The sequence below is a fragment of the Lathamus discolor genome, chromosome 5 (genome assembly GCF_037157495.1).
Source record: "Lathamus discolor isolate bLatDis1 chromosome 5, bLatDis1.hap1, whole genome shotgun sequence".
Taxonomy (NCBI): domain Eukaryota; kingdom Metazoa; phylum Chordata; class Aves; order Psittaciformes; family Psittacidae; genus Lathamus; species Lathamus discolor.
This window is the reverse complement of record NC_088888.1, coordinates 54,397,709-54,541,887: the sequence shown is the minus strand read 5'-3', so window position 1 is coordinate 54,541,887 and position 144,179 is coordinate 54,397,709. Positions and strand designations below refer to the sequence as shown.

The window sequence follows — 144,179 nt, the reverse complement described above, 5'->3', positions numbered from 1 at the left end:
ACTCAGGTTTCTCTCTATTAACTTCACAGGGTGAAGGGAGTGGAAGTGAGATAAAACAATTAAATGTGAAGCTCATACCAGCCCAACTAATTTGTAATTCTAAATGACATTCTCCTGTGGCCTTTTCAGTCCCTGTTGCAGTGATTTGCCAGCATTTTACAACAACTACAGGTGATGCATGTGATATAGTAATGAACATATTCTATCTAGATTGCTTAAGAAAATTTGGGACAGAGAAAGAAAAAGTTGTAAATAAGAAATTCAAAATCCACAAAGACCCGTATTTGAAACACACCCTCCTGTCAGAAAAGCCTGTGCAAATGGCTGAGTTTAGTCATATCATGCAATGCCTGGTTTCTAGCCAGGCAACACTGCTGAGGTGAGAAAGTTCTAGTTCCCTGTCCTGGCCAGCTCTCCACGTGCATGGATAAACCCATGCTTGAACAGTAACCACAGAAAGGCATCACTTTCTGTTTTCTGTCATCACTGAGACCTCTGTTCAGGTCTGGTCAAGTCATGGGAGACTATGACCATAAGAAAAAGCAAGCACCCGTAAAATCCGGCTAACTTGGTGAACACAACAATACTAAGGCCAGGGAACCCTGGAATAGTGCTTAGAAAATAACTTTGGGACCCCACTGTCATTATTGTTACATAACAAACACGGTGTCAAATCTGATGCCTTTCTCTCTTTAAAGTTTGCAGTTGTATTTTGTCCCGCAACTAAGTTCAGTCTGGGAATGGCTGTAATAATTGTGCCCTTTACAAACTAACTTCGATGGGAGACATCAAAGTGGCTTACACTGCATTAAAGTTTTTAAGTTGCTTATTTGTGTTTCTAGCATTAAAATTATTTCAAACTTGATGTAACAGCTTCATGTAAGTACTAGGAATGACATTCCCACCTGCAAGAGTCGAGCTAAACCAGATGTTTTCAGAGCAGTTTAAACTTGGATATGGAATAGAGGCTACCTATCCAACACTTGTGGTCTCTTCAGCAAAATCTGTCACACTGTAAGGAGAAGCCAAAATCCTTCCTTTCAGTGCTGTTAAGATATCTATGAAATAAAAAGTTCACAAGCTCACTTGCACTTGAGTGAAGCATCAGGCTAATGAGATATGGGCATGGTGGCATGCAGCCTCTTTCCTGTGAGATGAGGCAGCTTAGAGATACCTGGGGGAACTGCAGGAGGTCTCTAAGCCACCCCCAAACCCTGAGGTAACACTGTCTATGTTGCTCCTGACAGAAGCCCATCTAATTTGCACCTACAAATTGCTTCTGGTGAATTGTCCGCACTTTCCCCAGGCAAGATTCTCCAAGGTTTCTCCCACCGGTCCACTGGAAAGCTTTTTTCCTAAAAGCTATGAAATTCATCAAACTATGAGCAATCATCTAAAAATGTAGCTGCTTTGGCTTCAGAAGCCTTTTGGCTACAGTGCTGTCCTGTCTCATCTGGCAGACAAGAAACCAGAGTGACAGATGAGAAATCCAGCTTCCAATGATTAACTGTTTAACCCTATGAACATGGGTTTGACCAGTCAAAACAGACAAAAAGAAAGAAAAACATAATGGTCTGCTTTTTCAGACCCCAGAAATGAAGGTGAGAATACACAGTGGATAAAGAGCAGACATTTAATATTGAACTATTTAATATACGTCCCAGGAAGTGTACAGGGCAGAGTATAACCAACTCCTAAACAGGGTTGGGTCTGAGAAGTCATGGCAACCTTCTTCAGTGACATTTTCTTCTGTACCAAACTGAGTTGTCTGTTACAAAAAAAAATCTGCTATAATCTGATAAAATAATCAGATTATCAGTAATAATCAGTCTGCTAAAAACTAATCAGCGAGGCAGAAACTACTCACATTCTTTGAACACAGGAAGATGAGTCCCCTGAGTATGCTTCTAGTAAGAACTTCAGCCGGCACGTTTCCTTACCCTCCATGAATGAGGATTCACACTGACACCTTTCCAAGGCAGGCAGGTGGGAGGGGATGCAGTGTCTTAACCAAAAGGCCATCTTCTGCTCTATTACACAGCCAACTTGTGATAAGAATGCCTTCATTTATCAAATGTGTTCAGTGACAGCTTTTTCTGAGCAAACTTTGGCTTGTGGTCTGCTCACAAGTTAATGGCATCTCCCATTGTGGGTCTTCACTATTGTGTTCTGCATCCCTTGACTGACCTCTGACATCACTGTGCAATATTAACTTTTGTGTTGAAAACATTCTGATCCTTTTCACTGAAGCTTCGAATACCACAAGGCATTCAACCAGTTTGCTATGGCTTAGTCAGGTTTCATCACACAGCTATGTCACTGTAATTTACACACCAAGAAGCTGAAAAACAGTCCTTTTAGAAAACAACTGGCTGATGTCTGCAAGGTGAAGCAGCCAGCCTGTTTTTGTCACAACATACCACTGCCCAGCACATCCCAGACTCACACTTAATGGATACCAGACTCATCTCGCACCAAAACCCATCAGTGACTTTCTGAAAACCCTTCCTAAACATGTCAGTGGTGAAGTTATTGCTTCATCATCGCCTGAGTGAGTCCAGTGAGCTAGGAGAAGTGTCTCTCTTCAGCCTGGTGGCTTTGAAGGCTGGTCTGTACTAGCTGCCACTTGACAGAGCAATTTTAGAGCTGCCTGTGCCCCCCAGCAGACCCAAGCACTGTCTCCTGCCTCATGGCCAATGTTGCTGTCAAAGCAACATGCTTTGTTACATGCCTGGTAACAAGATGTTTCCTGGCAGAAATCAGGTAAAAAGATTAAACTGAATTCCCAGACGTGGTGCCAGCCCCACCTCTGGCTGGGATTTCTCTGGGAAGCTGGGGCTGCACCCCCTTCAGCCAGTTGCCGGCCAGACACCGGCTCCCATTGCCACTCACTGCGGCCACTTCCTACTGCTCCACAGCAAACCACCAGTGTCTAAATGGCACACTAGGCGCCACATCTGTTAGCGTTTAGCTGGAGTGTTGGCTGTCCTTCCTAATAATTCATCTCGAATTGGCTAAAGCAACAAGCAGGCGTTCATTCTCTCGCTCCTTTTTTTTTTCCCCATTGTGCCATTCAACAGGCTCTAAAGCTGCTAAAGCCACAAAAATGTTAGAGTGATTATTGGCCGATGTCAAACTTATTTTGGAGTGGTTGTCTTATATTGGGTAGATATATTATTTACCTTTCTTATCTAAGCCTAATAGAGTTAAACAAATCAACGCTTCCTGCCAGGAGGCTGCTAAAACGTGATTGAATGAGTGGTGGTGTTAGGAGAGCACATGTACCTGAGCGCTGATGGCTTCTAACAGCTCACCTCCAGTGCCCAGTGTTGTGACATTTTATTTCCAGGTTCACTGTCAGTTTAACACCATCTGATGTAGCAGAATAAAAAAATCAGAAATGCAAACATATTTTAATACACCTTTGTATTTGGTATTAGGTGCTTGCAAATCATGAGTTGCTATAGAATACATAGAGAGGTTAAAAGGAAAAAAGGTTGAAAATGGAAAAAAATACTATTTTTTAACTCTCAGATGTTTTAAAATGAGTTTTTCTGAAAGTCAGCAAAAACTTCAGCCAAGGGCAAGTGCATGATGAATTAACACAAAAGAGGTAACAGTAATAAGCAAAATGGTATCTTTTTTCATACTGTGAAGGCTGCAGATAAGTATGACACAGGCTTTCACAACAGAAGCTTTAAACTTGCTCCAGAAGAGAGTGGGATAGAAAAGGCCAGAGATCCAAACTGTATTGACAGAAGGTTTGTCTTATCTGCTGGGGCACAGCACGCTGTCTCGTACTCCAGCTGATTTAACTCTTACGCTTATCCACAAGGACTGGGATGGCCCCTTGCCTTAAGAGACATGTATTGTCTCCTGCCAAGGACCTTTGGCTTTAGAGAAAAGAATAGGGATTAACCCAAGCAACAGTCAAAACAGGGGCTAAAGTGCAAAGGCATAGCAGCAGCCATTAGAGACCGGCCTCAGCATCCACCGGGTGTCAGTTCTTGCCTGATGCTTTCAACGTCTTGCTGGGGCCGGCTGCCGCCCGCTCACCTGCACCTCGGTGTGCTAACGCCCCGTGTTCACCAGGGAAGTTTGGCAGTGGCTGCAACGAGATCTCCCTCGCCCTCCCACCGAGCGCAGCAGGCGGCTGTGCGGGGGCCGGGGGCCTCCCGAACCGCAGCAGCTGTGGAGCAAGAGCCGTCTCCCGAGCAGGCAGCTTGGCTCACCTTCCCCGGCCAGAAACATCCCTCTCTGTGGTAGGTAGCTGCCTGTCTGCCCAGGACAGGGAACCTCACTCAGAGCCCTCTCTGCCGCCCGGAGCTGGAATGATGAACCAGTATGGGCAGGATGCACACCTTCTCACCCTCCAATGTAAAGAGTGCTCCCCAGACCAGCAAGGGGGGCAGCCATGGCCCATGGGTGCTAGTGTGTGCCCTTGCTGCTGCCCCTCTGCCGCGTTTCTGCTGGTGCATTCCCCAACACCTCTAGAGGTCTCAGTGGTGCCGTGTCAGCAAAAAAGACTTTCCTGGGCTCCCTCTTTGATTAGCAGTGTCCCAGCTTTCCCAAGTCCTAAAGCCATCATAGAGCCATCTCGCAAAGCAGGGTTTGGAGGCGTCCTTGCACCACAGGTACGGTCCATGCATCTCCATAGCAGCCTGCCTTGAGGTGCCCTGGGGTCCACATTGCAGCCCTGCACCAGTAGTAAAAGATGGGATGATGTATATGTCTCTACACCTACATGAAGAGAACTCAGGCTTTTTATGGGTAAAATGCACTTTAGTCATGAAGGTCACTATAATAAGTGCTAACTTAGAAACATCTTAGCCTTGCATGACTATCCCTTTTTTCTTTTGATCAGCGCTGAGCTTAGTGACTTTGGTGATGGTTTTATTTATTACATGATAATCTGGCAGGGAATTGGTAGGCCGCTTGCAAAAATGATTAATCAGAAATACCAATCTTGTTCTGATTTGCAGCATAACAGAAAACAGCAGCTCAGTGCTGTGCTACTCCCCAGTGAGTTACATCAGTATGTGCCAGTGATGGAAAGCATGGCCTGCCTGGAAAGCTACAATTAGGGTTAGTTTCCATGGACATAATCAGTTGAATGTAGAAAGAAAAAAAAAAAGGGGGGGAAAAAAAGAAAAGAAAAGGATCAATATAAAGTAACCATTATAAAATAACTGAGGACTTTATATACCAGAACATGAATGACTCTAAGATATATGTTTCTACTGGCAATTTTTGTACTTTTTTTCCTTCTTTTTTTTTTTATGCTTTGTGAGACTGTCTGCGTTGAAAAGTTCACATTTATACAGGAATAAAAGAAAAATTTGAAGAAGCCTGGAGTTTATAAATAAAAGGCATGATACATTAATAAAAGGCAGTTTCCAGAGTATTTTACTTTGCCATCTTCTACTTTAGATAACTGGGTTTGTACTCAAAGGCAGTACTATCAAATAAATACAGGAATAAACAGTTGAGGAAAGCAGAATATTTGCAAAGATGCAAAAGCTGCTGGCACTATATCAAGAGAGGGAATATTTTGACAACTTTATACATGCCAATAATCACAAGTTGCTTTTTTTAACATTCAGACTAATAAAGTTGCTTTATGCTGACTTTTACCCACTAGAGCAAAATGAAATTAAATTTCATCATAACAGAGGTTTTGATTCCTAATTTTATACACCCCCAAATTTGAAAACTTTGCCAGACTTCTGTCACTGATTCTTGACGTATCAGGATTTTTCCCTCCTAGGTTGTATGTCCAGGCTTGAGAAGTGCTGAGCCCCCTCGTGCAGACCTTAAATACCACCACTCTTCTACAAGCAGTAATGTGGAAACTGATGTTTAAACATGGCAAGAGATATTTTAATTGCCAGTGTCAGGGGTATTTGCAGTCACACACTGCACTAGTGGTGCAGTGTTTCTTAGCCTTCTGTTCTTCACTACAATTGCCAGTGTTAGGGGTATTTGGAGTCACATACTGCACTAGTGGTGCAGGTTTCTTAGCCTTCTGTTCTTCACTACCCATAATCGCAAAAGTAAAGCAAGAGTGTGTCTCAGTAACTTCTTTCCTTTGCTAATTCTGTGTAGGTTTTGCCTGTGAGGGAGCTGTGTTGCTTGTGATATTTTTCTTTTCAAACCCTGAACTCCTCTGGGATACTTCTTGCTCTTTGTATTAGAGTTAGACTGGCATGTGTCTCCAGTTAGGCAGCTGTAGGTATCTAACCCCTTATAACAAGAACATCTTAAGTGTAATAGTGCCTGGGAAGGAAACATGAAATATAAAAACACCTTTAATGATTTAACTTTACCCTGTGTAATACTATATTACTCTGTGTTACAGTACAGCAGTACAGAGCCGTGTTTTTACAGGTTGTTATTTTGTCCCCTGGCTCTCTTTATTCAGGCAGCTTTTACCATGTATGAAGAGACAAACTTAGCAAATAGTGTATACCTAACAAAAAACAGAAAAACCCAACAGTTATGTATTGGATAGCACACACAGTAGGTAGCTAGGATGTAAGTAGCTAAACATTAGCATGAGGTACTAGGCTAAGAGCTAGCATGCTCACCACCCCCAGTAAAACACCCAGGAGGACATTGCTGGCCAAGTAGGCATCTGACAGGTGGAAAACATCAGCCTTTGCTGCTGCTTTGGGGAGCAGGCTCGTCCTTGATGTCACTGATTTGCCAGCCTCTGGCTCATTGTCTTTTCCCTTGAGATTTTATAACTTTTCTTATCAGTGGTTTTCTCCTTGAATCCTTCAGGTGTTACCTCTGCCTCCAATTTTACCTTTTAATTTGGCTGATTCCAGTCTATGCACTTTCTCATAGCTCTGCCTCATAACTTCACAAGTTTTTAAAGTTTGAGCTAAGGGTGCACAGCTGGGCTGTATCAAAACTAAGCCTGGGAATCACAGGCAGCTGAACTCCTAGAAGGAGAATCACAAGGGGAAGCAGGGAGGAAAAGTCCTGTTTTGGTGGGATTGTACCATACAACTTTCCAAGGTTTTGAGGGTAACTGTGATTATAAGCTGAAGATGACAGTGCTTGCTAAGTTTTACCAAGCCAAGTATGTGGGAGATGGGTCTCTGGACTCAAATCAGATAACATTTTCCAGACACCTACAGTCAGTTATTTTTCCTTCTAAAAGCAGAATGAACAGAATTTGCAAAAGATTACTGTGCCCAAACACACAAACCCAGAAATTCAGGAAACACAATGCTACAGAATTTTCAATTGTAATAAATATGCAAGGTCTCTTTTGCTTCAGCTGAAGAAGAAGCTAGAACAGGTCAGTAGTTAGGTAACTCTGCAGGACCTACAGAGCTCCATATTCAGCTCCTGGCTCTTCCAATGACCTTCCTGTGTAATTTAAAGCAAGATGTGTAAGTTGCAAACTTGGAAGCTAAAATGCCTTGAAGATGGGTATGTGATCCCAGTAACACCAGTTTATGCATATAAGATTACAAACTAGTTCATAAAAGGTTGCAAAACTGTGTGGGTGGGTGCATGGGTGGTTGGATGTTAGTGTCCAGAAGTGCTGCTTAAAGTCAAGTCCAGGCCCTGCACTTCTTCAAATCCTTGCTGTCCACAACAGTGCTAGATGTCTCTGTTTTTCAGTGAAAGTGGGTCACCAGTACCAATCTTCCTCTTTAAAAGAAATGGGTGAGGAGACTTCTGCTTATGGTTTTGCTGGTTGGAGTACTCACCATAAGGGTAAAACCTGGCCTCTAGTCTCTCCAGAGCTTTCTGAGCTTGAAACAATGGAGTTTATAACCCATTTTTTAGGCAGTACTGCCCTATTGGCACATCTGAGCCACTGTGATGATTAACAATGTGGGAGTCATGGTCCAGAGAGACCAGTATGGCTGTGTTGCATAGTGGAAAAACCATGCAGCTAGAGGGGTGAACTCAGTCCTGTTCACTGTGGTTTGGTGATGCACTGATGCATTTTTCAGTAGATGATCATTTGGAATAGTCCAGCAAGCAGGGATTGTTATGCAGACTAATGCATAACATGAAACATGAGTGCCACCACTCATGATGGCCATAATTTAAACAAAAAGAATGAGACAACCACTTGTTGCTAAATGAGGTGATTTTGATACCTCGGTTTAAAAAGAAGACTTGGTTTATTAAATTCAGTCCCACATAGGCTCAGGATGAGTGCCTAGCCTGCTGAGTAGGGGAGATGTCAGCATTTCCAAATAAACGGTGTACGCATGTCCCCAGTCATTTAGTGGCTGGTTGTGAATCCCAGCTGAAGCTCTAACTCCCCCATTTGCCATGTGAGGAAGTGTCCAACTCATTTCCAGATACAGCCTAAAACATTTGTTAACTATCAGTTTTTAAGGATGATATCACTTTAGAATTAGCTGTGACTTTATTGTCAGGGCGTACCATCTGACTTGCACTACTTCTCTGCAAATTACAGCAGACTCACAAATGGCATTTAAATGTGTGCATTAGAAAGCTATTTAGGAGCCTAACTCATTAATTTAAATGGGAGCTGTGCTCCTCAGTGGGCATTAGGTGAGTAGCTACTTCAAGGATCTGAATGCAAACAGCAAGTTAGGTTTGGTGATGTCATGCCTAAATTCTCTTGTAGAGCTAGCCTTAAATTTATAAAGAGAGCAAGTGGAAAGAATTTAGGTCAGGTTAGACCAAAGCAATACAATACAGTCTCTGATAACATGTGAAATGATTTCACCTCAGCACTAATATTTTTAATATTAATATGTTAAACATTAATATGTCAGAATTTTGAGAACCTTTTTTTTTATTATTTTCATGAACAACAGAGAAATCTTATTGTAGTCTTACATGCCATAGAAGAGCAATAAAGTATATGCAAAGTATGGGGTTTACTGTACCTGCTTTTCCCAGACTGCATTGAGTTTCTGTTAAGAATAGCCAGATTTAAAATACTGCATTACACTTTATGACTGTAGCTCTACACTTTACGACTGTTACTCTAAATCACATGCAATTAAAGCAACCACAAGTATTAGTCCATTATTAGTACAAATATTTCCTTTAAAGCCAGCCTGGGGGTTTCTGAACAGCCCTGTACTCCATAGATGGGGATGAAGAACAAGCAATTGTCACTGAAGTAGTCTGAAAGGGCATCTTTCTGTCTTTGCCCCCTTCCAAAAAGAAGAAAATACTGGTCTGTTAGAATGTATTTAAATGTTTCCCCCTCTTGTGCATTCTGTATTAATCACAAGAGAGAAGAAACGGAGACAGGCAGATGTTTAAAAAACCCTGTGAAACTCAGTGGAACAAGTGGGATAATTTCCAATTTCTTTACTAGGTGTTAGATCAGGCCCAAAGGAATCACCAACTGAGATCCAGTCCGCCTGCAATGAACTTACACTGAGATTTCAGGCAGTTAGTCAAGCACCACTGCCCGCCCAGTGGAGGGAAAACATCTCCGAGGGTCTCCATGGGAAGACCCTGCCAGCCTACCCTGACACCTAAACCAAGTACCTCATTTTCTCAGCACTCTCCAAGAGCGCTGGGAGTCAAGGAGCTCTGCCAATAAGGGAGGTGATTCTGCCTTTTCCCTTATCGGCAGAGCCAAGCTATTTGTTTCTACAATCCCCTCACTGCACACTGAATTAGATGCCAGAGCAAAGTGAGCTGGCTTCCCCCATGAACAACTTGCAATAAATTGCTCTTACCAGTATTACAGGGGCTCTGTGTCAACACTGTCAGACTGGATGCCCATGCACAGATTGTGCAGCGACCAACACCAAAACCTTGTGGAGTTATAAATGCGAACTTCATGCTACTGTCATACCAGTGCTGGGTCCAAACTAGCATTTAAACCCAAAGGGTAGTCTGGGTTTTCTTACACTATTGCAAATTCTTAGGTTACTGTTACAGACAATGCCTGGCACTTAACAGGAGAACACCTCCAAAGGAGCAGATGAAGTATGTGCTGCAGATAGAATGCTGGCCCTCTCATGAGAAAAATATAGGCTACATCTATACTGGTAAATTAAGTAAGGCCAGTATTCTGGGCACTGTAGTATGATTGTCTGTACTTTTAGAAGTGTTAGACTAGGCTCTGGCCCTGTTTTACTCGGACAGCCTAGAACTCCTGCAGACAATAACTCACACACACTTCAAGAGTTAGCACAAGCTGTCGCAGGGGAAAGGTACTGAGTTCAGAGTTTAAGTCAAATCAGGATTGCACTGTTTTGTTGCTTTTAATAGTAATTAACCACCAATCAGTGAACCACACATTCAGGATCAGTATCAGTAATACTACAGATAAATCACAGTGCTAAACATTTCTATAATTAGGTAATGTTTATTGACACCTGCAAACCTCTCAACACCTTTCCAGGCCTAATGCCAAGAAGCTTTAAACTCAGGTGGAGATGCAAACATGCACATACTCATCCGTGGGGGATCTCCAGGTGCCCACCTACTGATGCTCCACTCTGCCTTCCCACCTGCCTCATGCTGGCTGTTCCACAGGGATCTGTATATGCTTGACCTGCCAGAGGCAGGATGCCACAGGCTGTCTCTGGATGGAGGTGGCACACCAGGTTTTGACTGCTGATGTTTTCATGTCAAGATCTCCACCCCTGTTACAAATTGAGATTCCTTTTTTTCAGGTTGATTCCTTCTTTGTTTCAAAATTCTATTTGTAATTCCTTAGTTACTGTTTACTCCAGTTTATGGTCATCTTCCCCTTTAACATGCTGAATTTTGGGGTTGCTTTCTATATTCGATCCACACATGCTATTTACAGCCACATGCTTATCTTAGCAGGTGGGGTTATGCAAGCTCCTTTCCAAGGGCTGGCTGTGCAAGCACCCCCAGAGTGGACCAAGGATCATTTGAAATGGATAGTTTGGGATGCAGCCATCCTGTTCTGGAGGGCAAGAGAAGTTAATGATGTGGACACAGACTCCCACACGTGGGTTGGGCTCACTGCCAGAGAACTGTCCCAAGCACCTTTAATTTCCCAATACAGACAGAGCCAAAGATGACTCTCATGGGAAATAAGCAAGCAAACTTTGAGCTACATGCGAGATGCAGAGTCAAAGTCTTGATCTGGGAGATAGCTCTCCTCCAAATGCTCAGTGGTTTATAGCTGGGATTTTTGTTTTTTCCAGCATACCAATAAAAAATGGCCATAAATTTCAGGGCTTAATTCTGAGTTTAGATTCTGATTCCTTGCATGCTCAAACGGGGCACAGAGCCAGTGGTTTTGTTCAACACCATCTCTAAAACATTGCATTAGCTTTATGTCATATGAAATAAAAGGTAAGTGTCTTTTGATCTTGGTCTGCAGCCAGGTCATTAGGGGTTCCCTCATCAGCCTATTGGGCCTGCACAAGGTCTGTGGGGCTGATTGCAAGATCTGGTTGCTTGTTCCAACCTAATAAGTTTCTTTCTAAAGCCTTTCTTAGAGTGATAAGGTACAGACATTGAAACTAGGAGGAGCATATTTACTTCCTTTCTTACAGTCACTTCCCTGAAAGAGGACGACTGATCTCAGAGTGGGCAGGGGGGAGCAGGTACTGTCAAATTTCTATAGAAACCCCAGGTTTTTTACTGCCTGTTTGGTTAATATTGAAGACATCACAACACGGATGAAACCAAGTCTGAGATGCTGTTTGTGTCACTGGCCCTGTCCACATCAGCTTTTCTTTTCAGGTACCTCAACAATTTGTATCTTTTATTTACACTTCAGTGTATCGTGTAAATGAAACCTTCTTGGGCTGAGCTCACACAAGGTGGAACCCAGGCTCCTAAGGACTTTATTATAAACTTGGAATAATCCACATTAAAATTAGAAAGCAACACCCAACATAGTACCTTTAGTGTCAAGTTTTGGAATGCAAGGAAAGTTGATAAGCCACACTGAGGGGCAAGAGAAGAAGCAAGACAGGACTATGGGGAGGCAGGGCAGGAGGAAGTTCCCTGGACTAGAGGGAACAGGCCAGGGCAACTGAAGGGTGTAGCTGAGTAGGAGAATGAGTTATGAGCTAAAGACTTCAAATTTTTTCCTTCCCTGAGGCTGAATCAGAGAAACTTGAGGGCCTGGTAGCATATACTTGAAAAGCTGGTATTCTAAGAGCTGAGATTTTGAGCAGCAATCATATTGGTGGCTGCCTGACACCTTTCACAAACAATATCTTTTATGGAAAAAAAAATAAATTAAAAAAATTTAAATCCTACTGTGCGGAGATAAAAGGTCCAATGAGGAGTTAAATGTGGTAGCATCCATTCTCTGTTTGTGTATGCAACTTACCGGTAGTTGCAACATAGCGTTCTCTGGAAAGTAAGAAAAAAAAGAAAAGTCCCTGAAGTATTTTTTTCTCGTAATGTGCAGAGAATGATGTCAGCTTGGCAGAGGAATCTTAAAATAAACAATAACACACGTTTTTACCAAACACAAAGCGTATCACCTGCAAAGGCAATAAAATAGCAGGTGTAGTATAGAATCATAGAATCATAGAATAGTTAGGGTTGGAAAGGACCTTAAGATCATCTAGTTCCAACCCCATTGCCATGAGCAGGGACACCTCACACTAAACCATGCCACCTGAGATTCCAACTTGGCCTTGACTTTCTTCATGAATGAAAAAGCAGGTAGGCAATAGCAAAGCAGACAAATTCTGCTGGACTCTGTGGTGCATTCATTTCAACCACTCTTTGCACTGATCTGCAACCTTGGAGCCAGGCAGACCTTATAAGGGTGTTTCTGTGAGGATGGGAAAGAGAGAACTACAGAGAGAACAGTACAGCTGCTTTCATCTCACTGCCTCAACGCGTTATACTTCCCCCTGCCAGTGATAGAATACACTAGTTTGCACTGAATTTCTACCGACAGCAGTTTTTATTTGTGTGAGGGGAAGGACACAGATGAATTTTTTCAATTCATAGAATTACATCTTTTCAAAGCAATCCAGTTTAGAAAATATTCATGAACCTGAGGCTTTGAAGAAGTCTTTCATTGGTGCCTTGTTCGGAGTAATATTAGCTTCAATTAGATGTTCATGGAAGATAATTTTTTTCCTATAGAGCTTTGAAGGAGAAGATTCGGATCTTAAATACCTGACTTAACTTTAGATATTCATTTAGAAGATGTCTCCATCTGAATTAATTATCTGCATGCCTTCACAGACTGAGGAAGACACAATGAAATCGAAGTAATGAACTCTGTACCTGATAGGGTGTAAGGTCTTACCTGAGGAATATTTCAGAATCTAGTCCTTTTTGTGCATGAACTAGTTTAAGAAAGGACTTCAAATAAATCTGTGTTTCAGATATGTAACCACATATTGAAAATAAACGCTGAAGCCTAAGGCAAACATTCCAACACAGAGACCTATTTATGGTAAATGAATTGCATCCCATAAACACCTGTATTACTCTGCCTAAAAACACTTCTAACAACTTGTTTTACAGTATTTCAGGTACCAGGATGGAAGACATGATTTTCTGCCTGTGCTGTGTTGAATTTCACCTGAAAAATCTATTTTGAATCAGTCACTGGAAAGTCTTGAGTCTTATTTTGCACATCAGAGACAAGTAGATAAATAAACCCTTTTGCCATGAAAGTAGATGTTTTGCTATAGCCCACTTTCCAGAAGATTTGGTTTTAATTCCAGTATAAGGGAAAATATCTTCAGAAACCTCATCATACTCTGGCTGCCTCTTTTGCTTGCTGCTTTTCACAAAGATTGATGCTGTTTAATTATGCTAATATTTTTTTTCTTTATGAATTTCAATAATTTCTTAATCCTTGCTATAAGAATATTTAAGAAGATATTTACTTCTTTAAATTTAAATCATATATGATTTGCATGTCTTAGACCTTCTAAAATGGAGGACTATAAGAATCAGAAGATGCCTTCTACAAATCAAGTTTTTCTTCTTTCTTTGTTTTCTTTTCCTACAGCATTTCTGGATAAGGCTCTGAGACATCTGTCTGAGCTATGGTATGGATTTGAGAAGATGGGTGTCAGGCTGAAGCACTGTCTGAAACTAAGTGCCACAGGACAGACCATATGTAACGCAAGAAAGCACTGCGTCATAGAAAGGGGCTGATTCATTACCCTCCTTTAAGGCAGCTGATCACCAAGCAAGCCATGAATTCCAGACTGTCAACTTCATAACAAAGGAACAGAAGTAAATTGTTAACTCAGAAGAGATCTTGGATGGTTCCAAATTTCAGTGCTGCTTTGGCTGGCCTCGCTTCACTGCCAAATGTTAAATACTCTGAATGCCAGCCATCACCATCAGTAAAAATGTCAGTATGGTTCATTTCTTCTACTGATGCATATTTCCTTAGGATTACAGAGCATCCTTTATGGATCACCGTTTAATCTCAGTGGCTTTCTGCCATGCCATCTGCATTGAAATACTCCTGGATTTCAATGTTTTGTCTCTCTGTGTTTGGACAAATAGTGTTAGTAGAGCTTTGAACAGTGAATGACATGATGGTAAAAAAGAAAATAAAACAATATCCCCAAATGACTTTCAGGACTGGTGAAGAACAAAACTTTTTATCACTTTCATATTTTCTGTCACATCTGCTTCCTGCAGAGAAAAACATCAATGCCAATAACAAGTATGCTAATTACTATTTAGGACATAGCTTCAAGTCTTTAAGTAATGTTGAATAATTCTTTGGTTCAGTCAGGAAATTTGCTAAGACACATTTCTCCAAACTGCTGCCAAAGGCAATGTCTGGTTTTAATACTTAAAAAAATAAACCAGATTTACACTTTCAAGTGACCACATTTTTACAGCTCCTTTTGGGCTCCTATGCAGCATTTGACTTTATCCCACTTCATGCTTTCTCCTTCCAGGCACCAAACTCAACTCATCTGCAGTCCAGTTCAACACTGAAGATCACAGTCCTGGCAGCAAACTGTTTTATGCACTTTGGTTTAATGTAGTAGGAGGCAGGAGCAGAGGTGTAGTGGTGGTGGAGCTATTCGCTTTCAATGGCTCTGAGCAAAATCTGAGAAAAGGGTAATACATGAAAAAAAAAACAACAGAAGATGTTGAGAATTTTCTCTAATATACAGTAGAAAATACAGAGAACTTCATGCTTCCTATTGCAACTACATGTGTGATTAAAATGAGACACCAGACACCATCACTTTGGGACTGAACAGACTCATTTGAGTCTGAAACAAGGGTCAAAGCAGAATGATGACATCTAGTAAAACTACTTTCTTCCTCTACAGCTGCAGTAGTCAGTTAAAATCAATAGATTACACCGATCTCTGTATGTACTTTACTCTTCTTTCAATTTTGATGTCAGTCTTTGGTGCGGTCCTGAGCTGTTCATGTCAGCTATTGATGTCAGAAAAATTGAGATTAATTCCCCTTTATTTTAAAGTTCAGAATGTCAGAAGAAAAGATAGGTTGCATTGAAATACCCCTTTCAAGGAAGTACTGCTCAAGGAAGAACGACGAGTAACATGTTTTCTCAGTAAAGAACTAGGCATATAAAATGTCACAAGCCACTTTTGGTCTCTCTGAACTGTTTTGGTGCTTGCTTTCCCAACAGCTTTTCTGTGTTGCATAGTCATATCTGCAGAAATTTGTGAAACAAAATCAATGTTTAAGGGACATATACATTCAATTTAAAAGCTGAGTCAGGAAATCCCCATTCAGACTGGAATTACAGAAATTTTCCTGAGTGTAACCAGACCTTTCAAGTCTAAACTAGGTACAGGGTGGCTTTGTACAAACAGTTTCTTCAAAATTGTTCTGTTACTCCCACCAAGGACTCTCTGCAAGTGCTAATGGTCAATGTAGGGACATAAGAGCCTAAGAATGGCCCTAGCGAGTCAAGGCCAAACATTCACCAAAACTACCATTTTGTCACGAAGAGTGATGGTAGAACATGATACACCAAGGGTCTAGGAATACTTCTGCAGGGTATTCTCATGGCCTTCAGTAATTTATGGTTTAGGGAGTTCCTGAGCCAAGAAGGGATGGTTTTGCTTTTCATGACACCGAGTCATTGTGGAACTTCTCTTCCATAGCTTTGTTCCTTGCCAGAGCTAAACTGTTACCATCCATAATGTCCTGCAGCAAGGAATGTTTACTTGTGCCTCCTGGGAAGGAGTACCCCTTATTATTTGTTTCACATCTTCTAGTTTGGACCACTGGCACAGAAGTGTCATGAGCAAGAAACATAAAACAACCCAGTGTGATGGCTTAAAATGACATTGGCAGTTGTTGGCCTGTCATAAATTGCTTCTCCCAAGTAGGTGTGAGTTGGTTTCTTTAGGTCATTTGCTGTAGTTGCCTCTGCCTGCACATTCAGTCTCTGGAGACTGTAGCAAGACAGTGGTGTACAGACTGTAAATTTAAATTCCTTCTGTGAACCACAATTATCTTGAGAACAATGTTTTATCATAAGTAGCATTTTATTTCCAAATCTTCAGAGCTTAGGAAATAAAAGTGAATACCACTGTCTTGTTTCTTGTTCCTCAGAGACTTTTTTATGGTCTCATGTGAATCTAGAAGGAAGAAAACTTATTTTAACAGGAGCCTTGGCCACCTCAAATTTGTATGCTGTTCCAATGGACATAATGCATTCAATTTTTACATGTTACCTGATTTGAAAGTCAAATCTCAATGAAATATAATACTGGTGACAAAAAAAAACAAAAAACAAACAAAAAAAACCAAAACAAAAAAACACCAACATAACAAAAAACCTAACGTAACAAACAGCTAGTAAAATGCCAGGGAGCAGAATTCCCTCAAAAACTCAGGTTGACATTCCCACATACTCTGATACTTGTGAAACACAAGAAAAGTATCTATACCTATGGGCTGTCCAAGAAAGTAAAGGCAATTGAAAGAGAAGTAGCTCGAAAGATTATAGGACGTTGCCCAGTGCTGAACACTGAGAGCACTATGTGCAGCTAAGAAAGGACTTGTTTCCTTCAAAGACAAGGCTTATCTGTTGTTGACATCATGACAATATCTTCTGGAATATGGCCTTCAAGTGCCTTCCTATTTTACTGTGGTCTTCTTACAGTTGCCATTTGCCTACTTCTCCATTTTTATTTCGACACTCTGTAGATGTAACTTACTAGTGAAAATTTGGTTTGACCAAATATTTTTAAATAACAAAGTTGCATTACCTGTAAATTTGCCAGGTTGGTCCTATTTTTCCATTGGATTGTGCTTTCTGCTTCTATACGTTATACCATTAGCATATTTCAAGGCAAAACAAAACATAAAATGGAAGGGGGAAAAAACTAAATCTGTCTTAAAAAGATATTTAATACAGAAGGTTTTATTTCACATGAAGAAACACCAGCATACATATGCAAATCTCTCTGCAACCAAGGAGATCTGTATAGATACCTGAAGACAAAAAAGAAGATCCCTTCTATTCATTTGAGGTATTGCCAAGAAGACCTGCATGGCTGAGGGCTGAGATCAACCAGTAAGTTTCCTACTTCTAAAGTGAGAGAACACTGAATTGAGAAAACAGTACTTTCTGAAAGGTTTATTTTAAAAACATTAATTTCTAAATGTACTATTCACCAGATTAATTTTTGAAATGTAATTGTCTGGAGGTATGCAGAGCTTGAGATCCAGGTCAGTTGCCTTACTGTTTGATAAAGGCAATTAGGCTTTCAATCCATTGCAAACTGCATTAATTAGAAATATGCACATACATTATTTAAACAAAATTAAAACAGGCATCATCTTTCCCTGACAGAGCAACAGAGTGCTACTGTAAGTTTTACTACATGGAAAAGATCTCCTTGTCCATTGTCACATAGACTTGATAACAGATTATTATCACCATCATTAGTAGTATTGTTATTGTTGATGTTATTATTATTATTGTTGTTATTATTGCTATCATTACATACTGACTTTGAAGATGTCCTGTTTTCTGCTGGGATAGAGTTAATTTTCTCCCTAGTAGCTGGTACAGTGCTATGTTTTGGATTTAGGATGAGAATAACGTTCATAGCGCACTCATGTTTTAGTTTCTGCTAAGCAGTATTTACTGCTTTCAAAGACTTTTGAGCTTTCACACTGCCCTGACACCAAGGAAGCTTGGGGTGCACAAGGAGCTGGAAGGGGACACTGCCCGGACAGTTGACCCCAACTGACCAAAGTTTCATGTTGAACAATAAAAGTAAGGGAATTGGCCAGGGGTCTGGCTGGGCATTAGTCAGCATGTGGTGAGCAACTGCACTGTGCCTCACTTTGTTCATATATGCTTCTATAATACTGTTATTTTTGCTTCCTTTTCTGTCCTATTAAACTGTTTTTACCTCAATCCATAAGTTTTACCCTTTTTACAGTTCTCTCCCCCATCCCACTGTGAGAGAAATGAGCTAACAGCTGTGTGGTGTTTAGCTGCCTGCCGGGTTAAACCACAACAGAAGATTAAATGACTTGATTGATGTTGTCTGCTGTTCATTAGAGTGTACTTATGTTTTGGTCTTCACCATCTGATAGAAAGAGAACAGATACTTGTATATGTTTCCTTTTGTATGTCATGTAGCCCTGAATACTCCAAGTCCAGCATTTTAGTACCAATTATCTATGAGTTCACTCTTTCGATATATCTGTGAAACCTAGAGACAATTATCTATGGCATTTTCAGATCCTGAGTTTGCATTCTGGAGGAAAGATGAGGTGAGGTCCTGTTCTTGAAGAGTAGGTGATCAGATAACTGTTGGAAAGCAGTCCCAAATTATTATGTCTCTCCCAGAGAACCCTTTTCTTGTCATTCCAGTTCAATTTTTTTAAGTAACTTGTCTTGGGTAACCAAGTGAGTCTTCCTGAAGAGTCACATGCAATTACATGTCATTCTTCTCAATTCTTTGCACTATTTTCTCAGTCATACAGTTGGTACACCCTACTGTTGCCTTCTTGTACCCCATTCAGTATTCATTTGTGCCAATTACCCCTTACTTAGGTCACAAGCAATCAGTGGTCTGGAGGGCTGCAGCACCCATGTGCCAGGTCTAAACCATTTCAGTGTATTCTGGATTTCCCAGGGTTAGACCTGCAGCACTTGAAAAATAACCTTTGACGGTCTTAGCTCTTCCAGCTCAAGAGGTTTAAGTAGCAAGGGCAACCATTGCCTGTGAAGAGGTTCTTGTGCTGGAAGGGTGTTTGGGCTTCCAGATGTTCATTTCACACTGCTGCTGCATGAGGTAGGGGTGATACGAAGAGTGAGACCAGGAAGAAAACGCTCTGCCCTTTGCCGAAAACCAACTCCAGTCCCTGTCCACCCCAATGTGCCAAAGCAAAGACTGCCAGGTGCTCTCACTCCAGTCTCCCCAAAGAGTAGTTCATATAGTATAGCAAAAAGAAATGCAAGCACAGTTTAACACAACATACCACCTCTGCTCAGGAATGGCCCAGGCCTAATCCAGTATGGAAACTGAATTACCTCCCAGCTCTACAGAGGGAAAGCCCTCCCAGCACTGGCAGACCAGGGCAGATAGTCTGGCATGCAGCTGCCCTTTCCTTATCTAGTCCAGATACAGAGGAGGGACCTCAAATTTCACTGCTGCCCTGTCCCAGCCAATACATAACAAAAAGACTTGTTACAATTCCTTGCAGGCAAAATAAAAGTGTTTCAAAAGAGCAGTGGTTCCGAGCTCAACACGCTCATTAGTTAGGCCCTGAGCACTTTGCAGTACCAGGGGAAAAAACAGTCTCTAAGCAACTTGAGGCATGATGAGCTTCCTGGCCAATGGTGCTTGCAGCACTCACAAAGTGGTGACTTTACTAGGGCTTTCCCTCTGTAATTTAAACACATTTTATTTCAAAGATGTGTGAATTTAAATAGAAGCCTAGTTAAAATTAGGAATGCACGCATACTTGTATGCGGATAGTCTAAACTATGTACTTTATACTGGTCGGGGTTTTTCTCACCTCTTTTTCCCCAGTTTTTCCTAATTGGAAATGGACCAAATTGTGCTCACATCTGTATATGGAGATCAAGGCATTTAAGTAAGCTAAAATTCCAAAATGAGATTGACTTTCCCTGTTTAGACTCAAACACAGTTTACAAATCTGGCATGTTGCACATTGTTGTGTCCTAGCCCTGCTTAGCATCAAGCCCAGGGAAAGCCACATTTTCTTTGTCTAGCGTTATTCCTCTCCTTAAAGCTGAGCAGGGCCTGTGAAGCAAGCTCTAAATCTTTGTGGTTTACTTTCCTTTATAAGGTGAAATAACCATGTAATTATATCATAATTACATGGCAGTAAGCAGAAATTAGAGAAAAAAAAAATATTTCTGCAAAACTGGATGCAATTATGCAACTTTACACTGTTGTTCGAATTTGCCAAGATCTTGTGTCAATCTAGGCAATTGCTCCTCCCTGGTAAACATGTAATTTCACTAAACTGAACTCCCATCTTAAAGGACAGACCAATGATGTATTTATGTTGAAATGATACAGTAATAATTACCATATCCAGCAACTGCACGGAAGATACTGTGCAATCAGTTCTGAAGACTTACCAGACATGATGATTTGAAGATTGCTCACATCATACTGCTGTTCTGTAACTTAAACCTAGATTCTCTCAGTTTCTCTCAGCTTCTAACATCTACTGCATGTTTGGAAAGGAGGAAATGGTTCCTTCTATGTAAGAAAATAACCTTGCTTGTTATTCTGAATCAGAAAAAGGCTATATCCTCTAGATGCCATTACAAAATTTCACTGCTTCAACTGTGTTCATTCCAAGACAGTTGAAAGGATGGATTCAATCCAAGATCCCCAATATTCATGTGTCCTCATAAAGATGTGTAAGAAAATATTACTGCACCCAGCATGACAGGGCACAGTAGCTTTCTAAATTTAAGAATTTAGAAAAAGAACTTAGGAATAGAAACTACAAGATGATGACATGATACTGACTTCTTACTTGAGCAGCTTCTCCTCCTTGGTCCTCTAGCTCCTGGACTCTGTTCCCTCATCCCTTCTCACTTCATTTCTACCACAGTCAGTGTGCTATTTCTTACCCCTGTATGTGAAGCCTGGTTTTCTGGCAGGCAGTGGTATGAGTAGTGGTGCCAGAAGGCTGGTCCCACTGGAGCTCCTCTTCACAGATCAGCCTGATGGATACTGCTTTCACTCTGCTAATCTTATGGATATACTTAGATGCCCCCACATGACAAGCTTCTCTTTTCAACAGAAGCGTTTTGGGACCTTCCGAAGTGTTTAGCTTCATCCTGTTGGGCATCCTGCCATGCAGTCAGGAAACACAGCCAGAATGTTTTGCATTTCTTCTATGACTCCTCTTTCTTAATTTGGCATAAAATCCCATTTTGCCTCCTCACTTTTACATAGCCAGCCTGAAATCATGAAGCCTACCTCCGTGGCTTATAAGAAGACAAGGCTTCAGCAGGTATATAACTTCTCAGTTTGGGCACCGTTTCCAGCAAAATGGGCACATTGCTGAGTTCAACCAGAGAGGAAAGACTTCCAACCATTCTCATGTCCTGAGCCATTCTCTGTCTGTGTAGGAAGTGTGTCTAGTCAAAACCTTACCTTCAACTCCATCATACAGGTTTTAAAATCATGTTGTCATTCCCTTTCCTTTTCCTCTGCATTACAAAATTCCTATTGGAAATATTATTACCAGCAGAGGAAACCCTTGCAGAAATCCCTGCATTTACAGGGAAGAACATTTATATAGAAGCTTTACATATTGAACACATAAATGCAAAATTACAGCTTTAGATGACTGTGAATTGTCTTACATAGGGAAGAACAAATCTTGTTCCTCCACAAACTATTACTTGTTCTAGAAGTTGCTGGGAGCATGAAAAGTCTGTGAATTGTAAAGCCGTATCAGGTTATTGCAAGGAAAGAATGAAAGAGAAGACATCCTATAGTAAGAGCACAAAATGCTAAAGTACCAAGGACAGATGTAATCTGGAGAACAGCAGGGAAAGAAGCATCAATTTCAGAGAGAAGAGGAGGGCTTGGAAGGTAAATTTAGATGTGGGAAAGAGGTAAGAGATTGTGGGGAGGAAATTATCAGAAAGATTTAAGGCATGGATTTTCCTGGCACACAAGTTCCCAAATTGCTCAATTTCCTTCTTTTCCTCTGGACCTGCCAAATCCAAAGCAAGACAACCGTAACCTTGTCCTTTCCTGCCATTTTGGCAGCCCTAGCTACAGGCTGTGAACTGAAATCTGGGCTTTTGGTGACCTGGGAGGGAAACTAACCTGAATACCCAAAATGAAATATGGATACAGAGGAAATCTGTTGTGTGACTGATTGGTCATTCTGGATCAGGGTAACAGCACTCTCATGCTCTTCATTGAGGTTCCTGAGTTAATGCTTTCTGCACAGAACTGAAAACCACCAAGTTTTATTCCCAAATGTTGGGTTTTTTTTTATCTGTTTCATGCCATTAATTTTAATTTTATTTCTCCCTATGTGAAACTTCACTTAGATTAATTATATTATATTAATATATTAACTATATTTCACCAGCATCTTTCACATCAACATCACCTGTCAGAAATATTTTTCTTTAACAAAATGAGGGAATTTTTGTAAATAAGTGACCTTACACTAATTTTCTATTCATTTTTCTTTAACACATGACAACATATACTACCCAAAAATTTAAGCCTACATTGTTCGAAGTAGTTACCAAAATAAAGTTTTCAATAAGTAAATGAAAGTTTCTAATGGAGCATTTTAGCAAAAATAAAGAAACCATTTCAACTCTTATAGCAAAGGAACTCTAAAATTTCTAGCACATTTTGAAATGTTTCTTCTGCAAACACTATTAACAAAGGTGCAGAGAGATTATACATCTCTAAACATTTTAAAGGTGAAAAGGAATTTTTAGAAGTTGAAACATAACAGATTCCCATGACTTGTACGATAAATGTATACCTTTGCTTCATGTATAATCATATAAAATAACTTGCTATTGTGTTAATGTCCTGGCATTCCTTTCCTTTAGCAGGACAAATTAGTATGCATTTATTTAACCTGTCATTACATCATACTGTACATCAGTCACTATGCAATTACAAAGGTAATGGTTACCATGTAATACTGACAAAGCCACTGTTTGGCTCTTGTAATTGGTAGTCAGTAAAATGCATTTTCCACATGATGAATGAAGTACCCAGCAAAGCAGTCAATGCTGCATGAGTTTTGCCAGAACAAAATTTAGTTTTAGAGTCCTGTATGAGCTTAAACATACAATAGTGTGTCTGTTTCTTGGGGTTTTTTTCAGTTCTGTTACAAAACTTCACAGAGTGAGTTCAGCAGGGGAGAGCAGTGAAGGGAAAAGGAACATATTTTGGGGTGGGGAGGGGAGGAAAGAAACTCAAAGGATAAAATCTGTCATGCGTAAAGGTCAGTCCAAGATCTATGTCAATCTTAAATCATGTTATTTTAATTTAAATCCTTTCTCTTTCTGCAGCAGGTCTGATAGTGGTAGCAGTTCCTTGACGGAGCCAGAGATGCTAAGACCAAAGTGAGCCATTTAGTAGCTGGAGCTGATGTCACATGCAGTTAGGATACCTACCTGTAGGTATTTTTATTTCTCTCTCAGACAGATGAGGACAGGTTGCCGTTAATAAACAGCTAAACTTGGCTGTCCTTCTCCTATCACCTCTTACAAATTTACTCCTGCAAACAGACAAACCCTCTTGGAATCAGTTCCATCAAGCATTTGTGAGGGCCATATTAATACTTTTTCACACATACAGGTTGTTTCATTGAGGAAATATTGTCATGCTGTAAAATCTATTGAAGAACCAGATGCAGAGAGAGATTTATTCTTTTGTCTTGAATTACACTAACTTAATGAGTAAAAATTATTGATGCTGCACTGATTTCTATGTTTTGAACAGTAATCTGTGACAAATATTAGCAGTATTTAGTAATCTGATTCCTAATATTACATATATGTTGCAAGCCTACATGCCTGGGTAAGTCTGCTTTTTTGATTTTCACATAAAATCCACGGGAGTGAGGCACTTTCTGGAATACCTCTTGCTTTTCTGTCACCCTTTGAGCCCAGGACCCATATCACCTGATGTGCTATTTCCAGAGAAACGCCTGGAGACCTTCTGCGGTGTCTCCTCTCAGCTGCCCAACTGAGCATCTTCACCAAGGATGTTGAAGGCTATAAAATAGGTACACACTGGAAGCATGGAAGCTGGCAAGCTAAAAAGATGGCTTTCTGCTCCTGTGCTGCAGTGCTGCAAAAGGCTTCACACTCACCCCAAAGAGAAAAAAGCTGGGAAATGTATTACAGAGTTGCCTGACAACGTCAGTCACTTCTCGCAGAGACACACCATAAGCCGTGGAGGCTACCTTTCTAATCCTCAGACTTTCTATAGCATAAAACAGATGACGAGTTCTTGTGCTAAAAGGACCAAACAGACAGAGCTCAGCTTTCCCCTTGCAGCAGGTTAAGCCTCCAGTGGCTCTATCAAACTGCAACCTGAGCTCTGTCTTTCAGAGCCCTGGCCACCCATAGCATTAGCCCAATTAGGACAAAAATAAGCAGCTTGGAAAAGAGAAACACCTCTCATATCCCCCCCCTTACAGGGCCTGTGGAAGTTCATTTCTTCCAGACAACTTGTGGGTCCCCCTGGAATCTCAAGAGCCAGTTGAGATTAATATACAATAACCACAAATTTGCTCACAAGGGCCTGAATTCAGTGTGGCTAGGCTTTTAACTGGTGCATTCTTCTTAGGCATATAAACTAGAATTTATATTTGAGCTGAGAGACATTCTGTCATGTATTCCTCACAGAATCTTCTTTTCTGACATTTCCTTGTGTTCCCTACATCAATGTGCAAGTGATTTAATTACTGCATAAAACCCATCAGCACTTCTAGCTTCATTTAGTTGAGTATTGTGTTTGTGACAGACATCAAAGCTCACTGGTGAAAGACAAAAACTGCTTATAGACAATACCTTTTCTCTCTGTTTTTCTGACAATCAATGACTTCGGGAACTGCGGCCATTCGCAGTCACCACCTGCTTTACATCTAAGGCTTAATGTATAGAGTTCTGGATTTCTAGGAAAAAATAAGTCTCAGGGAAATGACTTGTCTATGCAGCCACTATCCATTGCATATTTAGATTTTTAAAATATCTGAAAACAACCATGCTACTAAAAAGTATAAAGAAAGAGCAAAAAAAGATTTTCGAATAAACTGTGTGACAGCATACATTCAATTTCATGGGACATCTTAGAACAAAAGCAGTAAAAACACTGAGAATGTTCTATAGAAAGATGTTGCATTAACAAGGGAATGGCCTGCATATATTATTTTGGCTCTGCTGACTAATTTATCTGACCCTATGAATTCTTTTTATTTGGCCTTTCCTTTCATCTCTCACACTTTGCAGAAAAGCGAAGGATGTGAACAGTTTAGGGAAAAGAGGGAGCTTAGAAGAATAAAACTCAGTGCTTGGATTTTGTCTAGAACTATACCATAAGGATAGGCTTTAGGATTTTTGAATACATATTCAGTATTATGCATTGAGAATCCATAGTTAAATATGCACACTGTTTTCTGTGTCTTTTAACAACATGAAACCTAAACTGTAAGCTATTGGCAGTACCTCTTCTGAGCTATTTGCCTGAATTATTTCTGCAGTAAATCTGTAGAAATGTCCACTTAAACAGTAAGGATCATAAATATCTCATGGAAGCCATAAAATACAACAGAATTTTGGAAGTCATAATTTTAATGGATAAAACTGCTATAAAAGAAGGGCCTCTGGGACTGAGGCTAAAGTAAAATTTATCTAAGCGAGCTGCGATGCTAATCCATCTGCAAGCGATAAATTATCTTAGGTCCCAGGTGTGACATATTATCCGAAGGGTGCTTAGTGATTAAGGACACAGAGGTATAGATGTGGCTGAGGTCCAAGAAAGCCCTAAGCAATTAGTGGTGACTGGAAATTGTCAACAATTGCTCTGCATGTTTGATAGTTTCCTCTGTGCTCAGGGTTACCAAGGCTCATACTCCCAAGTGTCTGTGGTTCATTTCCAAAGTGTGCACAGAGCACAGTGGCAGGGCCACAGTGGCTGGGGACCCATGCAGCCCTAGGTAGGATGCTTAAAGTCTTTTCAACAAGGTACTAACACATGCCTCCTAGGCTCCTGCTGAAGTCAGAGGTTCAGGCCAACAATTAGGAAAAAGAAGAAACTGGGAATGCTTTTATTAATGTACATAAATAGAAAGATTTCTGTTTGGTCAGAAAAAGGAAAAAAAAAAGAAATCTTAAAAAAGTCCTTTCCATTCTAAAGAAAACAAAAGTAATTCTTGGAAATGCTGAATTGCACTGTGGTATCATTATGAACTCCTGCGATCCTGAAAAGTCTGTTGAAGAGGCCAGCACAGTCCCCATAAATTAACAACAATAAAATGTTTAGCCAGCAGGCGCGGGTGTGTTGGACTGGATACCCAAATCAGTCCATAGCTTTATACAAGCCGATTATGTTTCAAACAGTAAAAATGGTGAGCTGTTAATGGCAGCAGGCATGTTTACATAACTTGGTGTCACTGGAGAAATCATAGACAAACTCCTTGGATTCTCCTTTTTGCAGGGAAGACGAACAGGATCCAGATGAACAGCTCCCACAGCAAAACCCTGAGCCCATGCGCTGAAGAAGACACAGTCCTGAAGCAGGCTGCCGCTCTGCCAGACTGCCCTGGTGAAAGCTTCATCTGCCTGATAAACACTCATTTCTGGAAGAGCCCAACTGGGTCATCAGCATTATCAGGGGGCTGCAGTGGGAGAGGGAGAGCAGAGACATTTGGGGTTGCACTTTCCAGCCAAGAGCATCAGGTATGAAGGATGACACGCACTCAGTTTGAAACCCTCCTTGTGCACCAAGTCCAACGTGAGCCCGCTCAGTGACTCAGAGGGCTGGCATGGTGCCTCATGTGAGCAATGCCTCAGTGGCTGTCCCTGTTTTACCCTGGCATTATTGCCTGGTTCTCCCCCTAACCTACAGCACACAGGTATGACGGCTGCAGCACTGCACTTGTGCATTGGCCCACATGGAGCATATTGCAGAGGGGACTGTCTAGAACTGGTCCTCATCACTTGAATTCCCAAATCTCCATCTAACCAGGAACTGTAAGATCTACAATCTCTTTCCAGAATGCGTGAGATGGAAAAGCTTCAAGAGCAGTTCACAGGCAAGACATAACGTATGCTATTGTGAACATAGAAAGAGGCAGCACAGTCACTGTATGACTAGGTTGGGCTAGGTGGAAAGCTGCTGCCCAAACAGAAGTGAGAGTGCCAGTTTCATTCCCCATGACAAGGTATTTTCCACCATTGCTGGAGGACTCAGGATACCCAGCAGGATAACACAGTCACACTGAAAGTCACTTTTGATATTTGGGAGTTCCCTCCAAACTGCCCATGAGCCTGTTGTAGCTCACAGTCTGGCCTCTCCTTCCCTAAATTGCTGTCTTTTCAGACCTTGCCTTACCCATGTGTAGGAGTGCTGACAGCCCAGCCAATGCCTTAACTATCAACAATCTGGCTTCTGTTATCCATCATAGGTTTCTCTAACTTTTCACTTTATCTGAACTAAGTTAGTTCCTGAGATGAACATCATGTTTCATTCCATTTATTTCACTACAGAAACTGGAAGGCTATTTGTAGGCCTGAGTGAATGCATTTTGGGCAAATATAAAATATAAATATAAAATATATCTGCTTTGAAATGCAGCTGTGAACTGAAAGACTTGTTTCAGTGAAAAAGATGAGAGGAAGATGTAAGCATTTCTAAAGTCTAAATGCTTTGTTTCAATGGCCTTAAGACAAAAGAGTTTAATTTTTAATTTCAAAATACCAATTTTATTTTGCTCTTGGGCTACAATTTTAAGTAGAAGAGATAGGAGTTGAACTGCCTGAAAGCAAAGTGTTTTCTCTTTGCTGAGTTATTTAGGGCCTGGTTGGTTTTGGCCGGATCTTATGACTCAAGATCGGGAACTGGCTTTGCCTTCCCCAAATCCTGGCTCTCTCAGCAACCTGCACAGGGACTTCTCCACTTTCCCCTTGCCTGGCTAGGCTGAGAGCTCCCTGGGGACAGGCACTGTTGTCAGACACCTACTCGTGCAGCTCCTGGCATGCTGGGGTTTCTGTTTACATAGGTGCTGCTGCAGTGGGAGCACTTTAATAAATGTCTCCCCTCTCACACAAATGTTATTATAACTGCTGAGCATGGCAGAAAGTCCCACACCTGTCCTCTCCCAGGTCATTGAGAAAGAGAAGGGAACACTAACCAGCTGCAACTGGAAACCGCAAAAGGTTTGATCAGAGTTCGTCTCTGAGGTAGCAATGCCAACTGTGCTATTATAACCAACATTTGAACCTACATTCATAAACAGAGCTGACATTTGCTTCCAGAAGAGGCTGTTGATCTGCCATGCACACATGAACTGTATGGGTGTTTCTTCTGATTCTCACATGCACGTTACAAAAGGCAAGAAGCAAATCCAGACTGATACCACCTCCCTGCTTCTGTCATGTAGATGCAGCAGGTGGCTGGCATTGTTGGGTACGTAATGTTTGTATGTCTTCAGTCCTCCAGAATTAGCCATGAGGCTTCACTAAAAGACTCCCTGAACTGTAATACAAAAATAAAGTGTCAAACATATGCTATACAAAAAAGGAAACAAAAGAAAGGCTGTAGTTATAAATGTAATATGAGTGTACTGAAGTCTGGGCTGCCATGGACATCACTGATGTAGGTTCCAACATGCTTTGAAATAGAAACCATTAGCATCTCATGTATAACAATTCTAAGTATACAGTAATTTACAATCTTAGCCTAGAGTCCATTGCATAAATCATTAATGTATTTTACTACTTCTTGGAGGCAGTGGAAGAAGGAATGGGATGCTCCTGCTCTCTGCCACAATCCCCATCACTACAACGACCCCAGCGAACACCATGTGACAGAAAAGGGCGTAAATGGGGTAGAGGAATGCAGTCCGAACAGCTTTCACTCTTTGGGGTGTTTTATTCTCACAGTCTGTGACCCTTCTCCTCCCAGACCACAAGCACTGCCAATGGGGTTACTAAGCAGGACCCAAGTAGTTGAGGGGGCTTTTTCTCCCAGAGACCTCTGCAACTGCCTTTAGTATTTCAGCAAGCTGGAAAGTATGCTGATGCAGTGCTGTGTTTCAGTGCAGACACAGGAGGTTTGACCACTGCTGTCCCCTCTGCTGGTTTTGACAAAAAAAGAGGAACAGAACAATCTGTCAAGCAGATCCAAAAATGCTCCAGATCTGGTCCAAACCCAGAAGCTCATAATTGAGAGTCAGACTTTAAATCTGATCCAGAGCTGAGGACTGTGAAAAATGGAGTGTGATTGTTAGGAGGAATGTCTGTGCAAACCCTGGTAGGACTCTCCTGAAACTGCAAATCCCCCTCAAATCCCACCTAGACGATAAGGTCTCCAGATCTTGGAACATGTCTTCTATTTGACTGCAAGACCCCAGGCAAACTTATTGAAAAAACATGGAAAAATGTAATCAGCTGTGGGCTCTGACACTTCTACCTATTGAAGCTAGAAACTGGAACTTTGACAAGGAAAGCCAGGATAATGTGTAATATTACATATCCTGCATGCTGAAAAACAATGAAATGAGGAAACTTCAGTGACTAAGCAAGAGACAGCTGTCACAAGAAAGAGGTTCTTCCATGGTTTTCCTGTGCCAGACCTAAGTAACCTTCCTCACAGTGTGACACAACACGATGAGGTACTTCTGAAAAAGCTAAATGACTTTTTACAGTCAGCTTTTTCCAGAAAATTCTCCCATTTACTATTTGTAAGATCCTGAGCCCTCAGTCCACCACTGCAACTCCCTTCCCCATGGCTCAGTATCATACCACCATCAGGCCCTTGTCCACTAAATCTCCTGTGGACACAAGCTTGTGTGCATTCTGAATAGTGCTAGGGTGTTACATTGATGATTTCAAAGAGAAAACACTGTGCAGCTTTAAAATTCAGTGCTGTTTGTTTTGGTATGTGATAGCTAAGGACTGCTTGGTACTAGTCCATTACAACTGACTTTCATTTTGGTTTATGATGGTACAATCTGTTCAGTCATGTAGCCATACAGAGAGGATCAGTATGGCACACAGCGAATTTAACATTCACACAGCGAAGTAGTGGGCCAGACTGCCATATACTGCATTAACTATGCTTGCCTGGCAACTCTGATTGAGGCATAAGTCAAAAAGATACTCTGACTCTTCCCAGATAAATTATTTCTGTTATTGTTTAAGCTGCATGTGCAACCGAGTCTGGAAAAGCAAGAATTTCTGAATTTAAAGACTTAAAGAGAAGATTGCAGGGCAAAAAAAGTAGTGCCATGTGTAATGAAGATAAAGTGCCTCTGCAATAAATATAATGATGTAATAAAGAGCCAGTGTGGTGTGCAAGGAATTTGCTCAAGGTTCCCAAGGTAGGCTTTCATTCATTTTATCTTGAATTCTTGAGTGCTAGCAGTCAGACTTCCAAAAGGATAAAGTATATATGTTACCTCACTTCGTTATTTGTCTTTTCATTATGTTCCAGAGACAATGTGTACAAGTTGGTTAAATGCAAACTCTTCAGTTTAATAATGCAGAAGCCAAGAAGAATTAATGTAAGGGTAATTGCTTATTTATTTGATTTCTGCATAATGTATTCAAATATAACATCTCTGTTTCTTTAAATAAAGTATCAGTGGTTTATGTCACTCTTTACACACTTTTCCACAAACACATTGCCCCATGTCTTTGACACTCTGGTCAGCTAAGACAGATGTAGACCTCACAGATACTTTACCTGCATGACAAATATCGTTATAAACTCAGTGATAATCCTTCTGTTTCTTGTGTATTAAGTCAGCTGCTATGAGTAGAGGACTTGGAGAATAGCCATGCAGCTTTTACAGAAACAAGATTATAACTGAAATGGATGTCATTTTCCCTATTTGTGTAAATTTTAACCACAAGGCAATAATAGGCCCATATTTTTTGGGGGGGTACAATAACCCATGTTTTATGCTGATAGATCACAGAATCATAGAATAGTTTGGGTTGGAAAGAACCTTAAAGCTCATCTAGTTCCAGCCCCCCTGCCATGGGCAGGGACACCTTCCACTAGACCAGGTTGCTCAAAGCCCTGTCCAACCTGGCCTTGAACACTGCCAGGGATGGGGCAGCCACAGCTTCTCTGAGCAACCTGTGCCAGGGCCTCAGCACCCTCATAGTGAAGAATTTCTTCCTTGAATCTAGCCTAAATCTACCTTTTTTTCAGTTCAAAACGACTACCCCTTGTCCTGCTAGAAATTTTGTCATTGCAAAAGTCCCCCTCCAGCTCTCTTATAAAACCCCTTTAAGTACTGGAAGGCTTCTATAATTCCTTCCCAGACCCATATCCTTCAGGACTGTGAACTCCAAGTGCATGATCACTGCAGCCTAGGCTGCCTCCAATCTTGATGCCACTGATGAGCTCACTTGCATTGGTGACCAACTGGTCTGATATCACATCTTCTCTGGTAGGACTGTCTATTACCTGGCTTATAAAATTATCCTTAAATGCATTCCAGTAGTCTCCTGGATTGTATGTAGCTTGCTCTGCTACTTTTGCAGCAGATATTAAGGTGGTTGAAGTCCACCAGCAGGGCGAAAACCTGTGAGCATGATTCTTCCTGCAGCTGGAATAAGAAAGCTTCACCAATAGGTTCCTTTTGATAGGGCAGCCTGTAATGGACACCAACAACAAGGTTCCCCTTGTTGCCTCAGTCTCTGATTCTTACCCTGAAGCTTTCAACCTGCTGGTGGCTATTCTTCACAGACAGCTCTTCAAACTATATTCATTTCTTGATGGAGATGGCAATGCCTTCACACCTCCTTTCTCACCTCTCTCTTCTGAAGTGCCTGTATCCATCAATAGCTGCACTCCAGTCATGGGATTCATAGCACCAAGTTTCACTAATGATAGCTAGGCTGCAGCTTTCTAGCAGCACAGTGGCTTCCTGGTAAAGCCTCAGACTGCAGTAAAGCTCAAATTAATTTAAACCTCCAGGAAATTCAGCTCATTTTTCCTTAAAAGCATTTATAAATATTGCTGTGAGAAGGCAAAAGTAGTCCCAGAATTTTGCTTGAACACAGTCCCATGTGTTGCCACCCCTTCTATTGCCTCTTATGTTGGTCATTCCAGAAGGTAATCAGGTGGTCTATGGGCATCCCACATTTTGTTCTGTGTTTGGCCTACAAACTGGCAGTGTTCTGCTGTACAATCTTGTGGCTTGCTATATACGGATTTGGGCTTGGCTTTTACTCACTGTGGTCTAAAGTCATGTAGGAAGGATTAGAACCAGAGTCTCAAGTAAGAAGATGTTTTAGAGCTCTGTGGAGGTTTTCTCATGGAAGGGGAAAAAAACATCCCACACAATCATCTCTAAAGAAGGGATTACCTGTTTTCTTTTACCACTGAAAGAAACCCAAGTATCTCCAAGATGTTTTTGTGGCTAATGCACAGCTGGTATTGTGAGAAATACTGTAAGCTGTGGCTGAATCCTCTTCTCAATGATGCCCGCGTAAGGCTGAAATGACTACTTTTTGCTGAAGGAGTAATCCTGTTTTACACCATCATAACTGAGGGCAGAATTTACCCCAAAGGTTGAATGCCTTTATCACAATGAAGAGACCAAACATAGTCAACTTAAACTAGCAAATGAGTACTTCTCAGAGATGAACTAATTTATATGAGTCAAAACTGTCCCTCGTATTAGGCCACTGTTCTGAAGTGATTTGGTTGGGTTTATGGTATGGCCCTGCCCTCTTAGAAAGTCTCTGTGTGCTCTGTAGTCTTTCCAAGAGCCCATTTTCTAAGCACCTGCCTCTGAAACTCATTGGCACAGATCTGTGAACCATGGACGTCTGTGCAGTTTTGGAGATGTGTCTCTTTATAGAGTGAGCTCTTGGATGGCTGTGTATCAACAGCTGAAAAAGATATTGCAGTCAATAATATCATGGTTCCTGTCTTCTCCCATCACCAAAAGCTGCTAACAGAAGTTATAACCCAGAGGTTATATCTTCCATAGTGGAAGATAACCTTGATACTAGGAGGTTAGGGGTTGAAGTGGGTGGGTTATAAAACTTTCAAGAGTCCATAAAAATAGCTAAAGTCTTACCTATAATTTATATCTGAAAAATAAAGTATAATAAAGATCACCATTCCTCTGTATTAAGCTTCTGCTCTTCCAGAACTTATCTATCTCTCTCTCTTCAGCTGACAACATATGGAGATTTTAGACAAATTTAATAGTCTTTTTGAGTCCCAGCCTCTTTCCAAAGGTGCACTTTACCCTTGTGTAGATAAGGAGCACAGCACTATACTGCTGTGCAGACATGTTTGCTGTGTAAGCAAAATATGTGCTTGAGACCATGTATGTGTTAAGTTTCATAACAGGACTGGTAAGGTCAGAGACAAAGCTTGCACACCATGCTGTTTGCAAAACATCTCAGGGTGACTAGAAATGTGCTGGAACAACCATATTATACCCTATGGAGCCACAAAGTTTTGCTTGTAGGAAGTTAGTGCTGCTTGGAGCAAGAACTTGCACTAACCATTGCACAGTAAATTACACATTTTTTCCAGTGTCAACCCCAGACTTTCATTTTCTCTTGACACCTCTGATATTTTCACAGGCCATGACCTGTTTATGTATCTCATGTAGAGGACTAGTTTTATTACAGATGCTAAAATGGCATTATACTGGCCAAGATGTTTTGACTCATGCTCTGAAATCAGCCTTTTTAACAGATCACCATACCTTCTTTTTTGTCGGCATGCATGTTGTAGCAGCATAAGTCTGTACATACAAGAGACATTCCTCAGAGAGCGCAGCATGATATACAGTGACCAGCCCAAGGTAGTCCCTGGTGGGTATGGTGGCTGGGCTGAAATCCTACCACTTCATTAGGGCATCCTTTCAAAAACCTTCATGGCCTGACCAAAAGTCTGCTGGGAATCTGTTCAAGGTTTTGCATCAGGACACCCTGGTCTGTGAATTGAATGTACTTAAGTGGATGTGATACTATGGGACCTTTGAGAAAAATCAGAAAGAATCCTTGCATTTGTTAGGCAGCAGGTAGGATCAGCGAACTAACAGAACTGGAGTTATGGCAAAGCATGATTATTTTCACATGCATGTTTTAAGGTAAGAAACTGGCTCTGTGTTTCCATACTATGTACAAAAAAGGAGAATTAATCCAAGCATTTCTAAATCAGAGACACCTGTTTTAAAAATTCCTTATTAGAAAATTGGCAAAATTCTGCCTGTATGGATTTTCACATATAACAAAGTGCAATAAGTTGTCTTTGAAACAGAGGGACAGGTTCCATGAGATTTTTCTGCAGAAATACATGTATATGCTCAGAAATCCATGGAATATATCACTTGGGAGCTCTTGTCTTTTTCTTTTTGTCCTGCTTGGCTTTAGCATGTACTCCCATGCACGCTGAGAGTAACAGTTGCTTTTGCACTGGGTTGCATCAAGAAAATAAAAGATAGTGTTGATGAATTCAGAACAAATTTTGTGCAGAAAATTCCTTTCCTTCACTTTCACAGTGAGGAAATGCTGAATTTTGAGGGTGTTTGGATGGCTTTATCAGATCTGGTGTGAGGGCAGAAGAGAGTTTATATACAGCAACTTAGAGCAGGGAGGGAAAGCAGCACGTGTGCACTGGAGGGACAAGGACAGAGCTACCCAGAAACATCGTAAATTAACATTGTGTGATCACATATGAAAAAAAGGGACCTTGTTAATGAACCAAATTGTTATTGCAATGAATGTTTATTTTTAGAGTTACAGGAGGTATGTTTTAGATGCTATTAGTTGGGAAAAAAAAAGAAAAGGGAAGGAGGATTTCGTTCAATGTCTAACCACATGCTTCTGCCCTGCAATGCAGGGAAACAAGGACAGCATTGGATTTCACAGATAGCACCACAGACAGCTATTAAGGCCTAATCCAGTGTCACATTTCTGCCCAGTGTAGGCTAACTACCAGCCCAATTTGCTGGCTTCTCTCTCCCTGTGTTTCTTCATTGTTTCAAGCCATGTAAAGACTTATCCTAATAATGGGTCAACCCTCAGCCAAATGTGTTCAATTGAAGGCCACCATGGGAGAATGGCAGGATATTGTCTTTCCAACAGCAAGTGAATTTCAGGCAGCTTAAGGCAGTATCCATTTCACTATAATGCTGGTTTATGTTACAGCCCTTTTCAAACTTCTAATTGCCCTGTACTGCTGACATTTATAGACAACCCTGACTTTAAATGAAAACACAACACTGAGGTCAGGAGGAGGTTCTGGGACAGCAGAGATCCCAGGTGAGGCCAAGGGAGGAAATTACTTCAAAACTTCCAAATGCCAAACATGTTGGGGTAGGGGGAGGAGAAGAGAGAGAACACTCAGAGGTGGGGGAGACTCTATTCACAGCCCCAAATGTATGGATCCTTAATAGCCACTCATCCACACATTCAAGGCCTGCAGCACAGCTAGTCCTCTCTCTCCTCAGTTTCTCCCCCAGGTATAAACATTTTAAAATATTTATTCATCTGCATGTGTGCTGTTATTTTAGCCCAGCTCTTCAGCTGTGTTACATTGGTGGAGCTCCAGAGAAGTCAGTCACTTTGTGCTGGCCGGGAACCTAGTCTCACCGGAGTGAAAAGGTGATCTGCCTATTACAAAAGAGAAAACTCACAGATTTTGTCCTCTGTCCAGGCATCCTCCCTGAGGGATGCCTGAGAGGGAAACTGACTTAGCAGTGGCTGATGGTAGGAGATATCATTACACAGGCTGGCCCTTGCTTTCCAACTTGCTGCACAACCTGCTAGCCACAATATGAGGTGACATTTGAGTTAAAGGGCCAAAATGAAGAAACAAGATAAGGCTGTCATCCACACAGGGATCTGTTGCAGTGGTAGACTTTGTCTACTCACTTCTCAATACCCTTGTGGTGTAGATGGCTCCATTATTCCAGGGGGAAAAATAGGATTTTTCAAAGACAAAAGTAAAGAGATGTTACAGTGGTTTTGTGGGATGTTATTTGTTCCCTTGTACCTACAACTGTTCTCACACTTTTTCAGAGGGCTTTTGCTCCCTGGATGTTTGCCACTCTGGGGTCTGAGCTGGGCAGGGCAAGAAGGCAGAAACCGAGGGCTGTACAAAGGAACACACTTTCTTCATTCATCCTGCTCAAAAGATGCCTATACCTTTAAGGCATCATCCAATCCTGTGCAAGAGAAACTTGCATCAGTGAGGAATGAAGGGGAAGAAAAGCTGCAGATCCATAGCCTCAGTACCCAATGAGAAAGGCTGTGGCTACTCACTGGGGCACAGAAGCAGGCCATGATACCAGGAAAGCTAACAGATCTGTGGAGCACATGCAAAGGGAGAAGACATGGCAGCTGAAGGGACCACTTGACTATCTTAACATGCCATCATTTTGTTCCTGATGAAGGATTTCCTACTGCATCAGCAGGGGATGATCCCTTCCTGTTACTGAATGGAGAGAAATTCAAGGGGAATAGCAATAAGGAAAGAACTGCAGTGATGATGACCTTGCCCATGGACTAAGTAATGGTATTCATATAATTTATTCTTCTCTGTCTTCAATTGAACAAACACAGCCAGGCAAGAAATAAGACTGCAATCCACAGTTAGACTGGGAGGAAAGATTATGCCAGCTTGGATGGGGCTTTGAGCAACCTAATCTAGTGGAAAGCATCCCTGCCCATGGCAGGGGCGTCGGAACTAGATAATCTTTAAGGTCTCTTTCAACCCAAACCATTCTATGATTCCATGATTCTTTGAAAAATTCTTATGCTGTTTGATCTGCTGCTTGGTGCTGTGCTTTATTTTTTTCCCTTGTGTTACTATCATCTTTTGAAAGACATGATTATGAACTAAGAGACTGTGATGGAGGATACATCATATTGGACTAGAATCTGGACAATAAACCCAAATTGCTCTTCTAGAACTGGACAAAATTAAGGTAATTGTGCATTGATTATGTGAAAAAGTTGTTAAATGGCAATGCAAACAGATGAATAATGGACAAAACATGGCTTGTGTTTCAAACACATTGTTAAAAATGTGCTTAAAACTTTCAAATACATAATGCTTTTAATCAAAACACAGTCAAGTTTATATAATATTCTATACTTCTGTGATTACAGGTTACTAATGAATACTTACAATGCTTTTATGTAGCAGTATAAAAATCTTCTAAGCATAGTCAGCTCTGTGCTGGTTTTGAAGTCCCGTGTTCTATCCTGCCCATAGATACACTTCTACACCTTTCCTGATGTCTTGCAAATTATGCAACCATGCACCAGCTATTAGTCAGTACCTGCACCATGACAGGTTAGTGTACTTCAGGCCAGTTATTTAGGTTGCTAATGATGATAATGATTCAGGTGCACCTCCAGTGACTTTCAGTGGGAGACAAGTTAGAACACATTTTTGAAAATCCTGTGACAAATGTCTACATGGGTTTGATTCAGTTGCCCACACACAGAGGGCATCTGCCATGCAGGACTGGCAGATATAAACAGGACTTCCAAGAGAATCATACATTTCTGGACCAAAAGCTTGAATATCTTTATGATAAGGGGGGAGGGATACTTTCCTATGTTTAACAGAACTGAGCCCTGGGTGTCTGACAATGCTTATAGGTCTGACTGCTCCTAATTGTAGCAAGTTTAAATTTGAAATTATCAACCCAAAGGCAATTTCTGATAAAGGAATGAGGTTGTCATTGTTCACAAAAAGCTTCACTTACTTTTCTTCCTTGTGGAAAAGAAACATGGGTGTCACATAGCCAGATATTAGAATTTAGAAAATATCTACTCACCTTAGGTAAGAGACATTAAACTGCCACAGTTAAGGAAAGGGCCTGGCAATATTCCTCACCCTGGGATTTTTGCATTTATATAGAATCGTAGAATAGAGTATCACTCAAATGAGATGGGCAATGAGGAAAATCAAATCCCTTTGACTTGGTGTTTGCCTTGCTTTTGAAAATACAGTTGAAGTTTTAAATACCATCTTATTAATACAGTGAAGTCTAAGACCTCCATGAAGTTTAGAACCTTCTAAAGCAAACCTGGACTTACAGTAGCATGTTTGTACCTGGTCTGATCTCCAGGTGTCAGCAAGACATACTGAAGTTCCTCTTTGTAGAGGACAATGAAGTTCCATGGGACTGGTGTTCTACTTCACAAGATGGGATATAGGTGACGTGGAAGAGACTAGTAAGCAGAATGCATAAGACAGTCGTCTTCCTTCACTCCTGCAACTGTTTGTCATGCTTCTGCTCCTCACATTCAGAATTGAAACTTAGAAACCTTGTCTTTCTTTCAGCATCCCACTTCTGTGTCAGGGTTAGTCAAGCAATATTTGTACAGTGTTGAGCTTTCTGTGGCTTTTCTCCTGATACCTTGGAGAGCCAGGGCAACAGCAATCCTGCCCAGCTTCACTATCTGCCTTATCCATCCTTGTCCCACACTGTGCGGGGAAACTCCAGAACTGAAGGGAGGGAAAGGGAGGTCTCCTGCATATGTATTCATGCAATATCACATCTTTGACTTTTTTCCAGAATGGTGACAACCTGAGCCTCAGTATCAGATTCAGTGACTACAAACAAACCCACCTGTTATTTTATTTTTGTGAGAGATATTTCTATTAAAAATTCTCCAATTCAAGTATATTGCAGAGTATAAATTACATTTTCTGTCTCCTCTCTCTCCTCTTAATTTCTGCCAAGTGACAGTACTGTCTCAGGAGTAAAAAAGTTATTCTAATGGGATAGGTCAGTTCCTGCAAGCACTGGTAGGTTTTAGGCTTTTGTTCCTTTCTGATGCTAGGTGTTCATGAAGAAAAGTTCTCTTCAAAACAATGCTTAACATAAAGACACTTATGAATGGGAAACCTATTTCTAATATAACTCTTTGTTCTTACACTATAATTTCTTAGCAGAAACTCTGTCCCATGTTTCCACTGTTTTCAGATTTCAGCTTCTTAAAGGGAGCATTCGGCGTGCAGAGCAACATTCATCCAATATTTCATTATATTTTGGGATCCAATTACTCATTCAGAGGTTTGGGGTTTTTTGTAACTTGGTGTAAGTTTCCTTTTCCTGGTGAGGTTTCATTTTAATTCCTTTCAGTCTACAATGTCCTACAAGTATTTAGTGATATTTTTTTAAACTGTGGCAGAGCTACAAAATAAATACTTTTTTTTCTTTCTTTTTTTTTTTTTCTCTGTAAAAAATCTGGAAAAGAACCAAATCCAGATGAAGTGCATCTCCAAGATTTTTGAGTGAAAGCAATATGAAAGGATACCTAATTAGACCTACAGTAATAACATCACCATCTTTGTTATGGAACATATATATATCTAAAGGCTTGTGATCTGCTGAGTTAGGAAGTTAGCAAGCTGGAGGGTCTACCACAATTTCTGAGCATCCAATCAGCTACAGCACATATTACACACACCATGAAATTATAACCTACTCTATAGTTTTTGTGTAATCAATTTGGAATGACCAGATTTGCTCTCAAAACAAGACTTCCAGGATGCAAAAACCACAGATTTGAACAAAACCACAACTCCCTATATGCAAACTATCACATTTTTATACAGTACAGTGAATCTAAAGAATTTAAAACAAGATGCAGAGAATCTGAAATGCCAGCAAACTAGTTGTGCTGTTTGCCTGTGACCACAGAAAAGGATTCTGGATGTCCTATACAGCCTGTAACTTTTTAAAGAACATTTAATGAGTACATAGGAATTGCCATCTATGAATATAAGCATATAGGCTCACCAAATCCTAATATAGCATCTCTTCTGCTTGTTGTTGCTTGGTTTTTTAAATGGTAAATTTCTTTACTCTCAGAAATGTTGATCTGCGCTTGTGAATTTTAAGTAACATCTGCTCTTAAGAATTTCAATTACTTTGCTCAGCATTGATGTAAATTGTTCGGGTTGTTTTTTGGTTTGGTTTTGTGTGTGTGTAGTTTTTTGTTTTGGTTTGGGGGTTTTATTAATCCTCCTCTACTGCATCTATTTACCATTTTATGCAAGTTTTGATGCTTTTATTAATTGAATACCCAAATAAGTAACTCTGGCACATTTGGAATAGCCCATGACTGCCATGCACCGAAGGAGGCATTATGCACCAGTTCTGTTCAAAAAAAGGTATGAGGCAGCATCTTATCTTGTAAAAGACCCATCTATTTTGCTACATTTCTGTTGCCTTATCCCGTATGTAGTGAATATAGTGAAGTTAGTTAAGTGAAAAACAACACTATAGGATGAACTTATCTCAGGCATTGCAGAGTCTGCATTCAACCTATATTCTGGATTAAATCTTTTTCTTTCTAATACCATTTCCTTGCTTATGTTTTAATAGGGAATGTTATTTGTTTTCACATGAAACAAAGCAAGTTTATTGATTAATTTCTCCGTAAATCATCTTCTTTCTTTTGCTTTATATTTGCTGGAGAAGTCTATATTTGAAACCACCAACCTAAAGCTCAAAAGACCTGGATCCTAACTCCCAGACTCTTAAATACACTACTTGTATAGTCCAGGGAAAATCCCTCTGTCTTTATGGACATGGTCAAAAAGGAGGAGAAAGGAGAGTGCTTGCCCTTTTTTCTTGCACTGCACTGTGAACTTCCTGGCATTACATGAGGACAAATCTTCAGTATTCTAAATTCAACCAATTCACATCACACTAATAGTACTCCCATTTCCACATCATTTGATGCTGTCATAAATATTAGAAGTTTCTTGAGGTTATGAAACTCTCATCTTTTGTCTATAAATATCTACACAGCAGATATTAGTTCCTGAATTACCCATTCTTGCTTCCTTTTATGGCCATTTGGGAGGGGGGAAAAAAAAAGTTTCCAATGGATTTTTTTTTTTTTTATGGCACACTTTAAAATTGTCCAAATCCCTTCTGCAAGGATTGAGGGATAAGAGTTTACATAAACTTGCTGGCAGTTATCTTTATTTCATTATTCAGATCTTACCCACAGAATCAGCTGGGGTGAGAAACTTAGAGGGGCAATGCTTTTAAGACAGAAGTAGCTGAAAACCTGATCTGAATGGAGGGGCTGCATAGCTATGTGGCCACAATTGCCTTAGTTGATACAAGAGCACATTTTACTCTGGCTGACAGTTCAAGGAACTAAAGGTCTCTCCTCTCATCTCTGTGATAAATCCATGCTTACAGGTTATGGCTGCTTTAGATCAGAGGAAAACAAGATAGTGAGAAATAAGTGTCTGGTTAGAGAAATAGAAAAGTAACTTGAATCAACTTTCAACACAGAGGTGTCTATTTTGACACATAATAGCAAAGTACTTATTGATCTTTTCTGGGCTCCAGGAAAATGTTCTGCTTTCTCTTGTGCTCTGTGAAATAGATCTGGATGCTCTGCACCCCTCCTGTTATCACTAAAGTATCTAAACACCTAATGCCTTACCGTCATCATGCTGCGGATCAAAATGACTGAGTGAATGGTCTGAAACTTTAAGCCATTAATCTGGAGGTATTAAATATATATATATTTGCATATGAAGCTAGTAAGAAAACAGATTTACCACTTTATAGGAAAATATGATGGGGGAAATGGTGCAAGATTTCCTTTAGTGTTTGGTCCATCCTGGGCCAAATAACGGTTAAACTCTTCCTCTATCCTGCACCTATTCAGAGAAATCAACACTTTTTCTGAGTGCTAACAGGAGGTTCTGGTGGCTCACTGTTCTCAGGCAAAATTCATTGGCCAAGGCTGGCTACCCAATGGTCTTTTCCTTGGGGCAGAGCTGTCAAGAATGAAGAGAATTTGCAGAACACTTCTTTGTTTTGCTGAAAGTGTCTCAAATTCATTAGATTTTCAAGAAAACAAATGCACACATTACACAGAGAGGGTTCTGCCATAAGGAAAATGTTGATGGATGTGTTCACAGTGAAGAACAAAGGCATAAAAGTAAACAAGACCCTGACAAAGAAATGTATTTAAACACTTGAAGTATGCATTCAGAGTAAACCATCGTAATCACTTTGTTGAAGTGCACTCACAATACAAAACTACTTCTATTTCTAGAAGTGAACAATGTGGTCCTGGTCATAACTCAGCACAGTACAAAACCTGTGTCAGATGAGAACGGTTGCATTTAACATGCAGTTTCAACCTGCAGAAATTGTCAAGCCCATGGTTTTGTATGCCTATATATAAAAAAACATATAGAATTTAAATGTGTTTGCATTACTTCCTGAGCTGTTGCAAGGCATAAGAAGACAACACAGTCAAGTAGCCCAACCGTAACACATCCCCCTAGCAAACAGAATGTAACTTAATTAAAAAGTGCAGTCTAGCTTCACACAGTTTAAGCAAATGCATTATTTATTGGTGAATTTCTGGGATAGCTGTTGAGGACATAAGGAGGTCCTAAAGTTCCTCTTGCACCAGGTCCCTGAGTAGTGTTTCCTATCAGGGCAGCAGTCACACCATTGATCAGCTTACTTGCTCCCACCGTGTCTGCACCTAGCACAGTCCTGTCTCCTCTATGCCTAGATAATTCCTTTTACTATTCTATAGTGTATGAAGAGCACTAGTATGATTTTTAGTCTACAAAGTGCTTTAAAGAGATGGTACTCAATAAACTGAAGTTTTCCTGCCATGAGTGGCATCCTCTCATTGAGGGCCCAAGGACAGTCTGAACTGCAGCAGCCATAGCCCAGTTACACCTTATGTAGACTACCCTTCTATAGGAATATATGTGGAAAGATGTGAAAGCAATACATGCTACCTTCACTATGCCTGGAAACAGCTGTGCTTTCACTCATCTGCCCTAACTTTAGACATCTGCATCTGGTGGTGATCATCTCTCTCCTCACTGACAGAAAAAGAAATTTAGCAAGCCTCTACCCATAACTTAAACACCATTGCCAAGGACCTGAAATTAGGTGGGATGAGTCCAGATTTCTGTGATGGCTGCTATGGTCCATCTCCAACTTAAATTTCTAGATGCAGCTTCAATGATGAGACATTTTAGTCATTGAAACTATCCTTGCCCTGCCCAAGATTATGCACTGTTACATACCTATTTATTCATGACAGTCAATGCTGCAAATGAGCCTAGCAGGTAGTCTTGCATGGCACTTCATGGTCATGTAACTTGGACACGTATCGTAAGACTATTTCCTAGCTTTCACACTGACACAGTAGCTAATTATAAAAGCAAACTGTAAGCCTATCTGTTTGCCCTTGCCTGTTGCCAAGTAATATTTGATTTGATGTGTTACAATAGTATCAAGATGCTTGAACCAAGGTTGATATATAATAAGAAAACGATGTAAAGAGGAAACAATTGCAATAAGTAACTTCCCTTATAAGGAAAATAATCAGAAAACTATACAGTCTTAACATTTTAAATGCTTTTTCACTTTAGCAATAGGTTGTGTGTTAGAGGAAACATTTCACTTTGTGTATTAAAATTAAAACTATCATTTCACTTTCTTTGATATTTATAACAAATACAGAAATGTGTAGCTCTATAAGACAATAAGACTTATGAAGTCCCAGTTTCTTGAAGGCTAGACATTCAGCCCTGAAAGATCAAATAAACTTATATTTATATTTTTATATATATAGAGAGAGAGAGAGAAGAAAAGGAAGAAGAACATAATATAGTTATAAACTATACAAGTAAAGTTTTGGATCTATGATTCCACAGCTGTATGGTTACTTTGTCTGTGACTTCAAACCAGCCAATATTTATAGCTATGCATAATTTTATATATTCTGACCTTCATGCAACCAATGATAAAGAAGATGTAGCTAACGCATAACCAATTGCAGATTCACATTCTAAACAGTATCACAGCAAAGCAGAGATCATCCTTTTCACCTTTTCACACCTTTCAAGTTGTGATAACCTGACTAAAATTAACATACTTTCTAAGGCATCAGAAAGCAAATGAAAATTAAGCCTTTATTTTTTTGTCTGTGGGATTGCTGGAGAAAGGGTGAATCCAGTTCCAAAATTTCTGAAACATTTTCTTAGGTTAGCCATTTGGGTTTTTATGTGTTATGTTCAGTTTTAGATCCTAAATGTACAAGTTTTTAAATCAAGACACTTAGAAGCATGTAGGAGAGTTGAGCTGGCATTCCTAATAATGCTACGCAGTACTGACAAATTCCTAATGTGCAACCTTCTACTTTTTAAATCCTATTTGGTTGTCAAAGCCAGGCACAGATTAGAATAGGCTGTCCAGATGACAATATATACTTTTGGAAGACCTGAGATTTGAGAATAGTCATTATTTTCCTTGCTCAGCAGTCAAAGGAAATCCCTATGGCTTCTACTCAAGTCGCTGAAACAGAGGAAAGAAGTGCCACTGTGCGATATTCATCTACATTTGTCGTTAGGCAATGCAGGTGGATCTGGTTTGATGAAAGGGTGGTACCAATATCAAGGTGCCGAATGCCCATTAATTTCTAACAGAGATGGGCTGTAGCTTAAAAAAAAAAAAAAAAAAAAACAGGACAGATCTTTTCTTCATTCTCCAGTTCATAACTGTTCCAGCTATTTCTGGCTTGCTCTTTATACTTAACCCTCTGGAGTCATTTTGTTCCTCATGACCCTCCAGCTCTTTCTTTGGATGCCTCTGCCTGTAAAGAAAGGTAGGATCAGATTTTGATATATCAGCTACTTCTCTGATGAGAATAAAAGTACTTTTTCTCTTGTGGGTGCAGAAGGAGTGCTTACAATGGCTTGATCTGCCCTGACATCTTCCTGTGTTTAGTAAATTGCCTGAAAAATTTATATTGGGATGTCAGCCATTTATCTCAATCTGTGTTGAAATTTTAAATAGGAGACTACTGAAAAACAACTTTCTGTTAGAACTGTTCAACTTTCACATAACGTGCAACAAAATACTTAACATTTATATGGAAAAATCTGAAGCAGAATGGATGATACATTTTCATCTTTACTAACATTATGCATTATTTGGCCTTGTTTAATCACATTTCTAATTTAAATGAAAATCTGACTCCTCACTGCATCCAGAAGAAAAAATATGTTTACCTTCACTATGTTGTGTACAAAGGCACAATAGCAGGTTCAAGAGACAGTACAGTCTGTTTCTGGATGGCAGATGCTCTGTAGTGTAATCATTATTCATTGGCTGCAGGGATTTTCAGGCAGGCTGCCAAACAGCCCATGTGCCTCTGCTTATTGCCACATTTCTGAAAGGTAGGTTTCTTAATTGGAAAAGGGAGAGATCGTGTGTGATTTGCCATGCAGTTCTTGACAAATAGTTTTTAAAATTAAATGCTATGCTCTTTTTTCACATGCTGGAAACTTTGGAGAATGTGATCTGCCTCTCTGACAATCACACATTTAAGTATAAAGCCCCATAGAACATAACTGTTAATAAGAAGAGAGAAAAACAGGGGAATTTTTTACACTGGGCTGCAGTTTTGGCCCTGAAATAAGTGCATGCAAAATATAATGCACATATCCATCATAAAGAGCAAGTAATATATTCACTAATGAATTCCTTCTCCGGTACAAAGTGCTCTTACCAGATACTCTTCATCTCTATCTAGACCTGTATCTTCATCTATACTTTGTAAGGTATACCCCTCTCATGTGGCGGTGGATAAAACACAGATCTGCAGATGAGCCTAATTCCAGGATTTGATGGGCATGACAAACATACGGTTTACATCTTCAAGACTCTACCTAAGATTTTACAGATGTCCATATCACCTCATCCTTAGGTCTTGATCTGTAGATACAGCATGAAGACCTGTGGGGATAAAACTATCGGGCTTTGTCTTAGAGGAGTTAGAATATGGTGAAAAGATTTATACATGTCTTCCCTGAAAACTCAAAAGGCCCAGTTTTCACATCTGAATGTCTAGAACCCATAAATCTATTTCTAGCTTTTAGCTTATTTTAGACTCAATTTCAGCACCTCCAGACGAAAATGTCATCCAGATATATAGATGTCTTAATACATACCTAGTTGGGCTTCCTCTTCATGTGTGTGCCATCAATGTAAATCCGAGCTGGTCATCTAAGCTCTTCTTTCAGGCAGTTAGAGGAAGAGCTCCTGTAAGGCACTGCTCATCTCTTCCTGAAGTAGATTTCGAAAGTAGATCTGTTAAACACACCCTAAAAATGCCCCTTTTCTGGTTTTGCTTTAAATTTATAATAAAGAGAAGCTAGGGAACTAGCCCCCAGATAGACATCTGCATTGTCAATTTTGCACACTAACTTGCACAGGGCTAATGAAACACAACAGAGCTTAAAAGCTTGAAGTGAGAAGGATGACCTGTGAGGAAAGAGTAGAAATACTAACACAGTAATACAATGTGGTTAAGTTCTACCACAAATTCTTCTTCACGTCCTTCATAATCACAACTACCAAGAAAGAAAAAGAAATTTTCCTGATGTGCTGGGATGGCCAGCTTTATCTATGTCAGCTGACTGGCAATAAGACTGAGCTTGCCTTCAGACTGCTGTGATGACCCAGTCTCTGAATGTGGGAAGAAGGAGACCAGATAGTACCACCATCCCACCTCATATTAATGCATCCCTGTAGGAGTCACTACCACTTCACATGCTTGCATCTACCCCTGGAAGCCTGCTTTCACCATCCCTCCTGCATCTATCTTGTGTTTCAGCACCTCATGAAAATTTTGTGATACATAAACAGGGGTCAAGAAGACTGTGCTAAGACAAAAGGCTAGATATAATGAAGTAGAAATAAAAACAGAGTAAGTATAAGAAAAGTGTTACCTTAAGTTTTCTAATAGTGAGCTCTCAGCAGGAATAAAAGAGAAGCAACTCATTATTTACAGACATCTTCTCCCGTGTCTTCAAGCCTGGCCATCAAAGGCATTATACAGCAGACACATAGTGTACTCACAGATTTCCAGACCTGGCTGTGATCGAAAGGTGTGAGGTCCCCTGACACTTCTCAAAATATCCCTGCAGCTAATCTGCTGCTTTAGCTACTTCAATAACTTTAGATATCTGGCACTTTTCTCCACCTTCTTTAACTCTACTAGCATACCTGATCAATTCTCTTCACACTTGCGGAGCTCCATTAGATTATTACTTTCCTAAGAGTTACCAAAATATGAATAAAGATGTCCTGACTGTCGTGAACACTCCCTCTCTGACTTATCTTCCCCTTTCAGGAAAGCTGCCTGATTGAAGATATCCTTTTAAATTATGTGTACCAAATCTGCTAAGCTTTCAAACAATATGTAATGATCAGATGTTATCTTCCTCCCAGTTGGAGAAGAGCATCTTGGTTTTCCTCTTGCTTTTACACCCTGATTCTTAATGTTAGGATATGTCTTAACAGACATTTTTTTAGACCATGTTAAAAATTAGGTGTGTAAAGCCTACAAAAGATGGAGAGGACCATTGTAGGCTATGATGCTGAACTGGCACATGACAGATTAAAGTCACAGCAGCCAAAGTCAGGGTCCTGGGGGCTGCAGTGGGTTATGCAGTTGGCAGGAGGTTTTATGTGTACATTATGGAAGGAAACTATCCTACAGGTGCAATGGAGGACAAAATCTCTTTCATATCTTTCTGGGGGAGTGAGTGGGTATTGGGGCTAGTGAGGTACGAAGGGAGAAGGGGCATGACCTGTCAGTCAGGAACAGCAGCACCTCCAAGCTGCTGGCCCTGCTTCTCAGCTCCTTAGCTAAATAAGGGACTGAGATGTTTAGGAAGGAAGGAAAGGAACATCTCAGAACAAAAGAGTCTGTGAAATGTTCTCAAACACTAAAGAAGTCCTTAAAAATAAAAAAAGAAAAAAGAAAAGAGGAAAAAGTCCGGTCTGAAAGATTAAGCAGCTTTTTCCATCCCTAATTTCTATGACTTCATGCTTGTGTTGAAATCCAGACTCCACTGAAACTAGTGATGAAACTCCCACTGAATTCCAGGAGCCAGGCTTTTATCTGCTGTGTCTAAGGAGAACTTCTGCTAATTCAAAAAGTCCTAAGTGCTATTTGAGGAATTTCCAGCTGCCATAAAATCTGTTGTTGTCTTCTAGTACTGCAAGCACAATTCCATTTGAAGAGAGATACATACAAATTTAAGTATTTGTGTAAGTATAAAGATCCCTTGTCTTTACAAGAGCTATTTCCACAGATCAGTCTGAGAGTTAAAAACTAGTTATCTTACGAATGGTAACTAAACCTTAATGAGATCAAGCATTGGCTTTCCAAGCCTATTTGGTCTGCATGCTGCCTACCAGCTTTTCTTTTGCTGACAGTTCCTGCTACTCACAACTGACAGCCAGCAGTGAAGCTCCCAGGCTCCACAAACAAGGGGAATAAGGGAGATCTGCAGGGAATTTGGAGAAGCAAGTTTGTTCCACACAGACATGTTCGTTGCAACTTCTATGAGATGTGGAAAATAGGAGAATACTTTAAATGCTATTTCTCTGTCTATGCTAGACACTTTCCTCAGCACCACTGTGTCACAGGTGTCCTTCTGAGTTTGGTTTCTTTCCTTGGCTGAAAAGAGGTCACAACATGTCTCCCATGTCTCTTTCATTTTTGGGAACTCATGAGGGGAATGCGACATATGATTTCTCTTTAATGGCAGTAGTTTAACTTCTCAATTTAGGAATGAAGCTTTCATTAACAGGGTGAGAAGGAACCAGAGTGAGCGCACATCTGAGGTTTAGTGCCTTTCCCTTCGTGATAGAAAGGAGAGTGAGAACCTTCTCAGGGGCAGGAGGGTATATTAAGTAATGCTCCCCCTTCTTGAATGTTGTCACCCACTGCACATTCTCTGAAAAGGGTGAGAAGGGCTGTTTCCTCTTCCAGTTGTCCTGAGGCAGAATGGCTAACACTGCTTTGCACAGACCTACAAAGGCTTGTGTAGGCATTTTCTCACCTTTGAGTGAGGAAGGCAAAGCAATTCCAGCCTGTGGATCTCAGGATAACTCAGAGCATCACTTACTTGGGCTTTCTGGCTTTCTGATTTTCTTAGGACACATATACGTCTCATAGTGTTGCCTTTTTCTTAAATGGCAGCAGGCATTGGTGTATTTCCAGTCCATCCTCTGATGCTGGAAACGCTCAAGCTTCCAGTTTTGTAAGTACCCAGCTGTTGCATGGGCCAGTCAATATCAGTCTCAAAAGGAGGGCAGGCCCAAGTTTCCTCATCGGTGTCCAGGTTTCTGCTTCCTCCCGTTCCAGTTGGGTAGCCTTAGATATACGGTCAATCTCAGCTCCTCAAAAAACATCAAACGCCTAAAATAAATAAAAAATGTTAGGTGTTCTGAGTCATCCTAATTAGTAATTAAAGAGAACAAAAAAATGTATGTATAATAAGGGTGACAGGTTGCCACAGACCAGCACCTCATGATTGTGTTTGCTGTTGGCTTTACCCTGAAACTGTCATTTGGCTGGACTCCTTTCCACATTATCTGTATGGTAATGTCATTTACTATCCTTTCTCACTGTGGCAGTTTGGATAATATCTGCATAGTTTCATTCCTACAAAACACTAGTGGCTCTTGACTTTGATTCTTTACAAAAACACTTTTCCAGGTTCTTTCATTTTTAATTCATTCTCTTCCTTGCCTGCCTCAAATGTTCCCAGGTGGTTATAATCACTTTTAGAGAATCTACACTCCTTAAAAAAAGCATAAAAGTCAGTATGCTGGCACAGCCCACAACAGATAGATAGATTGCAAAGTTGAGTTCAAGTTTGCTGAGGTTTCTTTCTTTGTTGACAAAATGGAAAAAGATATAGGAAAAGAGCAAAGCTAACTTCCAAAAATCCTAACGACTATCATTTTGTTCTGCAAATGCTAATTTAAAGTGGCATTTTGTTCATCTGATGGTGAAATGGCAAGAAAAAAATAGATTTTATCAGAACCATGTGCACAGCAAAATGAATAACAGGTTATATGAATATCATTAATAATCTTTCTATCAGAACGTCGGGAACTTTTTTCTTTAGTTTTCAATTTTCTATAAATTACCATTAATACCTGTTTTTTTCAGACATCAAGGACTCCTAAAAAACTTTTAGATAAGGACTGAATTTAGCAGCCATAAAGAAAAGCAGATAACTGTTGATGCTGAGGCAGAAGAAACACTGTTGTGCAGAAAAGGTCCTGTATGGCAACTAGCCTTCCATCTACATTTCCCAAGCTCAACAACTGTAAGACTACAGGTTTTGACACCTCTAAATTTATTTCAATATCCCTCTTCCTTATGTATTTAACGTGAGATATATGAATTGATAAAAACGATACATACACAACAACCTCCCATGTTATAAAACAATTACACTAAAAATCATTAGATTGTCACCATGAAAATTGCTAATATATCATCTCAAATTAATTTATATCTGTTTGGATGTTCAGCAAGTCTGGCTAAACAAGCAAAAGTTCCCTGCTCTAGGGAAACTCTTTGGCATCAGCTCTATCCGTATTCTAAGAATAAGCAATTGGTTGCTGATGTTTAAAATAGCAAAGAAAAGAAATCATGGAAGCAAATAGCTCTTCTCCACATATGCTTACAGACTGAATATTCTGAGAGAGTATCTTGGAGATATTAACAGTAAAATAACACGAGACAGTAGAAGTATTTCTGACCAGAAAAATGAACAAGAAAACAACCAAAATGATCTCTTTCACGTAACAGAAAGCAGAAGTGCCAGGGAAGCTTTTTGCCATATAACAGACTGCTTTCTAGCAAGAGGGAAGAGCTGAAGAATGATAGTTTATGTAAATAAGTCAAGAAAATAGAGACTAATAAATTAAATTGTATTAACACAAAGTATAAATAAATCTCATGTTTATATTTGGATGCTGAAAAATGTACTGACACTCAAATGAAAATGTAAATTTTTCCATTGCTATCAATATTACAGTATGTTAGCAAATTGCCTAGAAGATCAGCCAAACAAGACAGCAAAGCTTGCCTGTGCTTACTGGAATCATATTTGCTAGAGAGAACTAGGCTCACACTACTGAGCAGAAATAAAGCTGCTATAGAGGGTTTAGAGAATGTATTGGAAATGTATAGTGTATTTGTCAGCTAGACTGTGGCTTTCTGAATACTTCCAAACTATAGACATGGAAAAAAGCTTCCAGGAAATAAGATCTCACTATACTCCCCCCCAAAAAACAGACAAAATATAGAAAGTTATGTATGAAAGCCTTAGATTTCCCTCTTCTACATAGTAGTGTGTGGACTTTATACCCATGAGAAGCTCCAAAAGAATGTATAGATTACAAGCTAATATGCCATCCTCATGCAATAAATTATGATATGGTTAAGTTTTGCAAATCTCTGTAAAAGAAAGTGCACTGTGATAGAATCAATGTTATTTGGGAAAGATTTGGCTTCCTGTCCTGTGAATTTGTCCCTTCTTTGCCATCCCCTGTCTTGTTCACTACAAACTTACCATATTCTGCAGCAGAGGAGTCAGGAACCCCAATGAATAATAACTATGCTCTTACCATATGATTCTGTCTCAATCTCAGCATACCTATGAGGGCCTGCTTAAGCTCTTGATCTGGTTTAGCAAAAAGAGGAGGAAAGGAAAGAGGAAAAATGAAACAATTAAACGAAACAAAATGAAATTAAATAATAAATGAAATAATGAAATGAAATTAAATGAAATAATGAAATGAAATGAAATGAAATGAAATGAAATGAAATGAAATGAAATGAAATGAAATGATATGAAATTAAATGAAAAACCTGGAACTTTAGCTGGAATTCTCGGCGTTGTCTTTAACAAGCACACTGTGGAAGAAAGCAACTGCATGTTTGTGATAATTTTGTTTCTTTCTTTGTTTGTTAAGAATTTATTATTTTTTTAATTGGGATACCCTCACAGTAGCTTGGTTTATAGTGTGGGCACACAAGCAGTTTTCCCTAGCCGACCTGAAAGCGTAATGAGCTGCAGTGCAGGATAAGAAGGGGTAGTGAGGTAATGAGTGTGGGGAAAGGAAAGTATACATATACTGCCTTTGCCATCAAAGTTGTTGTTCATGTAACTGTCCTGAGGAAATACAATATTCTAATTACACATTTAAGAGATCCTTAAAAATTTTCAGAAGAAGCTGGGTTTTGTGTTGTTATTTTCAGTCCCATTCTATTGGGGATTTCCAGAGCTACTCAACCTGCTGCTAGACTTGTAATCACCTATTCTAAATTAATCTTATTTGTGCTCTAATGAATAAAGCTGAGAAAAAATTGGCATTTATACCTTATAAGAAATGTAGACATTCTCTTATTAGCTTTAAATTAGAATTGCAACAAAGATATCTTTCAATTTCTCATGAAATGCAATTTTTCAAAAATGTGGTGCTTATTTTGCCAGCATGGCAAAAAGTGCAAGAATTTTTTAAAGCTTTACTAAAACTTGCGTTTAGGCAACACATGACAAGCCTCAGTGACATCCGTAATTTGTGTAAACATAATAAATCAGTTGTGCTATAAGCGACAAACAAATACTTCATCAGCTTCAGTGAGACTTCCTGTAAGAGTGGGAGCTACTCCCCTGATTAAAGAAGAGTTAAATACCGAGTTCTGTTCTCAGATATATTACCACAAATCTGGAATGATTCCAGTTAAAGTCAATCAATTTGCTTTAGTTTCCCAAAGAAGTTTCATTATGATGCAATTGATATCATCACTCAATTTTCACTCATGTGCAACATAATGCTGTCCACAATCTGCAGGTCTCTAAAAAAAATCTGTTCATACAAATCTATACACAAATGGAAAAGATTTTTGAAGTTTGCATTTAATAATTTTTCTCTCTGAATTGTGAAGCTTTCCTGCATTGTATCATGGTCATACTTTGCATACCAAGAGATATTAGTAATGGCTGTTAAAGTATCCTGTCACTTAAAAAAACCCAAAATTACAAAACCGTCATGACATTTGACAAGATTGCCATTTGCAAGAAGAGAATTACACAACTGTAAGAAGCTGGAAGGATGACCATTTTATTCCTTCATATTAACTTCATTGGATATTAATCTTCCTACATTGTTTCCAACCAGGGAATTATGTGTGGGAGGCTGTCAAAAGTGTTTTCTGTCTGCTCTTAATTGGCTTCTGTTGATGCCCATGAATTTAGACATTGAGTTTAGTAGCAGACTTTGTCCAATGTTAAGCATGTTTGAAAATTGCTTCTGCAAGTTACTAGTAACTGGGAAAAAATGTTTTCCTCAGGCTGAGCCTTTCTTTGGTTAAGTATTGTCTCAAAATAGATCTCACAGCAGGACAAATGTGTTTGTTGCTTAGATATGGTCTGCCAGATTTTCATGTGGAATATTTCAAGCCAAAGAGAGGGAATGACCTGTACCGTGCATGTTCTTCATGGGCGTTTAACACCCACAGTTTGAAACTCTAGCTCTGTTTATTTTCTCAAATAAAAACCAAGTGCATGTTTCTGGGTCCTAGGTTTGGACCAGATCTCTCTGCCAGTGAGGCCTGGCAGGAATGACTGAATAAGCAACCTCTTCGGGTCACTCCAAAGTAACCCTGGGTTACTGGCTGGAGAGAGCAGCCAGAACTGCAGTTGCTCCTGGGCTGGCTGACAACTGCAGCCTGTTGCTGCTAGTCCTGCCCCTGACCTTCATTTTGGCCTTTGGCTACTGACTTTGTTTTGGTCCCTGAACCCAGATCTTCATCCTAAACACTGACTTAGACCATGTGTGTCCTATTGATAAACAAAGGTCATGTCATAGGCTTTTCAAGTGTGGACAGTAAGTTTTAAGAGTCTCGTGTCTTCACAGAGTGTTTCAGATTATGCCACCCTGGCGAATTTAATTCAGATGCTCCCTGGCATTTGGGTTAGCTGAGTGTGGATGTGAACAGCTACAGCAGAAAGCCATCCTCTCATTACTGCATCCAGATGTGCACACCTCTTGTATGAGGTGCTAGGACTCATAAGGATGTATCCTGTGACTCCCAGCACTGCATGAAGTGGCACTACTCTGACTTGTTTTCATTATGTGTGAGTAGAGACCCTGTTCCTTTCCAGATGCCTATGCTGAAGTGCTCACAGCCCACCAACTCAGTAACATTTCCTTCCTATTTGTTATGCTCCATACTTCTACCTAGGATTTTAATTCTAACAGATGGCAAGACAGACTCTACAGACTTATTCTAGCTGTTGACATTTATCCAGCTTTCATTTTGTAGCCCCAGAGCAGCTTTTGTGATGTGAGGTGTACAGTAAAGCAACCTGGCATCTGAGGTGGGCAGCTTGGCTTTGTTAAGAAGATCACACAGACTACAATTGGATACAGCAGGTTTTAATAACTACAGCATTTCTTCATGCTGGAACAGAGTGCCAGGACAGCATCACCATGCTTTCTGAGGTAACCTTCAAGAAGCTGCATGAAGAACAAGCTCCAAACCAGATAAGGACACACAAATCAGAAAGACCCTATCCAGCCAAAAACGGGTTGTTCTTAAACATCTCCCTACAAACTGGCCTTTAAATGGCCCAAGATTTGTGGTTTACAACAGTTTACTGCTGCCGGGGATTGTAATAAAAGGTGAGCTATTGCTGTGCTATTGGTACTGTTGGACTTCGAAAATTCCTGAAATCCTCAAGCAAATCAAATATCAGAGCTTTCATCTGTGTTGTTGAGCTGGATGTTGTAAGGGAAGAGAAAAGAGACACTGTAGGTTTATAATCTCTCATTTATCTATAGTGATAACGTATTTTGAAGCTGAAGTGCCACGAGAAGAAATGAACTTAGCTAAGGAGTAGTACCTCGGAAGGAGTATATTTGCCTGTGTTTGTGGGCATCTTTTAAGCTTTGCACATTGTACAAAGTACATTGAAGACTGAGGAAATTTGTGTGTTATAAGAAAACACTAAAAGTTCATTCTCTACTACACTGCCTTGAAATTTCTGCTACAAATGAAATTGCCCTACACCACTGCGCAGGCAGGGATTGAAATTTGCGCTAATAGGAACAGGATGGTAAGTGAGGTTTCATTGCAGGCTGCTGTGGGAGCCATACACTTTGCAAGTCCTTGGGGCTTAAAACAATCTCAGGTAAACCAGTAGATTGAAGTTACACACTGGACTTCCAACCCAAACTTCCTCTGAAAACTCAAGTGAGGTAAAAAACCCCATATGGACCTAAGACTGTACATCCTGCAATTTCACTTGCAAGGACTACTGGTTTTCTATCACTAATGCCTGCATTGTGCTCCATTTTGTACTGTAAACCACCTTTTACATATTTGAAACTATGGTTTCGCTATTTAGAGGTTGTCCTGAACCACATCCCCTAGGGACCAAAAGTGAAATAAAGAAAATGGAGGTCCTGCCCTGAACAAAAGCTTTATGTGAAAAATCTCACTTTAGTTCAGGGAATATTTTACACTTGAATAAGTAATTTTTCAGTACTAGGCAAAAGATGGACCAGTTAATGGTCCCACAGTAAAAGTACAGATAACAGTCTCTGTGTTGCTGTGTGGCTGGCTTTTCTCTGTTGTCCTCTCCAGTCTGGTCTTCCTTCTTATCCTTACAGAGGTCAAAGAACCACAGTTCACAGTCGTCTTGACTGAAAGCTGCTTACTTCCTTCTGATCCCAAAGCTGCTAATGACTGCTTCAGCTTTTCTTGTCTTTCTGCTTCTAGCTGAGTTTAGTAACTCCCATTTTTCAGAATGAAAATAGACTTCCTTCTTGGGGAAATGGTAAGCAATTGGTCCAGCTCATCATAGTATAGGTAGCTTCTCAGTGAACTGCCAGATGAAACCGCTGGTTGAGCTTATGGACACCGAGAATGTCAGGTGCAACAGATTTGCAGGGACGTGCTGGGGCAACTCCAAGTGCTAGACAGTGCAGAGAGATTATTAGGAACAGTTCTGAGAAAGTCTTGGATAAAGTTCAAATCACTGAAACTACTAATGCATTTCAGATTGGGCCAAGAAGTGGCATTAAGCCTTCATTTTCAACAGAAGGGCACCTACCATTAAACAACATGTTCTCTCTGACACATCGCTTTTTACTAACTTCGCTGCTGCAGCAATTTAATCACTGGTTATTTTTTACTACCAAGGCAAACTGTTATGTGGGGTTTGTGTGCAGATAGGATTATTCGTTTCGCATGTCCAAAATATGTTTGCTGCAGGCTGGGTTCGCTGCTAAGTAGAAAAACCACATCTGAAGCAGTAATGCTCTCATAAACTGACTTGTGCTTTCTGATCATTTCTTCTAAACACAGCTTCTATTCAGCATCAAAAAGCATTTGCACTTTTCGGAGAAACCAGATCCCTCAGCTTTGACACATGATTTAGCACACTGATCATTACAAAACACATGGTTTCAAAGTGTCTGTTGCAATTTTAAACATGTGTGATGCTACTTGAACTACACTGTCTTTTTCGCAAACTGCCCTGGGGAGTTTATTGAACATACTTTGAATCAGGCTCCCTGGCACTTTAGGTATACTTTTCTCAAATAGCAGGGACCATTGAAGCACTGCATGAAACAAAACAATACAGCATGGACTAGGCAGGTGCAACTTTCATGGCCTGTACTCAGAGGTGTTGTGAATTCAAAACTGTTTTGAGTTATTCCAAGTTAGTTTTGATCTGTCTGATCCCATTTTGGCATTTGGGGAGAGTCTAAACCCAACTATAACACAATTGCTGGAGAGCAACAAGAAGTTCCTTCCTTCCACTTTAATTTCCTCCTTTGGTATCCTGAGCTATTTATAGGAGGCAAACTCCTAGCAAAGATATATCAAGCACTTCTGAGGTAGCACTTGCTTATATCAGTATGGAATTTTTTATGGTCAAAGGAGTGGGTGAGAGAGTTTAGTTTGCAGTGGGATGTCCTCTTTGATCCAGCTCGCCACAGGCCCACATAAGTGCTAGTAACAGTACTAGGGAGGGCTGTGGGAGTGAAAGACTGAACCCACAGGACAGGATGAGACCACCGCTTTCAGCAGCAGATTAGATTTACACCAGATTCGAATAATCCTGGAGGTATGGCATGAGTAATACTCACTGCTTGGAGCCACTGAAAAACCAAATCAGCACAGGCTATGTTTATTGCTGAATCAACTCCGTTCTTACGGCTTCAGAAAAACAAAACTGCACTGCCTGCCAGCAATAGGAAAGAGTAAAGCATGGATCAGAAACTCCAGCATGCAAGAGGATAAAGGAACTGAAGCTGTTTGCTCTCCCCTGAGTATCACTGACTGCAGGGCACCAGGAAGAGGAGGGCTTATGGGAGCAGAGCCACTTTGTTGATAGGCAAGTTCTACAAGGGTTTCTCCTTGACAGCAGGTTTCTGAGCTGGCTGTCTTGGCTGCTTATCCCTTCCAGTGACAGGTTTTGTAGATCCACAGCACTGTGCAACTGCTCTTGTGCAGCAGACAGCTGAAGAAACAGCCTTGCATCCCTGCTTCAACCAGGGTGGTACTGCCTCATGGCACACACCTACCCCACGGCAATGGCCTGACGGGGGCTATCTGAAAGCCAGCTGTGAACTTCACAGTTGTGAACCGAGATTTTCAAGCAAAAGCTGTGTTCTGTGAAGTCCCTTGATCATGTCAGCCTTGCGTGCTCTGGCCGAAGAAAATGATGGAGTTTCCAGGACAAAAAACAAACAAAAACAAACAAACAAAAAAACCCAAAAAAACCTTTTCCTGGGATTGCATTCAGTTCCCACCAAATTCAGTAAGAAAGCCTAAGTAGGAGGCAGAATTAGTCCTACCTATGCTAATTTGGGCCTATTTCCAGGGCTATTCCAAAGTAAAAGGGGTAACTGCCAAAACATCAACCCCTTTCACCTTGTGATTGCTCCCTGGCGTGCCCTCTTTTCAGGAGGAGTAGGTTAATAAGGAAAGAGCCCTCTCTATTACCTTAACAAGCTGAAAAGGGAATATGGTGCCCTAGGGCCTACCTGCAGCCATCCAAGTTTTCCTGCAGGCCCTAACACTAATTGGCCATAAAACTGAAAGACATAGCTATTCTGAAATGTATCTTAGTGAGATGAGCAAATCACCATGTGCTGCTTAAGAGCCACTGTTACAGATCTATAACCTGATGAAGAAAAACTTTTACACCTGAAGAACACAAGCAGATCTCGCCTTGTGGGTGTAAGGAGGTAACAGTATCAGTGTCAGTGGTATTTTATTAGACTGGGAATTCTGTGTTGTGAAGGCTTGGCTGGAAGACATACACTTGCTTTTTGGAGACTAAAAAGATCTGGTTTAAAATCACACAATAATCAAAAGTTGCAGAAAGCTGCGCAATTAATTAAATACAAGATTATATAGACAAGTATAATACGAATGTCTAATCTCAACTGATTTTACCCTTCCTTAGGCAAGACATGTGAACCATGGATCTACCCTGTGAAACTTTGACAAAAATTGCATTTTGAGTGGTGACAGTAAAGCTTACTGATAGAGATAAGCACTTTTGAAACATGGTTGCCTGACCTTTGGAAACAAGTCCTTGTCACTCTAAAACTAGTTATCCCACTCACACTGTTTTACTCTCTTTTGCTATTCGTCAATAAGGTACATATTACTATCACCAGTTGTATCAAAAAGTTGACCTGGCATTTTGTTTCATGTGAGAGAGTTGTTTCATTGCTGGCGGTTATGGTGACATGGGGTTCATAAGATAGCAGTCAAATCTATGAAATCATCATCTGGTTAAAGCAGAAAGCAAAACAGATGTGAAATAAATTTTAAGCCAGCAGAAAGAAAACCCAGTGCTGCCATCACCGCAGTACTCTATCACCTGTACAGAAACAGTGCATGAACGCTGGGTGTTCTTGCCACCCACCTTCTATTATCATGCAATGCTGACTAGTGCTACCGTGCTATCATAAAGCAGAATTTATGTGTTACAGCAACTGCAGCAGGAGTGTAAACCACCCTCATCCAACATGCTTTCAGAAGATGTGCAAAGAAAACAATCAAAGGCTTTGCAAGTTTTTGGATTGCGTTTCTGATCCAGCAAGAAGTCTTTGTTCATGAGGGAAGTATTCTTTGATATAAACAGCTTTATATCTCTGGAGTCTGCTTCCCATCTTCATAACCACTTCTCTGCTATTGAGGACTGTTACTGTTCTACGAAGGATCTAAAATCTGGGTACTGGGTTTTAATTAGGGGAGAACTACCATGTAATACAGAGTCAGCTATCTTTATTATGCTGCGGTGACAGTTATTCTTGCACCAGGGGTGTCAGAAGATGGCTGCAAGGCTGAAATTTCCACAGCTAACGTAAAAGCCCTGACTGAGGCAGGGGGCCAGCAGAGGAAACAGCACTGAGACACTGACCACATTGTCTGCCTGGCACTGGAGCCAGCTGCTGCTCCTCCACTCCCTTCCAAGCTGCGGCTGTGCCTGGCCATGGGTCCACAATGATAACACGAGCTTTGAGCCCTCCCAGCTGATCCAGATGCAAACGCCTGATCTAGATACAATGTGGATGTATTATATTTCTTCCAGCAGCTTCCAGCCAGAACTTAGGCCCTTACCTCAGAGTGTACTCTCATTGTGTCCTGGGTTCAGCAGTAGCAGTCATTTTTTTTCTCCTTAGTAGCTGACGCAGTGCTGTGTTTTTGACTTTCTGCCTGGAAACTACGCTGATAACACCGATGCTTTTAGTTGCTGCTCAAATGTTTGGTCTGACCAAGGACTTTCTGAGTCTCATGCTCTGCCAGGGAGGAGGGGAAGCTGGGAGGAAGCAGAGACAGGGCACCTGACCCAAGCTAGCCAAAGAGGTATTCCATACCACAGCACGTCATGCCCAGGATGTAACTGAGAGTTACCCGGAAAGGCTGGTTCACTGCTTGGTCGGGCTGGGTATCGACAGGTGGTATTTATTGTGTTCTCTTCCCTTGTTATTTCCCTTATCATTATTATTATTGGCGGTAGCAGCAGTGGTTTGTGTTATACCTTAGTTACTGGGCTGTTCTTATCTCAACCCATGAAAGTTACATTCTTTAGATTCTCCTCCCAGTCCCTCTGGGACGGGGGGGCATGGAGGGGGGGGTGATGCGTGGAAGAAAGTGGGGGAATGAGCGAGGGGGCTGTATGGCTGACTTACAGCCTGGGCTTAAACCACAACACATTGCTACATGGCACCATGCAGCACCACGCAAAGAGACAAGCAACAACGCCAAAAAGAAGATAATCAGTGCAGCACTGCGCAGAGCAGCTTCTCCCAGCAAGGCTCATTTGCTTGGGTCCCATGCCATACCGATGTGGTGACGCTGTTTCTCTTCCGGGAGCAACCTCCTTCCGTGCCAGCCCAGACGTCTGGCACCAAATCTCATCACACAGACTTGTGTTAAATGGGACATTTATGAGTGGTAATTAGCAGTCCACATTTCTAATTACCTTCACCACTTACATGACCACTGAAGACTTGGTAGGGTTAACCATATACCCCCACTGAGGGGCTGAATTTGGACTCATGTCTCTGAACCTGGAGTTTGATGCACAGAGTGAAGGTGCTTGTCTGTTAATGTTTCGCATGTTTCTTCTTCAACACTTCTTCCTTCTCCCAGCATGGGCTGGCCAGATCTTTTCACATAAGATACGCGCTTCCCATAAGCCACCTGCAAGAGACACTGATGTAATTTCTTCATGGAGTTTGCAAAGCTGGCTCTTTGGTCTGCTTCTAGAGACAGCAGCACCAGCAACCAATATGGTCCCTGAAAACCTGGTCTATCTCAGCAGCTGTTATTTCTGATCTATGGGATTTTAATAGCACATATTCATTTTACCAAGGCAAATTCTTTTCTCCACAATGCCCACTGAAAATATGTCCGTACCCAGAGGGATGCTTAGCAACATTATGCCACAAAACATGTCCCTAGGGGGTTTTGGTAGCAGTAAAGGCCTGGGAGTTGAAGGAATATTCTTACAACATTGCCTGTGTGACTCACTGATTTACTGCCGCCCTAAGGAACCCAGCCACCACACAACAAGCCCAAATGAAGCAGCAGTCTTGAGGTGAACTCCGTCACCAAAGCTTTCTTTACGCTGTTGATGGTAACACAACTCATGTGTCCTTGAATCTGAGGCGAAACAAGCTGTGAAAACCTCTGAGAAATTCAGAAGTGGCAGCAGTGTTTTGCAGCACTAAATGCCCACACAACAAATTTGTCTCTGTAAAATGTTCCAACTTCTCAATATTTCAGCTACACACTACTAGAAAGCACCTAATATTAAGCCATACATCACCAGAGGCAGGCTTCTCATTCCTTTGCTGCAAAGGCAAAAGTAGGTAACTTGGGTGTGATTTATAGGGAAAGCTCTAATTAGATGAGTGCAACACATTGCCTGTGCCAGCAGCAGTAAATCTAAGCCCTCTGTGCTCTCAAGGGAATGTTTTATGCAGTAGCCTGAAAAATATGTGCAATGCCTTTGAAAATCCTGCGGTTGAGGGTTGGTAGAAAATTTCTCACCAGCATCCTATGTGGCTACCTGCCTATGCTGAGAAACTGGTACGACAGTAGCAGCTGTAAAAATTGCCTGTTATCAGGCATTATATCAGACTCCCCAAATCACTTCTGTATATAGACAGAAGGTTAAAAAGTTTATCTGTGTTTACAGGGTCTGTTTTACCAGGAAAAAGAAAAAGAGAGAAATTATTATATCTAGCCTTGAGAAGGACACTTTAATTGCAGGGCCGAAGTGTTTAGAAATGTTATTCCAGGACTTTGAAAGTAAAACTAATTCTTCTCCAGCAGGGTCCTGAGAATGTGAGACCGATGGGCAGGCAAAGTAGTTGGAGTAGGCAGTGAAATGTACTCAGAAAAAGGAGGAATTCATCTGCCTGTCAACAGTTGTAAGTGGTTTCTACTTTTCTTTGTGGAAATGGGTTTTAAAAACTGTTTAGCCCTGAATAGGAAAAGGAGCTCATTCCTTGCCATCTAAAAAAACCCTGCAAAGGGCAGAGGAAACATGGGAGGCAAATCATTTCCCAAAGTCAAGCTATGAGATAGCTGAAGACCTAAGGGGAAAATAGATTCCCATGGCACAGAGCTGAGCATCCTGACTCAGGACACAACTCCGTCTCCTCTGGCAGCCAGGCTGCAGCAGGGCAGGTCATCTTCAGGATGGAGAGGCTGGGTGCAGAGGCTGCTGCCTCCTCTTCTGCTTCAGGAATGAAGGTTTATTTCTCCCTCTGCTCAGAACAGACTGTTCTAGGTACAGTCTCCTGGGAAGATAAAATAGACACCAATCTTTAACGTAATGGCATTTGCCCCCACCTGGAGCAATACAACAACCCCTGCAGAGAGGAAGAAAAAATTCAACCACTCTCAGAAATCTGGGAGATAGCAGGTGTTAGCCTCTTTAAATAGGAGTAATAAAAATAATGACTTCTGTTAATACTAGGTATCCAATTTCGAGTGTTGAACAAGAAAAGTGCAATACCTGCCATTTTAAATTACTCTGTCATGTTTTCATTCCTTCCCTTCCTCCTGGGATTTCAAAAATCTTGACAAAATGTGTGTTCACTCTTCAAATATTTCCTGAGGCCAGTGGGGTCCATATGTTCCTAGGAACAAGTTTTTCACTCTGTGGGTCATTTCTGATGGCATTTAGATTTTCTGATTGGTATATATTGGCAGCACAGAGCTAGAAGATGATGGGGATTTCACCTTGCAAATATAATGCACTATCACACATAGTTTAAGGGTAGCACAAAAGTAATACAACATTTTACAAAGATTATGCAAAACATTTCAGTGTTTGCATTGTGATTACAGCCATGGCTCCTAAATTAGAGTGTCATTGTGAAGGTAAGAATGATATTTTATTTAAGCTGCTGCTGAACATATGGTGTTATTTATGCCTCAGACATCCATGGCAGAAAGAATTTTCTAAGTCTAATTTATGCTGTTAGCGAGTAGCCAGCAAACAGACGAGACTTCACTGTAGCTAACAGAGAGCTGTTTCAGATAAAAATAGTTAAGGGATGTTCTTATTTGAAGGAAAAAAGAAAATCTACACAGATTTGTACCAAAACCATGACTAATGTAAGTGTAGATCTGTATTCTTCCTCTGCTGTTGGATCTTGCTCTGCGATTGTCCTCAGCCACCCACTGTACATCAATCCTGTGCCCTCCCCCTTGATCAGTAATTTTTCATTACACTATTATTCAAAGAGGTTGGGGCAGGTTATGTGTGACAGGAGATGGGCATATCTGTATTCATCTATGCACAAGCTGAGAATAATTTACTGGTTTGCTTATATGGAAAATGAAAATGTGCTGAACCTCAATTTCAGGTCAGCTTTACCCCTATGTAGTGGCAAATGTTGTAGGAGATTGTACACTCTGGGGATTATTTTTTTATTATTATTTTTAAGAAAACAGGAAATGAGAGAGTACTTTAGGAAAAGGATGATTTTTTTATAAAAAAAATTAAATATATTTAAATATGGAGTCCTCTCTCCCTCACCTTTCCAGGTCCAAGGTAAGATGAACAGGAGTTCTAATCCACCTTGCTGTTAGAAATCTATGACTTAATTGCTATGACTGGAGTGCAGCTATTGGTGCTTACAGGCTGCTCAGAAGGAACAGGTGAGGAAGGAGTTGTGGAGGCATTGCCCTCTAGAACAAGAGATGGATAGAGTGTGAAGAGCTGTCTCTGAATAATAGCCACCAGCAGGTTGAAAGCTTATGGATAAGAATAAGAGACTGAGACAACAAAGGGAACCTTGTGGTTGGTGTCTACTACAGGCTGCTCTATCAAGGGAAACCTGTTGATGAAGCCTTCTTACTGCAGCTACAGGAGTAAAAAGGAAGTAAGAAGTATCACACTTGCAGGCTCTCGTCCTGCTTGGGGACTTCACCTGATCTAGTTGAAGGTGTCCCTGCTCATTGCTAGGAGGCTGGACTAAATGACCCTCCAACCCAAACTATTCTATACTTCTATGACATGATCCTGTATATTTCATCTTGATGCATTTCCTAACTCAGTTTTGTAGTTGGCATATAGAGCTTCCACCAGAAAATTGATTTCTTTTGCTTAAATGTTAACACTCAGAGAGCTAGATAGGGATCTGCAATGTAACAGACTATGCTAAAGAAAAGCTTGATGAAAAATTGTGATATTAATAATTCAAAGAGAGCTGCTAAGGATTCAAACAGGTAGGAATGGACATAAGAATTTTACTTTTCAGTTAGAACTTCTAAGGTTTATCTGATTTATTCTTTATTTATTTATTTTGGTTATGCAAAAAATGTATATAACATCATACATATATTAAAATAAAAAAGATTTAGTTTAGGTTATTCACCTTACTATTCATTTTTATTATGCAGAGGCTACCCCCTGCAGCAGGTACAGGCACTATGCTGAAGGGTCTCCCATGCCATGCTAGCACAGCCCTATGGGCTGGAGAAGAAGGGTAAGCAGAAAAGGCAATGAAACAGAGCTCCCTGAGCTGGCCCTGCTGTAAAAGGCATCCGTGAAACCACACCTCCTGTGAGGCACATAGCAGCTCAAGGGCTGGATTTGGCACTGCCCTCGTGGTCCCAGACCCTCAGGTACGGCCCTAACTTCTAGAGTAAGGTCTTCTAGCTCTTTCCCACTTGCGGACTTGCTGGTGGCTGTACCCCTGCCCATGCACAGCCCCATCATGGGTGGAGGCTAGCAGCAGGACACTGCCACCTCCATCCATGATCAGCACAAAGAAAGGTCAGTGGGGACCCGCCAATATGACCAGCAGATAGCTCAAAGTTTCCATAGTATGTTTTGTCAAGAGAGGCAATTCATAAAATACAGGCACAGCATTTCTGCCTATTTTGTAGAAGAAAATACACATGCTGCTGCCGCTTATTTCAGCTAATCTTTGCAAAGTGCTTGTTTCATGTTCAAACACATTAAGCACATGTTTATATCCAATTCAGCACCCTTATTAAGAATTTTCAACAGGATATGAGCGAAGTCAATAAATCTAGAAAGCAGCCATTTGTCAAGTCTTACAACTTGCAGTAAAGACATCCAGTAATAACACAAAAAGGTGCTGTGATGCTTTTAAAGGCAGTGTACAGTAACACGAGATTGTGTCAGTAGGTAGTGTTACAACCCCAACACCCGCATGGGCCACATGCTCTCTCACAGCATCTAGAGATAAGGAATTTATTTCTCAAATTACACTACTGAATGAAGTGATTTTGGGCTAAATTCACCAGTTCATCTCTTAGCAGGCTCCCAGCTCCGTCAGAGGTGATTTTGCTCAGGTACCAGAACCATGACAAGGTTTCTATCAGCTCTGAGAACACATCCAAACCACACATTCCTGCTGTTTTTACACTGGGATTTCTTTTTTTCCAGCTTGTTCCCCTGTCCTCATAATTCTTCTTTAAAGCCTTCTAAAAGGGTCTTTTTATGTCTTTATAAATCATTTGTTCAAAATTCTAATGCAGGGGGTATGCTTTCTGAGTCACTTATCCTCAAATTCTGTGTGTACAGAGTAAGTGTGGGACTCGGACATGTGCCTGTGCAGGAAGGAGATGTGTGCCTGCAGACCCAGGCACCGGAGTCTCCAAAACGGTATCTCACACACTGTTGTCCACGTGAAATGTCCAAATCTCATCATAATCTGCATTTTTATGTATTCCAAGACCACTGCCTTTTAAAATACTTGACTATTTTAAACTCTAACTTGTGATAATATTTTATCTCATTTAGACTGATGTAAACCCCAATAATTTCACTGAATGAGACAATGATGCCAATCTGGGATAGGTCAGTACTGCCTCTGACAAACCTCCTCAGCTGTAAAGGTGAATAATGGTTTAATTCTGTCATGAGATGACAGCTCCTCTATTTGTTTCCCTTGCTTTGAAGAGTGGGGATGAATATGGGGCTTTGTTCTGACAGCAAAGGCCTAACAGTGCTAAAGACATTTGCAAACAACCCCTAACTTCCAGCCTACAAAACCTGAGCTATTCCCATCCTAAACTTCCCCTCATCACATTTTGCCAATCATGACAAATTGTGTGAAATCTGTGGTGAATTTGTGATGTGGAGAAAAGTCCACTAGGGACTAATTTGACACCATCAGATGCAATCTTCCTTTATTACCCTAAGGCAAGATTTAAACTAGTTTCCAGGGGTGAGAGGTTACTCTATTAACCCAGGGTGCTTGCCCCAGCAGGCTGCCACCTAGACAGTCTGGAGCATCATTAAGTGAATGTAATTCTCCTGCTTCCTCAGTCTTTTCTGGGGTTTTCGTTTTAGGGTGGCACTTTAACTCTTAGTCTTCAGATAGACACCTCTTTTCATAGTAAGACCAATCTCTACCAAAGCCTTTTCCGCTGCATTGTTTTGCAGGAGAAAACAAAGATTTAGGCTCAGTTGTTCTAACAGGTCCAACTAACACTGAAGAAGGGAATGGAGGCTGAAGAGGGCAGGGACCCCAGGTGAAGCTCAGATTATGCAGGAAGGCAGACATGAGTGGGGATATGTGGAGCACAGAATCAGCTCAGGTTCTTTGGGGCAGTGCCAGCCATCCCAAACAGAAGACACCTCTCCACTCACCTGCCCCATGAGTACATGGGCACCTGGGAGGAGACAAGAGCTTTTGCACTTGGCCAGGCTTCAGCTGAGCATCTGCCTTTGTGTGACCTTGTGCCTAAGGCACCACATCACCTAGATCAGCCAGAGGCTCTCCAAGTAGGCTCCTCACAGCACCAGCCCAGGGCCCAGCAAGTCATCCTGACTTGGGGTTTATCATCAACCAGAGTAGTTACTTTGCTTCTGGATCCCAGCTGGTGCTGGGAATGGTACAGCCCTAGTCTCATGAAATGACCACTGAGTTGCAAACCTTAAGCACAGCATTTGATCATGTTTTCCTTTGACCATGGCATGGTTACCCTGCTGTCCACATAAACTTCACACCACTAAGAAACAACTGTGCAGATGCTAATGCTCACCAACACCAGGTGAGATTGCAGAATCATGTATAATACCCCTCTAATTCTCATTCAGGACCCAGTTCCCCCAAAGTCAATGACACAAGTAAGAATGGCATTTGCAAAAGAGCTCAAATTGCATATGCTTTTTTTTTACTTTCTGTTTCTTCAGGATATTTTTCCTTTTTCCTTCAACTTCAAAAAAGCTGAGTTATTTTAGCTCCGTACCCTTGTATTTCTCCTTTTCACACAAGCACTGACTGCCAAGGGACATGTTGTTTATGTGAGATTTTGCAAAGGACAAAAAGAGAGCTCCTCGGTATTTTCTGTGATGAGTCAGAAAAGCAAGGACAAAAAAAATGAGAACTTTCCTGTAAGCCTGGGCATGAAACAGGCTCTTGTTAGGGCGGTGTGTGGAAGTGGTTTAGCTGAACCAGGGAATTCTGGTGCAGCAGAGGTAAAGCCACCCTGAATTTGCAAATATTGCAGTGTTTGTCTTTGGCAATAATTTGGAAAAGGCACTGCAGAGGCAGGGAAGAAGAATCCCCAGGAGGGCAGATGAAATATAATATGCCCCAGCGCAATATTCTTTATGATTTTAATAGTGGCATAAATCCTGAATGGTGAGTAGTTCTGCCTCTTTTTAAATGCTTTTTTATTTGGAAAAAGGAACTGTTAAGTAAATTAAAATCGGGTAGTTTTAAGAAATTAAATAAAAATATTTATATAGAGGTCTGGATGTGTTTGTCTTCACTTCTACCCAAATTAGGTGAAGCCAAAATGTTTGGGACTGATGACTATTGCAAAATAATCCAGATAAAGACTGATTTAAAGTTAATCAGCTGCCCCTAAATGGGTTTATATATATGTGGACATTCTTGTCCTAAGACAGACAACTTGGAAGACTCTGCATGCTGGATCACCTGAGAATATAAATCTGGGCCACGGTACTTCTGATAAAAGCACTGCACTTCTATTTTTAAATAACATTTTGTTGGGCTAATGCTGCTTATTGCCCTTCAGGAACTACCCAACATCCCTTACTTTTGCCACATGACTTCTGCCTTTTTCACCCTCCAGGACCCTGTGGGAGGCAAGCCCCATTGCCATGTAAGAGTGTTTGCAACACACTCCTCCAGGAAGAAGAAGACAGGCTTGGAGACATCTGCTTTCAAGATCAACAATTGCTTTGGGAGAAAAAGAAAAGGAAAAGAAAAACAAACAGGAAAAGCCATTTAAACTGAATTACTGGCACTGCTATTTTCACCTCTCCACAACCTAGCCGTGACTTACAGAGCATCCTGAGTTAAGAGTTCATAATTCCGGCTGAATTTAATGGAAGTATTTACACAAGAATTATGTTGCAATAGCTAATAGGCTTGGTTGTGGGCAAGTCTGTTTTCCTGTGTCTGTACTGATTTTGGTCCAAAGAACATTCCCACTTCTGCAGTTCCAGCAATAGGTAGGAAAAATTCTAACGCTGTTGTGACCGATCACTGTTAATTCAAAAATAGTATCGCATAATAGACAGGCTGAAGTGTTTGCAATCCATGCTGGTGGCTGCTCCTGGCCTGTCCAGACCAGATCCCATCATCAGTACCACAAGAAAAGTTCTGCTGGTGGGAAACTTGTAAGGAAAATATGATTTTCATCAGGTCCTCTCATCTCTGCTTTCTTCATGGACATAATAATAGTAACTATTTCTCAAGGTTACTATGAAGACTAATGAGTAAATGCTTATAAAGCACTTTGAAGATGAAAAGTGTGGAATATTCTACTTAGTTATAAAAGCATAATGAGGCAAAGGAAGCAGTCAACCATCTAACTTACATAAAATTTCCTTTTATAACGTTCTATTGATGCTGGGTTTTGAATGTGACAGAGGGCAGTCAATCTCTGTGCGTAAACAATGACACCAGGAGATGCACTTCCTCTTCATGAACTTTGGAAAACCTGATCTGTCTCACTCAATAATGAAAAGAAAAATAAGGAAAGAGAGAAAGAAAGAGAGAGACAGGGAAGGAAAATATGTTCTTTGATCCAATGTGAGATGTAGGGCCATGTTTCATATTAACCCCGGCTTCCTCTTCATCCAGCTGATTTCTTTGAAAAACACAGCCATAGTTCATCCCCTGGTCCTATGGCCTGTGTTGTTCCTCAGGGAGGCTCAATGTTATGGTTAGAAAGAGCTAAAGGAAAAATATTGCTGAGGAATTTAACTATATTTTTCAATCTAGCAGCTTTAGTATTGAAGCTAAAGTTTCTCATGGAAGTTTTGGGGGGGTTTATTGATATTACCAGGGAAGTCTGGAGTATTTCCAGCCAGGACCAGACAGAAACTATTGGATTGCATTGGGTTGGGTTCATTTAGGTAGGGTAGGGTACCTTCTGAGGATATGGAGAACCTGAAATCAAACCCCTGCCCCTTCTGGTTCCAAACAAGAATATCAAGGTGGCTCTCCCCTGCCATAACAAGTGATTTTTGATCCACTACTGCCTTTTTCCCAAATCAACTTGGACTTTTCCAGCAAGGAGATTGTCACAGACGAAGTGAGATCCTCCACCCTGCAGTGACAAGGATTCTCAGCTGAATTGTAGAGATCTAGTCATCCATCCCTAGTCCGGTCAGACAGGCAGGGAGAACAACCTGAGCAACATGCTACCCGAGAGCTCAAAAGCTGGGAAGAACATTGATAGTAAGCTGTAGATGATGGGCTAGAAAAGCCTGTGTCTGCATGACAGGTAAGAGCTCCCATTCAGTTTCTTGCTGAAGGGTCCCTAGCAAATATAATGGCAAAGGGGCATGAGAACGTTTTTACTACAGCACAGACAAGCACCCTCATCACCCAAGGAGACACAAGCGTAAGAAGGGAAGAGAGCAGTGCTTTCCAGGGGTTTCTTCAAAATGCTTCAGGCCTGTGTGAAACAAAACCAACAAGAAAGATTTTTGAAATCAGAAATATCAATGAAGTAGGATTTAATTTCTTGTATTCTACCAATTGCCTGACTTCCCTTCTGTGTGGGTTTGTTTTTGTTTTTTTTTTGTCTATACGTAGCAGTGCAGAAGGGAAGTTAAATCATCTAACTTCAGAAATCTATGTATTTTAGGACACAATTCAACTCAGTTCTTTTAGACATCTATCACAAGACAAAGAAATCAGTGTCTTTCCCCCAACTGCAAAAGCAGTCTAGATGACAGCAGTCTATGCAAATACATAGAATCATACAATCGTAGAATAGTTAGGATTGGAAAGGACCTTAAGATCGTCTAATTCCAACAGCCACATCCTTCCCATTTCCCCCATGAAGAAATAAGTATCCTTTCATGGCACAAGGCTGAGCACAAGCAGGCTTTGCCTGCAGAATCACACCCGGTTGTACTCATTTATGAGCGAAACCAGGTTGAAATTCAACTGCCAGCTGTGGCCTCCCACCCGTTATCTCTGCTAGGTGCTTAGATCTCAGAGAATTTGTGGAGTTTATGGGTTTCCAGATACCAGACAGTCTTTTCTATGAGGCAATGGGCATAATTCCTTCAGTGATTGTGGAGGAATCTGTAGAAGGGAACCTCACGAGCACTACTTGCTGTGCCCTATAAGGGAAGAAATTGAATTCATAGTTTTCTGACAAAGGCTTGTTTTCTGTGGTTGTCAGAAAGCCAGGAGACATTTAGCAGCTGTAACAGTGGAAGCTAAATAAAAGCAGAAAATTTCCAGCCTGCTGTTACACTGGATATGTAGCAAAGTGAGGTTAAAGAGAGGTAGCTCTGCTCCAGGAGAGACTGTCACCCGGTATAACTTTTGAAGTGGCACAGCCCTCCCTGCCTCCCACCTTGATATAGGTTTAATTCTTAAAACAGTCCAGTGACCACTGCAAAGCAAAGATAGTTGTGCATTCAAACCACAAATCAATGCTAAAAGTGGACTCACATTTTTAGAATAGAATATGTCCACAGCCTTCATTCAAGATACTAAAGTGTAATTGAGAATTCAGAGTTACATTTCTAACATGAAGTTATCATGTAATAGACTTAGTGTGTCACCAGATACTGAAGTCATACTAAGCACTGAGAAAACAATCTGCCGTACAAGCAATACATCAATTTCTGTGGGATGAGAAACTCTTTCACTTTCTTTTCTGCTTTTGTTTCCTAGGTCTGTCTTTCCTTCAAAGCTAAAGCTGGTATTTGCTGGTTTCAAGGGCTATTTATTGCTGTGACAGTGACACATCACTCCAAGTAATGCCTCTTAAGTACTATTAGCAAGTATCTGATCTTAAAATGAACAAACACAAACAAAAATGCTTTATTAATAGACAGACAAAAATAAGTAAACAGGAAACAAACAGAGCTTTCAAAACGAAGGATCTGCAGTTGAAATACTTTAAATAAACTTTTAGATTTGACTCCCTCTAGAGTATTTTTAAGGAAAAGCTTGACACAGGAGATTCCTCTTCTTTTGTTGCAGGAACTCTCTCACTGCAGTCCCACCAAAATGTACTTCTCTCCAAATGCAAGAATCCCTCTGTGCCCAGCAGCATCTCTTCAGCAGAGCACTCTGCCTGAAGTCAGACAGAGCCAGGCCCCTGCAGGGCTCAGATCAGAGTGTCTCAGTGCCTCACTGAGACCAGAAGACAAAGGGAGATATTTTTTAATAAGCAAAGAAAGAGCCATACCAGTGCAAGCCTACACTTTCCAGAAAGGGGACCAAATATTGCCTGTCTTCATCAGCTAAAGGCAGTAGGAGGGCTTTCATTTGGTCTGTACTGATGAGTCAAGACAGAGTGGAACCACATCAGTAGGGACCTGTTGTAGTACAGGACCTTCATTCACTTTGACCCTTGGGGATTCAAACAAACTCAACACAGTGTTGCAACATCTGCAAGTACCAAATACCTATTTTTTCTAAATACCTATTTTTTCTAAAAGGAAGATCAGTTCCCTATTTCAAAATGAGCAGAGTGCCAATGTAGTTACCAAGGTCTTCACAACCCTTTCAGTTAAACTCCCTCAGTCCTGTTGTGCACAATGCAAGAAACACCGATGTTCAGCCATGCCCTGTACCATTAATGCTCTCACTACTGCTCAGTCGGAGAGAGCCACAGAGCATTACACGGGAGATATTGAACAGAAGGAAAAGTAGCAAGAAAAAAGCAACTTAAATTTCAAAAAAGAGTCCACTGGAAACAAGACACAGTCTTAGAAAGCATTTGTAACTATATTCATAATGAAAACCAAAAAGAACATCAGATACATTCCATACGTTTTGTACGTAATAATGAATAGGGAATAAAGGACATGAACAATTTTTCTTCTCCCTTTGCAAGACAGTAAGATGGAAAGATTCCTGAAGAGAGAAAAAAAAAAAAGAAGTGTAAATATACTGTAGCTGCCTGGATCTGAAAAGAGGGAAATTGGATTTCTTTGTACCTAGCTCCATCACTTCCCATGATGTAATGAATTATCACTTATTAGTTTTCTAAAGCCACAAAAGAAAGGGGGAAAAAACAAACTCTAATGTCTTCTTAGCTGCAGAAATATGTAGATAAGTTAAATCTGACTACAACACATGGTACTGCACTGCAGTCCCTCCAAGAATAAATTTGGATCACTGTGCCATAGACTCCAAAGGGTCAACATGACATATTGCATCATATCCCCCTACACACACACACAAAAGAATTCACTAACAAACATCACTTCCAAAAGTTATCTTTTATTCCCCTTTCACATTATAGTTTCTTATGAAATATTTTAGTGGATGGCTTTGGTGCTTTGCCACATTTCTCTCAATCTATTTATAAATGTTTGGTTGGAAGGAAAGTAAATACTACAGGACAAGCACTTTATAAACCTTTGCTATTTTCATACAATACTTGCACTGGAATTGGTTTTGCTTAAAAAATAATAATAATCCAGAGTACTGTGCAGAATAACACAAGTCTCCCATGCTTGTTAAAGGACAAAAATGAAAAAATTAAAAAGCAAAAACCAAATTATTTCTGTCTTATCTGAGAACACACAAATTATGTCTTTTATGGGATTAAAAAAAAAAAAAAAAACAAAACACAAAAACAGGCCTGCCAGGTAGACTCCATCCTGCATAGCACATAGCTGGTAACAGCCTTCAGGGCAATCACTGCGGTTTGATTATAACTCGGATTGAGTGACATGCCACCAGAAAGGCAGCAGAAAAGATGAGTGTGTGATATCCTCCTCTTAATAATGGATCAAACAAATGTTTCACACCTTAAAGCTCTTGATGCACTTGGAAAAGCACAACTGGTTTCTCACAGGCAAAAAAGCACTGGCTAACGTGCATGCTGCTTCAGCTGCACCCTTCCCACCTCACACACCCAGCGACTTGCTGCTTGTTTATTTAAATGACACTGTTGTTTGAAATGATGGAGGCTTCTTATCCTCTTGAGTCATGCATTCTCTGTCTGGGATCCTCTGTTTAGGCACTTTTAGCACCTCATTAATTACTAACTGCAACAAAGTCATGCTGTTTTGCAACTCTATTGCCTTTGTTAAGAAATCTCAATCCTGTGTTAGAATGTGAAAGGGGACTGTTATCTACCATATGCCCTGCTTGACTCCATATTACAAAATTAGCTTTCTAGTTCCTGAAATACATATACATGTGCTCTTTACATCCATACCCCATGGTTAAACAGCCTGGCTTCCGTTAAATATCCTGCCAGTAATAATCGTAGAAGCTACTGTGGCAGATAAAACACACTCAGCTCCACACGCTATAAATAAAGGTTTTACCCAGGAAGATACAATTTCGTAACAATGATCATTAAGTCTTGCTACAAAATGCTCTTCAGGATGACTTTTTATGAGTCTGTGGGAACTAAACCCCTCTCAAACAGTTAACTATTAAAGGTAAGTAACCAACAGATTAAGCCGTTGGAAATTTTATTTCCCTTTTAGATGAGAGGTTGGTGAGACAGCATCACGTAAAGAACTGTAAAACTCTTCCCTGCAGTGACCTGGGTGCTATTACTGTATGCAATTCTGAAGGTACATTAAGGCAGGTTGGCATGACAAGTTTGATCCAAACAAGATCTTTGATGGCTGTGAAGACAGCTGTGATCATCTTCAGCAGCAGCTTAGCCTGGAAGCACCTAATTAAATTCACAATGTCCTTCCTTGTCTGGGGTGAATGCTCCTTGGAGTTCCGCCCCTGCAGAGACCCAGAGCCAGCTCAGGCAGGACTACTGTGTGAGCAGCTTGTGGGCCAAAGCTCACCATAGCAGAGCTAAATTCACTGAGGAGCTAGAAACAGCCACTAGCAGGGCCAGGTCTCTCTCAGCAAGAAAAGAGAAATAGCTTCTTTATAAAACACAGGTAGAAAAAATGAAATTATAATGATAATGCCTGTGCTTAGTGGTTATGATATATTAAGCCGGGACATGCCAGTTTCTGCTCATAAATTTCTGTTTAATGTGAAATGTGCAAGCAATCTTTAAGAAAAACAAACAAACAAACAAACAAAAGACAGAAATTAAGACTTCCCTTCATGCGCCTTAAAATCAGTTCCTTTTTATGGTCTGACACCAAGAATCTGGTCTCCTTTGCTATGTGGTAGTACAGATGAAGCAAGCAGACCGTGGAGTAACCCCAGCTGAAGAACCCCATAACTGGGAGCAGAAAAAGAGAGAAAGTGACTCTATTCACTGAAAGAAAGGATTTGAATTTCTCCCCTGACGGAGAAGACTGACTGGACCAAACACAGATGGTGGGCAAAAACCAGCTGTGCTGGGTGTTTCTTTATTGCCAGCTCCTATTAGCTCTGAATTCAGAAGGAACGCTAGTTCTGATAGCAGTTTGGAGGGGTACACCTATTCCCACAGTTTCAGGACTTTAGACATGTGACTGTTGAATGTTGGATGTCACTTGCAAAGTTCACATGCCTCCAAGGTAAGTTTTGCTACTCCTAAGTTGAAGACACCTCCTTATTTCGTTAGATCTTGGCTTTCAAGTTGAAGCTATCTAATGGCTGTTTTCTAACTTGTTCCATGTAGTAGATGTTGATATTGTCATAGCAGAAGCTCCACATCACTAAATCGTTGTCATTTCACTACCAGCCATCTGCCTCATATGAAAAGAACCAAGTCCAGAACTAAAACACGGTGTGGCCCTTTCCAGTCATCACAAACGTGCTGGAAGGTACAAAAAATGGTAAAGCTCTGGCTAAAGGAAGCATGTTTCTTCAGACAAGTGCAAGGACTTCTTTGAGCATTATCTGCCTAATACAATCATATGTTACTGAAGTATCTCATAGAATAACTGTGACACATTTACCAGTGTTTAGTGAAGAACCACATCTTGCAATATTTTAAGTAGCATAATAGTTGTCTTCACCTGTTAAAATTCTGACACAAAGTAAGGCCAGTGGAACAACTTTTGCTCCTGTGCCAACCTTGATGTGCTTGTTTAGGAGGAGCAGTGCTGCTGTTTCACTATATCTATCATCATGGGACCCAAGACACATTTATGCGTGTCTCAGTCAGGTTCCTGTTGCCTTTCTCTGCTAGTACAGGGCAGGGTACCCCATGCTTGCATGCCCTGTGTCTCATGTTGTGACAGTGACAGTGGATGAGTCCCTCTTCTACAGGTACTACCTCTTATGCCTTTAGGTCACCAGAGATTAACTGCTTTAGGATTTCCTAGCAATAGGATGGGGCTGTTGAGGACACCTGGAACTGAACATCAATTCCATCCACAGTGTTTGCCACCACCCTTCTTTATGCCCTCTTGTTCCTCTATACATACAGTCTGCCCATCACTTGTGTTGAGGTGTGAGCACACACACTAAGAAACAGGTTTCTTCTTTACTCCCTGCCTTTCAAAAAGGACCTTACCTCTGTGATTTTACTTTCAGTAGTAAGATTACTTCACTGACCCTTTTGAGACTCTCCCTGCTCTTACTGTTTTACATGTCAAGCTTTTATTTCACACTTCCTCATGGTGAACCAGATCAGGGAACTGAATCTTCTGGAAAGAAACTTTTTTTTTTTTTTTTTTAATTTTCAGGATTTCATTTTTAAGTCTGATATTTCCCTAATCCAGTTTATGACTGCTAGTGCTTGGATCAGCACAGTGCAGGAAGTGGGAATGAGCAAGTTGCTGGAGCAAGTGTGGGATCTACTTAGGCTGACACCAAAGAAATTCATCGGGAACACTGCCAAAGTGAGAAAACAGCTCCTAGCTTAGTGTTGTGAATCGCCCTCCCGAATATTCAAATCATAGAGAAGTCAATGCCTAGACAAACGGATGTGTCAGTATCCTGTGAAACCTTTGCTGTTGGTTACTCACATCTTCCAGCTTTACCCACTTCCACCTTACAGACTGTCACCACAGGAGATGTATGCTTAGGCAAAGTGATGTGTGAATTTAAACCAGTGCAGTTATTCTGGTATTGCCTTCTGGGTGGTAAAAGTTAGTTTAGACCAAAAACATTTTTTTTCCAACTTAGCATACATTACAAAAACATTTATTTTAATCACTTCTGTTCTATGTTAAGTATTTACACCCAAAATACAGATACTTCCATGGCAATGCTGAGATTTTTTTCCAGTACAGTTGCTCTAGGCACAGATTCTACAAACACAGAACGAAAAAAAAAAAGCTGGTCTCCATCCCAAAAGTTTTACAATGTGAATGCAAGTCCAAGAGACAACCAACTGATAGATGAATACAGGGAAACAATGACTTAGCATGGTTTGATCATCCTTGTAGTAAGTGCTAAAACTTCCTACGTGCCAAAAAAGTTCTCCTTTTGAGGCCTTCCTGTTGGACTGTCTTAACTGAGCTGCATCTGGAGGGTTTGTGCTGCAGAATTTGCCCATGTGTTTTTCCCACAAACACGCTTTTTTTTCCTATGCACAATAAAACAATAATTCAGCTTTCTTCCAGTGTGATCTAGAAGACCAGATCCAAACCTCTCTGAGGCTGATGAAGGGTCAAGCTGACAGCAGCAGGCTTTGGACCTAGCCCAGGCTGAGGAATAGTCCAGACTGACATGCTAATTCAGGGACTGATCCTGCAGACTTTGGTTACACTGGGATTTTATTACAGTGACGGAATTGCACAAGTCGGAGATGGGAAAAAACCAATTAGGTCATCTAGTCTATTTGTTGCCAGTATAGGATTGTTCTCTGCTGCGCATTTTGTTAATGTTCTGCCATTATATCATCTTTTAAATATCTGAAGCATAAAGAGATTATTAAAGGTATTGGGACTGGATCTTTAGGAATGAGTTTATTTCTTAAACAGTACACGTGTTCTCATAGGTTCAACTTACTGTGAGTAAAGCATTTCTCATCACTCCTTTTGGTTTATTTAGACCATGCAATTACAGTCTCCTGTTTGTGATATTAACAACTTTTGAGAATGCTCATGATGTATAGAATACCAACCTCCTACATTGAAAATGGCTAAAGAACAAATGGGTTTTGTTATGAAACACAGAGAAATGCAGCAACTGTCAGATTGGGAAATAGAGAAAAAAGTAGTAATATAGACACACACACATACTTACATATATATCAGTGTGTTTTGAGTAATTTCTTACACATTTGTGCCTCTGTGCATGCCTTGCCCACTCTGGGCTTGCCTCTTAGTTTATACAGGGAAAGAAAAATCTGGGGCAAAGACTGTAATGATTTGGGGTCCTGCGCAGTGCCAAGAATATTGCTGGTGTTTAACAAATAGTGGACATGTCACATTGTGCAACTTTTGCTCGGGATGCCTGCTCCAGTCCTCTAACCCTTCTCCCTTCAGCGGAGATGACTGACCGAGGTCTGTGGGGATGCTACTGCAGATACTTCCATGGTGGTGAAGTCTGACATATGCCATCTGCACCCTGAGCAGACCCTGAAAAATATGGATATTCTATTGGATATAGTATGCTTCATTTTCAAGTTATGTATCAGAAGCAATCCAAAGCCTTCATTTCTTTACTGTGTTTCTGAAGTTGAAAAGACAAATTAGTGACCCTTTTGTTCACTTATACAAACTATTTCCAGTCTAGAGAAGAATGACAAAAGGTTAGCATTCAGCTGTCCTGTTCACATGGCTAGCTTTTATGACCAGTGTCATTTTAGGCAAGCACAATATCAGCTATTAATTTAATATTGTCTTATTTTTGAGTATAATCTAAGCATCTTCAGGCCACCTTCTTTTCCCCCCAGTTTATTAGCTGTTTGGAAAACTGGAATTAACATTTTCTAGCTATGGAAAGTTGAACAGAGAAATCTCTGGGCAGGAACTGCAATAGTGAAACCACCACACACTATTCCTCTTGGATTAAAGATTATTTTTTAAAAAGCCAACAACAACACAACAATACCTAGCTGATTTCCCAGTCTCCTGCTGCTAGTTTTAATGCAGTTCAGTAAAACAGAGGGCTCAGACATCTTTGACTTTCTGGCAACAACACAGACCATCAGCCATTCTCTGCCTCCCCACCCTCTTTAATAAACCCCAATACAGAGAGGTGCACAAAACTTCCTTGGGAGCTGTTTCTGGTTCATCCATTTTCAGCTGCAGGGAAATACTACAACCAGCTCCCTTTGCTGCATGCACTGCTGCTGGCTCCTGGCATCCCAGGCCCTGGCAAGAGGAGGCTTCTTCATAAGCCTGATGATCCTGGTGATGCTGGCAGCCCTCCGGCCACAGGCCCCGGCACAGCTGCATGGCCCTGTGCAGCCAGCCCAGGCCACTGGCTCTGCCTCCTGAGGGCTGATGTCAGCCTGAACTTTGCCACCGATATCTCATCAGGATGAGCGACATAAACAGAGAATTGTGAGCCAGAGTTTTGCTCTGGAACAAGCTCCTTCCACACATTTTGGCAATATACATCTCCTTTTATTGCAGAATGGAAGTAACTGTGGGTTTGGTTTTTTGTTGGGTGTTTTTTTTCCTCCTCCAAACGGAGCTGGTTTGAGGGGTTAACCTGGCTCTCTTGTGTCCTCTCGCCCTGCCACTTTCAGATCCCATCTCAAGTCAAGGCACAGCTTTTGTTTTCTTGCTGGTCCATGCCTCTGCCCCTTTCACAGCAACTAAGAGACCTCTCCCCCCCCCCCACTGGTCACTCATGGACTGGCCCTCAGTTGGCACACATTCCATGAATCTGTCTTGCCAGGGATCTTGGGTGAACCCCCTGGTGCCCAGCACTGTCTCCCAATACATCTGCCCCATGTACCCTGCCATAGCAGGGGCACATGGAAGAGAAGAGGCTGGAGAGGCAGTGAGTGGAGTTTCTCAGCCATGCTTTGTCAGGGCAAGGAGACGGAGTGCATTCCCCATTTGTTTAATGTTTTCCTTATGTTTCTCGCGCAGCGTTTATTTTTTGACATGCTTTCTCTGCCCACTGGTGCTAATGCTGCTAGAGCGAGCTCGCTGGCTGGCTGGCTGGCTGGCTGGCTGGCTGCAGGTTGGCTCACATGTGTGTCCCATCCTTTCTCCACAGCGTTGTTTATTTACACCACTTGCCTGGCTTGCTCAGAAATCTCCACACAGGAGAAGTCTCATACTCCAACAAAACAAAACACCGAGGCAATTGCGCTTTCTTCATGTCAGCGTAGCCCCTCGGCCTGCCTGCAAAATTACTTTTATTTTATGCCTCTCTGGCAATCCCACCCCATCCGTCTCAAGTATCCTGGATTAGAAAGACTTTCCCCAGAGTCCTTTTCAAAGGGAGCCTCCCACAGACCTTTAAATCCCCCGCATTTTATGGTACAGATATTTAACAGCTCTGAGAGAGGCAGCGGGGGAAGAGAGAACTGAGGAAAACAGTTACAAATAAGAGTGGCTGCTTCTCACACCACTGAGGTTCCTGATGCTATCAGCACCGTTTTATCCAGCTTGCTCTCTCATCCCAGTGATAGACACCGAGAAAAGAAGTGAAGCAAGAAAGGGTCCAGTGAAGTCGCTGGTTTCCCCTTGGTCAGCCTCACCTCCCCTTCTCTTTGCCTCCAAAACAGAAACCCTTGCTGGAGAAAGGAAACGCGATACCCTTCTGTCAAACAAGCGGCCGTGCCCCTCCTAGGTGCGCCTGAGCTGCGCCTTTGCCACCGGGGCTCCGGTGAGGGTCCCGCTGCCGGCGCGGAGGAGGCAGCGGGCGCCCCGGGCAATGCGGCTCGGCTCAGGTCGGCCCAATCCCCCGCCTCCCCCGCTGCCAGACGGCCGTGGAGACAGCTCCGGCCCCGGCAGGACACGAGGATTCGCTCTGCTCCGTCCCGCCGGAGAAGCCATCCCGGAAAATCCCTGCCCCGGGGGGGAAAGGCAATAACGGAGAAAATCCCGAGGAGAGAGAGAGGCTGAACACCCATCGCTCCCCTCACATGCATCTCCTTATCTCCATTTTGAGCAAAGATGTGAGGGGCAGACTCAGGCTAAAGGGTGTGCGTATGTCAGCTGCGCTGTGTCCCCTCTCCCAGCACACCGCCCTGTCCCCCCGGCAAGTGGGGGGGCTCCTCCTTACGGAGGGGCCGAGGCGAGGAGGGCAGCGGCGGAGGGGAGGTGAGTGCAGACCTCCAGGAGGGGGCTGCAGGGGAGGCTGCAGAGCCTCGCCGCCCGCCCCGGCCCCGGCCCCGGCCCCGGTCCCGGCCCCGGTCCCAGTCCCGCCCCGCCCGCCTCGGGGGCAGCGCAGCCGCTGTCCCCGCCGCTGGAGGATGCTGGGGAGCCGATGCCCAGCGAGGTCTCGTCCGAGATCGGGGAGCCTCCCTCCCCCCGTGCCGGGGAGCTGGGGCTCGCCCCCTCCCGCCCCGCCCAGGGGCCTCTCCCCCGGGGCCCCGCTCCGAAGCAGCTCCCGCATGAAGCCCGGGGGCTCCTACTCGGCGGGCGGGAGAGCCGGGGGGGGGGGGGGGGGGGGCCGGCCCACCTGCGCCCGGCGGCTGGCTGTGCCCGCGGCGCAGACCGCGGCTGCTCCGGAGCGGCGGCGGCCGGCCTGGGTCCTCCTACTGCCCCCCCGCCGCTCCCGCCCTCGCACACTCCTCTCCCACCGCCATCCATCCTGTCGGCACCTCGCCCGCCCGGCGCACACACGGGCGCGCACAGCCGCACGCACCCCGGCACCCCCACAACATGCTGCCGGCTGCCCGCCCGGCATGGACCCCGGCGGCGGCTGCTCGGCTCCTCTGCGCTGCTGACTGCCCTCTGAGGTTTGCGGCAGGTAGCGGGGCAGGCGGTTGGAAAGTGCAATAGGAAAAGCGGAGGGGAAGGGAAAGGAAAGGAAAGGAGAAAAAAAAAAAAAAAAAAAAGAGAAGAAATAAAAAGGGAAAAAAAAAAAAAAAAGGCAAAAGCCATCAAGCCGGCCAAGCCCCGCCGTGGATCTCAGTGCAGGTATTTCTGCTGCTGTGTTCATCCCTTGCCGCCCACCACCCCGCTCTGGTATTTTTTATTTTTTTTTTTTTTTAAGGAAGGAGGAAAAGAACGAAAAGCAGAAGTCGAACTCTCAAAGGGTTACTATGCAATTGCGACTGATTTCTTGGTTTTTTATCACTTTGAACTTTATGGAATACATTGGCAGCCAGAACACCTCCAGGGTACGGCGACAGGGAAGAAGTAAGTGCGAAGAGATTTATACTTTGATAACTTCTGCTTCCTCTCGTTGTGCCGGTCACCTGCCCGGGGGCTTCCTCGGCCCCAGTGCCTCCGCAGGGGCGCCAGGCAGCAAGTCCCGCGCCCGCGAAGCTGCAGGCAGTTTCACTGAGTTGGAGGGATGGAGGCGATTTTTGGTCTCTTTCTGCTCTTCTCTCTCACCTCACCGCGATTAGCAGAGCTGGCTCCGGGAAGACCTGCGTCTGCTCCTTTATGTTGTAATGCCTGGTAACGGGGAACGGCCTTTCTTAGCGCTTTCTACTTCCTAAAGGGAAAGCGCGATGACACAAGAGGTAACTTTTGGCCGTGATGCCCGAAGCGCCTTTCCCCTCCCCGGTGAAGAAGCACGCACCCCGAGCCCCAGCAGTGCAGATCGCCGTAGGTTGAGCCCGGCAGTGTGGAGTAGGGAGCTGGGGCGTCGGGACGCTGCCCGGCCCGCTGACTTCCAGCCTCCGCTCGCCACCGGCCACCTCGGTGGCACCGTCCGGGTCATCCATCGGCACTGCCCTGGGGCTGTGGCTTCTGATTTTTTATGTTCATTTCATTTATATATATATATATATATATTTAATCCCATGGGATGAGGGGAGTTCATCCCTCCTGAATCAACCAGCCCCTGATAATGCCGCCTGGGTCAGGGTTGGTGACAGGAGGGAGCGGGAGGACTGGCGGGCGAGGGGCAGTGCCCGGGGTGCTGGCAGCAGCTCCGTGGGCGCTGCCTTCCGGAGGAGGCGATGTGGGTGGCCAGGGGCGAGGGACCCCTCGGCACCGGGGCAAGAAGAGAAGCGAGGCACCACGGGGCAGGCGCTGTCCAGGTCGCGGGCCCTGCGGCGGGCGGGATCTAGCCCCGGCGTGGGGCTCCGGGGTGGCGGCAGCACCGGGGATCCAGGTCCGTGGTGACCCCCCGACAGGTCTAGAGCGCTGCCAGGAGCCGGCGGGACGGGGTAACGGGGAGGGGTGGGCACCGGAACGTGCCCCTGGTCTGGCATCGCCACCCCGCCTGCGTCCGACCCGCCGCCGTTTCTGGGGAGGGAGGCATTTTGTGCGCACCTACCGCGGAGGGGCTGCTCATGCCTGTCGCCTTTCCCTGACAGCTGCAGATGCCGTGGAAATGTCACAAAACACGGCAGCCTGCATTTCATCAGCAAGAAGTAACTGAGTTACTTCCTCAGGGAGGGAACGGGAGGGGGTTTACTATTATTTTAATTATTATTTTTCTCCCGGTCCTCGCTCCCTTCCCCTCCTTGGCATGGCCAGCCCTTGAAAGCCTCCTTTGTATGGTTTGCCTCCTGCACACAAAGTTTGATTCACCTAAAGTGCCCCTAAAGCGGAGCCGAGGACGAGAGAGACCGGGGACTCCAGCCCTCCGATCCCCACGGCCGCACAGCGAGGGAGCACTAAGGGCTAAGTAAAACATGTCAGGGCGTCCGATTTATTATCCTTGGCAAGGGAGGGCTCCGCAGCCTCCATCACTTCCCACCCACTCCTTTAACCCCTGGCAGCCGCCTGCCCACAAGCTGCTGCTCCCCCACCACCACCACGAGGACACCCCGACGGGCGCGGTAGAGGGGTTCAGCCCTGGGTCGGGGGCAGGGTGGGGCAGCGCCCCTGTGGGGCTAGCGCTGGGGAGCTGGCTCCCCTCCGCCCGTGTCCGCTCCGGCACCTGGTGCGCGTCGGGCCACAGCCAGCGCCAGCGCCGGGCCGGCGGCGACCTCTGCTGTCCTGAGCCGCGGAGGGCAGCCCGCGCCGGCAGGTGCTCCTCTCCGCTCCGCTCCGCTCCCCTCCGGTCCGCACGGCCGGCGGCCCATCCTGGGCCAGCTCTTTTGCCCGGGGAAGGCGGCAGGTCTCCCTCCTGGCAGCAGCCGGTGTCGGTCCCGGGCGCTGGGCAGCCCCAGGCTCCTAGCACCTCTGTGTGTTTGTGGTGTGTTTCTCATCATGCCGACCCGCCCTGGTCCTGCTTAAGCACCCTGTTCAGCGGCGCGATTTTAGGGGAACAGAGGTGGAAATGTTGGCTGCAAATAGGTGGTTGGTACAATGTGGAGAAGGTACCAAATACTGGCTCAAAGTTTTCTGCTTAAACTACAAGAGTTAAGTTAAATTCACAGCAAGAACAAGTGGCTCAAAAATCACAGCTAGAAGAGTCAGAATGGAAATCTGACCCTTTAATTTGACAGGATAGGCAAATAAATGTCAGAACCTCACCCAGACATGGTGTACATCATCTGCTGGCCGAGGTCTTTCAGTTGGGCAGGTTGTAAAACATGCTTTGGTATAGCTAGGGGTTATTTGGCATGAATTAGAATGTGTTTCTGTGAGTTACTATAAAAGAGGGTATGGTCACCACTTGCACTGATCATTTTGGCTTTAAAAATCTGTGAATTGCTACTAGTGAATACAGTACTTAAAAAAATAAAATGGTAATAGGAGGGTAAAGAAGACACCTGTCAAATTCATCTGCTATATGCAACACTTTCTCTGAATGTCTGTTTCTTTTGCCCAGATGCTCTCCTCTAAGCATACATCCTAAACCGATTGCTAGCAAAGCGTTTTCAAATACTCATTTAATCTAAGTATTTTTAAATACAGTACAAACCACTTGCCCTCAAGCAGTCAGTGAGCCCACATTGCTTCATTCTCTTTAATATTCAAGTCCCCCATTCTATATATTATATTGTAGACTCCTATTTTTTTAAGGAAAACTAATAATGAAGCCTGAACTGACTAATACAGTATATGCTGGGCCAGACTCCCAGCCCGTATAAATTGAAGTTGCGTTGTTATTTTACCCTATCAGAGGGGACCCAGTCCTGAAGCATTGCTTCTTTTGTGCCTACTGCCAAAGTAATCTTTACTAGAAGAAAAGTCTGGTCTTCCACCCTTTCACTCCCCAAAATCCTACTGAAGTTTGAGCATCCTAAATTTCTGTCTCGTAATCAGTAGTAAACACTTGGTTGGCTGTGCAGAGGCAAAACTCCTCTGAAGTCAACAACGGAGTGCAGATGGAGGATCGGGTCCATCATTAGTCATAGCACACAATCAATAAAAGTTCAAAAGCAAACATGTCATCAGCAGAGATTTGTGGGTTTATTCTGATAAGAGCAATTAAGATTAACAAATTAAGTTGCTTTTTTGGGACCTACAAGAGAGATTAATATTCAGCTGAGTATAGACTATCACAGTAATAAATAAGAAATTCTATGTATCTGCCAGTGATTACAGTTTGAAAAAAAGCAGAATAAAGTCAATAGTTCTAAAATATTTTGGAGGCCACCACTAACCTTCAGAACTTAGCTCTGGTAGTTATGCACCTTTCTCACTGTGACCTTTTAACTGACGGAAATGAAGTATGATTCAAGTGAATCATACTTCATACCTCTGAACTATGATGACCAGCAGAGCATTTGCCATAACCCCAGTGGACTGCCAGTGAGCCACGGAGTAAATCTGGAAATCACTAAAATAAGCAAAGTGATAGAAAATTCTGCATTTGTACCACAGCTCCTACATCTGGGAGTAAATCTATCCGCATGGCTTAATGGAACTGCAGTTTGGATGTAGAGCTACCATGACGTATCTTAGCGGTAGTACATCAGTATCTGATGTTGGCAATTGCCTCCTGCCTTTTGCTGTAGTGGCACATTCATGATACCCGGCATTCATTCCTTTGGTCGCTCCTCCATCAGTTCCTCTGTTGATGTGGGACTGCAAGTCTTCCAGAGACTGCTTCTGGTCACAGTCACGAGTGGAGGGCTCCATTCTGCAAACACTCTGCCTCTCTGGCTCAGTTTGCATGCAACTACTCACGGATTCAAGATTAAGCAGATGTGCAACAGCCCGTTCGAAAACATAGCTCTATAAAATAAAACAGGAGAGAACTATCAAAACACAAACCGGTAAAATTATGTCTCTGTGTTTTCCATACCTTCGTGGAGGGTGTCATTCATCTGGAAGTGAAATGTCAACAAGAAAAGAGGAATTACCTTGTTAGCTGAGATAACACCGCGTTTTGGAAGCAATGTTTAATAGTTCACCATCAATACATATCTGTTACTGATATCAACATGTATGCTTTAGGTTGGCATGGCAGAGATGGTAATGCTACATATTCTGTATATAACATAGGTGGTGTTAACAAATTTTTATATTTTTTTAAGAAATTATTTAATATCTGAGTGCAGTAATTTAAAGCAGAAGTTATCTAAGCAAGCAGCCACCAAGTAAGCTGACTCTGTCCGGGGGCAAGATTGAATTATTCAGTGGTAGTTCTCTTTCAAAGTATTTGCATGTCTCTAATCTTTTTATTTTTTTTTTCCTGTGATGTTTTCATATTAGTACCATTAGGGTAAATTCTTTGCTGGTGACAAGTGCATCTTTTTTGCAATGAAACTATATTTCGCATTTTTGGATGAGATCCTGTTTGTTTCGAAATAGACTGTAAAATTCCTATTGCAGTCATTAGAAACAAAAGCAGATGGAGAACTTTTATTGTATTTTCATAAACTGCAAACATATTATACTGATATCTTAAATAACTAAATATTTGACAATCACTACCCATTGCTGAAAGTGTTAGAAGTATTATAGGGATAGTCTGCTTGTGTTGCTTTTTTTATAACTCTGCGTGTATGTGGATCTGTGCTTGAAGTATACCAGCTGCATGGAACAATACGTGTTATTATCCCGAAAACTAAAGGCCATTACAGACCAGTTCCCATCTCCTACCTGATATCTGAAAGGGGGATAATTTCAAGTTTCGTTTCTTTCAGCTGCTGAAGACATTTCATATACTATATAAAATTAATGTTAGACTGTAAACACATATATTAACGCAACTTCTCAAAGACCTGGATGTAGGATGGTATATCAGTAAATATATAAAAAGTCCTGTTTCGCCTTGCAGGCAGAATAAAATAGTGCTATTAGATGGTTTTAGAGCTTGAACCTGACTCCTTTGCTTTCAGTGGAGAAAGTCCTATGGACTTCACTGGCGTTGGAGAGGGCTCTTTTTATGCAGAACCTCAGAAAACATTCTGAGTTTGGAAGAATTCCTATGCTAGAGTACTTACATGATGCAAATATGTACAACCCCTACACAGGGAAAAACGTTTCAAAACTTGCTTGGAAGGCAAACTCTTTCTTAAGCATATGTAAAGAACAGCTATTTTAGTGCTTTTACCTATTGAGCCAACTGAAGTCAATAAAGTTAACTCTGAGAATAAGTTCTTCTTTTAAGCTTTGTTATTAGTGTATCAAGCCTCTGCAGATCTCTGGTCTGCTGCTGCTTCTTGCTGTAAATTTTCCACTGAAGATAATGGAAGTTATGCCTAATAAAATCTCAGCTAGGACATAAAAATCAGAGTTATACTCTCTTGCTTAGTGTGCTCATTTTGCTTTCTGTTTAATAAAGCTAGTGTGCTGGCTTGACCGCTGATGTTTATCGCTAACATTAATAAGCTGTATATCATTTCATGTGCAATCATTTATAGACAGTGACTACTAGTGACACTCATCCATTAAAACTATGGAAGTTCTTCTGAACTTTTTTTCCCTACAGTGAATTGTCCCTGTTGCTCTTGAAATTAAATTAAAAGTTGCGAAAGCCTGGTGGAGGAGATATAAAAGCTAATAAAAAAAAACCATTTTTTTCTCATTTCTAATTTTGGAATCTCAACTGCTTAAAATCACTTTGCCAATTTTTTACCAAAATAATTCAGAACAAAGCAGTCTTATCAGATGACAAAAGGCAGCTGAAGCCATGTACGTTTTTATACAAAAGTCTGTCTGCTATTACCACAAACAATGCCACAGATAAAAGTATTCAGAGAATATTTGTTCATGCAAAAGATGTTATGGCTCCCAAAAAAAAAAGAAAAAAGAAAGAAAAAAGAACTACAGCTTTTTTATAAATGAGTGAATAACTGAGTTTCTGGCAATAGTAGAACAATTACCTAGATGCTTTGTTTTAATAAAGCCGATGGATTTTATTAACAAAAACTTTAACCCTATTTTTGTTCTTAGCAATGAGCGGTGCGATAAGCAACACTATTTAAAAAGGAGTGATTCTACTTTGATTATATGATAGATGACTGCCGAGCACATTTGTCTGTTTCAGTTTCTAGATTATGAGCTATAGATCATACATTTTACAATGTTAGTGGTATTTACTCGCATGAAGCAAAGGCACCACAAAACATATCCTTCTCCAGTGCTGCCAGGGAACAACTCAGGTATGGGGACTGGAGCTGAACCGGGAGAGCTGTGGCAGGGACTCCCACCTTTGGCTGCTATGATGGCACTGAGCTTCCACCAGCTCCAAGCTGCACCCTGGCCTTGCACTGATACTTTGGCTCCACACAACAGAGTAATTAAGGGGAAGAATGTAAGGGAATGCATATAGTGATATATTTAAATGAAAGCAAAACCCTGAACCTCAGGTCTACGTCAATTTAAGGTGGCAAGCTGCTATAAACTTTATGCTTTCAAGCTTCTTAATTGTGTGCCAACTTCACATCCTGACGCGTTTTATGTTTAAACTTGAAAGCTCCTAGATGGGATTTCAGATGTTTGATATTTCCTGCAGGGTAAAGCAGATTTTGGGGCACTGTAAAATAAAACAGGAGCTCATTGATAGGTGTTGGAATAGCAATGATGTGTGATTCCTGCGGCTTCCTGTAAAGTGCGACAGCAGACACAGCAAGGCTCAGATCCAAGAACAGGACTTAGGTGCCTAAGGTGTGTCTGGGGCAGGATTTAAACACAAGTCCATCACCTTCAAAGCCCTGCTTAATTGCCATCTCACCCCTGACACATGAATGTTTGTCAAGTGTTTCATCGTTTCTAACGTGATGCTTGAGTTCACCTACACTGAGCATCCACTTGGCATGGGAGGCTTCTGAGCTCCTTCTGCAGAGTACCTTCTGCAGAGACTTCGATATTTTCTCTTAAAGAAACCTTGGGTAAGAAAGGCAATAAATAATTATAACAAATAAAAAAAATAACAATGCAAAGTTTTTTCACAGGGAGCACAGGAAGTGATCGCTTACTGACACTGCAGTATAGTCATGTGCATCCCTACTCCTGTATACCCAAATCCCCCAAGCCTTTTCCTCTTCTGTGCTAACTAAAATGAGTGCAGGCAAATTATGTGAGGTTACATGCAAATGAGGTGATAAAACATCAGTTTATTAGAGTAGGTTAGACTCATGCTAGCTAAAATAATGAATTTAACTTAGATTTTCAACTCCAGGCCAAATATTTTTGGATATATTAAGGACAGCAAGGCTGCAATTCCTCATTTTTGGTGTGTTTCAAAATAAAAGCATGAGGTCTCCTTTCTTTAATTAAAGAATATATTGTCTTGCAGGGCTGGCTGGCAGTACAGGGCACCTAAACCACCTGAACAGCCAGGATTTGAGAGAGTTTCTGACCCCAGCATTGCCCCATGACTTGGCTGAGAATCCCTTGTTCAGCACGTTGGATTTTGTCACTTGCTTTTGGAGTTGCCCAGCTCTTCCCACCTACTGAAAGGCAACTCAGATGCCTTGCTGAAGGCTGTCACCTGTACTTTGATGGAAATGTCGATGGAGGGCATTGCTACACAATGCAGGGATGTTAGTAAAATGTTTATCAAGCACCAGCTCATCCACTCCACCTCTCTCCAAATAACTCACCAGGTGCATGTCTTATCTGGTGACAGTGTTTTGATGGGAAGTTACAGTAGAGGTAGGGCTTGAGCCCTTTTTCCTCGTCTCCCCTATAAACTAAGTTTCTATTTCAAGAGGAGGGAAGAGGAGGCTTTCTTGTGAACCAGAAATGTAGGAGCAACCAGCTGGTGGAATAAGATTTCCATTGCATTCTTCAACTAACATCTACAAACATCCGCATGAACCAGTTACTAAAACCTGACACTTTAATATGGTTACAAAGTTTATGTACGTTATCAGCACGTGCATTACCCCCAGCAGGATTTATTACAGATTCCTTTAGCTCAACTGACCAGTTGAGCTGTTATGATAAAACATATCAGAGAGAGGAAACCAGCCAGTTTCGTCAGAGCACGCCTCCCACAGACACTTTGCCCAGTGTTATTGCATTGCTTATTCATGAACATTACAAACACCAGCATCGGCAAATGTTTCATAACCTTGTTTCCTTTTCCTAGAATGTTCATAATTATTTTCACTTTTTCTCTATGCCACTGAATAAGGAGTTGCTGGTTTTGTTTTATTTTACTTCATGTTACACTGTCAAATGAAGAATTACCCCTCCAAAATAGAACCAAGTGAGACCAAAGGATATTTATTTAACACGGGAGTCAAAAGATGTTAAGTTCATGTATTTAGCAAATACATGGAGATGTATGAAGGTTCTAGAAAGTTTTAGTATAACACAGAACTGGAAATGATCAACTAAGATGAGACCTCCTTGTGCTGGCCACGATGACCACAGATGTCATAACATCTAATAGACAAGATCTTGAAGACAGGAAAGGTAAATAAATTACACAATTTGGTATTTTTCAAAAAAACACAGCTTCTGTTTTGCAGTCCAAAATGAAGCCACACATTCGTCTTTTGTGTTTATGTTTTATGAAGAGTTGAGCAATTAACGACTTTCAGAGATGAGGATATACTAAAAGTGAAAGTAAAATTCTGGACGAGAGTAGAATTTATAACCTGTGCTAATACTTGTCCTGCACAAGTATTTTTAAACCCAAGGCCCTGGCTTTAGGAATGAAACAACTGAAGTGTGCTGTTAAAGCTATCCATTGAGGGAAATCTTCAGTGGTGTAAGAATTTGTCAGTATTGTAAGTGGTATAAGAATTTATCAGTATTATTCAGTTGTGAGTGAACGCCAGCAAGAGGACATCCACATGGCTGTTTAGGTCATGTATCACTTATTTCCTAAGAAAAGACCAAAGTCATTTTGAGGAGCAGATAAATACAAAACCAAGTTCCCCTGGACAGATTGTGGACCAAAATGCTTCCCTTTCTCTGTTGGCATAATTTATTTCTGCTAACAACCTACAAAATAAGTATGATTTAAGAATGCCTATTCTCTTCCATGACTGGGTACCATGTTCTTTCATCTGAGTGATTCACTGAGATACAAATCATGCTTTAGAACCCCAGCTTCTTTCAAAGGTATGTCTTAGAACAAGTAAGCTGTTATGTTACTAACTCTGAGATCAGTATATTTCAGGAAATAATGTAACATATATGTATATGTAACATATATATTGACATATATGTGACATATATTATGGTTGTGTTGTCTCTTAAAAGTCAAAGTGGGCTCGATCACTCCATGGACATGAAAATAGTGGAGAAGGTTTCAAATAGGCTTTCTTTTACAATTTATCTACGTATTGTGGCTGGATACTCTATGAGGACAAGTCTCAAGCTTTATGGAGTTTAGAAGCACTGGGTGGAGGGCAACTGGAGCAGGGGGCCTTACTCCTATTTGCCAGGATCTGTTTGGCCACAAAGTGAACTGTAAACTGTACCCTTTCAATATGAGGCCAGGCTGCTCTTTCTGAAATCGCACCATTTTCCAGCTACACAGTGAGCGAGAAGTTAATTTCTTCCTCAGTGTAAATCAAACCTGAGTCCAGATAAAACAGATTAATCAAAAGAGTAGTCTTCTGTTGCATTTCCATGCTTCAGTGATTTCTCAAAAAAAAAGGATTCTTGCCATAGCTACCACTGAAAGACCACCAATATTATAAAAATCAATCTATAATCCTTTCTGAAGCCTTGCATAATTTATTGAAAAATAAGTTATTCAACTACAGAACTTGATCCTTCTACCTTGATTCCATGGCTGACTGTGATTACTGCTGTGCGCACCAAAAAGGGCCTGTATTTTTCATCTGGAAGTATGCAGAGACCGTGAACACCTCTTGTCAAAAAGAGATCAGCCACAGAAATTCTAGTATTGCATATAAGAAAGCTTATCCAGAAGAATCTTTAATCTCATACTCCCTGACTCCTACATAAGCCTTCTCTGCCTTATGTACTTCATCCTGTAGAACCTCTTAAGCCTACAGCTGTAGTCCTAGAGTTGGAAAAACTTGTTTGCACAGTCTATGCCCATGATCTGGCATAGATCATGGCATGTATGAATATCAGTATATATAACACTTGACAAAGGTGCCAGAAAACCACAAACCTACACAAATATGTAGGGTGGTGTTTAAAATCCTTCACAAAATATTGTCAAAATTCATAATTTTGATGGAAAACTTATGAATATTTTATAAAATATAAATATAAAAAATATAATCAATAATTTAGAATAAATGCTTATACATTGTAATCTCTCCTTTCTCCCTTACACATTTTTATCTTATATGTGTATACACATTCATATATTCACACAGACACAAGCAAGAATTAAAGATCTTGATGTGTTCTTAAAGTATTTTCACTTTTAAATGATATTAAAATATAGGTAAAAATTATACTGATAACCCCAGATAGAGAAAGTTTTGTTTCAAGGTACACAAAGGCATCTGGTTTGTCTGAAAACGTCATCTCTTCTCCAACTGTTCTTATGGTCTGTTTTGTCACGGAAAAAAAAACATTTGGTTTATGTAGGTTAAGCCAAACACTAAATTAATTAACAAAATAAAAAGATAAAATTGCAAGGGAAGCTTGGTAGAGGACCATCTTCTCTTTCTCTTGAGCCTGGAATGCTAAAAACTATAACAGAAGGTTATACAGAGCCTTCCCTTTTCTGCTATGTACAGGTGAAACCTTTTTTGGCTTTTCATAGGATGTGTAAATAAGCTGGAAATTTTTTCATAGGAGGTGTAAACAGGCCACTGAGGAGGAAAATGATGTTCCTTAGGCTGGGCTCTGGGCAGGGGAAATTGATGGTGCTAGAGAAGAGTCATCTTTCCTTGCCCTCACCATGACAACCCAGCAACACTACTGCTGATGTTCCTCTGGGGATGTCCATGCATACAGGTGCCTGTGTGCGCCTGCATCTGTGCACGTGCTGAGGGAACAGCGAGGAGAGTTAATAGTCTTCTCTTTTATCAGCAAATGGAAATGCTATGATCATAAGGCATATACCAGACTCACATGAGTTTTTCAATTAAAGCCTCTGCATTGTTTTTAATGGGAGCTGGTTTAGAAGGAATAAATGTCTCATAAAGGCCAAGGGACTGATTCTGCTTTTAGTTACAACTCCTGTCAGGAAGCAAATAATTCATAGAGCTCTGCCAGCATTAAATTTGCATGTGCTCAGAACCCAGCCTAAATGTTTATACAGGCTATTAAAAAAAATGATAGTTGGAGATTTTTATTCTCAGTCACCAACAAAACGCAGCAGCAATGCAATCTGCACTTCTCTCTGCAAGGTGCTGGTAAAGGGCATGAGGGTCTTCCACCATCTTTTGTCAGAGGACAGCTGCAATTTGCCACTTATGGCAAAGTGTAGGAGGGATATTTTTGCTGCGTTCCCTATTTTATGAAGTGGCAAGTGGCATAGGAACTCTAGATCAGCTCCATTAGTCTGCCTGATTCAATATAGGTATGGTCCAAGTCCTCCTCATTATCTGTAACATGCCTGGATCCAATCAAAGTCCACTGGAAACAAGAACTAGCAGGTGAATGTAGCGAACCAGAGCAGACAAACCAGAATTCAGTGCCATGTAGGGTATATGACAGTATGCTCTTTGTCAAATGAATTTTCATTTTTATATTTTCTCATCATCCTGTCAATTCCTGTTCATCCTTATTGTCCCCCTAAAGGAACACTCTCTTAGTGTTTCCTCATTCATGCCTGTAAGTAAGTTGTCTCCTTGGTATACTTTTCCCTTTTGATGCCAAGCCACAAGTTACTGCAATTTACAGTTCTAAGCTCAGGGTAAAAGAGAATGGATGCCCTTGAGCTGTGGTGTGATGAGTTGATGATAGCAGTGGCTTTCTCAGTGAAAGAAAAGAAGCAGCGAACAGCTTCTTTGATTTACAAAGACTGTAAAAATAAGTTATGAATCTTTGCATATACAAAAAGATGTGAATCCTTGGAACATCTGTCAGACATGGCCTGGTAGAAGTAAGGAAGGAGCTGGAAAAGTTTGCATGCTGCAAGAGAGCATATAGCCCTGAGGCCTATCAAATACAAGAATATAAAGGGTGGAGTTTGGAAAGTGGTGAACTATTCTCAATGTGTCAGTTGACATCAAACATGGCCATGGCTGTTAGTCCAAGCATAGATACCAAAATACTCACCCAGTTTACCTACTGCTCTCCAAGCAGCTGGGCAGGAACTTCAGAGACCAGTGGAAAAAGTTAACTGTTTGCAAAAATACTGGGAGTGGGGGGAAGTCTCCTCCATAAAGTTTTGCATCTCACCACAACTTTGTCAGGGACTGTCATGCGGGATGGCAGGGCAACTGCTGTCTATGTAGCACAACTTACAAAATCTTCTTCCTCAGCTGCAGAGAGATGCTGTGTCGCAGAAGGGATGGGTAGCAGAGTTCATCAGCCAAACTGCAATGTACAGCACTGCTTGCTGCACTCTATAAACAGTTTTCAGCTTTTGTAATGCCTGATGGTCCTAAGTTTCCCTATGCCAAGCCCTTTCTCCAACACATTTAATTCCTCAATGCACATCTCTATTCTCTCTTATGACAGCAGTTGAATAACGTCTACAGTGGAAATATCTACTCCTCCTCTTGGCTTGCTGTGGAGCCATAACCCCTTCCCCCAGTATATTGTCTAAGTGGATTTACAGAGTTAGCCTGACAGTTTCTGAAATAGAAAACCTCTGGTTAAGAGCAGAGCCCAAGCATTTTTCTCTGTGTAGGCAGGCCAGCGCTTCTTGCTTCTCTTTAAGATCGACTCCCTCTGATGATGTATGTGGGGACAGAGGAGATATCACACCCTGTCCAGTCATTGGTCTCTTGCTGAGACAGCTATCATGACTGCCAGGTCTTCTTGAAGGTTTAAAAATGTGTAGTTTCAAACAAACATCAGATGAAAGCAATTTTGAGTCTAAACCAAGCACAGCCAGGTTTGTGTTGGTGATTTATTGGTGGAAGTCATCAGCTCCTATTACCTATTTATTGAGCCATCCAGTTCTTTGGCTTCTAGCCATTTCTATGGCCTGATTCTGTTCCTATTGAAGTTAATGGGAAGTTTTGTCACTGATTTCAATAGGAGGACTTTAATTTTCCAACTTTCTGTCTATAGAGAGGCTTGAAGTGCTTCCAGGTTTCCCTCATAGTCTGCGGTTCCCCTCTTTAAGTCAATTGGACATTAACAGATTGCCTGGGCCCACACCTTTGGATGTAGGAAAGCTCTAGATCTGAATCAGCTCTCACTCACACACCAGCTTTAAACCTCAGTGGAGATACTTCTAATTTATACTGGCAGGAGAGCAAGGTCCAGCGTTACTTATGTCTGGGTCACTGCCAGCATAACACGGAGAGAATTCAAGTCACTTGTTATCCCCTTGCCTGCACCTCTCAATCACAGCATATACTTTCGTATATATATGCAGACATATTAGAATCATCTGGACTCTTTTAAGTTATTCACCATCGAAACTGACTTCAAGTTTTAAAGTTGAAATAACAAAGAAAGAAAAAAGAGCCAGAAGGGAGCCAGCTGCAAGGGTATTCACAATTTTCATCAGCCTACGGGACACTCCTAATAACATATTTTAGTACTTTGTAGTGAACTTTCTTTGCTTCTGCCATAAATATATTCCCTATGCTGCAAATGAATAGCTTGCAAGCTCAGTAAAGTTAATATAGAAGAATAAATCTTAACTACCTAATGTCAGGTCAGAAATATAAATCTTATCTAATATGCCAGGTCAGAAGGAAAGAATACTTTAGCTGAAAATAGCAAATACTTTCCAGTGCAGAGTAGGAACTTATTTTTCTCTTTAAAAAAATATGCTGCCCCTAATAAGATGAGTTGAACAGTCTCCTTTTAGAATCTCCAAAAGAAAAATAAACACATAGAGCAGAGTTAATTTATAAAATGCTCCAAAGTTTATCTTGGCAGAACAGTTTTAGGCAGTGAGATTTCTCTCCCTCTCGCACATGCATTCAGACACATACACATTCACACACACATGCACACATACACACGTCTCAAAACTAGGACAGGCCCTTGCAATAGCAAATGCTACAGGAAATTTCTATGTCTGATTGAAGTCACAGATCCTTATTCAGGCAAAGCTCTCATTTTCAAATTGATGGAGATTTTCCCAAAGCAAGATAACAATCCTTGAAACCTTTTTGTGTAAGTACAGACCTGCTGTGTTCACAGTGGGAGACAACGAGTCACACAAGTGCCTCCTGTCTCAGGTCCCCCTCCCATGTGCCAGCACTTATGCCAGCTGTAAAGCAGTGATGCAGCTGCCCTCCCCTCCTGCCTGCCTGGACCCCAGTTGTTGGGCACAGCTGGACAGCCTGCTGGGTGATGTGCCAGCCAGCTGCTGCTGGCACGTGGGACCCTCTCAGAAGGCACAAGCCCTCACTGCTGCCCATCTTCTTGTTCCTCCTTCACACACATCTTGCTCATCAGAGCCAAGGCAATTTACAAGGCCGTGGAGATGAAACCCACCAAAGGCTTGATTTCAGCCTCACAGGCTTAGCTTTCTTTTCTTTTCTTTTCTTTTTTTTTTTTTTTTACAGCCTGTATGCCTGCAATCAGCCTGTGCTGGGGAGCCACAATAACAGGGGAATACTGCAGGCTCCAGATCTAACAGCCAAGAGACTGCACAATTGCAAGGCACAATGCAACCAACAGCAAAGAGCACTGGGCCCTACTGACACTCCCAAAGTTTAGAGCTTCTCAATCTCTTGCAGCAGCCACGGGCCTTTCAGATAGCTGATTTACTTCAGGGTCTGCAAAGCGACTTCCCTCAAGATAAGCGAGAATAGAGGCAGTTTTATGTGGCTGAAGCACAGCTCAAGGCTGGTGCGTGTACAATTCTCTGGACTATCTTTGCTCAGTACCACCATGTTGCAGACCCTGATTTACTAAAATCCCACAGAAGAATGCAGCGAGTGCATTCCTCTCCTCTCCTCTCCTCTCCTCTCCTCTCCTCTCCTCTCCTCTCCTCTCCTCTCCTCTCCTCTCCTCTCCCCTCCTCTTCCCTCCTCTCCGCTCCTCTTCCCTCCTCTCTGCTCCTCTCCTCTTCCCTCTTCTCTTTTTTCTCTTTCCTTTTTGGCTGCTGGGAAGTTGCCAGTAATTTCCAACATTTGGTCTGACAACTGTTCTACTGTAAATATTTAGAAGAATCCATTAGAGATTAAACAAAGTGTAAGTAACTGCTCCTAAGTGATAGTTCTTGTTAATGTTTGCAGCAATAGGCACTTTACAATGCCTATGAAAGTTCTACCTCTAGGCTGCTTGTAGGAAAGGGCAAGATAGAAGGCAGCAGCCAGAACACAGTGTAATTTGAGCATCAGTGTGTTATCATTATAAATAATCAGTGCGGAGACAGCATTCTGTAATGTGTGCACCATGCTTGCAAATCCTGTAGACAGCAACGGGTAGAGCCAGCTATCATGACCAGTGTATTCTAAATGATGTGTATCAGGCTGTGAAAGTACTAGTTGCCCAGTTCGGACATCTGCCTTTCTCTGATCTGCCACACCGCCACCCCCACCCCCGAAAAAAACACAAACAAAAAACCAACCAAACAAAAAACCAACCAAACAAAACCCCAACAAACCAGCAAACCAAAACCAAGCTCTGCTCTGGTGGAATTTGCAACTTTTATTGTATTCTAAAATTATCCTGATTATGCAGTGTCTTAAATGTTCCACTGCACAGTGTAGTATCACTAGCTGAGAAGAGATGAACACAAATGCTGTGCTGGGGCTGACAATGAGATACTTAATAAGTAATGCTGACCGTAGTCACTTTCCAGTGGAGACAGTTTTAAGAATAAAAAAGGCTGCATTTACAGCAAACTGAAATGACTGAAGATGTATAAATGCACCTACATGCTAACCAATTTCTCTGCTGAAACAATATGTGATATTCTAGGGATACAGTGAACAGCAGGTACATGCCTATGCATGTGCATACCATAGCAGAATTTTCTATCCCAACAAAGGTAGGTGATACTGATTATCATTTTTTTTTCATTTTAATTACATTATTTACTGTCAGTTTGCAGTGAGTAGAGTGTTCTGGTTCCAATACAGAAGGGGTAAAAAATGGATCAGAAGACTTGGCTCTAGTGTCTACCTTGCGCTAGTTAGGTCCTGCAAGAAAAAAGGCCTGGGGCTTATCCAGGCTACTTGTGATGCTTTCCTAAGGTGATGATGTCTGCTATTCAGAAATAATGCATATAAGGCAGACCTCTTAGTATCATATCTAATTTTTGAAGCTGGCAGCCTCCTCCTTTCCTTCAAGAAAATGTCTGGATAGTCTCTAGGAATTACCTGTGTTCATCCCTTCATTTCAGTTTCACAGCCACATATGACTTTTCAAGCCTAGAGTCACAATTTTCTGTATGTGAGTTTAGATCTTTACTGAAGAAATAAATAAAAGCAAGCTGGGCAACTGGGTATGAGCTGCAGAACAGGAATATACTGACTTGTTGGTTACTCCCATCACCGATCTTGGTAGCTTATGGAGTTCCTGGCTTCAGTGTCACAGCAGTGAAGGATGAAACTTGTTAAAGTGACATTTGGTGTTGCAGGTTTACCAGAGAAAGAAAAGGAGAAGATAGAACTATTGTGATCACCTGAAGCAGGCCTCAGCAAGTTAGAAAGGGAGGTGGCAAAAGAAGCTATTAACAGCCTCCTCACTAGGTCAGATGTTGAGCTGGTGTCAAGAGTAAAGAGAGTAATGTCTGCTCCAACTTTCCCTCTGCACGGTCAACTAGTACCCAACACAAATGAAACAACATGTGTTAGTAGCACTTCCCAAACACGAGATTGACTCAAAGTGTAGTCAGTGATGTGCATGACTCCAGTGGGCACAGTGCATTTTTGAAGTACTACTAATGAAGGGGTCAGCTCTGATGTTTGGCTGAAGTCGGTAGCCATCTGCAAGAGAATGACTGCTACAGGCTGGGTCTGGCCTTGCATCACACAATGTTCATGTCCAAAAGCAGGAGACACAAAGCCATGAAGTCTTCTTTAGGCCTTAGTCTTTCTTTCTGAACTTGTTTATAGGCTTCCAGCTGCTGACACTTTTCCACCTTTACAGCCAGTAGCCAGCAGGAGTGGAGTGAGGGAGCCATCCTGAGCTTCTTGACAGTGCCAAAGATGATGACTGTCAGGTAGGATGTATGGTGATTGGGAGCTTCAGGAGGTCATTTATCTTACAATGTAATGATCATGATGAAAACAACTGTTTCTCAAAATTTGCTATTCAATAGCTGTATGGTTGGTTACAGCATCAGCACATGCACTTGGATTGTAAAATTGCCGACTGAGAATAGAAGCACTTTACAGCCACTTACCCAAGATGTGAATGCATACTGCAGGGTCAGTGGGGGGAAATCCAGCTTTACAATTTCAGAGCAGGAGCCACAGTGCAATGGGGATGAAAGAAAAGTGTAAAAAGAGAGGCCACAAAAATAAAGGTAATTTTTTCTTTTGCTCACAGCCACACTGGCTGAGACAATATGCTGTTTAAGGTAATGTTCTATGTAAGACAGCACATTAAATGCTGGTGGTTTGAAGAAACAAAGTGGAATATATGCTGTAGTTCAGAAAAGAAAAGAGCAGTGAATAACATCACTTGTTATTCCTTCTACTTTATGACAGAGAAGGAGTATTCCACCATTGCACTCCATTTTTTTTTCTAGGAAAAAACATTCCATCATCTTTACATCCTCTTTGAAATACTAATTTACTAGTGCTTTCTTACTTTTCTCTGATATAAGGAATAAACAAACTGAGAAAGATAACATATGGTTGAAGAATTTGGGATATATATTTAGGCTTCAAAAAACTAAAAGGTACCGTTCATTTTATTTTGTTTTGCCAGTAACTTCGTATGAATGCTAAAATGCATCAGACAAGTGGCTAAGACACAGCAAGAGAAAATTATGTGAAATCAAAAGGGTATTTTCTTGAGATTCTCCTCGTCTTTATCCTCCACAAACATATCATGGTAAAATCAACAAGTCTCCCACCATCTGTTTGCTTACTCTGATGCCTCATCCAGCAGATATGCTACATTGAAACCTTATGAGACATAAAAATCCAATTTTGTTCATAAGGCAACAATGTGGAGTTTGTTTTAAGGAAACTGAAGTTTATTTTATTTCTGAAAACTCCTGTGAAGCAAGTAGTTCTCAAATCACAAAGAAAATATTGGCTCATCACCCTATATTAAAAATATGGCATTTTTATTTGCTTTTATCCACAATTATTTCATTCACTTTTCTTGTGTCATCAGAATCAGATTGATGAGCATAACACAACTCACTGTGAGTAAGAAAACGGTGATATTGCTAATGCTATCTTAAGGCAAAATGCTAACAAAAGGCTGCATGTGCAGGCCGTAGCCAGGGGTACAGCAGTGAGGGATGTTTGAAGGTGCATAGCAAAAACCGTTAAGACCCACTCAATGGTTCCTTTCTCTGGCACAATAATTTATGGTTAAACTACAGCATGCTTTTAGAATGATGTCTGACCTCTTCTTTGAAGCATACATGCATGTGACTGGGGTTGTACTGCTTCCCTCAGACCGTTGCAATGATTTAACTATCAAGGCTTTCTGAAATTTGTCTTTGACAATGCAGTTGAGACTTACTGATGCCCATTTCCAACCATTGATCCATTGTACCTTGGTTTCCAGTAGCAGATAGCTTTATAGCACCACATGTTTTAGAGGTAATAATTACAGACTCACTTTTTTCCCACCTAGAGAAAGAGGTGCTGTTGCAGAGTATGCCTCAGGCAATACTGGTTTTGGAGAAAACACTTCACTAAGCTATATGCAGTTTTCACTGTGCTTTTTCAGCTCTAAGAACAGGCATGACTGAGTCTTTAATGTATCCCATCTCAGCCCTATTCAAGGCCAGGAACAATTTTGGAGTTAAAATTTCATGAAGCTGTTCTTTGCTTGTAAAGTCATAACAGAAGAATTGGAATAGGGTTTACCACAGTGCTGTTCTATGTTGCAACTAAGCAACTGTGTTCCTGATGGAAGCGAAGACCATGAAGACATCCCAGTACCACTTTTCCTCATGGCTGTGCCCCACCTGCCACTAGCAGCTCTCAGGTATTATGTAGCATCAAGACACTGAAGAGTTTAGAGATTTTCAGAGGAAGAAAACAGCAGCAAGGTGATGCAATGACCCTTCTGAATCCTAGTACTGAACTATTGCTTCAGCATGGGCATTGGGACGGTTGCACCTACTCCTTGCAATAAAAAGCGGAATAAATCTGATAGCAATCATGCTGGGTTTGCTGGTAAAAGCCATAATTTCAGCAGTAGAGGTTCCCCAAATGTCTCAGTTCAGACTAGTTATGGCAGCTATGAAATAGACGGTGCATTCCACTTCTCCAAACATGTGATGTTAAAGAGCTGCTGCAGTCACCTAAGAGGAAGGTAATATGACCCCTAAAGCATTTACTTACATCATGGAGCTTCATCTTGCTTGATTACTATAAAGTGCCTTGAAGACCACAAGTCCTAAAGAACTGCACGTATTTTTTGAGCCTTATTGTTCCTGCTGCTGTGGATAGATGATTATATCATGTTCTTGGGTTTTGTTTCGGTTTTTGGCTTTTTTTTTTTTTCTAAGGAAACTACAATACAGTTTGCAATAATTACATTTATTCTCTCTTTCACGTCTGTGAAAAAACTTGTAATCATTTTCCCTGATCATTTGGCCTCTTTTTCACTTGGCTTCCCTTTGAACACCTCCTTCTAATTTTCTGTGAGAACACCTTTGTTGTACTGGCTTTTTTCCATATGGAGTGTTACATATGATGTTGGTATGGAAACTATTATATAGTAAACAGCAGATTTAAGCTAAAAAAGATACTTTTGAGATTAATGAATGGGCTTTGAGTGTCTCCTTTTATAGGACAACAGTTTGATTCTTACTGAAATCAAAGCAATCTCTTTTCCTTCCTATCAGGATATAGTTTAGTAGCCCCTTGAAAAATATTTAATAATCTCAAAATTGAAAAGCTTTACATTAAAAAATAATGAAATTCTGATCTGTGTTGGGTCTCCCACTGAAACACAAAGAAACAGGTCTGTTAACTAGAGGCACTGTAGGAATCTTACTCCCAGATATAATGGTAGTGATTTAAAATGCATGAATATTAACTTTAAAAACTTAATACATTAAAGTAGTACCAGAAGACTTTCATAAGCCTTTTAAATTCACACAGCTATACTTTACCCTGCAGAATTAGGGAATTTTTTTTTAATCTTTTTAAAAAAGGAGAAAAAAAATAATGGTTTTGCTCTCTGGAACACCGTGAAACCATAGTAATTATGTTGAAAATATTTGACATTTTATTTTCTTCACTACAAAATTGCCTACAAATATTCATAAGTTTAAAAAGGAAAAATAATTCAAGCTTTAAATTACTTAACGGCTAAGAAGTCCAAGGAGCTATTTTCAAAGTTCGTATGCTAAGAGTTAGGCTTTTGCCTACTTCAGGAAGATATGTGTCTGCTCCAAGCACAAGAGCCTCTATTCAAGAATGTGTCCTTAATTTTAATCAGGTATTTAAGTCTAATTGAAGTCAAGGGGTCTGTAACACATGTGTGAAGATAACCATATGCTGATGTGCTTTTCTGGATAGGGAGGTATTTAATGGGCTTACACAATAATTGTTTGTGGGGTTTGGTTTTTTTTTCAGTTGGGTCTGGGTATGCAGAAAAGAGCATAAAAGGGGATCAACAAACATTAAAGCTTGTTAACTTGGTGCTCAGTATAGAGGAGAAAAAGGGCCTTTTATTCCCCTGAAATTTCTGACCTTTTTTGTTATTTTTCTTCTCCCTGTTGCTCTTTGCTCACCAACCACAGCTCTCGTTTGCTGTGGACAATTCCCAAAGGGAACATTCCTCACCGGAGTAACTTACCCAGCTCTTTTCCTTAATTTACAGCAAGTACAGCACCCCTTGCAGAATGCATAGCAGACCCTTTGGCCACAAGCCAGTGCTAATAGCATGTTTTCCAATAATCTAATCTCTTCAGTCCCAGAGCAGAAATCAGAAAGTTAAAAGAACTGGCTTCTCAACTTGTCTCAGCCAGCCTTTGAAATCTGTACATGGAAAGGTTGTGTGAGTGACTGCAATAAATTGTTACCACACTTGCACCCATGGCTCAGTAGTTGTGTTAATAACAATCTGATGTATATGAGGGAATTTGTATTTATACAAATACAAAGTTTAATGTGGTTCCAGGAACAGAATCACACATGAAGGCTTGAATGTGCAAAGAAGCCAGGAATTTCACCCAAAGCTGAGGACATATTATAAACATTTATGAATTAAACACTTCAACACTCCAAAGAGATAGGTATCATTTCTCCTTTGCAGATGAGGAAATTGAAGCCCAAAGATGACAAGGCCAAAACTTTAATGTTTGGCCCTAGAAGTGAAGCAGCAATCCTTTGATTGGATTCCTGAATAAATAGGTGCATTTTCAGACCTCTGACCATCTGCATCTTCCACAAGCACTCTGAAAATCGGGTTATATACAGAGGAATGAAGCAGATTAGTTGTCTCTGGAGGCCCTGGGTTTGAAAATATGGACGCTAATACTTTTAACTTTTCAATGCTAGAAGAAGACTATAAGCAGGCAACTTCACCAGCCTGCAAACCCAAGTACCCCTAGCTTTCTCCAAAAGCATATAGTGGTGCTTCTAGGAGGGTTTCGAATACAGGGAAAGACAAAGTAACTAGATGTTGAAAGTTCACCTATTGCTTTTATTTTCTTCCATTCTCTTTGTTTCTTTTTCATCTGCACTGGACTATGTGTATGCTTGCTTTGGGGACGGGGAATTGTTACCATCACAATAATTTTTCCTCATTTCTGACATGATGCAGACCTCTGGTGGTCTACAGATTACAAGTTGATAACTGGGTCCATCACTCTGCCCTAGGACAGAATCCCCAGGTACAATTTCACTTCTCTTCACCAGAAGCATTTACCTGTGGGGAACTGCTACCTCTCTTGGGGAACAAATCGCTTCACTTGCTTCATGCAGCTCCGTAAGGTCAAGGAGTCATTTAAGAGGGATGTTTTCATACTAGGGCACAGTTCAACCTTTCCTTTCACTTATTCCATTTTGGCATCTGCTTGTGTCGTTTTTTATCACATTTTTTGCTGCAGCAGCCCAGCATTTGGAGTGGTGTTGTTGCGGTCATCTCATATCCAAGCCCTGTCTCATGGCAACCCAACATGGTGCCGCAAGCCACTAGCCACCAGCTGAGCTGCCAAATATTCATCATATTGGATGCTTTAAAAATAACTGCTGTGATTTCATGTTTTTCTAATATCTAGAGGATGTTTGGTTTTCACCGAAGCCTAGCTAATTATTGGTATAACTTAAGAGTACACAGTTTCATTTGCAGCAACGGGTTCTATTTCTATCATTTATTCTGCATCAGCTTAATTATTTTACAGCATGACAAAACAGAATTAAACAGTCCCCTCTTCCTCACTACTGTAATTATATGAAAAATTCTTCAATGGAGCACTGTTGTAAGGTGCCAAGGATATTTTGCAAGCTGGCAAAGACATCCAACACCTGAAAAAGCGCAAGCTGGCAAAGGCGTCCAACACCTGAAAAAGCAGCTCTCTCTGGACACAAAACAGCAAATAGACCATTTTGTTGTGCAACAGGTTGGCTAAGAATTGTCTCACAGATTTGTACTTGCATGTTCAGAGTAAGGTTAAACATGTTCCCTGTGGATGCTCCTGTGATCCAGCCTAAATTATGTGACTCCTACCATTGTCATTGGTGAAATACTTTAGCAAAAGTGCATTTTTAAGACCACTTGTTCACATGTGCATAAAAAGCATCAGATATCCCTTCGGATGTGCATCAGCAGCATCAAATAATATATCAAACAAATAAAACCCACTCATCCCTACAAGTTATAATTCATAGATTAACCATTAAATGTTTAGGTTAAGCAGATTTTAGGGCACATAAGGCTTTTTTTCTTTTCTTTTTCTGTTGCAAAAAAAACACTAGAGTTGCTTCAAAACCTTTGACTTTACAGTTCTTATTATAAAATATTTAATGACACTCATAAGACTAATCTTAAATTTCCTAGCTATTTAATTCTTTGGTTTATAAATAATCATATGACTTTGCTCTTCTTTACCTAGTATTGTCAATAGGTGGCCTCAGTTTATTTTTTTTTTTTACTTTACTATTTCCTTTTTCTTTTAAATTGCAATTCTGTATCTTCCCATTCCTTATCACCTTTATGTTGCTACTATTATTATTTCAAATTGAAGCCACTTGGAGAATCACTGGAAGAAAAAACATCTATTAGAACACATCAGTCTCTAAAAATAGAAATATTCCCAACAAATGAAATGGATTATCTTTAATCTTTTGTAGATTATTATATAATTTTTTGCATTTTATGGAAATTTTGCATGAATCCCACTTTTGGAAATCAGTCCACTATAGGTGCAATCTTTATGGGCAGTCATTGTAGCAGAGCAAAACATTCACAGAGACTCTTAATCGATTAAACTGATTTCCTGGTTGCTGCACATCCCTTCCGCTGCATCCTCAAGAGGCTGGAGCAGCCTGGCAGCTTTCAGCCTTAGGTTGCAAGGGAGGTTCCTGCTTTTCTTAGCAGGAAAAGCATGGGCAAAGGTGAGTAAAGGGGACCTGGTCTCATCCTGCATTGACCTAGCAGCCGTGACGGGTGTCTTCTACATTGGAGGTGGCAGCAATGGGACAACAGGGCATTTTAGCCTCTGTACAGACCTCTTTGTGTCACTAACACACTCAATACGACTATTGCAGGCAAACTAGCTTTAGAGGGAAAGGTGTGATTGATTGATTTACTGACCATTGAGGTTGTAATGGCACTGCTTGGCATTTACCCATGTGGCTGCATAAAGCTTGCCCAGTCTGTGCAACCACTGGCTGCACCAGTCACCAACAACCCCATGCAGTTTACAGCTTCTATTTTCAAAGACAGCCTGTGCATAGGTTTTCAATTAATTTAACTATCTGGAAAGTTTGATGTGTCAGCATTACACTGTTAATTGGCTTGGGGATAAAGAACATACTTTTATAGATGTTACATTAAAAAAAAAAAAACAAAACTAAACCAAAACCAAACAATAAATTATAATTCATCTTAATTCATTTTCTCTTGCAATCAGCTTAGCTGATTTGTGCACAAATCCTTGGAGTAGCAGTGGTACATCACCACATAAAAAATGAACTGCATCTCTGTTTAAGCACAAAACGGACAATAGCCTTGATTTCATCATCATCACCCCAATAATTCAGCTCAAATACTTGCTATCATGGCTTTAGCTCAACTGTAAATTGCCTGCTGTGTATCACTGCAATGATGTTAGATGTATTACGGTTTTAGGGAAGTGAATGATGCTTGGTGTGAGCACTAAATTTCTTTCATGTGGGGTCAGCGTGTTAGGCAGTGAAGCTGGCTGGGAGGGGAAGGCTCAGACTTCAAAGGGAGGGCAGCGCGCAGAAGGGGTGATGAAACAAGCCCTAACTACGTGCCATTCATAGTTACTTCACAAGGAGAGCCAGGCATGGGGAGCTGTTGAACTGAGTCAGTTTCTGAGGAATCAGATGCCTACTTAAACCTCTCCCATCCAATTACTTAATTCCAGTCAAAACAGGCCATCCAATCACAATGCCCCCTAAAAATCAGATAACTGTACTCCAAACCACAGAGTACCCTAAAGTTAATTAACAAATTAGTGAAATCCTCACCCATCTCTTTGCAGGAGCTTTGCTGTTGACTTTGGTGGGCCAGGACTTCCTTCAGTGAGTCCAAGCTGAATGGTGATTAAGCTTCTTGTCTGTTTTCCATCAGAGTTGAATTCAATTTCATACCGTACTGTTCATGCTTTGCACTCCTTTTTTTCTCCTTTTTTCAGACCGGCATGGGTCCCAGGGGCATGAGTGAAAGGTGAAAATAGTTGGCTCATCATTTGCTGAGTGCTGATAGCATATGCATCGCTACACAGCACTACAGCAGAGAAGCTGTCGCTGAATCTAATATTTTAATTGTTAATTTAAACTTGGAATTTTGGACGGCATTTTGTGTCATTGACAGATGCGTGGTCCTGTCAGCCTGGAGAATTTACTCTTTTTCCTTTATGAAAATTTGAGATCAGATTTTCCTTTTGTTAAAAATTATAGAAAGCAATATTTAGACATCTTCCAGCACTGTAATACTCCTTACTATCTATACTCTGAGATCAAATCTTGATGTAAGACTTAAATGTAAAGAGACAGGTTCCACTTCAATGTTTGCAGGCATTTGTCCAGAACAGTTCCCCTGCAAGCAACATACTTTGGGGCTTTTAGTTAGCTTCAGTATGGTATGAATTTAATTGTTACACAGAAAAAAATGATTTTATTCAGTACAAACGTTTGATCAGTTCCACTTAGGAAAATACTCAAAATTGAGAGGATATTAAGTAATTGACCAAAGGCACATCTGAGCAACGCCAAGGCAGTGGCCTGGCTTGATGTCTGGCTTATTAATTTTTTAATGCTGTAAACATGGTAGTAGAAAATCATAGCTTTGACATGGGATTACAGGCTTTTGCTGTCTAAACCCTTCTCCCTAGTCCCCAGCATGGAAAGTAAAATCTGTTACATCCTGCTGTTCTTTCTGTGGTTTCTGAAACAAAACTTTGAGAGAAAAACTCTGGTCTCAAAAGACCCTGTGGGAAACGAGAAACTTGCAAATGCTACTGTAGTTGTGTAATGTTGACAGTATGAGCTGAGTGATCCTTATACAGCTTGGAAATACATGAGCATCTGTGCAATACGCAACAATAAAAGTCTCCAGTGTGCTAAAGGAACAAAACAGGAGAAGCAAACAGTGGGGCTTGCTCTGCTGCCACCAGGACAACCTGAGCACCAACACACTTTTTTAGAAACACATAAACGATAGATGGAAGGCTAGCATCAAGCAGAAAGACTGCATGTTTCAAAGAATAAGCATCTGCAATGCACAGATGTATCCTTTTTACTTGATAGAAGTATGCATCTCTTGTAGGGAAGAGACTGGGGAGTCATGGGAGTCACAACTTTGCTTTCAGAGTTCTGTATGCATATGACCAGTGTAAAATCAACTGCGGATCTTCATGACAGCATCTTGCAGGATTAAAGTATTAAAATGCTGTCTAAATATATATGCATCAAATATAATCTCTTTCCAAAACTCACGCCTCCTTTTTTCATCTCAGCACAGATGCTTTATTTGCAAGTAGCTGAGTCTGACAAGTGTCCTGACACATTGGTTATACAACTATAAGTTTATGCAACTATTGTAATTCAGTTTTCCACTTTCCGAGAAGATTAATGATGTAGAGTCTTGAAGGCTGGGTATTTGGAAACAACTACAGCTGACTTTAAATTTAGGACTTGATGTGAAAACATATTGTGTTACCTGGTCTTACCTGTACCATCACTATTGGGGTGCTTAAGGCAACTTGCCTCAGGGATCCTCTTTGATTCCTACACTGACTAAACTTCCTGGATCCCTGAATTTTGGTGGTGCTCCATGGTATGTGGGAAAAAAAGTCAATTTCCCTTCTCTGTCCATTAAAAGAATTTTTCAGTTTATTTACAAAACTCTCTGGAATGACAAGGAGCCATTTGTGGTTGCTGTGGCTGATTTCTGTTGTGCTGAAGATGCTAGGAGACTGCATAAGACTCTGCACCCCTGGTGAGATTTTTCAGCCTGTTGATGCTCTTTCTAACCAAATTCAGGACAAATGTGTTCTGGCAGCCAGTATATTTAATTTTCAGGATCACTTTGCCAGACATGTGTTTAATAATGATGAGGCATTCCCCGGTGAGATCTTGGCCATCTGGGCTGAGGGCCTCCTTTCTTGCAGACACCACTACAGAAGAATTACAGATACTCCCTGAGACCGGGACAGCCCATACTCATGTTTGTGTTGCTCTTTAGAACTGTTGACACTTGGTGAAAAAAATAGGTTGGTTTGTTTTCTGTCAGATAGGAAGTGCCTCTTTAGGAGGAAAATATTCTGTTAAGCCAGGCAGATGTTTGAAGAAATTTTGTTTTAAATCCTTATGGGATCTTTTTCCTTCTAAACACAGGAGGACATTTGAGGATCTTCTTTGTTCTGTCTTTTGTACCATAGAATGAAGAAATGCTCTGAAATAAAAGTGAAGTCAGGCAAATCTCTGGAAGATCTACCATCTTATTAGAAAGAAATCTTAAAGTATTTGTGAAGTTCAGATCACAAAGAGAAACAGAAGACACGAAGCCTTTAACAGTTGACTTTCAGACTGATTTTTCCTATTTGTTCCTTTTGTGGCTGCCTCTCCTTTCAAGGCTGCCTCCGACTCCTGTAGATACAGGGGAGAACGGATGGATAGGCCACATACTTCAGCTATCACCACCAGTTCAGTTGCACCCCAGAAAACTTATGGCCAACCCAGTGTAGTAGTTGCTGTGTATGGGTCTATCTTCCTCACAGAGCCCAGGTGCTGCTCCATCATGACACATCAAGTCCCTTGCCTCCCTGTGGGTGTTTTAAGGCTGAGCAACCAAGCAGAGCTTAGCCTGCAAGATTAAGCTCAGTTTTCATCTTGGCCCAGGCTGACAATATATCTAGCACTGATAATGCAAACTTATCAGTCTGATTTGTACCCACTCTCCCAGTGCTGCCCCACCACTCCTGGGGTTTCTCTTTGCTCCTCACTGCATGTTGCCTACGTGTTGGTTCGGTGGATTTGCCCCACCATTGTCCATTCCACTTCTAACCCATTTCCACACAGAGAAACGCTGCCTAAGAAAGAGTGAGGAAATACACTGTGGTTTGTAAACTGAATTCCTTAATGACTTTCTCATTAGAAGAGCTCACTGCCAAATGTTGCTTGCATTTGCTAAAGGATGGTCTGCGTGATGAAGAGTAGCTCTGCTTTAAATGAAGTATTGTTTTCAGGCCACTGCCACAGGCAGCTGGTTCACACTAGTCAAGAGAGAGAGAAATGAACACCAGTGAATGCACAGAGTGATCAAGTGACATGAAAGCCCATGGGATATCCCATGCCAAATCCTCTCCACCACAAGGGCTAGTGCCCACGTGGGTGCCACTCGGTGGGCAAAGCCAAGGCAGGGCCTGGGACTCGTGGCGAGGGGCAGCCCAACCAGGGAGGCTGAATTCCAGAGCAGCTCTGCTATGAAAATATTTCCTGTGAGAGTGAACAAGCCCAGGAAACCAGGAGTAGCAGCAGCTCTAGCAGAGATTAATTTTGTTTGTCCAGCACATCCATTTCAAGAGCGAGCCTCTAAATGGACATCTTGTCACTGAAGATTGGTGATGAGACAGTGCACCTCAGCTGCAGCAAATGGGCAAAGAATATACTTCTACCCTGAGCTTTTCCCCGGCTTTCAGAACGTATACCCACCTGGATTCCTCCTGCATTTTCTCATTTTCATTTTTTGATCCCATAAATTTGATCTGTATATAAGGTAAAAGTGGTGAAAAAATGTCATTGCAAAGTTTTTAGAATTCATTTGCTGCATGCAGTCAAAATCTCCTATCGCTTTGTCATTGAAAGTTCAGATTCCAATTCAGCTCCTTGTCCTTAACTTGCTATTTTTAACAGAGACCACAACTCATTGTTTCCAGAGCAGGGCTTTGGAAAATATTATGAGAAAGGAAAATCCCCAGTGATTTCATTTGCTAATGAGGCTTAAAACTAATATCTGGACAAACAGCTTGCACAAAAAAAGGCCTCCAAAAAAGGGCTTAAAGCCAGGCAGGGGAAGAGAATAGTTCAAGATTAACTTAGCATCTTCTCTGATCTCCAGTATTTAGATTTTATAAAAAGAAAAATGAAGGGACGGATTCTAGACCTAACGCCAGCCACAAGCCTGCACATACATACTTTTGTACCTGATGAGCTAGCAGGCTTGGCTGATGCTTGTGTAGGAAATGGGGAAGAACTTGTCTGTGGGTCTCTGTGGTCCCACCACTTACTTTGCCCATTACTGCGTTCTGTTTTCCAACCTTGAGAGTCTAGGACTTTACTGTGCTCAAAGTTTGAATACAAAAGGGCAGACATTGCTCCTGATAGCCCATGCATGGAATACTTCATCCTCATCAAAGTGAGTTCTAAGTGTTGTGGAGAATTTTTTATATTTCATTTTATTTGTCTTTATAATGGAGGAGGTGGCATAAAAGCCCAAGTGGTTACAAGTGAGAGCATTTCTTGGATCTGTTTGCAATGCTAATGCCCAGACCTGGTTCTGCAGCCAGTGCCTAACTGAGGAGGCCACAATGCCTGCCCCTCTGCAGAGAGACTGGACCTCTTTTTGTCCCTCTTACCACATCTGGAACTTGTGGCTAACAGGAGTGGCCTGCATTATCCTAGCGCTTTTTTCACCTGTAGACTTCAAAGTGTTTCTTAAAGTGCACATACACTACTTGCCCATTTTTGCTGTTAACCTAAGTATAGAAATTTGAAGCAACGCTTACATCAGGTGTACCATGGCCAGATTTCACCAGATGGGGTTTATGTTCCCAGCTTTTGCAGCACATCACTTACTTAAACTCAGTGAGCTCAGTGTCTGATATGGGGGAAAAAGGGGGTAAAACTTTTGTTTGCTTCCTTGTGGCTGTGGTCTGCAGTCGCTAAAGTGCTTGAGATCTGCAGGCACTAACACCTTGCTGCAATGACAGAGGAAGAGAAAGTGACTGTTCTGTACCCAGCACTGATAAGTTCCATCCCTGTAGCAGAAAGATGTTTCAGAGCCTGAGTGCGCCTCATTTACTTCTGGAATCCCTTCAACCCCACTCAGCCTCCGCAGCAGGGGAGGGACCGGCCCCTGCATTGCAGGATCAGGCAAGAGCCTGCACTGAACTGGACAGTGAGGAGGCTGAGAGGGAATGAGAATGAGATCTTCAGCTGGAGCTTGGAGATGCCTTATTTTAAACATGCTCTCTCATGTTTTAGACACAAATATTTTTCCTCCATCATTTATTTTCTCTCAGTTCAATGACAAAGCCCAGTACTGTGCTTCCAAACAGTACCAATTTCTGGAGCGCCCAGCTGTCCCTGCTTTGTTTCTTGCCTGAGCCAGAACAAGGGTCTACCTAGCATTCAGAGCAAGCACAAAGAGAGAAGTTTTATTACACAGAAGCACGGCTTAAAGAAATGTCAGGCACAACAGGAGACAATAAAAAAAAAAAAAAAATCCCTTTAACAGCTTTTAACAGAAAAAATGCCTTTCTTAATTTAAAATGTTAATTCTGAATTTTCAATGAGGCTTTTGCTCTATGGAATTTGTTTTGCTTCACACATTGAGTTATAACATGGCATGAAATCAGCCTTTAAATGGAGCTTGACTTACATATTTTGACTTATTTTTTGCCCTGCAATACTAACATTATGATTCTCCATTTGGAACTACAGGCTTTCTTTTTTTATTGGGTTATTTGTATGAGATGTATATGGGATGCATGGAAGGAGGCAGAAATAATGAAAATGGCTAGGAGTACATTTTATTTTATACTTAATACTTCTGGAGTTAAAGGGGAGATGGAAATTGGCCACGTAATGGATCTTAGCTATAAAGAATTATCATCTTTTGGTAATAAAGTACTGCCTGTCTCAAGGGCTCACACACACAGCTTGACCTCAGAGCAGTTGCACATAATGTTTTCTCTGTCAAGAGAACCTATTCATAATGACGTGTCACAGGTGCTCACACATAATATGTTTCCTGTCAAAAGTGATCATCCATATTTTATATAGCAGCTTTGATGACAAATATTTTGTACTTCAGCTGCTTTTTCTTCCCCCTGTCAGACTTAATGAAGGAAAGTCATGGATAGTTTTTAAATAATGTCAGCTTCTTAGATCATGTTACTCTGTCTGCCTTTGAAAGTAGCTTTATACAAGAGCCACAAGACCAGGGAGAGAGAGACAATTTCATTAACTTTAAAAACAAAGCCAAATTTTAGGCTCTTAATTTCAAAATCAGTATACTCTGTATCCTTGGAATCTTTTCAGAAAAATGCAGCTATGCTTCTTGAGCACCCAGCATTTTGAGAGTCTAGTGAAAGCAAGTCTGATAACTGAATTGGGGTTGCAGCCTCTCACTATGCAGAATGCTGTTTATTCTCATAGTAGGGGGTTGTCCTGGTGGTCCAACGCTTTCCTCCAGGTTGTTCTACAAAGTGAGTACCTCAGGGGGCACAGAGGACTGGGTTCTTATGTTCTCACTGAAATTGTTTGCCCGCAGCAGCGCCAAAGTTTGTCCTTCTCCTACGTGTTCTGCCCTACTGAGAGAAATAACCCTCATTCCTCATTCTATTAATGAAAGAGGAAAAGTGAACTTGAACTCCCTTTGAGGTTTCTCAGATTGCGGGACTGGTTTCGATATGCTCATCGAAGCCTCAGCGCATAGAGGAGCTCTTTTCCCATTCATGGGCCATGTATTTTTTGCCAAAACTGTAAGTGAACAAAGTACAGAGGTACTCCTGAACTTCCTTGACACTAGGAAAACCCCCCTGAGCTACCACGAAGTGGTGGCTTTCAACCTGTAAGCCATAGATTTGTATGTGCTTCTGGTCTGCCTCCAAGGGATCCACGGAAGGGAGCTGACAAAAGCAACTTCATTGTGGATGCAAGCTATTTAGCAGTTTCTGAGGATAAAAATAAAATCAAAACACTGAAATAGGCAATCAAAGTATGGCATGTCCATATTTATAAAATCATCACTGGCCTGAGGAGAAAGCAGAACAGGAAGCCAACAGTATTTACAAATAGGATTTACAAATGCAAATGAGGATGGAATTTCTCTTACATATGAAATATAACCCGATGTCTCAGGTTGAGAGATGAAAACTTACACTTATAAAAATGCCTGGGTTTCTCATGCAAGACAAGGCAATAAAAAAAGGGGATGCAGGGTCTGGAGATATTCGATGCTTAATTATTTTGCAGATCCAACTCCTATTTAAGAGTGCAACCAAGGAGGAATTAAAAACTTCTAAAGTACAGGAAGATGAAAAACATTATTCTCTACCACTGAAAAGTAAAACACCAATTAATGTCTGCTACTGAAATGATAGTCAGCATTAGCATTCTCTTTTCTGCTACCCCCAAGCCCCTAAAGAAGAACTGAACATTCTAAAGCAATGAGTGCAATAAGGTTTCCTTTCCTTGTTTGAAGAATTAGAATAATTCAATTGAAAGGCAAATATAATCCTACCTATGCTCCATGCTGGGACTGGGACAGGGTAAATGCCACAGTTAAGTCTGAACATCAGGTTGTAATTGTTAGAGGTTAAAAACACGCCAGAGAGAACATTCCAGGGAAAGAAGGAGGGCGAGAAGGATGGCTCTCCTGTGTCTTCTTATTAAGGTAAATTAGCATCAGATCTTACAAAGGCATATTCCTGCACAGCAGGACTCAATCAAAGGGCATTTAGTCAATGAAGGAAATCATACACTAGGTTGATTTTTAATCATCCAGCTAGTAAAAGCAAAGATAAATGAACGTGTATTTATCTGCCGAGCCAACCGCACAGAAGGCAGAAAAGCACTGAACATAACTAAAATAACTGTTCTCTAGAATGCTGCTGTTGTGTAAAATCAATTTCAAACATAATTTGCTGTTAGCTATTTCTGCAAGATGGGAGCACATCAGCTGAGCTTTTCACTTTATGCAGATGAAATAATTGCTGAAATGAAATGTCAGGTCAGAAGGGATACAAGAAAAAATTAAGCAGTCTTGAAGAGCTGTCAGAGAGGTGAATAGTCCCCCCTTCCAAGTACAGAGGAACTGTTATTTCATGGTTTTGTCTAACATCTTGGTCTCTCACCTTTTATTTATTTATTTTCTTTAATGCTTGTCTTCTCAGTGCATCCTAACGTGAGCCAGGGTTGCCAAGGAGGGTGTGCTACATGTTCTGACTACAACGGATGCCTGTCATGTAAGCCCAGGCTCTTTTTTGTTCTGGAGAGGATTGGCATGAAACAGATCGGAGTATGTCTTTCCTCATGTCCAAGCGGATACTATGGGACACGGTATCCTGACATTAATAAGTGTGCAAGTAAGTGCTGGGGAAAGGGGAGCACGGGGATTTGTTTGTTCTCTCTTGAACGCTGTGTCCTCTTAGGAGTCAAGTCAACAGAGAAGCAGATGGACAGGCTCTCTTTTTCTGTTCAGTTCTCTTACAGTAGTGCAGTAAATATTAACCTGAGCAAGAAGTTAAGGTGAAAGATCACAGAACAGCCTAAAGCTCAGGGTTCCCAGATCCTAGGACCGTCTATATCCCCATGCAAAAGAGAACTGCCATTGGGTGCCAGGCACTGTCCTCTGGCGGCAAGAGGGATCTGCAGCAGCTCTGAACAGGGGACAAGGGACGCTGAATCTCAGTGGCTGAAGCTATTTAACCCACTGCCCCTTCCCCACCTGTCCCCTGCAACAAGGAGGGAAGATGGCAGGTGCCATTCTTGGGAGATGCGGTTTGCCCTGGTCTCTTTACAGCTTGTCTCACACACAGTGTAGTCCTCCAAATGCCTGTAGCAACTGGCCAGGTTTCAGCCTGATTGAGGGGAACTTACCAATTAATGTTGCCTCCAGGCGGGGAGACAGAGGACCCAGCTCTATTCTTTAGTCCTCTGGCAACATTCTGACCCTACTTACATATTTTGAACCAAAAATGAACTACGAAAGATCACAGTGTCCTCCCCACTCCTCTTTCTGTTGTTGAATGCACTGTTTTTAATCCCACAGGTGATATAAAAACGTAAGAGTGATGGCCAAGCAACTCTCCCAGTTTTTACCTGGCAGTAAAAGTTATTTAATGAATGGGCCCCAGAGTAAAGTCGTACAGAGTAACTTGACACTGTAAAGTATTTGCTCACTTTTTAGCAGTGTGTGGCCTTCCATATCAGACATGAGCTGTGCCATACACAAGTTTTTATTTAAAAACATCTGAGAACTGGGAATATTACCACTAATGCAAATTTGGACAGTCATATAGAGAATACATGAAATACTACAGGACATCTGACTGAACATCAGGCAGTCGTTTACTAAAAGTTGTTGATGCAAAACAGCTTTTAGCAGATTCTAAATTCCGGCATATTTTTATTTCTCTTGGATGAATGGAGATAGTGTGGAACTGGCCCAGTACTTGTGCCCTGTGGGCTTAGTATCTATCCTGTGTCAGTGTAGGGCAGAAGCCGTATATTGTTATTCTGATGTGCTGTGCTCTGTCTTCTGTTTGCATAGAAGAGAAGCAGTGTGAGGCTGTTCAGCATCAGGCCATCCTTATTAACTCCTCACTTGTGCCAAGGCCATTTGTGGCTGGACTCACTGTATGTACAGGCTGCAAAGAAGATGTAAATATAATTTGCTTCCTCTGAAGATTGTTTAATATTGTTAGAATTGTGTGATGCTGGTATATGTGGGAGAGCCCATGGCATTTTATGGCAAAGAGCAAAAACGTTGTTGTTTAATGTTTGTGTTTCAGAATGTAAAGCTGACTGTGAAACCTGCTTCACCAGAAACTTCTGCACAAAGTGTAAAAGTGGGTTTTACTTATACAGTGGAAAGTGCCTTGAAAAGTGCCCTGATGGGCTGGAAGCAAATAATCACACAATGGAGTGTGCTAGCATCGGTAAGTCCAGTCCTGCTGTGTTCCCCGTTGTTTCCTCACAGGGGATGTGGGATCTAAGGAGGCCAGGAGTTGCAAGATCAGTTATACCACCAGGGAAGTGCAACTTAAAATTGAACCATTCTGCATCACAAGATGCAATCCCAGGCACAACAGACTCAAGGTATTTCCCAAATATGCCATTTCACAAGAGGCACAAGCTTGGTTGTGACCTACAAACACAGCCTTGATGGCAAAGGGTGATTCTGCCTCAGGAAACACAGCCTGTTTGGTCTGCCTTGAGGTACACTAATATCCAGCTCTTACTTGCTCTGTTGCAGTGTATTGTAGCACTGCTAACATCAAAGGTTCAAAAATCCAGAGCCAGACCCCACATGCAGTTGAAAGATTAAAATACTAACTGCTTTGCTTTAGCTCCCTTGTACTATCTAAGCCTTCAAAGCATGCATGCATCAACATTTTGAAGCTTACCTTCACAAAGGTGAAAGCTAGAAAATAAAACATGAGAGTACCCCCCAAAAACACCCTCTCAAATCCCCAGATGGTATGTGCATAATCACCTGACTCCAGAAACTGAGGATCAAAATACAACTCCAAATAGTGTGGCACTGCCACTGAATGAATGAGATTGGTGACACTGGTCCTGTGACTCACTGGCTGCAGAGACTTGCTTTTGTATCTGTCCAGCCTCTGACTCACAAGCTCTGATTATGCACACCACGGCATTTTTGGAGGTCACAGCACCTAAGAGTCTGCTCCATCCCTCTGCCACCCCTCCAGCTAAAAGCAAAACAGGTGATCTATTTGCCTCTGGGCTGCTGCAGTTGACATCCCCTGCCATGGGCATGCTGAAGCTGTGGCAAGGTTTAGCTTATCTTACTACGGTGGCTGTGAATTGTGGTGGCTGAGGGCTGAGAACTGCAGTGGAAGGGCTAACTCATTGGCCAGCAGCAACCAGGGAGCACTTAGGCACAGTATGGCCATGATGGAAATCTCCTCCCCTATAGTATTATGCACATAGCCCTCCCTGGCCTCACGTGTTTTGGAGGGGAAGTAATGCAGGAATAAAACTAATATACAGTAGTTTGGCATTTTCTTTCTCAAATACATGTTAGTTCAGGTGGTATCGATGGTTTTTACAGTTTTATTTTCAAGCAAAGACCTTCATCTTTGAAAGAAATTCAAAGGATCATTTTTGTTTCTTGATGGCTGTTTCCAAGTGCTATAGAATTAGCTGCTATAACAACAAGTCAGACTCAACTAGGAAAAGCCATTTAAAGCTATGGAGAAAAACCAGAACCTATTCATGCCCATGAAGGCCAATTATTTTAACAGGAGTTCTGGTGTAATATTAAAACCAAAATGACTCGCATGACAATTCACTGAAGGAAGGCTCAGAGATTGCCTGAGATCTGTTATATTTTTAGGTTTCGAAAAATTTGGAAGTAAATTCTGGAGCTGAAGAATGTTGACTTTCAAGTTCCTCCTTCTACAGGGGCTGCAAGTCTCTCCCTCTTCAGCTGTGGTTTATAGTATTAAGCATGCACATGAACATGAAGTAAATATAAATGTTTACTGCCTTTTATCAAGAGAAGGATGCTGAGGAGATGGCACTAAAGAAGTTATTAAGAGCATGCTGTTAAGCTTCCAAGGTTACTCCCATTTTTGTCCACACTGTTTGTACAAGTGTCCAGCTGCACACCTTTTTGTTCCCGATAGTATGGATGCGCATTCCGATCACCATGGTTTAGAAACTGTAGCCCACACTCTTCTGAAAACCTTGCACCTGCCCAGACACAAACTCTCCTCTGCTCTGCTTGCTTACAGCTTGTATACGCTACAGATTACAGCTCTTTCATTATGCAAGCTGAATCCTAAGCAGCAGATCACCAAAGATCTTTGATTCTTAATGTAGCACCTTTTGATATCTGTTGGTCCTTTATAATTCCATTGATTTTCAAATTTAATACCTTTGAGACCAGATGTAGCAGCCTGAGCCAATGACTTCCTCCTCCTTTCACACAGGCAGGACCAAAGTTTAATTCCACTGAAGCTACAGGGGTTTAGACCTCCACAAAACCAAAGCAACCTCAGGACAAGCCCCAGTGACTGATTTTATTGAGACCAGTTGTGGTGGTGGTGTCCCGTGTCAGGAAGGGAATTACAAAAAAGAGAGTACAAAATAGTTACAGACATAATTATTTGACATTATTTTGTGCATTATATCCTCAGCTATTCAATTTCTGTCAATTCACTGCTGTAAATCCTGATTATTTCCATTAATTTCTGACACCTTTTGGCTGATGCAGAGTAAAATTAATGTACCATATGCACTGTGTGTACAAAAAAGATATTGGCCAGGCTCAGCTTATCCTATGTTTATTGCAGTGCACTGTGAAGCAAGTGAGTGGAGTCCATGGAGCCCTTGCACAAAGAAAGGAAAAACTTGTGGTTTCAAAAGAGGAAATGAAGTAAGGGTCAGAGAGATCGTGCAGCATCCATCAGCAAGGGGCAATCCTTGCCCAGCTACAAGCGAGAGCAGAAAATGTATTGTACAAAGAAAGAGATGTCAGAAGGAAGGAAAAGGTACCACGTTATCATCATCATAATATGAGATTGGTATTGTGCTTGTTTAATAACTCACATCTGAATTCCCAGGCCTCAATTGCAGGCTTCATCAAAGCTCCCATTGATGTGGTGTCCTTTGGGCTGGAGAGAACCGTGCCATTGCCTGGAGTAAATAAAGTCCTAACGCTGCTCAAAAAATGCTCTTTGTGTCATCTAGAAAGTACAGGGTGGGCTGGATGGGAAGGCACATTGTCTCTCGGTTCTGCTGAAAGAGCTGCCAACAAGAGGGGTTGCATGGGGAGCTCAGAACAAAAGGATCCATCATAAAACAAGTCATGGTGGGAGCTGTTTGTTGTGTCTCAGGCAGCCAAATTTCATGTTTTAACCATGGGATTCCTCCAAACCAATTCCTATTTCATGCTTTCCTACAGGTAAGACCATAACTCTTGCAATTGCAGCGCTGTGGCCTCTCTCCCACCCTGAGCTCTTTCTACCAGCTCTGGCTGAAGGACATGGCCTGATCCTGCCATCTGCTTCTGGCTCATGGAGTCCCAGCATGGGAGAAAGACCACAGCACTGTGTGGCAGCCAAGGGAAACTCCACTTGGTTTTACACATTGAGCATGAACTGCCCATCCATGCGAGCCAGCTTGTTGGACTTAATCCCCATCACGGCAACTGTGTGGTCGGATGATGTGGGAATGGCCTCACTTGTGTTCAGAATGGGAGATGCTTAAGAAGTCTACGAAATACTAATTTATACAAATTCCATCCAGTAGAGATTGTTATTGCATTGTTCCCTTTCTCCCCTTCTTGCAGCAGGGAGATTACTTGCTATGTCCCTTTTGCAGTTACTCTGGTTGGCGCAGGATTGTCCATGGAATATTTCCTTTTCCCCACCCCTCCCATTTTCCCCATCCCCATTTCCCTTTCACTTCTATTTCCCCCTTTCCTTCTAACTCAACAGCAAGGTTTCACCCCTTTTGAGGATGAATGGAAGAAGTGGAGCAGCTATCCTCTATATAAACATCTGTGAGCCAGCATGAACTGCTGGCACCAAGTACTTACTGTTTTGCTGTCAAATGATCTCCAGGGTTGCTGCAGATTACTTGTAGAATATGTTAAAGGGGTTGGAGCTTGTAATCTTTTTGAAGGTTAGCTTGTTTCCTAAGGATATACCTCATGAGAAGGGACATAATTAGAAGGATGATCTTATGAACCAGGTAGCTACGGGTGCCTCCCCCTCAACCAAGAACTGGCCAGATCTACTGATTTATTTATCTGCTGATAAATAAACCTTATTTATAGGTTAGATCTACCTCATCTAACCTATGGGGTAGATGTCACCTTCTTCTTGTGTCAGGCAGTGCCTTGAATAGGAAGACAGGGGTATCTGCCCCAGGGGAGCAGCCAAGGCAAGATATTTATGGATTCCCTAATGCCTAGAATCTATGATGTCCAAAATGTTCAAGCTTACTTCTGCTCCTGCACTGTGGCGCAACCTGGAATACAGCTTCTCATTAGCCCACTGTAACTGGGGTAAGAGTCCTTTTTATCCTACCAAGCCAATTTTGCCACAGCTGAAAATATAGGAACAAACCATAATTTTGGATCTATGAAACTGGTTGTGTTTTTGTTGGGCATTTTTTTTTTTTTTTTAGGTAATAATGCTGTTGTGTATTTGCTTATGGCAATTTGGCAATATCTTCACACTGGACATTTCTCTTTGAGAAATGCCTGCTGTTCCTGTGTAGTAAGTACTTTAGAAGAAACTTCTCACGTACTTTACTGTCAATTCTTATTTTATGGGATCTGAGTCAAACCATACTTGAAAAATACTGCACACCACAAGAATTTGTTCACAGCCATGAATGGTTTGGGGTTTTTTTCTGCAATGTGCATAAAGGTGGGGTTTTTTTCTTCCTTTTAAGCAAGTCACACAATATATTCTAACCTGTTTTACACTCAGCATGCAATTTCTTCAGAACCAATGCAGGCAGATGGAAAGTTATGTTCCAACTCTACCCATGCCCTTGGGATTTGTAGGTCTATCATCTCTGAGATCCATTCTTTTTAACATTCTGAAACCCACCACTATAAACTCCTCCGTATCCACAGAAGTCACTATTCACTTTCATATACCTTCTCAGGGAGATAAATTAATTTTTTTTAAAAGAAAGATAATTCTTAATGAAACTGAGGAAATTCACACATAAATATTAGGTTAAAGTAGCTTTAAGGGATGGATTATAGTGACAAGCTAGGAAACAGAACTAAGCTAAAAGTTCTCATTCTGTTCCTACTGGAATGGGGAAATGAAGCTTCCCAACTCAATCTCCAGGTAACTTATCTTCCCTACTGCCACCATCCCTTATTACACAGAGAGAAACTTCTGTTCCCCTATGAATAACAGAATAATTGCATGAGAAACCAAGCCAGGCTCTGTTCTTATGGGTTGCTGTGTCATCAGTGAGTGTAGGAGGTAACAGCAAAAAGACTTTGGGAAACGGAAGGGAAAGTAACTATGTATTTACTGTTAAGAAATAATGAAAATGCTCTTCTGTACTGTATGACTCCCTGTTGCTGCTCAGGCACTGCTCTGGAGTTTAGCTTTCATGACATCAGCTTTTGAAGTCTAGCAGCAGACGCAGCAGTTACCAACAGTGCTGCTAATCTTTTCTCTGCAGCTATAAAGAGGGACTTAGCTGGATCAGCCTCTGCCGTTTTCATGTTGAATAGATGTCTGTGGCCAAGGGAGTGAGGGCAAAGACCACATGATGACGGGGTATGCTCGTCACAGATGCCTCAGTGACTTTGCTCAAGAAGTTGAGGTCAGAGACAGGATGTTAGTCAGTTAAGTTGCTGCTATCACACAGAAGCAAGGACATGTCTCTGGAACAGCTACACAAAACAAGATAAAACGGATGAAGAGGGTTATTTTTCCATCTGCTGGCATGTCATTAAAGCTGGTGAGATCTATTACAACTTTTTTCTCTCACTGGTTACAAAATGAAGCTTTACTTGTAGAAGGTGACAGAATTTTCAGAATGAATGCAAACAAATGGGAATAATGAGGATACAAATAGCCTGACCAACCTACAACGTTCTCTTTATACATTTTACAACTAAATTAGTTGATCCCAGTGTGTTCTGACCTGGTAATTCCCATATGTCTCACACAGAGCCTCCTTTCATAGTTCAGTCCCATACAAACCTCACTGTAATTTATTTCATAATTTTTCTCTTTAAATCCCGTGATAGTGAGTTCTTTCTAGTCTGAATGCCTACATGATTTTTAGTTCCAGGTTTTTTTCTTCCTTTCTTTCCCTCGCACTCCTTGTTTTGCTCCCCCAGTGCAGTGCACTGTTACTTTTGCCTTCCCACATTCATCTTCTTGGCTCCTACCTTTCACTGAGAGACATACATTGAGAGTCGCGTTTCCTGTAGCCACGTCCATTAGTGGCAAATAGAGGTACTGGGGAAGAATAACTTGCAGAGCTCTTCAAACACTGCAAATTATCCACCAATATTATTTCTTTGCCTCAATACATGTGCTGCAGCCAAACACAAGTCCCTTTGTATTGCCGTCTGCAAACGTATGAGACTGACATTTGGTGGCCAAAAGACAAATATCAGAAACGCATACAAAAGCATTTGTGGAGAAGGAAGTGCACGTTTTCATGCATGAGTAATTCTGCCAAGAACAGTCACCATATGATTTTCTGTTGAGTCCCAACTAAACCCCTGAGGGAGCAGTTTTAAGTGCTTTCAGAGAATTTGTTCTTACAAGTTTGAATAGGCTAAAAACACTCACCAAAAGACTAAGTGCATAGTTATGAACAAGGAAGACATCTTAGAAACCTGGATATTATGCAAGCCAACAGATAGGCTACATCACTTAACACAGTTGTATGTTTGCAAGCAAATAAATAATACATTTCAAGTGTTGCTTGTTCATACATCTATTCATGTATTGCATGCTGGTGGCATTTAGATGTTCAAAGGAGAAAACCAGTGATGTTAACTGTCCCCAGTCCTGTGCAAACACAGGCCAGAGAAAGTTCCTGTTCCTGACAGGCAAAAATTCAAGCATTAGACATGAAGACATGGTGGGATGAATGCAGAACAGCATACTCCTTTATATTCCTACTACTATGGAGTGTAGGAATTGTCACCTTGTAGAGTGTGAAAGCAGGATACTATTAGGAAAGGAAGAAGGGCAATTTTAGTCAAAATTCACAAGACTGCAACTCCCTGGAGGCATGGTGGCTTATCAGTTCATGGTTTGTGCTGCAAGGAGAATACAGACATTATGCAGTGATTTATATTTTGTTTAGTGTATAGCACAAATGAGAAAGAGCAGTGTCTTTGAGATGAGGAGCTGAATTCTGGATGCAGGCTGGCAAACAGAAGGAACCAAAGGAACAGGATTTGCTATTGATTTAATGAGGACTTATATATATTCAGGGAAAATAAAGTAAAATAAATGTTTTTATCGTACATGTGAATATAAAAATCCAGGTTTGATTTGAACAGCTTAGAGAACTGAGACTCAGTTCACCTTTGCTGTTTCTTTGAACTGGTTCCTCCACCCCTTATTTGTTATATGCCTGTAAAAGGCTTCAAACATATTAATCAGATCATGTCTGAAAATTCAGTGTGATGTGTGAGGAAGGAATCCTATCAGGCATCCATCAGATTTACAATTCGAGCACTCAGCTAAAAATCCCAGGCCATTCATCAAGAATTTACTTTAGCTGAAAGCAATGTAACTTAATACTAACAAACTTAAAATATCAGTTAATACACTAAACTCACTTAACTTAAACTCACCGAATTAGCCACCCTAATGTACACACTCTAATACTGTATGGATCCATGTAACAACAGAGCACAAAGGGCTGTGGAGTCTAAACTTAAGTTGCCCTTTTAGTATTTCTCACACAGAAAAGTTTCTGCAGTCGATCTCTGGTTGCGGTGCACTAATTCCATTAACAGTCAGTTAAGCTTGTCCCAGGCAACAGAGAGAAAGAAAAAGAGCCCCTACTAAATAAAAGATTGCGTAAGTAAGTTGCATCACATTTGAAAATGTACATGGAAGTACAGTAGTGAAGGAAGCCATTTGAAATCAGTGCGAGTTTCACCACTTTGTACAGGTTTTGAATTGTGGCACATAAAATCAGTGTTTTACGATCTTCACAACCCATAGAAATTCCTGTGTAGCCACTTAAAACTTGCATATGTATGTGCCACATCAATGCATTTATTCATGTGGTAATACCCATTTTTCCTAAAAAGTTCTGTAGTGCCAGGTGTCTGGAAGAGTTGCTTGTGCATTTTGTTGAGCTCTGTTGTCACATTGGACAATCTGAATTGGACATGGATGTGATTTTCACCGAGAGGGTATTGCTATCTGAGAATTGAGACGGGGAATGACAAGCTAGGACTCCTCTAAGCCTCTGTAGGCTTGGCAAGAGCATGATGGGATTCACTGTACTTAAGCCGGACAGCTATAAAGTAGTTGTTTTTGTCAAAGCAAGGGTAATGTTAATGGCGGGGTTAATACTGCACCTGGGAGCAGCATCCGTGACACTGTAAGATGGATTCTAAGAAAGACAAAATAATTTGCGTCCTGAAAGTGCCTGTTTCGTTCCAATGGCTGTTAAGGACAGCCTAGTATAAGTTATCTGGACTTTTACCTGCTAACTTCTAAATCAAAGGGCACATTTTCTCCATCTATACAGTAATGACTTTGCAGCACTTCAAAATCTAAATCAAGGCTCACCCAGGCTGACTTTGTAAGGAAGATGAGCATGTTTCAGAGGATCCATCAGTCAGCCACAGTACAACAAAAAGTAGAAGTGAGACATACTCATTCCCAATACTAATTTTATTTAGTGCTGGAAAAATCATGGTTAGAGCCACATTTTGTTGTGTTTGTTGATAAGCATCTAGTAATGGCTGTATACCTGCTTATTCAAAGGCCAACTGCCTACAGAACAAGCTTTGAATAGTCTGTTCCTACACATTCCACACACCAAAGATACATTCTCTTCCCAAGACAACAGAGGCCCACACCAGCCCAGTAATTCCTCAGTGTACTATTTTAAGCATTTTTCTCTGATTAAAAAAAAAAAAAAGGGGGAAATTCTGGATATTCTTGTTACTGTGTATTTTTACTTAATCACATTTAAGTCCTACGCGTTGCTACATGAGACAGTAAGATATTCCAATCACAGCTTATCCCAAAAGTCACATCCTCTTCCCCATGTATAGCTCAGTGGCATTTCAAACAAGAGGGCTGGAGCACGTGAGCCAGGGAGACATCACAGTGCACAGTTTGCTCGTATAACTGTGAGATATGGGGTGTCCTGTGTGAAGGTCACCAGTGTGGTTATGGTTAACGACCTTACTCCATGGCAGGTCACAGGACTTCTGAAGCCTCAAAATGAACACAAAGCTAATTACTGCATCCCTGTGTTTACATACTGCATACGCCAATGGGTCATAACTCCGGCCTTTGCAAGTCTGAGTTACTATAATTGAGGAATCTGTCTTGTGAAGAGTTTGGTTGTTTATTTTCTGTTTGTGGCTGCCAAGAGGACCTCTCATTTCCTTTCCTTGCAGGGGTTTTGACTCTTAAACTTTAACACATTTCCAGCCTCCAAGAGTAGAGCTCTTGAGACTGGGAATCCACTAGATGCAACATAAAGTGAAATGGAGTCCTGGGGATACCTTGAACAAGGCAAAGCACAGGCAGCACAGGGCTGCTCTTCATGCAAGGCAGACAGGAGCACCATCTAGAGAAAAGGTCTGTGTGAGAAGGGTTAAGAGGAGCAAATTGGATTGATACAAATCAGAGTGATTTGTGAATCCAAACTAGCTAATAGTAGAGGATGCAGTGGCTCTACAATTCAGGACCTGAAAAGGCTGGAAAAAGCCATTCTTAAACTTTAATCACAGCATTTGCAAAACGTAATCACAGGCAGTTTTGAAAGTCTTCCTAGGTTATTGCCTGCAAACAGAGATCCCAAAATCTGAACTAATCACTAGTAATACTGCAGTTTGCTACAGGATGTTTATTTCATTTGTGTTAGTGTGAACATGAAATTCCTATCATACCTCCCAGTTTTGACAGACATGTATCAATCGTGCAAGCAAGTACATACACACCGTGTGCCTCTGGTACTATAGGTACTACACATGTATGCAAACAGTGTCTGCATGTGCCAAGGTTGTATTCTCTGAGTAACACACGTCTCAGTGAACAGCCAGGCTGAAAACGGCTGTGTGGCTGTACACCAACCTGTACGGCCCTCAGGTATCAGATTTAGCTTCAGCCTCTCAGGGGTCTGGGCTGACACTGTCTCTGTGCTCCTCAGGACACACTCTCCTCTCCTGCTGCCAGCTCCTCTCTTGCCAGCTTCCATCTCCTCCCTATCCTGGGGGGCCAAGGATCAAAGGGGAGGTTGCACAGCTGCCTGAGGCCCCCCGGAACATGCTATCAAAACATGTGCTGGACACACTGCTGGTAAACAGCATCATCCTCATATTAACAGGAATGGTGTCAAAGCTGAGAAAGAAGTGTGTGGTCAATTGCTCCCACAAGGGAAGTGAATCAGAAAAAAGCTGATGCATTCTTCTATTAAAATGTGAACGATGTGAGCGCTGTTCTCCTTAGAACACTAAACCAAATAAGGGATAGAAATCAACTCTTCTTTTTCTTTCTGATCCTCCCTTCCGGTGCCTCCTTGTGCCCTAGAATTAGCCGGCTATCTTTTAGACGCCTGAGCTCTGTAGGAAAAACAGGAGGGAATACAAATCTCTCATGAAAACCTCTTCCTCTCCCTTCCAAAGTGCCCATCAGGTGTTCATTTAGCACCAGATTTCCAGCACCTGCCTCAGATCTTCCCTCTTGGATAAAAATGTTTGGGATTGAGAGGAGCAGCTTCAGCTTTAGAAGGTGAAATCCGCAGCTATGTCTATACTGCTAAAGAAAAGCAGGCAAAGGTCTGCTCCTTGGATACAAGGCAAGGGCCACCTTCTGGCTTGCATCCAAACCTGATGGGGCTATTCCCTTCACAGCAGATTTGACTGGGGAAGAGGGATGGCTGTTGCAGGTCAAACAGAGTCCTAAATCAAACTACCAGTTATGTTGTGCAGACACACAGGGGTCTGCCTGGTCTCTGGCCTTCTTCCCTGTTACAGCTATACTTTACTTATCCATGGCACCTTCACCTTCAGCAACGTCATACTGCTGAGTTTGAGGGAGAGGCAAATAGGGTATTTAGCTACTCTCAGAACTAAAGCAGAGACCATGTGCAAAAGAGCATAAAATAAGAGCTCTTATTTCACTTCCTCGCTCTGCCTGCATATCTTTACAGACCCTTCTTTCCCTCCACACTGCTCTATCACTTCTCGCAGTCATTGCTTCCAAAGTCCTTGTCCTAAATTCTAGTGTTGTAAGGAGCTCTTTCTGAGGGGGGGACATTTCAGCTGGAAGAGGAAATAAGCCTCTTCCAGGCTGCGTGCCACAGCAAGGTATCTTGACAACTTCTCTCTCTTGACTCTTCATAAGAACACAGCAAACCTTTTTCTCACCTTTGGCCAATACTACCATGAAGTAAATGTGAAGGGAAGTGGCTGCTGACACCAGTGCTCACCCAGCCCGCACCACCTGGAGATCTAAACCCCTCACTATTTTGGCCTGTGTGTCCTGAAAAGAAGAACAAACGCAAGAGAGAAGTTTGCTAGCACATCTAGCAAATTTAGTCCAAGAATGCAAACCATTTGGGGTATGTGAGCTACAGAGTAAATCAGGCAGTGGGTGTTTCAAGTCTAATGGTGACACACAGAGCACTGTTTAATCAGATAAATCCTGGGCTGTGGAACACTTCCATGTATAGCAATGCTGTTATAACATTGCCAGTCATGGACAGCAATGGCACTCATTTACTATTGTGTTACAGCTGCCCTTCTTTTAAATGGTCTGATCCATGATCTGCTGAAATCCCATTGACTTCAGAGTACTTTCGATCTAGCTGTAATGAAGGGATTTTCAGCATGCCTTTGTAACAAAGCGAAAACAAAGGAGCACTTTTCAGCTGCTGTTTCTCCTCATCCTTCTGGATATTTGCCTCTTCTTCCCCGCCCAGGCAGCTCTGTTTGCTTTTCCCCACCCAGGCCTCTGCATCTCCAACCTCATAGTCTCTTCTCAGCTCACTCTTCCTGCCAACTCTGACACCTGATGCAGTCTTTGGTCTACTTAGGCTGCCACCTCCCAGCTCTCTTCCAACCTCGTAACTTTGGGAAAGAAAATACTCACTGCCATAACTTTCCTTTATGAAGGTCCAAGGAGCATCATAGCATTCCCAATGATATGATAACAACCAGTGTTATTATCAGAGATCATAAAGATCAGGACAGAGGTTGTGGGAATCTCTATAATTCAAGATTTTAAAGGAGGTTAGACAAACATCCATCAGAGAAAGCTTAAGTATAGTAGTTCAGCTTCTAGTAAGGGACTCTGTAATGCTTTGATAAGCATTTCTAAAATTGCTACAAAATTTCCACAACATCTTCTTTTGCCTATTGCTTTCTGTCAGATTTCTACAGAGAGACCGCATACTGCACATTTACATAGAACAAACCCAAGTATCTCTGTCCACTGACACTAATATAAGGCCTCCTGCTGTCTTTATTTGCTCAGACTTTTACTTGGGACTGAGTCAAAGAACCGAAACCAATTTTCCTTTCATTTTGTCCAGTTTAGTCATTCACATAGCTGAAATATCTGTTCATGTTCCTCTTTGTAATCATCAGCTTTGAATCATTGTTCTGGGAAAACTATAGAGCTGGGTTTTCTAACAGAAAAATTCAGTAAAATTATTACACTAACTCACCAGAGGCTTGCACGTCTCTGCCAGTGAAGCTATGTATATTTTAAGAGCAGGTGAAGATAAGGTCCATGAGGGGCATATTGCTGTAAGCTTAGATCTGAAAAAGCGAGCTAATTTTAAGGACTGATGCAAACATATATTATTCTTTCAGTAATTTTTTCTGAAACAATTTTGCAGTGGCAAGAAATCAAAGGGGAGGGAAAAAAATTATCATGTAAAGATGCAGTGGCCGTGCAAAATTCAGAACAAGCATTTCCTAAATTTTCTATTTTAATTTCTTAAAATCCAGAATGGTAGCAAACAGTTAACCAGCGGTCCATGAGTGAAACATACACAGGTGATGATAAGACTATAATCTAATGAGATCTGTGGGGATCTTTCTACTGTTTTTTGGTTTACAAGCAAAGTGACCCAGTAATGAATTTTCTAATTTCTAATCTCATCCTCCCCAACATCTATGACAAACGGTAGCCCCAGCATAAAGATTTACAGCTACAGTTATGTCTCTGCTTTGTTCTTAAGCGTGTATTTACTTCTGCTATTTGCTTTCTGAAATTCTCTCTCTCATTTGTCATCTGAAGAACTCTGTTTAAAATGAAAACAGGCTTTAGACATGAAACACAGTTACATTCCTGACACATGAGATGAACAACCTTTAATTCACACAACCTTTCATTTACAGTAATGTTTAATGGATGGGCCAGTTTCATTATGGACAATGCCTCACCCTGTCATTAGCCTGCAGAAAGGTCTAAAACTCTTAAGCATTTAAAGGAAGGCTGTTTCAGGCTCTGTATTCCCTCCTTCCTTCTCTCCCTCCCCCACTCCCCACTACCCCTTCTGACTGCCCTTGTTCTAAGTGCATAATCTAAATGCTGTACTCTGCAAATTGCACTTATTGTTGGCTTCGAGCTTTGAAGGACCCTTCTGAACACTTTTTATACAAACCCTAACAAGGTCAAAGCTGGAAGGATCTCAGCTGGTGGATTTGGATCCCATGAGCTAGTGACCATTTATAATTAATATTAATGAATGGCAGACGACAGATGTTTATTGCTTAAGTAGAAATGTGCATTGCTAAACCAGGAGGATTTAGTTTAAATCCAGAGGAACTGACTTTGTTTTCTGTATGGATGCTGATGGCGGGAGGGCATGCCAGTGGGCAATCCAGCCCCTGCTATCTTTAAGCAGGAACAAGGCAACAATACTCTGTAAAGAAGGATCCTGACCTCTCTCTTTGATTGAAGCATGATGTCTGGACCTTCAAAACATTAACTGAAGGAGGACTCTCTGTCCACTTTAGTGGCTCTAATTTGCATCAATAGTGGTTTTTATCTGTAGATCCCAGTGCACTTACCAAAACTGAGGAACTCTTATCTCCATTTTACAGTTGTGGAACATCATAAAGTCATATGAACACTGTATTATAAAGAAAAAAAATGCTTTGTCTCTGAGACAGAGGATCACATTCCCAGCCACAGTACGCTTTATGTTGATGGATTTTTCCCCTCAGTGGTCTTAAATCAAACTAAAGCTATGATGGATAAAACTCTTAAGTTTAAATGTGACAGTGGAAGATGCAATATGGAGATGGAAGTCTCTGTGAATCCCCCTGAGTACAGGCTTAAGGTTGATGGAGCCTCTACATTTTCTAGCTGAAAGCAGCTCACTCTTTCAGAGGACATAAATTAACTTCCTGGACATACAGACATCTTGGGTAATATTTTCAAAAGTACATGAACAATTTGAAGTAACTTCTTAAGAGTTTCTGGTTAAGGTTGGAGCAAGGGTCTATCTTCTCCTGATTCTTTGGTCAAAACATCCTGCTCCTTTTAGTATCTTACTACAGTATACGTGCACTATCTGCTGTTTTCTTGCCTGTACACTTCTGTATGACAGTCTATAAAGTGTTTCTGACCATGCCATACCTGCTTGCGAAGTATTATTGATTTTAGGTATCAAAGAGTGCCTAAGAAGTCACTAGCAAGAGGAGGTGGCACTCAGATATGTAGAAATAGTGAGTAGTTTCTCCTTTTGACGAACATAGAAGTTCTTGGAGCAGGCAGGAAAGTGATTAGTTACTCAGTTTTAAAGAGTGTACAGTGGGCTTCTCCATCTGCAGGCAGAAGACAGCTGGAAAGAGAGACTGCTGGTCTCCACAGGCCCCAGTTTTCAGAGGCTAGAGAAGGTCCTGACTTCCTGCAGTACATCATAGTACAGAAAATATCACCTGCTGAAATTTAGCTTTGGGTTGCCTAGAACCTTTTTGCATCCCTACAATTTGGCTCCTGTAACCTGTCCTGCCGTACGGGCTGCGCACTCCCCTGGAACTGTGGAGCCCAGGACTGTTACTAATTTACCACCACTGCTGTAGCACTCGTAAGACACCAGCCAAGCACCAAATAGAAAGATAAAACATGCCTACCACTACTGCCATTGTATACTGCTGGTAGGGACTGTGCTAGACAGGACACAGGGAAGATCTCCTGGTGGGGTGGCTTAGGGGTTACAGACTTTCCTTAGCACTTGTTGGTGCCCTCTGTCATAAGAGGATCCTTCCTTATCTTGTTGGGGGCTGTATCTCCTCTAACCTTTGAGCCATATGACCTTGTTTGTATCCGATCTAAATGGCATGGTGGTCAGCTTATAAAGTAAACTAAGTGAAGTGGACTCCAGTGATGCACTGTCACACGGCATACTCATTCTTCACATTTCACTTCAAGCTACTCATAAAGCTGGCTGCCCACTTCAGTGTGCAAAGCCAGTGTTACTACAAACAGCTCTAAATGCTCAGTTCATTCCCAGAGGGATTTAATAAGAATAAACTTATCACATTCTTGGAAAGGGGGAAAAAAAAAGAAACAACAACAAAAAAAAAAAAGGCAAGACAGCCTGGATAAAATTTGCATGGACAATTTCTCTCTGTGATTCATTTTAAATGGAAGACTGATGGGCAACATTAAGACATTTGCATTCAAGTTTTTTTCATGCATGTCCTCCATGACCCCTACTTAGAAATCTTTTTAAAAATATTTTATAGGGCTGAATTTTCCAAAGGAATGGAAAATACCAGATCATCAAAGTCATCACATTTCCCAGAAACTTGCTGATTTCAATGAAGCCCTAGTGGAAAGGAACAGGTTTGAAACAACTTTCCCTCTGTGTTAGGTTTCTGTCTAGTATCTTGGTGGCCTGTCCACCTGGCAGGCTGACAAGGACTCAACAGCTTGAAAACCTGAGATCCCTTTGACAGTATCTTGGTCGCCCAAGCTCCCTGAGCTTCCTATGGCCAAGCTCTGAATCACTTTGGCATCAAAACTTTCTTGAGCCTTTTTCAGAGGCAGCCCAAGAGCCTTGGTGATCCCAATCTTCTTCTCCACAAGCTGCTCTCTACCTGGCAAACTGCCAGGTATCTTCTCAATAGGTGAGAAAAACTCTTCGGAAACATATGGAGATGTCCAAAGTGAAATGTCATGTCACCCTTTTTGAAAGGGCACCTTTGGAGTCCCTGATCTGTATGAAATTTAGAAACCTGACCTGTTATTTGCACTACCTAGGGAGGGGAGGATCAATGCTTTGGCCAGCTGAAATAGTATACAACACACTAGAGACATGAAACAGAAAGAAACAGCCATTTTTCAACACCTTGTTTTGAAAAGCATCCTTGACAGTAAATTCTCCCTTCATTTACACCAGAGACCAACCTTGGTGACCTCTGTGTGGTTCAGCAAGTACAACAGAGGGCAGGATCGGGCCTCCAGCAAATTTAAGCAATAGCACCTTGGCTTAGGGCTGATGGCTTTGGTGAGTGCATCCATAAGCGGCTGCTGTCTCCCCACGTGTTAGCTACTGCCAACCGGCTGATCCATCCATCCATCAGGCTGGCCTGGGTTACCTGTGGGACACGCAGGCACTCCCATCTACCTGTCAGCACAGGTGTCACCCCAGGCAGGAGCACAAACAAACCCTGCTTAGAGTGGAGGGGACAAGTGAACCGTGCAGAGTGGGGCCAGAGGTGCATCCTGTTGACTCCTCATCTTCCTTTACCTTCCTGGCACATCAGGAAACTTAAGGAGATGTAAAGAGGGGGCTCGAGGGGAGTACATAGTTGCACCTATACCAGCAAAGAAATGGTGGAAGATGCATGGGTTCCCTGGCCCTGGCATCTAGTACCAGGGCAGGAACTGCTGGGCTGACCCAAGTGTTAGAGTCAGCACTTGCAAATCCCCTCCCGGATGCTCAACCATCAGTACAGCCCACCTCCAAGCCATGGTCACCTAGGGAAAAAGGCATTCTTACACATGCATCCAAACACTACTGTCATACAAGTATCTTCTGAACTGGCAGGTTTCATTAATGCAATCAGTTTAAGTAAAGCCAAGGAAAATGTCCTTTCTCATTTCTCCCTCCCTTCAGAGCACTCTGAGTACACATTTGAGTACCAAAGAAACAAGTTTCTTTGGGTGTTTTCTCCTTTTTACTATTGCACTAGAAAGAGTTCAAATGGCTGCTGAGGCACTAGCATCTGTCTCTTATCACGTGTAACTTTCCTTGATTATTTCTAGAGAGGCAGACTAAACATGCAGCTCTGACATAATACAGCATCACATTTTTATTTCTGGTTTTCTCAAAAGCCTGCACCAGCTGAACTAAGTCTCTAAAAAGGACTATATTTATTACCTCAATCCAGGATACTGGGAGGACTTGGATTATTGCTGCCTAAAAGGAAAACAAGTTATTATAGATTTCTGCCAATATCCTTATACGCTCATAACAGGGTAAGGGGTTTTGGTACCAGTCACTACGATCGCCAGTCCTTGTACTGGCATCTGGTTCCCTCAGTCTTAAAATAGGATTATAAAGTAGATTTGGACAATCCTCTACCTTTTCGCAACTTTTAGGAGAGCTATAAAAATCAAATCCCATTTAGAAGCCACCATTAAAAATCTCAAAGCAAGCCTGGTGAGAAAACACCACTTTCCTAAATACCAGCATGGTGCATGTCACTTCCCATCCTAAGCAATGCGGAGTGGTTTTCCGCTCTGCTGAACAGCCATTACTATCCTGTCCTCAGAAGCTGTGTTCAGAGTTTATAAGCTGTGGGTTCTTATAAGATGAAAACTGTTAAGTAATTGTAAAATTGCTGTTGTTAGCACAACATTAGTCCTGATTAAAACAAGGCTGCTAACAAACTCCCTTAGTCCCAACAGACAAGTGCAAAGGAAATAATCCCCACAGGCTCTGGTTTAAAGACACAGCAGTAAATGTCTCCACAAACAGCAAACAGAACTCATTATAGAAATCCTCCTCCTCCGGCTGCTTCTTTGACTGGAGGATAGCCTTGTATTTTCAGGCACTGGCAATGTCTTTTCTATGTCACAGGAAAGGCAGATCAAACCCATTTCTATTGCAAAGAGGCCATTATGAGTCAGCTAAGCCAGAGACTTTCTATAAGCCTTGCTTATGAGCTCATGAGTCGGGCAGTGTGATTTCTGAAGGAGCCTATAGAAGCAGTGATGCTTTCCTACTTCCCATACACCTAATAGGATACAACTTGTTCTTTATATGCTACAGCACCAAAACCTGACATCTCAGCACAGCTGATCTGCTCAGCCTCCTCCTGTTCCTCTTCACCTGCTTCCTGGCTATTGTGCAGGCCTGATCTATTCCTCTATTTAGACACAATGTTCTCATTCCCCCTAACGTGCCTGCCTCAGTATGGTCCTCTTCTTGGAAGGGCAGGCTAAGATACACAACATAAATAAGAACATTTGTAAGTGAATGTAATCTAGTAGTCCAGATTCTATTTTCAGAGACAAATGAAGCTCACGGATACTAAACCTCATAGAAAGATGCCTGGTCTCTACATCTAGGGACAGTTTTTCATTTTCAAGAGGAGATAAGGCATGTTAAGTGGGTAACTGTAAGTGTCGATATCATTTGAGGTATCTTAGGTTATCTAAGATCACCACATGGGACCGTGGATACCGGGCTGGTATGTGGAAGCCAGGCAGGCTGTCCTCATGAATCAAAACAGCGGGATAACCTATGTTGGGCTCCTTGAATACCTTTGGACCTTAGCTCCTTTAAAACTTTTACCCATATTCACTTCAGCAGTTGGTGCATCTTCAAAAGGAAATGCACTGAGCCATGTAGCACCTAGGTAGTTCTTGAAGTTGTTGACTCTCACCACTCCGGTCACCTGGAAATCTAGTGATTATCAAATTGGACCCCCGTAACTAGGAAAACAACAACTGTGGCTAAGAAAGTCATGCTGTTTAAAAATCAAAAAAGCATACCAGATGATTCAGCCACTTGTGGCTTGTGAATGAATGGAGAATGTCCTTTGCACCACTGGGCAGCTGGGGGTTTGGAGGCTTGCTGTCTTGGCAAGCAGCGTGAGTACATACTATAGCCTGTGTTCCTGAAAAAAAGTATGTGACTTTTCTTGAGAATGAGACTGATCTACTCAATATGACATGACCCTGTTGCAGTTGGAGCTCTAGTAAGTGGTTTTAGAGCCAGAGGCATGCTCCTCTTACTGGTATCTTCGCTCAGTGCATGTCATGCTGTTGCTGTCCAGGTCGTGTCATGAGGAAAGAGTGACAGACTTTCAGTCTAAGAGGACTAAAAAAGTCTCTGAGAAGACAGTGGTCTGGTGGGAAGGAGGGCTACACAAAATGGTGGCACTCAGCCCCCAGGTTTTTTGTCCCTATACCTCCTGGGTAGTGGAGCACTGGAGCTGACATTTCCCCTGTAGCCAGGAAAGTGCTGGGAGGTCAGCTGAGGCTGTGAGGGGTGTGAAAGAACACTGGCACCTTACAGCTGTGGCTTGTGGTCTTTTATTATAGCTCTTGAGTTATTACAGTGTAGGGAGGTTTTTGTGGTCCGTGGCGACATGTACCCTGTAAGTGCCAGGACCCTTCCATACTGCACCTATTACCTTGGTGTCTGCAACCCCAACAGGTGCAGTTCAGTGACTCCTTTTGCCCCATTCTGCTGTCCTGGGGTGAGTTTCTTCATGCGAGTGATGTCTCCAGAAGAAATACAATCATCCCAAATGCCTGATGCCGGATTCTCATCCCTTTGGGGTTTCTATGAGACCTACCCTGTGGCACCATCCTCCACACCAAAGTGAAGCAGTTTGCACAATCAAATTTTATTCCTTCCTGTGGTGGTTTGGGGTTTCAGTGCCCACGGACGGGAGAAGTGAACAAATATGGTGCTCTGAGTTCCCTGTAGTAATTACAGCTGAATGTCATAGGGTGGGACTTAGAGAGTGCCTAAAGTAAATGAAGTCTGGAACCTGCAGTAGTTAATCCACGTCAACCATGATTTTTTTCACTAAGTAACTCTCTCTCATGTGGTGTTTTTAAGTACCAAGTTCCCTCAAGTCGTGACCAGCCCTTCCTCCCTTTACTCCATAAAATACGGCTATGGGATTAGCGGAAATACCATATCTGCGATAATGCAAAGACTTCTCTGAAATACTCTGACTTGCATACTTAAAGATGTATTCAGATGTGGATTGTATAAATACAGATGCAGGGATTTCTTTGACCAAGGGCTATAAATTAGACTAATAAGAACTCAGCACCTCTAGGCTGATTTGACATGTAATTATATTGTTGTCTGAATGAATTTCATGTCTGCATTTAATCTGAACTTCTGCACTTCTCAAAATTACAGCATGTTTGCAGATTTCCCTCAATATACAAAGTAGCTATTATTAGCAGTAAAGTATTCCCTACCTAAAAGAAACTTCACCAGGCAGCGCCTACAGACCAATTCTTCCTGTACAGCCAGCTGCACGAAGTTTTGCTTCTAAATTATAGCTATTTTAACGCCAAATAATTATTTCACAGAACTATTAGAACCTCATGAATCCACACCTCCATGAGCAAAACGTTCCCTTGGAAAATGTTTTATTGTCTCTTATCTAAAAAAAGACTTTCTTTTCTCTTCTGAACGGATTTACTGAATCCGTAAGGCAAACGTTAGCTGCACTAGGGTACCACTACATGAGAATCCTGTAACCCACCAGGAAACAACGATATCCCCATGCTGCGGCACAACACACTGCCTTTTTCTTATACCCTCTTCCGAGCGCACGGGAAAAACCGAATCGCGTACGCAGCATAAAGCAGGGACAGGAAACAGAGCAGCAGACAAAGCGCGGAGGAAGGGAAGCGGACAGGAAACGCTCCTCGCTAGCGCCTGCAAAAACAACCCGAGCGTACAGACAGAACCTCTACGCATGCGGAGCCGCTCGCTCCCCGGCCCCGAGGGCAGGCAGCACCACCGGACTCCCTCCCACCCCCGAGCCGGGCTCCGCCGCACTCGCAGCCGTGGCGCGGCACCACGGCGCCCCCGTGCGACCGGCACCGACACCGCACGCCGCGCCCCCCCTCCGCACCCGCTTTACGTGCAGTACGGCCGCGTGGAAGCGCGCCGGGATGTGCGTGTGTGCGCGTAAAGTGTGACACGTTCAAACAGCTTCCTGCACAAGGGAAATCGGAATTGCGGGAGAATGCTTTCTGCTAAGTTACGCTGTTCACAGTTTAACTTCCAGTACCTACAGGCGCCTGTAAGAAATCTGGAGAAGGACTGCAAGCGCAGTAAGAGTAGGACAAGGGGTAATGGCTTGAAACTGAAAGAGGGGAGATTTCGATTAGACATTTGTAAGAAGTTCTTCCCTGTGAGGGTGGTGACGCCCTGGCACAGGTTGCCCAGAGAAGCTGTGGCTGCCCCATCCCTGGCAGTGCTCAAGACCAGGTTGGATGGGGCTTTGAGCAACCCGGTCTAGTCGAAAGTGTCCCTGCCTGTGGCAGAGGGTTAAAACTGGATGATCATTAAGGTCCATTCCAACCCAAACCATCTTATGATTCTATGATTCTTTGATGAGGTTTGTTTTTTCTGCTATCCTTGCCTTTTCTTCTCCTTTAAATGCAAAGTGTTCTGAGGGGAATTGTAAATGTCACGGCCCACGTAATTTTTACACTTTTCACAGATAACCAAATGTCCAAATTTCCAATAAATTTACACAACTTCTTGCATCCAGTCCAATATGCTGTTGTGAAGTGGGCTTCAGCAAGTACTAGAAAGCATAAAAAAGACTCAGGAACAAGCCTCTGGTATGAAGAGAGCAGGAATATGAACAGGTAGAAAGATACATGCAAGAATGTGGCTCCAGCTGCACCACAATGCTAACAGATAACTGCTGGTAGAATCTTCCTTTGCGTCTAAAATGAACCAACAACTGGATGGAAGTAACGTTATACTGTCGTATAAAAACTCTGTTTTTTTAAAGCAGTGGTAAAAGGAGCTGAACAGCCTGCAGAGATGACCCTTCTGTACTTTATTGCATTGCCAGAGCAGAACAGGTCTAGAGACCAGATCTTTTCACAAATGGCAACAGCATGGAGGTGATAGCATTAAGCCGTGTATAAAATTGCACAGAGGACTTCAAACTAGGTATCCGCAGAGTAGAAGAGAATTAGGACTGAGTTTGAAGTATTCTCCAGAGATCAGTTTCGCCTGTCCTTTATGACACCAGTTTGATTAAAACAGAAACAGTGAAGCCATGCCTAAATAAGTCTCTAGCTAGACAGATAGTGTATTCTTGGTATATTCAACCACATACATATAAATACATGCATCCTGACCCATGAAAGGGAAACCATTACATGTTATTCCAACATACTTAAAGAATTGTGGCTAGGAAGTCACAGCTGAAGGATTTTGGCTAATCACCAAGTGAACAATGTCAAACACTGAATGTCTGGACAGTTTCCATTCAAATAACATTTCATCTGGGACCAACTGTATTTACAAACCACTGGGAACGAAATTCCATACTGTCATTTATCCATTAGTAAGAGGCAGCATTACAGACGGGTAAGATGCAGGCTCACTTTTGCATGGAGCTCTCCCAGCTCTCCCCATGGTGGTAGCTCTCAGTGAGCTTCACATATCTGGTCTGCAGGTCTCCCCTGCTCACCTCTGCACATCTTAGATAGCATTGCCAAATTCAGAGAGGGATTCTGCAGGTATGGGGGCACATATTAGGGTAATCTCTGACTGGTTACCTAAACTTTGAGGTGCCATTTTACGTCCAAAGCTTTACTGCATGTTCCAGAAACAACATGAGAAAGGCAGATGTTTATCCTCACTTGACTTAACATGTGAATCTAAACCTTCCCTTGCTTTTCAGTCTCAGGCAGTGCTGGAGGGGAAAGGAAAAACTGTAAAATGAGGCCATAGAGGTATACAACAAGAAGAGGATACAGCCTGTCCTCACATCTTAGTCTTCTAGGCTTCTGCCTTCTCTTCACCTCCTCTGAATCTCTCTCCCTTTACCGGGTATACTCCTCCTTGGACTGTCATCTGTTCTCAGAACTAAGGCAGTATCCCTGCACCTACTCCCTCACTGTGACCTACTTACTCCCACAGAGCCCACCATGGCACTGAAAACTCCCAGCTCTGTTTCTGAGTCTGGAATGGGTACAGTTCCCTGCATTCAACACCCTCAAGAGCTATTGCCAGGTTTGTGTAACTCCCCCAACATCAGTATAGAAAAGCCTGGATTCTCTCTATAGATATTTAAAAGCAAAATGCATTTTTGCTCTAACAAAGAGGGATAGATAATTTTCAGTAGTATCATTACTAAAATATCACAAAACAGAGTTTGACCAGATGCTTTTCAACACTTGTCCAGAAATTTCTCCATGTGAGGAGGCATAGATGTCAGCATGACATTGTATCATGAAAGTCTCAAGAGAAGCTGCTTTTGAAGACATCATGAGGATTCATCTAACCACAGATGAACTTCAGCTGCATAGCTTAGTAGATGAACCAGTTCCACACAGAAAAAAAAACCCAAGTGGTTTGTAAAGCAAATAGAAGGAATACAATCATAGAACCACAGAGTGGTTTGAGTTAAAAAGCACCTTTGAAGGTCATCTAGTCCAATGACTGTCTTCCATGGGCAGGGACACCTTCCACTCAACCAGGTTGCTCAAAGCCCCGTCCAACCTGGCCTTGAACACCGCCAGGGATGGGGCAGCCACAGCTTCTCTGGGCAACCTTCACCAGTACCTCACTGCCCTTACAGGGAAGAACTTCTTTCTTATGTCCAAGCATAAATGCATTACATAGCATTATCTCCACAATCAATACACAAAGTTTTGATGTTTCTAAGGGCATGGAAAGCTTTATTAGAGAGGTCTGTAGTGATAAAAAAATCCTCAACATCTTACCTTTATAAGTATTAAAAGCAACAAAGTACTCGAATACCTAGTTTTGTAACAATAGTCTACAGCTTGATATGAGACTTGGAACAGTGCTTTTTAGTCTGAAGATGGTCCCGTACATGTCCCCAGTGTTATCGTGGGATTCATGTTGCAATACCAAGAATCCTCTGGGATGGGTGCAGTTGGGGTTAAGGGAGAGGAGAGGGTTTTATAAAAGAGGTAGTTGCCGAGTATTGTCAGTGAAGGGGAGTAACATGATGGCTAATTTCCTCTCACCATATGCTCTGGGTCCCAGCCCAAGATAAATTTAGAACAGTCAATAGTTAATGGTACCTGGCTTCCACTGTGGATGTCCCCAAAACAGCTGTGTTTAGGTGGATTACGTGAAGCTGTGTCCCTGGCTGTGGGAGACAGGCTATGAGTGTGTGAGATATTTATACCAGCTCTAAAGCACTGCAGCTCTTCTAGGGAGTTCTTGGCTCCTTGCTCAGAGTCAAATTGAAGGGAGGTGCTAGTTCGGTGGCTGAATTTAGTAGTCTGATAAAGAGGTGGACATTTCTAAACACTAGTACTGCTGCCCAGCTTCTAACAGCGGGTGCTAATCCAGGGCTGGTTTTACCAGATATGGGAAAGTGAGGGAGTCAGAAGTTGCCACAGCCTGAGCCAATCTTCTAATGTGCCATCATTTTTATTCCAGGGAAAAAAAATAGGGAGGAGAAAAGAAAAAAGTCCAACAAAGACGAAAGCAAGGAGACAAGACAGGAAAGCAAAGGGCGAGCAGCACGAAGACAAAATCAAGAACAGAGGGAAAACAACAATAAAACGCAGCCGAAAAAAAGAAAAGCCCCAAATAAAGAACAGAACCTGGCACCCATTGACACTGCACATTAAGAGCCCTCCACGATTGTTTAAGTCTTATGATGCTGCTATCTCTACCAGATCGCCCTGACAGGTGCTCCAACTGTTCAGGCTGCAAATGGACAATGCTACCAGTTATTACTAAACTTTAAACAACATTCCAAATACTTCCTATATTCTCCAAGCAACCATAGTTTATTAAAGAGATTGACATGAGCCAAGGAAAAGAAAAATAAATCTAAAAATGGGATACTTTAAAACTGTTATATTATATGCTTCCATGCATCTGTAAAAGGCAATTAAGAAATTTTGTATATATTAATAATAGGGTATAAAATATAGCAATATAATAATGAATGACATTCAGATGAACGTTTTCTTTGTAAAATATTTTTCAAGTTATTGTTTAAGTATGCGGCAAGAGATATGTCTAAATCAAAGACGCAAATCGTATCCCTTCATATATTGTACATAAATACTAAGAGAAGGAGGAAAACTTTTCCGAAGAGCCAGTAGGAACCCAAGGGTTTATAGCCTCTGGTGGAGCAGAACGGGATTGCACTGTGGTGCCTTGCTCCGTGCTCCAGCCACAGGTGAGGAACACCAAGGGAAAGCTGACAGGGCTTCGCAAGCTGAGGGAGAAGAAGCAGAAGCATCTGCAGCTTTGAAGACTGACTCCCTGAGGCAGAAGGCGGTGGAGCTGAGCTTCTCTATGGAACATCAGAGTGTTTTCTGGTCTAAACAGTGGTACCGTGTGTGCAGTTTTATGCTTTTTATACCTATGTGTAACTTAAGTCTACATTTCAAATCTTCTGGTAAATGACAAATCATTTGTAGGAGACAATGTTGAGTTAATAAAACCCAGAAAAACAGATCATGTAAATATGTGTTTTTCAGTGATGGTGCTACCTTTTCTACAGGGGGAGGGAATCATTTCATAGCTCCATAAACTGAAGAGGACACAACTTACAATGCACATCTAGTGAAAGGGTACCCACAACAGTAAATTAATTGAAGGATAGAAATAACAAACTTCTGTCCATTTTACCTAAATTCTTGTTCTAGTTCTTCTCTCTGATAGAGGTGAAAATCACTGCAGAGGTGAAAATCACTGCTCAGAGGACAAACCAAGCCGCTTGGTACCATTCTGGCTATATAAGCAGCTAGAGTGACCCACAAGTGAAGGACAGGCTATGCTATACGCTGACTCACTGCTCAGAAATGGATTTGCCCTTTACAGAAATACCCTGAGGAACCAACATGCTTCATCAGACGTCTTTTGTTGCCATGTTTTCCCCAAGGGCAGCTGTCATAGGGGTAACAGCCTCCCCAGTGTAGTGCATGAACTAGAAAATGTGGCAGGCAAGCTTTCCCAGCCAGTTCCAGTCCCTATTCACTATTTCTGTTTCTCACAGTGAGTTTGACCCGAAAAATTATTCTGCCCAATACTGAAGCCCATCTCTCAGGCTGAGGAAACCTGAGTGACAGACTTCAGTGACTTTTGGAGGAAAATCCCAGTCATCCAGACAGTGACACAGGGGAGCTTCCTACATTTTGTTTTGTAAGAGCTTTGTCTCTTAATGATATATGTATAGATGCAGCAGTCTAATAACATGGGTGTTTCAGACTTCCACAGCTTGCCTCCAGCTTTCATGAGAATTAGTCAAAGCTTTCTGTAACCAGTCCATGGTTATATGCATGTACTGTATTTTTGCTGGTGAGAAGACCTAAAGGCTGAATTTTACAGAGGTGATCATCATGCACATGGAACACTCATCACATACAATAAAGTCTGAATGGTGGAGAGAGAAAAGCAGGGTGTGCTGAATGCCTGTGAGAGGCACCTAAGAATGGGAAACGAGTGTGGGTGCTATCTGTGGGCTCCCAGCTCCACCACGTATCTTGCCTACATCCTCCTTCGGAGTGAGCTGGTCTCAGTCTCCCACTACCAATCCTGGCAGCAGCAATCTTCCTCCACGAACATCTTCCCATCTTCTTGGCAGCAGCAACTGAGGAGAAGCTCGTCTCACAGAAGTGGAGGGTGCTCAGCACTGAGGCTCTGAGTGATACTAAAAGGAGGCAAAGAGAGGAAAGGAGAAATCCTGCTGCTGCCAGACGCAGAGGTTGGCACCAAAAGATGTGGTGCAAGCAGTTCTGCTCTGAGAGGTGTTGGCATCACAACAGAAAGCAGCACTCGGTGCTTCAAACCCTCTCCTGCAGCTATAGTCACCCATCTGTCTGAGGTGCTGGTGGGCAGATGGGGATGTTCAGCTGCTCAGGAAGAATTTACTGCTTAATTTACTCCCTCCAGGGACAGGCTGTTGGCCAGATGAAGTAACCCTGGTTGGTTTCAGCAAACTAGACCACCAGCTGGACCACATGGATAAGTAAACCCAGGGAGCTTTGTCTGCAACTCCTAATACTAACCCGTAGGATTGTGCCTTTTCTCTGCCTTAATTAAATATAGGAGGTAAATGGCAAGAGGTTTCAGATGGAAGAATGTCGCTTGATAAAAGCCCAGACAAAACCTATAAAAATGAACAAGAATGGTCAGAGGGGAATTAAAAAGAGGAAAGAGCAAAGCAAGGAGCTAAACCCAGAATGACCCTCATCTCAGTTATCCTCTACTACAACACTTGGAGGAGTCAAAGGAATGCCATTTATCTGGCAAAGACAGACAGAAGACTGGAAAAGCAGTACCAAATAGTTCAAAAGCTACAGATTGAAGAAAAAAAAAAAAAAAGAAAGGAAGAAAATATAGAATGTAAATGTGAGCTTTTTTATACACTGCCACATAAACCTTTATTACCAACTCCAGCGTGCCTCTCCCTGCAAATGGCAGTGACAAGAGAGATGTTTTGTCTTACTAAGAGAAGGACTTGGAACACTACCACCTCTCAGCAAGGGATAAAAATGTAAAAGGAATTTGGCTCATGGCAGTAAAAATTCATAGCAATAGTACCTGAAAAACCATGACACAACTTTCCTGGAAGTGATCAAGGAAGATGCCGTCATGTTGTTCCCTCCCACACAGGATAATGTTGGATAATATTTCTTATAGCCATGGAGAAGCACTAAAATGTACA

General features: G+C 41.7%; 1 protein-coding gene across 2 annotated transcripts; it reads left to right on the top strand.

The window, feature by feature from the left end:
- Positions 1 to 81,350: 81,350 nt before the first annotated feature.
- Positions 81,351 to 141,976, top strand: RSPO3 (R-spondin 3). Of its 2 annotated transcripts, none has more exons than XM_065680932.1 (6): positions 81,351 to 81,431; positions 81,508 to 81,653; positions 114,754 to 114,945; positions 116,374 to 116,520; positions 118,906 to 119,103; positions 140,933 to 141,976. In XM_065680932.1, the coding sequence occupies exons 2-6, from the start codon at positions 81,557 to 81,559 to the stop codon at positions 141,124 to 141,126; spliced, it is 828 nt and encodes a 275-aa protein (XP_065537004.1). In that variant the 5' UTR covers positions 81,351 to 81,431; positions 81,508 to 81,556; the 3' UTR covers positions 141,127 to 141,976. The 2 variants fall into 2 exon arrangements, with proteins under 2 accessions (XP_065537004.1, XP_065537005.1); XM_065680933.1 differs by lacking the exon at positions 81,351 to 81,431 and adding an exon at positions 132,024 to 132,123 and having other exon boundaries at positions 81,460 to 81,653; positions 140,933 to 141,026.
- The last annotated feature ends 2,203 nt before the right edge of the window (positions 141,977 to 144,179 follow it).

Coding starts and splice junctions, on each gene's coding strand:
- RSPO3 (XM_065680932.1), top strand. CDS start 81,557: ATGCAATTGCGACTGATTTCTTGGTTTTTTATCACTTTGAACTTTATG. Junction 81,654..114,753: donor GGTACGGCGACAGGGAAGAA/GTAAGTGCGAAG, acceptor TTGTCTTCTCAG/TGCATCCTAACGTGAGCCAG. Junction 116,521..118,905: donor AATGGAGTGTGCTAGCATCG/GTAAGTCCAGTC, acceptor TGTTTATTGCAG/TGCACTGTGAAGCAAGTGAG.